This window comes from Labeo rohita, chromosome 9, assembly GCF_022985175.1.
Source record: "Labeo rohita strain BAU-BD-2019 chromosome 9, IGBB_LRoh.1.0, whole genome shotgun sequence".
NCBI lineage: Eukaryota > Metazoa > Chordata > Actinopteri > Cypriniformes > Cyprinidae > Labeo > Labeo rohita.
The window spans coordinates 15,780,082-15,903,451 of NC_066877.1; the positions used below are offsets into that span (position 1 = coordinate 15,780,082).

Genomic DNA, 123,370 nt, shown 5'->3' on the forward strand with positions numbered 1-123,370 from the left:
TGAACAGTGCTTTGACTTATAAAATGTTGTCATATTTCAAAATGTTTTCAAAACAATTGAAAGCCTTTCACAGATGTATGTGAGCAGGTGGCTGAAAAAGATGGATGGTAGATTTAAGAATGGCAGTTGTGTTTTGTTTGTTGAGTCAGAATTTAAACAATGCAATTACATTTATTTAAAGGGATAGTTCTCTCAAAAACGCTCAAAATCTCAACCCCTATTCACTGCCATTATAAAGCTTGGAAGAGCCAGGCCATTTTGTTTTAAAATATAACTCAGATTGCATTAGTCTGAAAGAAGAAAATCACCTGGCATGAGGGTGAGCAAATCATGGGGTAATTTTCATTTTTGGGTGAAATACCCATATTTACAAGAAGCGTTCAAATTCTTCCAGCTGGAAAAGAACAAAAACAAAACACTGCATTACAATCTAGCCTATATTCAGAGTTGGGTAGTAACTGATTACATGTAATCTGGATCACGTAATCAGATTCCAAAAATTAAGTACTGGCAATAAGAGTAAGTTACATTTTAAAATACTCATAATTAGACTACAGTTACTTTATGGATTACATGATTACATATTATTCACACAAAAGCAATAAATTATTCATCATTTATTGATTCTCTTTAAATCCTCTTTATCATCTTTTGAAATTTCCTTTCTAAAACAGTCTACCGCTTATATACACTCAGAAAGTCCAGTTTTGTGGACATTCACACATATACTAGTCGTTAGTCAGATGGCGACACAGTATTTGATCAGTGGATATACTAAAAATATTTTAGGTTTAAGAAGTGTTTCAACATTGCATCAACTTCTGATAAACACAATAATTTTATCTGAATTATCACTCAGTAGGTTATTTAACCATGTATTATTCCACTTATACATAACCATGTATAAGTATGACCATGTATTATCATACTTTCGTATTTGTAGACATTCTCAACCTTTTTTTTTTTGTCATTGGGACCTCTTTTACCTAATATATTTACTTTAAAGGGGTGGTCAGTCATCAATTCTGTAAAGGAATTGCATTGTAACTTTGCAGATGTTGTTTATGCTCAAACAGCAACATTACGCAATAGCTAAAGTTAAAAAAGTAAAATCAATGATCCCTTTAAGTACCCCTGAGATTTTAAAGTAAATATTTTAATAATATATTTTCTCTCTCTTTGTATTTTTACATCATTATGGTACAAGATTATCCTGTTTAAATTAATGTAATAAACTTGTTAGGTCAAAAGTAATCTAAAAGTAATCAAAAAGTAGTCTGATTATATTACCTAAAATGTAATGAATTTATTATGCTACTGACTAAAATTTTTGTCACGGAATTTAGATTTAGTAACGGATTACAATTTGTAAGTGATCTACCCAGATCTGCCTATGTTATTAAAATTCATATGAAGCATGGACTTCAAGCTACAAGTACAAACCTAGCCATTATATGGGCCAAAAGCCTAGTGTATCAAATACATTCTTTTTAATATTTTGTTTAAAGGTTCAATAAACGATTCCATTAAAAATACAATACTGTTTTTACAGGCTTGACATAGCTGAATGCTAACTTAAATGAAACATTTCAGTAAGCTTTCTGCAGGTTACATCGCTATTCCGTTAGGTGGCGACTTTCTTTTGTGTATTAGCCTATTAATGATTCATTGCATTGATCATTCAACCGATTTGTTCAAAAACGCTGATTCATTACGAGACCAAACTAAGGCCACTGCTCGGAGATAAACAAAGTGTGATCTTTGCTTTCGTTTGGAACTATTTTTGTCGGCGGATCAAAAACATTTAAAGTAACGTTAAGTGACAAAATTGTGACAAAAAAGTGACAAGTTACTCAGTTTTAAGTTCTTGTTTGAACTGTTGTTCGTGCTCCGAATATCAGCATGGTTGTGATCATGCGATTATATTGCACGTTTGACTTTGATATGTATTTGGGTGGTTATGATTATGTGATTAAATTGCACGTTTAGCTTTGATATGTCTTTGGATGGGGCGTTTTGTTGAGCGTGCATGTTTTAAGAGGCAAAATGTCAGCGGTTAGTCAAAATCACTGATCCATAGAGATTAGAACAGAGGTGAAATCACTTGCAAAACTTTAAATAGTAGACTTTTTAATAGTAGCAAGTAGCAATAGTAACTCATCCCTAGGCAGGGATTCTTATCCTATGCTCTGTGTTCAAGCTTTAATGAATGAAGGTGCTTTTATAGCTAGCCTACGAATTTTCAAACGCATTCACACTGTCTGCAGTTCTGCTCATCTGTGCTGCTGTTGTACTTTTTAGAGATTTAATTTTTTACCATGATAAGGTCTTTTTTTCGCTTTCAGGTTTAATAGAAGTCAGTTCGAGAAACAGTTTCCCCCTGTCTTCCACAACATTGATCCCTCACTGCCTTTAAAGGGGTAGTATATCCAAAAATGAAAATTCAGTCATTATTTGTCATCTTTCTGTTGTTCCATGCTGTTGTTTTTCTTTGGAATAAATTGTTATGCAGGTCTTGCCATACAGTAAGCTTAAAAAAAGATCAAAACCCTAGACAAAAAATAAATACAGGTTTGAAACGACATAAGGATGAGTAAATAATCATAGTATTTTCAACACTGTGGAATATCATGGAATATATAATTTACTGAACCGTTCCATTTCATCTAGTAGTGAAATACCACTGCGGTGTTGCTCAAGGCGTATGATTTCTGACTTTTTGAAGATCAAAAATAAACAAACTTGCTGTTTTGGTAACTATTTTGCCTGTTCACTTGCCTGTACTTTTTACTGGCCTCACTATGGCTGAATCACAGTCGTGATGATATTTGGGATAACAGCACTCTTTCTTATGTGATATTTGTGCTGTTGCTCAAATACCGTATCATTTACTTTTCTTGCAGTGTAAGTAATGTGGATGTTTAATTTCATCTAAACTTTATGGTAGATTTGTCATTTAATGGCAGCATTAGTCAGCATGTATTAGCCAGGGTCATTCTTTTCTACAGAGATAATTACATTAGAAAAGCAATAAGACACAGTGATGATTGTGGATGCCAGGTTTCCATGGAGTCTTTCTTTTGTTTGGGCAGACAGAGATTAGATGTTTTCTTTAATGTGAGGACAGCAGGAGGGAGAGAGACAGTTCAAAGACATCTCTTTTGCTGATTCGTTCCAACTAAACACTTATTTCTGCAATGAGATTAAATAGCACATGAAACTCTTTAAATAATGATTTATGATTATAGATGACAGAAAATAGTGACTCAGACTTGAGAAATAGCCTTATACGTGTATAAACACTAAATTATTATTAACTATTACAAAAGCCAATCTAATGTTATGTAATGCACACTTAAATAGGATGTAGACTCCAGTCATATTAGTCTAGAAAAAAACGGTTTTGATCATTTGTTTGCATTACATACTGTATGAAAGTTTCTTTTTTGATGAGGGGAAAATCTCCTTATATAAAATATTCCTGATATTTCACTAATTCAAGTGAAGTTTCCAACAGAGGTATCAGTGAGTATCTCTAAAAACCCTGAGAACGCCACAATCTCCAGCCTGACCATTCATAATATTTTGTGTCAGCCTGTAACAAATGTGTCTCCGTTCTGAAATAGCAAATGCATTTCAGCATTGTTTGAGCATTACTTCTTTCTCACCCTGACACCGGCCGTCTCGTGTGATGCTATCTGTCAGTAACTGCTATTACAGAAATGATGGGTGTCACTGGAGTTGCTATAAATCAAACTGATGAGTCCTTGCCTGAATTTTGCCAGTGAGAGTTTGATTTCTCTCCGCTTTTAACCTAGAGCCACAAGTGAGGAATGACTGGATTACGTTAGTCAACAAACTCATCCTGTTCTAATGGATTCAGTTTGTTTAGTGTACAGAATATATGTCCATTAGTGCAACAAAACACAGTAGCAGATGGACTTAGATCTAGTGCACAAGAGCCTGAGGTGGCTTCTGATGAAAGTAATCACAGGCAAAAGATCTGTTGTTGTTTTTTCACCATTAGGATATGGAAATATGATTGCGGTACTACATTAAAAACAGCAACAACAACAATAGTACTACTACTAATAAAAAAAAACTTGACAAATTGAGAAATGATTTGGCTTAAATGTTTAAATAAGTGTTTTAGTATTATTAAAATAAGCTTTCATTTTATTTAAGCTTTCATTTTAATTTTAGCTTTGGGATTTTTGCTGTGTGCTTTTGTTGTTTTCATTAGTTTATATATATATTTCTTTGCAGCTTTGTTTTATTTTTATTTTTTGAAAGTTATTTTATAACCTGAACTTATTTATTCATTGATTTAGGTTTTAAGTTTCCATTTTTTGTTTAATATGATATTTTATTACATTTCAACTTTATTTTAATTGCATAAAACTTTTATTAATAAACCATTAACAAACATTATATAATTCTTAACACATCATTAGTTAATATATATTCACATAGCTAGAAATGTGATATAATGTGCTTGTTATTGTAATGTTGATTATAAACTTATTAAACATTAATAATCAGCATTATTTAACTTTTGATTCATATGATCAAGCTCTTCCTGGACCACAGAACCAGTCATAAGGGTCTTAGAGTCATTACACATCACCTGAAAACATAATAAATAAGCTTTCTATTGATATATGGTTTGTTAGGATAGGACAATATTTGGCAGAGAATCTGAGGGTGCAAAAAAATCTAAATACTGAGAAAATAGTCTTTAAAGTTGTCCAAATGAAGTTCTTAGCAATGCATATTACTAATCAAAATTTAAGTTTTGATGTATTTATGGTAGGAAATTTACAAAATATTTTCCTAGAACATGATCTTTACTTAATATCCTAATGATTTTTGGTATAAAAGAAAAATAGATCATATTAACCCATTCAGTTTAGTCCATTGCTACAAATATACTTGTGCTACTCAAGACTGGTTTTGTGGTCCAGGGTCATAAATGATCTCTCTATATTTCTGGCTTTATGAATATATGAAGGTGAATATATATAGTGAATGTCTATGTGAAAGTTATTATAAAGTGTTCCTGTTAGGTAACAGCACTTGAATATGCTAGAAATATTTTATTCAGAATCAGCACTGTGACTCATTTAAGCAGGTGAGGACACTGAGTTGTGTGGGACGTTTCAGATCGTGGTGCCCAGAATAAATCTAAATTTAGGTCCTGTAATGTCGGAAATATAAAGATCCCAAGTATGACTACAGATTTTGTGTAGTTTTATGTAAATTTCTAAATAAACAAAACTAATTCTTAGACCTGAAACACTTTGTTACAAATGCTCACTCTTTAAAGATAGATAGACACAGACAGCTGTCTCATGAAGGAAATGTACTCTTTGGAGTAATGTCTGTAGTTCGGAGGTTCACACATACCTGACTCAGAGCTGACAGGGCCAGTGAAGGTGAAGACTCGTCTGGAGAGGTGTGAGTAATGAAGCAGCTCGTGTCTGACATTGTGCCGAGAATGAAGGAGACCAGAGCAGACAAAATCCGTCCCTTGCAACAGAGATGATTTCAGGAGAATCTTTCCATTTCACTACAGATCTGCTTACAAGAAAAGCTCTGTGGTCTAGTGGTAACTCAACACCTCAGAGTTTGACTTTTTTGACTTTGACAAATGAATCAAATGTTGGTTTGACAATATCACTAAGTGCTCTGGATGATCTATAAATGTATATATAGTTGACATTGTAGAATTGATTCAGTTTTGTCCAGAAACATAAGCTTTTTTAATGCATAACGCTGAGCCGTAGTACACCATTTGAATTACATCTATCAAACTTCTGAATTTTGTATTTCCAGGAATAAAGTCCATATGGAAAGCACCCAAGAGCTCAAGACATCGGATAGGATTGGTATACACCCTAAAGCAGTCATATTCTTCACTGTGGTGAGACTGTATCCATTTCTGAGAGCGATATAAGAGAACTTGAAATATTTAACATCCTGCAACCTTTGAGACTTTACAATAAATAATACATTTTTCATGGTTCTCCATCTTTAGGAAGGCGATGTTTAACCAGAATCGGATTTGTATGGCTGAAAGAAAGTGTCAAAAACGGCCTTGTAATTTAATAGCGATTCAGTACAGACTCATAACTTGACATCCGACAAGAAAAAGCTCAGGGTAAGACCTTAAGGGAGAGTCTATTGAGCTGCTAGATAAATGAGAACTGAATGCATTTATGCAGATGGTGGAAATAGTGCCGTCAGTAGAAGGCAGGGCACATGAATAATTTTTTTTTAAACATTATGCACATGAATAAATATCTTGAAGCTCAGTACAAGTGGTTTTGCACATAGATGTTTTTAATAAATATTAATTAAACAGTGTATAATCATTCTATAATTGGACAGTCTATCATACACTAACTTCAACAATACATTCTCTAGAGGCTGTCACATTGAAAGTCTATTTCCATCACAACCACTGGAAGAGAAAACAGGAACTAGCATGCACGGTTGAAAAGTCCTCATATGGTGATCAGATATAGAGTGAGTAATTCTAGCATCTTTGTGGCGGTGAGATTGTGAATCCTTTTGCACTAATTAGACCACAAGCGTATTTATTGCACACAATTGATGCTCGACAAAGCATTTAGTATTGATCCATGTAACATGAAGTAGTGCAAATATAGAAAAAAAACTGTTACAGCTCATGAATAAGATCAATTCATTGCAAACTGCGAGAAAAAAACCCTGAGTGGTCATGCATTTGTTTAAGCAAACTGTTTCATGAGCAATACGTTCTATATGCATTATCTGATATCGTGCATGGTGTTCGGTTAATAAATTATTGATAAGGAGATATTGAAGTCCTGCTGACTTCACTTATTCCTTAATGCTTCACAATGCAGATCTTTCATATTGCAGCCCATGAGAAAATGGACATCTGAACTGAGAGGGTCAGACTTTAAATATTAATGTCATTGTCACTGCATTCTGTCCCTTGTGAAGCCTGTTTATACTCTCTTATGTGATAACATGCTTATCACACTTCCCAGAGGGAGATGAGTCCTGACCGCAACATTAAACCATCTGACTGTTGCACAAACACACTTATCAACCAACTGTCTACCACCAGCTTTGAACTTCCATTGCAATGTCTTTGTGTTTTTCGAGCTGTCCATTTTTTATTCTCATGAGTATGAGCATAGGTAAATTAGGCGACACTGTATTGAACAAGAATCTTCCACACCTGTGATTTCGTTTCAGTCATTGGGTTAGTTTAAGGTTGTTTAACCCACCTGCTGTTGATCTGGGCAGTGATTCAGTCAGCATGATTTCAGCAGCAGAGACTAAATTAACAAATGAAGATGCATTCAAGGTATATGTTTTCTCAGGGAATTGAATCCATGACCTTGTTGTTGCTAGCGCTATGCTCTGTTTTTTACAGCCACAGCTTCTTTAGTTAAATAAGACAACAAAGATGGTTTTATTAAAGGTTGATACTATAAATGTTTCAGTAACTAAAAAGCCTTTTTTTGTATTTGAACATAATTCATTGATTTTTACACCACTTCTTGTTCCATGTGAATCATTTAGTCCTCACTAAGGGAAATGGAGCAGCAGTTGACTGAGTCAGTGGAAGGTGTTGTCATCCCATTTAAAGCCTATGGGTGTCACCAGCTGTCTAGTAAAGTAAGATGGATGAGACCCAAAAGTGTTTACAACCACCAGTCTAAGAAAAAAATATGAATAAATAAATGGTGCACATACAGTAGCTGCACAGGATGGAAAACATTTTGGGAAATGTGCAGAACATCCATCTTTATTCAGAATTATAAGTGGTCAGTGACACTGATGGTCAACTTCATTACTGTTTAAGTTATAACAGACTGTCGTTCCATACTGGATATACAGGTTTGTCATTCATAATCTAATGATGTGGAGTTTGGCTACTAAAATTAATACTTATTAACATCCATGAATCATATTTTCACAAATGATTGACTATGATTGTTACGATGACTAATCCTATAATTACAGAGACAACTGAGAAAGGGTGATAAATATTAACTGTATTTAAAACATTAAAATCGCACATAGTGTTTGGTAGCCATTCATGCTTTCATAAACCACCTGGAAAAATGTCAACTGGAATGTAATGGTACATTAACCTAAACTTAATTAACTCACTGCTGATTGGTTGTCTATATCGGAATTCATTAAAAGATTAGTTCACTTCCAGAACAGAAAATTACAGATAATTTACTCACCCCCTTGTCATCCAAGATGTTCATGTCTTTCTTTCTTCAGTCGTAAAGAAATTATGTTTTTTGATCAAAACATTTCAGGACTTCTCTCCATGTAATGGATTTCTATGCCCACAAATTTGAACTTCCAAAATCTCATTTTCTTCTTCAACTCCAAAATCGTACTACATCACTGCAGAAGTACCAACCCAGAGTTTATATCAGACCTTTCTTTCTGGGATCGATTAGAGCCCTTTGAAGCTGCATTAAAACTGCATTTTGGAAGTTCAAATTTGGGGGCACCATAGAAGTCCATTACATGGAGAGAAATCCTGTAATGTTTTCCTCAAAAAACATAATTTCTTAACGACTGAAGAGAGAAAGACATGAACATCTTGGATGACAGGGGGTGAGTACATTATCTGTACATTTTTGTTCTGGAGGTGAACTAATCCTTTAAGCTGGTAGCTTTGTGTTGGAACATAGAACACGGTTTCTAGCTGGTCTAAGATAGTCTATGCAAGACCTTAAGTGGTCTTAGCTGTTATTTTGTAAATCTGTGGATAAAAGCAACTTCAAAATAAATAAATGTAAATTTCTGGTCCTTTATGCTAACTCAACCAGCTGTTTATTACCAGCTCAGGATGGTCAACCAGCCCTCCTTAGATCAGCTGCAAACCAGCTATCACGTTCCTGAACATCTCCATCAGGCAATGTTCCGGAGGAGCTGTCCATGGTTCTGAAAGCGTGTCGGCTCACAATTCACTGATGAAATCACTATGCCCTGATGAATATGCCACATACAGTTTTCCACATCGTTCGCCTCTATTCCTCCAAAACAAATTTATATGTCATATGGGACAGGCTTCTGATGCATTTGGAGCTCAACCAGTGTTTGTTTTGGAAAATGAGGGACGCGTGGTAAAGGAGGGAGCGCGATGTGTAAGTGTGTGCGCGCTAGAGGCATGACGATGACGGTGTTTGGGGAGCAGTGGGTGTCTTTAAGAGCTTCTTTCTGCTGCTCGCTGGTGTCAGGTTAGAGAGGCACGAGCCACTGAAATACTCACGAGAACAGAGATTCGCGAATCGTATTGGAAATACGTTAATTTTCACACACAATTAGGATATACTGCCATCGGGAAACCTGGACAACATGCAGTTGCCAAAGTCACGGGCTTATGCTGTCAGTTTGACGCTGCTCTCCGTTCTCAGCTCGGCAATGTGCGCCAGTCACTGTAAGTACCTGCAGTTCCGTTCGGCATCGTATTAAAAGTTGACTTGTGTTTCTTTGGATGCGTTTTTAGTAAACCAAGTGGTTTCATACAGATGGTACACCATCGGAGATCGTGAAATCAGTTCAACTATTGAAAGACTGCAGGGGGGTTAAAGACGATTCCTGCTAATGTAAACTTTAACTGGATCTGATGAACCCGTAACAGTGTACGATGAATGACTGGTGCATATCGCCTATTATGATTCGACTTCTCATAAGCATCTGCTAAAAAATAGTGGAGCAGGTGTGAGAGACTGAGCATTTCAATTCAATCGCAGTACCACGGAAATTGAGGCTTATGAGGCAGTTATTGAGGCTAATATCCTTTCTCGATTAGGTATCTAGAGGAGACGGGGCGATTTTATTTCAACGTCTTTAACTCTTTGTGTGTGTGTGTGTGTGTTTGTGTTTCTTAAACTTTGCTATAATATTCTCATAGGTGTTTACAAATCTGTTACAAAATAATTTATAAATCTAATAAGCTATTTATCACTAAAGTGTCTAAATTGATATCAAGTACAGATAGAGCTTTTGTTAAAATCCATGCATGGGAATGCCGGACTGGTTGTAACACATAAAGGACGGCAGGAAATTAAGTTAACTTGTTCAGAATTATGTCATTCCCCATTACCAGCTTCATTTTATTGTAACCATCTTACAGGAAATATTGTCAAACTGTAAACAAACATAGGAATATTTAAAACTTAAAAATACTTAAGTATTTGTGTCAATCACAAATGGCCATCTCCTTTCCCATTTTTGTTTAAATGTTTGTGCATCAAAAAGTGTTATAATCTTCCCCATCTGCTCTGACATATTTCTTATTTTTATGCATATGTCAGATGTGCATATTAAATTAAAAAAGAGAACCTGCTGATTGAAATTACACCATTCCTGTCATTTAACATTCATTATGCAATGATCTCAAATTAAAATTTACCTGTCATTAAATGATTATTTCTTGCCTCTACATTTTTTTGCAGTGTCTTTGTAAGAGTGGTGGTCTTATGATCCGTAGCTAATTTCTAATCGGTTAAACTGATGGCGTTGCCCTCTCCCTGATCTCCTCTATGCTATTTTAAATGTTATGTGTGCCAAAACGTCTGATTTAAACTTTTGATTTCCATTGTCATTTCAACACATTTCATCATATTTTCATTACTGCCATTGATTGTCATTTCTCTGTATGAAGCTTCTGCATCTAAAGCATTCTCACTCTTAGCCAGTGCCTTCTCAGCTATAATTGTGTGAATCAGGGGAGCACTGTACATTATTCCCTTGCATTGTCAGTTTTATTAAGATGAGAGACTCTACGCTGCAGGAAGTATCTGCAGGTATCTGTCATTTTTATGTGTTCCGAGTCAGTTTGCATCAGTACATGATACGAAACAAAAACTTCCCTAGTCATGTTGTGCTCTGCATGAGATGTGCTATGTGGATCAGAATCAGCTGGATCGGATGAAGTGAATCCTCACTAAGGACATGCAAAAGGATATTCTCATATTTACCACAGGAGTACCAGAATAAAGCTGGAGATCCACCATGCCCTTGTCATCTGTGTCAGGTAACAGAGATAATGGTTGCTGCTGTCTCTCTCAAGAGCCTCTGGCTCTGCTCTCAAAGAGGGATAACAAGGGGATGTCCTTTCAGATCTGGTGTCCCTGGAAGAACAACTACATCCCTTTTACTGTGACCACTGGGACAGTGGAGGGTCCCAACATGACACCAGATGAAAGCCTTGTTTCACCTGGCTAGGGCAAACAGTGAGTCAGGACCCAGAGGCTCAGTGTTTTCTGACATCGTCTGTGGACATGATTGTATTAGAAATGTCCGGCACTTTTTACTCTAAAAAAATAAATAAAAGCAGAGATTGAATGACTGATCCATGTCATAGAGAATTGTTGAAGTACACAGTCTGTGAAGAATGTTTCTGAATATATGAGAGACTTGCATGCATGTTTTAGATATCTCGGCATCTCTAGAACGTACTGTGCTGAATTTCACATCACCTGTACAGTTAGTGAGAAGAATAGTCAAATAACCCCTTCAAGGACAGTGAGACATTCACTGTAAAAAATTACAGTGAATTTAACGGTAAAAAAACTACAGTAAAAACCTGTTAAATGGTTAACGGTAAAAGACTGTAAAATTTATAGTGAATAACCATAATTGATTAAAGTGTTAAGATGTAGGTGACTTTCTTCATGTTTCTTCAGTAGAACACAAACAAAGATTTTTAACTCAAACCATTGCAGTCTGTCAGTCATATAGTGGCAGTCAATGGGACCCACGGCTTTGAAAGTCAAAAAAAAACCAAAACATACACAGACAAAACCAAATTAAACCCTGTGGCTCGTGACGATACATTGAGGTCTTAAGACACAAAACAATCGGTCTGTGCAAGAAACTGAAAAGTATTTATATAATTTCTCTCTGATCCACCGCAATGTCCAACTGTCCTGAGTGCGTTAACAACAGCCGATGCATGACGCGTTAATGTGCTCTGGCGGAAGCGATCTGTTGCACGTATATGTCACTCATTGTTTACACAATGCAGAGAGATTGCGGCAGATCGCTTCCGCACATGTGTCTACTATGCCTACTAGTATGTCTACTATAAGCATGTTGAGGCGTCACGCGTCGGCTGTTGTGAACACATTTTTTGTCTTTGTATGTTTTTTTTTTTTTTGACTCTCAAAGCCATGGGTCCCATTGACTGCCATTATATGACTGCAACGGTTTGAGTTAAAAATCTTCGTTTGTGTTCTACTGAAGAAACAAAGTCACCTACATCTTGGATGCAGATAAACATCAAATTCTTATTTTTAGGTGAACAATCCCTTTAATTTCTTCATGGAGCTACACTATTCACCCTAACAAAGAATCTCTTTATCTTTAAAGTATTGTGGGTTGAAATGTAATAAATCTTTAATATTTCATTAAAGTCGTGATTCTCGACTCTTTGACTCGTTGGATGGAAACAGTGATTATTTGCAAATGTTTTAGGCAATATTCCAATTTTGCGCTTAAGTTAAATTTGCAATTTTGCAACCTGATCTCAAGACGAAAACGTGCCTGTGGGAACATTTTCGTAAGACGCGAAACATGAAAAATACCGCCATGTATGTTTCTTGACATGGCGGTACTGAGCTGATGTCCACTGAGTGGCACTAAAAGTGTATTTGTACAGATGAACGTACATATAGTACATTTTATGTGACGTTGGATTTGTATGTGTCAGGCAGTTCTGACTTGAAATGTCTGTTGAGTGCTGCTTTAACTCTAATTCTCTGTGACGTTTTAAAATAACGTACCATCTGCACTACACATAAACCTACCCGATAGTAAGAACAAAAGCAAATGTGCCGTCAAAACGCAGTCACAAGCATGCCGCTTTAGCTTGATTTTCGATTTTTCATCTTTCAGCTCTTTCATTGTGAGTCATGTTTTTCACAGGATTCGTATCCAATTATTCTGCATCCTAAGTCCAATTTTGTGCCAGCTGAGCTACCGAGTTTAGTATGTCCAGAAAGCGAAACATATGGAGCTGTAATCATAACTGTGTATGAAAACAATTACAAGTGCTTGCTGTTTTAACACTTCTAGTGTTCATTTCTGTTAAATTTTGCAGAGATATGTACTTATTGATGTATTACGCAACTTGAAGTTTTCGTCATGAGATCAGGTAGCAATTTTGGAAGGAAAACCCAGCTAGTGACTGGAAAAGTCTGGCATACATCATAAAGAAGATTGAGTTATGACATTTTGATTACAAATCTAAAAAAATGGAAAATATGCATAGATCAATGGTTCACAGTTGGATTTTATAAAATTGTGTGAACTCTCACTTAATGCAGTGCGAGAGTGTACACTGTTGTTTTTGTTAGACCAAGACTGAATATAGACTGAATCGTACTGCGTTGTCAATCAATCTATCAATAATTGCCTGAAGCTGAAAGTTCTTTCCAAATTTCTCTTTGAAGTTCTACTCAAAGTTTGAAGTGCAAAACGTGTGCATTGACCCAAACAGGACACCGATATTTATTCAGTTTGAACGCATGTCAGAGTGCTGTTGTGGTACAGGAGGACTGATTTAACATTCTAAATACAACTCCCCTCTCAGTGGGGGAGAGCAGAGTCTTGTCGGGCATTAGCATGATAGAGTCATTTATTTTAACTTTCTTATGAGGTCAAACACGGGAGGCTTTTTAAGGGAGCTCTCCTGTGGAGCTGACCAGATTTCCTGTGGGCATCGAGGGGGAGGGAATCTTTAGAGGATTTTTTTTTATCTTTCCAGTATAATAGTTTAGCACTAGAGTTAGATGAGACATGACCAATTCATATTTCTTTCAAATATTAATGCACAACCAACTTCTGTTAATGTATATGAAAAATGAACAATTTGCGCTGAAACACCTTGGAAAGTGATGAAAGGGAAAATGGGGAGAATGTCATTAAGACTATAGTGCGTAATATAAATCACCTTGAAAGGCCAGAGGCGGTGAAGAGCATTGACAGTGTTGTCCATATTGTTAACTTGACTTCATCTCCATGCTGATTTATGCCGCGTGGGCGTCAGAGCATGAAAATATTGATTAATCAAGGCTTTATTCAGCCTAAATCACTGCATCCCCTACCTCACATCTGCAGTGGGAGATAGACGGTACAGAATGAAACAGATTTTGCTGAATTTCCGATGCTGACAAACTAAGTCTGACAAATTTTTTGTGCTGCAGGTTAGTGGATAGTCAGCAGATTCTGTGGATATTCTGTTTGCAGTCATATGAACACATATTTTCATTAACCTGTGTTTGTCCTGAAATGCTGACATTGAGACACATGTGCTCTTAGACAATAACAGCAGCCTTATTGGTTCTTCTATGCCTAAATCATAGAGTAGTTTATTGTAGACTGCCTTATTCTTGTAGATCATCCATCTGTTATTCATCACTGATCTGAGATAAGCTGCATCCGGTGGAGCAATGACCTCTTAGGCGGCTTGCGGTCAATATATTAGTCTTTCAACCAGTTATATAAGAGTCGTAGTGAAACGTATGCTGTCTCATTCGCTCATTTGTTATGATTAGATGAGCAACATTTTTGGATCATGAATCTTTTTAGTACAAGAATGAATTGCTCTTGCAGATATTACAATTCAGTTGCAGTTACTAGCACACATATGGCTGTACTTTTGTTCTCTGTGTAATAATCCATCATGCTGTTCCTCTACCTCTTCTTCCCTCAGTGTAAACACACATAAATATATAACAGATAGTTTCTCGGGAGTTAGAGCAGAGCCTATTCTCTTGTTCTTTTTGAAAAATGGTTCATGAGAGACAAAATGATTCATTTAGTTTTTTTCTCAGATGTTTACGGCATTAGTATGTGTAATATTTCTTCAGGGAAAGTTAAAGAGATTTAAATTCATGCCATGAAAAAAGAAGGTCAAATGTTATTCTATGTTTTTATTCTTCAGTTTGATTGTGTAAATTTCATCAAGTTGAATTAACTGAGGCCGTGCAGTGCAAAATCTCACTTAAATGTAACGTTTGAAATAGCTGCTTAAATATGATAGAAACACTTTTAGAGTGATGCTTTGAAAATTGTCTGAATTGTCAGTTTGAGATGAGCACAGACAAGGAACTAGAACACGACCGTGGCCTCTCATTACTTGTTTGCTTTCATCTGATATCTTTTGATGATAGAATCTGGAAAATGATCAGTCCTAAATGAATGAGGCTTTACTTGAGCTATTGGCAAGATGACACTGTTGCTGGTCTAGTTTTATTTATTATGAGAAATGCACATTAAATGGTGGTTCACATTGCTTTACATCTTGCATTCTCTATTCTTTCATCCATTATTTGTCTCTAGTGAGCTCTCAGTATTAATTATGTATCTCAAATCTTCCTGCATCGCCACTCCAGTAAATGTTCTTGAATTATATCAGCCAGGATAATGCATGCAATCAACCTTCCTTCATGTGCATTTAATATTCCTCTCCAATTAAAATGTGATTCATATGCAGATAAGACATGTAGACGTGAGTATGTACTATAACTTGTCAGAGTAAAGTTAGATGTTTCATAGATTTTTTTTTATGGTAGTGCAGTATATCTGCAGCATATAGGAAGAATAGAACAGAACTGTAATACAACAATGGTTCCATCGGAATGTTAATCCTGAAGCTTTCCTCTGAATATTTTAAGACCCCAAAAATAGGGTTGTTTTTTGGAGTTAACTTGGAGTACTCACATACTTGGAGTTTTAATGTTGTTCTTTCTTGAAACTTGAACTGGTTTCTTTCTGTTACAATTATATTTGTGTTTGACAGACACTTTTATCCAAATTGGCTCACATTCAAGGTACGCACACCAGCACTCACATGGAAGCACACCAACAGTACACATTTTTGATGTGTTGATACATTTTTTATATACTGCCTTTCAAAAGAGTAGGCTGTAAGATTTTTAATGATTTTGAACAAAAGCAGTCTTTTTTGACATTGTGAACTATTATTATAACTTAAAATTACTGTTTTTATTTTCATAATATTTTACTTTCTATGATGAAATTTCAGCAGTCATTACTACAGTCTTAGGAGCCTTTAGAAATTTAATATGCTGATTTGGTGCTTAAGAAACATTGAAAAGAAGATTAAGATTAAAGATTAAGAAAACAGTTGTGTTGCCTTTTTTTGTAGAATCCAAATTACTGTCACGGACTAGGGACTAAGTAGACCGGACAATAAACTGAGAACTGAACACAACTAATAAAGGGTGGCTAATGAGGGACAGACAGGTGACCTTACACCGCAGGAACAACAAAGGGAGGGACAGAGGGGGACTTAGGAGGAGGACACAAGGAGAGGAGAAGGGATGAGATGGTGGCAGGGGACGATGAATGGCTGGCATGAAGGCAGGCAGACAACCTAGTTTGAGGTTCGGGTGGAGGACGGACTCCTGAGAGGAGGACGATGAACAGGTTCCAGGATGGAGATGATGGAGAGAGGAGCCAGGGAGGAGCCAGGAAGAGCCAGGGCGGATCAGACGGAGGGAAGAGCTAGGGAGAGGACAGGAGGAACTTGGAGCAGGAGAACCCAGGCGGGACCCAGGCCACAGCCATGATGGCGACCCATGGTGGAGCTGACTGATGGCAGCGGAGCAGGTGATGGTGGAGTCCAAGGCGGAGATGGAGAGGATCCAGAGGGCCAGAATGGAGCTGAGGGCTCTGGCGACCGAGATGGAAGCAGAGATCGGGAGGTCCATGGCAGAGCCAGAGCAACTGAGGACCAAGGTGGAGCTGGAGGGAAGGAGGAGCCCAACAGCCCAGCGCCGCGATGGCGGGTCAATGACCAACCAAGGCGACGGAGCTAGGAGCCGAGGTAGAGTCGCTGGGTTGAAGGGCAGAGGCTGTGTTGTTTTTGCAGAGGCTAACTGCCACAGAGGACGTGGCAGTTAGCCCCGATCTTGAACAGGGACGGCGAAACAGCTGAAGTCCCTTGCAAAGTCGTCAATGTCCTGGCTCCTCCTTCAAAAAACAAATTTAACTTTTTGCGGTCCAGTCTTCTGTCACACTATGGTAGGAATAAATTCACAAAAATGAGCAAGGCAGATGCAAATGTCTTTAATAAATCCACACAAGGTTAATCCAAAAGAAGGCAGGCAGGAAACATACATAGGGACTAAGTAGACTGGACAATAAATTGAGAACTGAACACAACTAATGAGGGACAGACTGATAATAGACTAATGAGAACAGGAGCAGAACCAAATAAGGGCAAACAGGAACTAAACACAACAAACAGTCCATGGGTCTGACAATTACATTTTTTACAGGATTCTTTGATAAAAAGAAAGTCATTTTATGATAAATATTAATATAAAATGTATTATTTTTTTTAGAAATAGAAAGGTTTTTTTGTCATTTTAAAGCCTTTTACTGTCAATTTTGATCAATTTAATACGTCCTTGCCGAATAGAAGTATTAATTTCTTTCAAAAAAAAAAAAAAAAAAACTTAACTGACCTCAAATTTGTGAACAGCATTGTATCTAATTATTTGTATATTATTATATTCACTTTTAAGTGATTGTATTAAAGTGTGATATAAACAAGTGTGTTGGAACTCCATGTAGGCGTTTGGAGAGAGATGATGTTGTTGTTTTAAACAGTATGCTTATGCAATATCTAAAGTATTTAGCATATGCCACTTTAGTGCTGCTCTCTCTTGATCTCTTTTGCTGCGCCAAATGCCCAATGGAAGGATTTTCAAAATACTTTTTTTGCCGGTTTTACTCCATGAACCTGATGAGAGTGCTTAAAAAAAAAAAAAAAAAAAAATCAGGGAGGGAGTTTTATCCTAACACCACATCAAAGAACATTCTCTTTAGTGTTAGGATTACCAAAACATCTTTTGAAACTTTGGAACTTTTTTGAAAAGAAGATCATCCCATCTCCCATTCCAAATTATTTAGCCTCTTCCTGTTAAAAACTTCACTTCATCCTGGAATCCAAAGTATTTTAAGTTAAAGTTCTTAAACTGTGATATGGTAACTTTATCAAGTCCCTTGAAAGCTCACACTGAAACACACTGAAAACAGATTGAAAACAGAACATCAGCAAAAGTAAAACATACCTTTTTTCCTGCATTTTTTTTCCCATCGTGAACCAAATTCTGGCCAACCTTGTGACATTTCCATGAGCCAGCTGGGGGGCAAAGCATGTGCCCCACCATCTGGGCTGATGGGATGGAAGCAGCCCAACTGTCATTGTCCTGTAACAGCAGACAAGCTTCCCCTGATGTGATATTAACCAGAAGCTCGCAGGACAATAACCTCAGGCGTTTCCTCACTCTGTCCAACATAACAGGTTAATGATGGCCTAGCCCTGGGACTGAAGTCAAGACTCACTATTTTAGACTGGAAAATGTATGAATCAGTGGCAGGTGCGGAATTAAGTCACTTAGCCACTGGCCAACACTGTCCAAATAACATTTAACTGAATATGATATGTAGGTCCATCAACCACTTCTTCAAAAAGACTCAGTCTGGCCCATTTTTACTATTATGATCTTTGGTCAGTGGTTCATGCTGCTCTGTATCTTTTCTTTTCTTCCTCGCGCTGTGATGCTTGATGTTGCCTTCTAGCTGTTATTTTCATTCCTAGGTTTTCATGCTCAGTGTTTATTGAAGAAAAAGGCTGATCTTGCCATCAAAAAAGGTTCATGCTTCGTAACAGCAGACCGCATTGAAATCTGCCACGTATCCTTGAGCTACTTGATCTTTCTATGTTGCAAGCCTCCTCATTCCATTCGTTTCTCTTTCAGAGCTTCTTCAGAAGCATGTCAGTATACTCATTTAATCTCATATGCCAAAACCATCAGCTCCATTTCAAAAATCCATCTTTTCAACATCCATTTCATCATGCTCTGCATTATAACAGAGTTATAATTTTGAATCATCTTTCGTCTTTTAGATTCCAAACACGGCACACCTACCTGAGACATTTGATTTTGTTCTGGCGCAGGTAGAGGCGAGAAGCAAAAATCTTTTTGCTGGGAGACAGAAAGCTATTTGTTGGTATTATTGAGTCAGATCTCTTTGTACAGCAATGTTTGTTTTGGTGAAGTGCAGGCTGCCTAATTAGGGACCGAGTGATGCCAATCTCCCGTACAGCTCTGCGCATGCAGAGGCCACGAAATAACAGCTGTTCAAAACCTATTAGGAGGAAATGCTGACCAATAATGCTGAAAAATGATAGCTGGCAGAGTAGCCAACACGAAACGTGTCTCACAGCCGAGGAAAGTGGGGAAAATGACAAGAGACATTCATCAAAATCTATTCAAGTTACAAAAATATCATGTTTTAATTTATTTAGCGATTTTGGACAGTATGTTCATCCACAACACAAAAAATATGGCCATCTGACAAGCTGAGAAAATCTAATAGTAGACATTTCATTTAGTAATGAATTATTCTGAGATTATCACAGTAAAGCCAGGCATATTAAGAGGCGTCAGGCCTATTCAAACCAATGTGCCTCCACAGATTTTTGGTCCTAATAGATTCCATTTTTACAAAAAATAAATATTTTTACATTTTTAAGTTACACAATTATTGTAGGTGCTAAATTAATAGTGACCCAAAGATGTAGCCTTTTAGTGAGCTTTGCAGTTCTGAAGCTAAAGTATTCATTTCGCTCATGTGATTCATGCAGAGATTTTGTGTGTGGGTGATCTGGGGGAATCTGTCCAAAATGTTACAAAATAATCCGACAACATGACCAAATATTTTTAGCATGTGAAGGCACAATATGTAAGATTTATTTATTTATTTATTTTAAATATCCAAAAAACACTAGAAGAGTGTTATATATTTTGCTGACTTGTGTACTTACATTATCCCAAAAGTTTTGAAGAATTTTTAAATGCAGTGAAATAAGGAATTTTAAGTAGTGTAAAGGACCATGTCATTGCGTTGCCTGCCAGTGACGTTTTATTTAGTAGAAAACATGGAAACCCCAAAGACACTTTAATATGTTATGCATAAACACACTCTATTGTATCCAGTATGATAAAACAGTGCTGTTTTACCTCACATATCCATGACCGAAAGGAGCGGAAGCGATTGACTGTGGCATAATAAAAGCTCAGCTGCTTATGCCCCTTTTTTACGCTCATTCTTCATTAGCATCGTTTCGCTTTCACAGCTTTCAGCCCTACCCTGCTTCATACTACAGTGACCTTAATAAGTCTTTAATACATTAGGTCATCAGTGGACAAGATTTCTGCCCAAGTCCAGACGAATTGCATTGGCTGTGGGGATGAAGATAACAACTCCCATTATTCCATGCTCAATCATTGTGTCATCAAACTACGCCTTTGTTTCTCTGTTTGTTTTGAAAATGCGCCCTCTAGAGGAAAAAAATTACATATTGGGCCTTTAAAGGGATAGTTCACCCCAAAAATGAAAATTCGGTTATTAATTTCTCACCCTCATGTTGTTCCAAGACCTTCATTCATATTCGAAACACAATTTAAGATATTTTTTGATGAAATCCAAGAGCTTTCTAACCCTGTAAAGACAGAGACGCAACTACATTCAAGGGCCAGAAAAGTAGTAAGGACATAAATAAAATAGTCAATGTGACATTAGTGGTTCACATTAGTAGTTATTTTAACAATGTCTTTACTACCTTTCTGGACCTTGAACTTGTCAGTTGCATTCCTGTCTATGCAGAGCCAGAAAACTCTTGGATTTTATCGAAAATAACTTAATTTGTATCCCGAAGAGGAATGAAGGTCTTACGGGTTTAGAATGACAAGAGGGTGAGTAATTAATGACAAAATTTTTATTTTTGGCTGAACTACACCCTCTAAATTACAAAATGTGTTTCCAAATGAGATAAGGTGCAGTTTAGCCTTGAGCTGTCCAAAGCAGAGGACTTAAATTCATTTGTTTCTATAGGCTACTTAATATGTGAAAGACTGTACTGACGCAGGACTTCAGGAATATCAGAAATAGATTTGTTTGTATCAGAAATAGATTTGTAAAAATGTATATCCTATCAGGATTGGAATCCAACCCCCATGCACACTATAAAATTACACCAGTAGACTATCATGACTCACAGTCTCAGGAATAAGAGCCAGATTTGTCAGTGAAGCCCCCTCAAAAAAAAGGAGGTGCATGATGCCCCTGGGCATATTCCATAGAAAACAATTATTCATTGTCTTAGATCACTTTACATCCAATTACAGATGAAAAACTGCACGAAAAGCTTTTATAATATCTTTTTGGAATATATTGTATTGTACTTGGAGGTTTGGGGAGCATTCACCCTTATCCATAAAAAAATCCTCTCATGTGTAAAATACTGGGTCGGTCTGGCTGCCTTTAATTATGAGCAGTGGTGCACTCAGGGTGTAACATGCTATTTTACATCCTTTGCTCGAGTCTCATCAACAGCTTGGGTGATGCTAAAAATTAACTTGGCTAGGTTTCCTGGTGGGTGACCTTCTCTCGATCAATTTAGCAGTTGTCTTGGCAATAGGGTCCCTATAGTTTTCTGGCAGATATTCACAGAATTAGCATAAACCTCTTTTATTTTAAGTAAAGACGGCTGTATGACTGGCTTCCAATGTTTTTTTTTGTATAATATGTGATGCATTGAGCTCTTCAGGTTGTGCTGTGGCAGTGCCTTGCTGATATAATTGTGTTTTTCCTGTTAGCTGTATATTAAAAGGATGATTAAAGGAAAAAACTGAAGAGCATAATGGATAGCAGTTATCATTGACTTTGAAAGAAGGGTTAATGTTTCATAGGCCTGGGTACACTTTCTGCTAAAAATCACTGGAGAGAATAACGTATCAAGGCATTGAGTAATGTTCCTATTAGGCTTCATGATGCATATCTGTCACAGAAAGAATTCTTTCCCAATCTTCATACGAAGGTCAAGTTTCTGTATGGTTTGTCTTTGGAACAGTATTCTCATGCTAACTGCTGGGCCGGCAAATCTTGTGTGGATGCAGAGCTTTTGCTTTAGGACATTGCTCACGGCGACCACGCACACCACTAATGACAGTCTCCACACTGCCGCTGAAAATAAAAACATCTTTGAGCAGTTTGGGCCTGTTTAAATGGGCAACGCTGTTCTCTTTCTGGCACAAGCTTGCACAAGCTGTTACTGGAATAAGACAATGTCTATTACTGGCACTGGCTGGTTAGGCTGGCTATTGTTGCAGGTAGACCATCTCATCTCAAACTGTGTAAGCATGAAAAAAAAAAAAACAGCATGAAAGTAGCCAAAACATAAGGCCCTCAAGGCCTTTTTGCTTCAAGAATGAGGGACCGGTTTTATCCAAAACAAAATCCGACTAACCAATGAGATAAGCTTTTACTCACATTTCCCGAACCGCCGTGGCTGTATAATCTACCTCGTTGGTGGAACTAAAGCCATTTGCAGACACCAGCATTGAGAGTCCTTCCGGTCACTTTGGAAAGTCTGCTAATAATATATGTGCATATATATGTGCTTATAAATTTGATATTCCTGCAGTGGTGCTCTTTAATGCACGCACACAAAAAAGAAATACGTTTCTCAAAATGCAAACTTACTTTTCTCTGCATTTTATGGACTTAATTTCCACATTATTAGGACATTCGTTTTGAATTATCTTTGTAATATGCTGATATGCCTCCTATATTTTATATTATCATACTTGGTGTTTTTTGCAATGTTCATTATTTATTTATGACTGTACCTCAGTTATATTTGGCAATTCATTTCCATTACACTTGTAAAATCTACACTACCATTCAAAAGTTTGGGGTTGATAAGATTTTTAAAATGTTTTTGCAATCAGTCTCTTATGCTTATTTGAGCAAAAATCAATCAGCAATACTGTGAAATATTATTACAGTTTCAAATAATTGTTTTCTATTTGAATACGTTTTAAAATGTAATTTATTTCTGGAATAGAATTTTCACCAGCCATTAATCCAGTTTTCAGTGTCACGTGATCCTTTAGAAATCATTCTAATATGCTGATTTGGTGGAAATGTCTTTTATCTATTGTCTATTATCAGGGTTAAATTAAATTAGAATTAGAAATTAAATGGTTAAATTAAATTAGAATTCTTCTGTAACGTATGATGTTTTAATTGTCACTTTTGGTCAATTTAATGCATCTTCAGTAAAGAAAAATTTCTCAAACCTATGAACTACAATGTATTAGTAACTAGCAATTGTTATTATTTTTATTATTTTTTTTAACCAAGATGGTATATAATTTAAAATGGTTACCAACTGAATCAGTTTAGCTAATCTATCCTGTGTTTTTCAGCAGATGCCACTAATCCAATGTGCTTTTTATTTATTTTTTTATCTGCTGTTTAATGGTATAGGTAGATTTGGCTCATATAACCTCAGTAATAGCACTGTCTTAGGCAGAATTTCAGAGCTGTTATTGTTGCATTGTTCAACCTGCATTTCAACCTGCTGAGACTGTAGAAAAAAAAACACTGAGCTCAGATAGTCTGTCAGTATAGCTTTCTCTAATCAGCTCACCTGCCAGCAGTGTAAGTCTCAGTTATACACCAGAGCTAAACAAGCTTTTAGTATTATTACGAAAATATATATTGTCTTGCATCATTGTGTAAGCTTCAGCAAATTTGCATTTTTAGCTTTAGCATAGTACATTGACCTACTGGCTACACAGACTGCTTACAAAGGTCAAAAGACATTTAGATGCAGTCAGACACTTTATGACATGCTGGCAACCACAAGTGTCCTCGTTAATCTGCTGACAATTGTGAAATATAATTAATGCAGCCGGCATCTGTTTGGGCTGCAGACTGTGACAGTGGGAGTCAATGATGGTAAAGATGGATGGCTCGCTCTAGACCGATGCTGATAGAATCAGATATTGAGAGCTTTCATTTCCCAGCAAGTGTAGGAGTGAGAAAGCTATTTATGCTTATCATTGAGAGCAGGATAATACAATTACACTGATACCAAATACATATTATCAAAAGAGGGACAGTTTTTGACAATTAATCTTTTGCTAACACAACTACACAGACTGCAGAACAAAAACAAAAGCAGCTTGAGCTACATGAAAATGGTTATTCTATGAGAAGAGAAATGAGAGCAAAGTTCAGGAGAGACATTGAATTACCAACTACAGTAACATGTAAATCTAAGGAAAACTGCTAACGGAAAGGGCTTGATTTGAATTACAGAGTGTACAAATCAAATGTACCATGTTCACATGAAATTTGGAAGTCAATTTGTTTTTCTCTGGTTTTCATGTAAACATACATGCATTTAAGACATGCACACACTGAATAAACCATTAGAATGCTGTTAAAGGTGTTCACATGTTGAGCAAAATATGTGTAATATGGAAAATTCTTGGAGTAAAACGATTAGCATACAGATTTTGGCCCACAGTGCACTCTGCATGTAAACACCTTTACTGCCGTTCTGGTGGTTTATTTAATCTATGCATGTCTGTTTGCATTCAGAAGTCAAAACCAAAGAGAAAGCAGAAACACTTTATCTATGTAGAAACACTTTTCTAGTAACAAGCTGTGATGCATCTTTTTCTTTGTCTCTCTCATATGTTGAAGGATTAGTCCTCTCCAGAATTAAAATTTCCTGATAATTTACTTACCCCATTTCATCCAAGATGTTTATGCCTTTCTTCAGTTGAAAATAAATGAAGGTTTTTGAGGAAAACATTCCAGTGTTTTTCTCCATATAGTGGACTTCGATGGGGATCAATGGGCTGAAGGTCCAAATTGCAGTTTCAGTGCAGCTTCAAAGGGCTCTTCATGATCCCAGCCAAGGAATAAGGGTCTTATCTAGCGAAACGATCAATCATTTTCTAAATAAAATAAAAATGTATATACTTTTTAACCACAAATGGCCATCTCGCACTAGCTGTACATTCACAACTTCACATGTGATGTAGGCAGAAGTACCAACCCAGTGTTTACAAAACGTACGTGCAAAGAAAGTCAAACGCCCTTTACGAAAAGGTAAACCAATGATGACGGATGATTTTGAAGATGGAGAAGAAAATAAGATAGAGTTTTCCACCCTACCCTACCTTTTTGAACCAAAATACACAAACGAAGAACTAGCCACGTGTGACCTTTCTAACGTGATTACGTAATGCGTGAAATCGTACATGCACTAGTGCGAGATGAGCATTTGTGGTTAAAAAGTATATATATTTTCTTTTTTTAGAATTTTTTTTCACTATATAAGACCCTTATTTCTCATCTGGGATTGTGTAGAGCCCTTTGAAGCTGCACTAAAACTGCAGTTTGGACCTTCAACCCACTGACCACCATTAAAGTCCACTATATGGAGAAAGTTCCTGGAATGTTTTTCTCAAAAACCTTACTTTATTTTCAACTGAAGAAAAAAAGACATGAACATCTTGGATAACAAAGGGGTGAGTAAATTACCAGGAAATTTTCATTCTGTTTTGAACTAATCCTAAATTAGAAAGTCTGAGTCATTCTATTGAACCGGTCTATTTGTATGGTTTGAGGAAATGAACAGATACACAAAACTGATTCACTGATTTGACTCACTCTACTATGTACTATTGTTTAGGTTTCGTAACATAAATGATGGAGTTTTGGTTTATTTTGAAGCATGTAAAATTACTATATTTGAATGAATGCTTAAAGTGTAGCGGTGTAATACGAATTACATTTCTCACAGCTAATGAGACTTCTTTAATTATGATGTAGATAGAAATGAGAGGAATAGAGATCATAGTTAGGACGAATGAATGGGTTAAATCATAAAGGGCTTGAATGGTGCTGTTAGAGCGTGCGACAGTGTGATCAGCATAATCCCTGAGGAGCTCTGATGTATTACGGCTGATATGTAATAGACACACCGGGAGAATAAGACACTCAGATGTATGAAAACAGCTTGATCCTCTTCGTTTGGCTGTTAAATCAGTATTACGGGCATCTATTCACATACATGATATGAGTGCAGTCAAATCAGGTCATGCAGAGGGTTTTTTGCAGCAATATGGAATGATATTTTACCTCATCTGCACTCAACCCTAGTTTTTTCATTGAGCTGGAAACATTGTTCAGCTCTCTCCAGCCTGTCTTGGACACCATTTGAAACCGAATGGATTCACTAAATGAACAGAGCTCTCGACTCACAGATGGCTGGAATGCAGTGATTATTGTAATCGCTTGGCCGACAGTTTTCACTGTGTCCTCGCTTGCTCTACAGCAGATTAGAGTTTCTTGCTGTGCACTGGCGTGGAGACGTGGAACAATGGGGAGAGAGCCGGAGTCCAAGCAGATCTTCTCCCCTGCCTTATCCCGGATCAGCGGCCTGTGAGTGCTGACACGCTCAGATCGCTGTACTCGTAATCTGCCACTCCACGCTGGAGGCACAGTAATCCTAAACGCAGCTCAACGAGCACACAGGGAGAGCCGGCACCGCCACAGGCTTTCTCTAAAAGGTTCTTGTCATCATCCTTGTAAGTTTGTGCAGTAATACGAAAGTAATCAACTTTTGGTTCCTTTCTTTTCATCAAAAGATTCAGATTTGTTCAAGAATTTGGACATGGATCAGCATGAGCATCTCTGAGTTTTATGTAAATGACATGAGAGAGCGCTTTCAACGCATTCATTAATTCTCTTACATGTCCAGTGTTAAAAGAATCAACTTGGGCATTACTACTCAGATTTTTTTCTGTCATCATATCTATTTTCATATGCCATGCAAATGTTTATTCATATGCCCTTTTTCATTTCTTTGGTTGTACAGGTGTTTTCCATTGTTTAATTCTTTGTTCTTTGCATTAGCAGACAACACTAGCACCACTAATATATCTACAGACCGTTGAGAAAAAGAAGTAGGCCTACAATTTAGCACACTTTTAAAAAGAGTCCTTGTTATAGAAATAATGTACTTAAGTGCAATCAAATGAAAACACCCTACAGTTAAACTTATAATTGAGTACTTGATTATAAGTGCTTCTTTAAAGCATGGCAGAAGATTCCTAATTACTTTTTAAAGTTATTTAAGTATATTTTACGTCATTTAAAGTAAAATTAGAAACAGAGGCTTAAGAGGCGTTTTATTTTATTAAGGCTACATCTACATTAATCCAGATACATTTGAAAACGGCACTTTTGTATCGAAATGCTTTCCACCCACATTAGCATTTTTAAGTGTTTTCTAAAACTTGCTCTTCCACACTAAAATGTAGGAAAATGCTAAATTCACCTTCTCATAAAGTGTAAATGAGATTACGACATACGTTTTATGCGAATTCAAATCCAGGGATCATTTTATTTAGGAAAATATCTCACCATTCACTGACACATCCAGGTCGCATTCACTATTTGCAGGACTGTAATATGAAAAGTGTACAAAGAAGCGTATTTTAACAAAGGTGTAAATGTGAATAACACTGGCACAATAATGTGTATACATGCAGACATATATCAGTACAATATGGGTCCCATGACTAAACGTGTCTTTTTTTTTTCAAATATCGCTGGCGTTTTCAAGTTGATCCACTTTTGGAGAGCGTTTTCAAAAAGCTTTGTTTTTGTCAACAAAATCGTCATCTCAGTGTGGACAGAAGACCAAGATAGAGAGATAAAGATGGAGTTTCAAATGAAAACATATTAGTGTGGACAAGACCTAATATGTTATCTGCAAGCACATTTTTTTTTAAAAGTTTTAAAAAGTTTTAAAGGTGAGCTATTATGACCCCGTTTTACAAGATGTAAAATAAGTCTCTGATGTCTTCAGAGTGTGTCCTCAGAGATATTTTTTCATAACTTGTTAAAATTGGCAATTTTAGTGTATGAGCCAAAACGCACCGTTTTTGTGTTTGTCCCTTTAAATGCAAATGAGCTGGTCCTCCCGAAGAAGAGGGTGAAGCTTCAAGATCTCATGCTCCAGCAATAGAGACAGAGCGACATAATCTCAAAACCACGTCCACTGGTCTCGTCAGCTTATAAAAACATAGTTACGGGTTTTTTAGTTTGTTTACTGTACACAATGTCACATAGCAGCTTTAAGACATTCTTCTGTTTTTTGTCAGAAATGACAAGGAGGCAGCTTCCCGCAATACGAAGTCAATGGAGAGTGTTGGATTGTTGATGAAGGCAGCATCAGTAAAAATGGGCAAAGACAATTAGCTTTAGCCTTAGAGAGTGCCAAATAATGCTTTTAGAAAGACAAAGAATTTGGAAAACAAACACGTGATCTACTTTGTCTGAAGTTGGCGTTCGTGCGCGAAGCGTTGGTATTGATCCCTAAACATATAGGGAAATTTGGCGATTTTTTCCGGGACATTTTCTTTTGATAATGAAATTCATCCATATTGTCCTTAGCATCTCAGAAGGAGGAATCTATGTAAGCTCCTGTGTTCATTGGTGGATCAGAAAACACTACACTTGTAATGCCTCTTTGGCGCTGACATTGTATATTTGAAGTAATGGCGGACTGCTGCTTCTCACTCAGGGCTTATAGGGCAAATAGTCTATGCTAATAGGGCAGAGATCATCACAAATGGGCCTGACCTTTTCCCTACGATGATGTGTAGGTAGGGAGAATCTGAAATTGCTTGTTTTGAGAGACTGTTTATGATTTGTTAGGATTATAAAAAATGAGTGGGTGGGTTTTCACCATTATAGGCTGGTTGTTTTCACACTGTGGCCACACAACTGTGTTCAAACACCTTATAAAAGTGATTTTTGCATAATAGGTCCCCTTTGAAGTACACTACAATTGAACATTCAATATAAAGATTTTCTCTGACGTTTAGTGAAACAGTGGCTCACGTCAATTCAGTATTAAGCATACTGAGGAGACCTGCACCCTACAAAATTAAAACCCTTATATATATATATATATATATATATATATATATATATAAACAATTATGAGTATAGTCTTTATCTCATGTAAGTGTACACCATTCAGATGACCATTCGCAATAGAACAGTTTGTTTCTTAATGTGTAAAACTTTTTCAATTACACCAAATTAAAACTGAATGCACCTTTATTGCTTAATGTGTATGGAGAATATAATAGCCATACTTCTAATAAATGCCAAATACAGTTTTTCCCATTAAATGTCAGTGTCATGCCACAGTCATCTTGCAAAATTACTCAAACTCCAAATTCCCATAAATGGATGAACATTCATTATTTTCGTCTGAGGAATTCATGCAAAACTTTAAGTCAGCTTGAATAAGAGCTAGTTATTAACGTTTCATGACAGCCTTCACGAAAGCGGTTTTGTTGTCTGCTTTTGTTAGTCTGCATAGGTCAAGAGAGCTTGCATATAAGAATATGACAAGAAGAGATTTAGACACTGCAGTGACTTCACATATGTATGAAGGTCAAAAGTGGTTAGCGCTTAGCAGGAGGCTAATAGCTGAACATATGTCATCTAAATTTAAAAGGAGGGGTTATCTGGAGCATGCAGCATTTGTCTGTGACACTTTCTGTTTCTGAAGTACATATTCATACACACAATGTACAGGACCCTGTGAACTTACAACAAGTGATGACTATAATTTCATGATGTTTATAGCTATCAATTTATTTAAGTGCCCTTTTAAGCCTTTGACTCGTAACATTGGACGGCAAACATAAAGTACGCCAGAATGTTTTTAAATGGAAATGTCTTTATGGAATGCAACACCGGTAGGGAGCTGACCAAGAAGTCCCATGTGTAATTATTGATATTCAATTACCCTTTCATATCTCTTTCTTCCTGCCTCAAGGCCTTTGCTTGCAATGCAAAGTAATTCGCATCATTCGGGGAGCTGTAATGAAAACCACAGTGAAGGAAGCTGAGCATCTCTAGCACCCAGGAGAAGGTTTAAGAAGAGTTTGTCGACCTGTTAATTAAGTTCATTTAGATTTTAACTCAGTGATTAAAAACATGGGTTGTCTTTACAGTTCATAATGTGGTTTTTAATAGTAGGTTTTAAGTAATTATGTCCTGAAGCTTTTGGAGGTCTTATTGAGGACACTTCACGTGGGACGTTAGTTCTACAGAGACAACTTTCATCGACCTTGCAAGAGAATGTTTATTTTTACAGGCAAGATTTTTACTAAATGTTTTTAGGAATTTCTAGATTAATGTGCTTTTGTGATTTTTGTAAGCTAAGATTTTTTCCCTCAGTATAGTATAAATAGGTGATTTATTGTCTTGAACTTTACATGAAAATATAGCACATAACCTTTTCCATCAAACAAAAGTCAAGACCCCTACTGAGTTTTAACCCTAATTATGACACTTTTACCAAAGTACAGCAGTATATTTTGCTGTTACCATAGAGATAACCTACAGCAGTTGCTTTTTTGACCCAGAAACCTGTTTTTCTCTCCATCTCATTTTTAAGCTTCTGACCACGAAGCCATTTTTTTTTTGTATAATTACAAAGATTATACAACCTTTAAAACATGTAAAACCATGTCAATGCCAAACATTCTTTCTGTGCATTTGTTTAATTAATAAATTAGCATTGCAACTGCAAACCTTTATTTCAGCTCAGATCTGTATGCTGATTTCTACAGTTTGACCTTCAAATGTACAGTTGCAACTTTTAAAGGGTTTAAGAAAAAGGTTCACTCAGTTATTCAAACTCTCAAAATGTTGCAACTATATGAACAAAAGAAGTGCATAAAGATGGATTTTCCACACAGTTCCACACTATAAAGATTATTTGAAGGTTTCACTATTAGTAAAGAGATCCATCTCACCTGTCTGATGGAAGATGATCTGAACAGCAAAGGATTCGTGTGAAGAAAATCTGTCAGTAGAGGGGTTTATTTCCACATGAGCTAATATGTGTGTGTTTTATATTTGTTGTGTCATCCAGACAGCTGTGATGGATCTCTGGCATCTCTTCTGCCTGCAACCTCCTTTCAGAGCTCTTCACATTTCTCAGACAGTCGGGCTGCGTACTTTGCCAAATTAAACAAAAGAGACGGTAAGTTCTCGTTTGCATGTTAATTCATTCATATGTGTCAATTAAGAAGACAATATAAATTACACTTGGGAAATTTAAGCCTTCTTAGTGTTATGGGAACCTTTTATTTATGAATCCTTTGAACCTCTTCTGAGTACAGTTACACTAATTTCTCTATAGACTCTTAGTAACTTTGTCATTCTTTTACATTTGTAAATATTTACACAGCACTGTTCAAAAGTTTGGGGTCTGTTAAAAAAATGAATAGTTTTATGGGTCTCACTTTATATTAGGAGGTCTTAACTATTATGTATTTGTTGGTTTGTTAGGATAAGACATGTGGCTGAGATACAACTATTTGAAAATCTAGAATCTGAGGGTGCAAGAAAATCAAGATTTGAAATTCTTAGCAATGCATGTTACCAATTTAAAACTACGTTTTGATATATTTACGGTAGGAAATTTACAAAATATCTTAATGGAACATGATTTTTACTAATATCCTGATGTTTGTTTTTTGACATAAAAGAAAAATTGATCATTTTAACCCATATAATGTATTTTTGACTATTGCAACAAATATACCTGTGCTACTCAAGACTGGTTTTGTGGTCCAGGGTCACATGTAAAGTGGTCACATGTAAAGTTTTGTTTGACACTAATGTGATGCTCAAAATTCATTACAATAGAATTAAAATATATTAAAATAGAAAACAGTTATTTTACATTGAGGTATTATTTAGCAATTTTACTGTTTATACTGTGTTTCTGATTAAGTAAATGCAATCTTAGTAAGAATGAGAGATTTTCACAAACATAAAAAAAATCTTACTAACCCTAAACTTTTAAACTAGTGTCCATGTATTTAGGTTAGTGTAAGGTTAACAACTGTTATAGAGTATTTTATACTATTAAACTATAAAACTATATATATATATATATATATATATATATATATATATATATATATATATATATAATGTTATTCTTATTTAATGCTTTCAGAGTAATGCATCAAGAATATTTTCATAATAATGCATCATCATCAGTATCTAAACCTTTTCTTTAAAACCATATAAATAAATCATGGGGCAAGGAAAAACGTACAAGATGCAAATCATTAAATATTTACTGCGTTCATATGAATTTAATTCCTGCCCAAAATGACAAGCAAAAAAACCACAACTCCACCTCCAGAAAATTGCAGGTTTGATACATTATTGAGCTTTCGCTTTTGCCCTCTCTCTGCATGTCCTCTGGGCTATTTATAGATGTGACCAACCTCTACCGTGTGCATCTGTAACAAACTAAATGATTCCTCTCTCTAGGGGGTCTGTGTAAACGCTGCTTCTTTCAAGTCAGAGGTCCCCAGTTTTAAATTCTGCTCTGATCTGCTCCCGTGGTGTCCGCAGTGCTTGAGTAATGAACCTCTCTGCCTGAGTCAGACCAATTTCTCCATACAGTGAGCTGGAGGATTGTGGAAAGGCGTCTTTATATGGAGCACATGCGCCGGCAGCCCTCTCTGATCCAAAGTGAATATAGTACATGTTAAGTGAGGTCAAGAGGTCGACACGTCTCGGCTTGTTTTGGAGTGGAAGCTGTCTACTGATTGACAGCAGCTCACCTTGTGAATACAAATCCAACTGAAAGCCGAATTAAAATGCAGTTTTGATAGTTTCACATAGTTGCTTGAATTTAAGCCAGTGTCAATTTTCTCTCCCATACGTCTTGCTTTTCATCATATGAAACACTGACAGAGGTCTTATGGGGTTCTCTAGGAGGAGGTGGGTGGAGCCCAGAGTCGACAGACAGGTCGCCCTGGCTGCAAGTTGACCTCCAGGACCGAATGGAGGTGACAGCGGTGGCCACGCAAGGTCGTCACGGCAGCACGGATTGGGTCAGTGCCTACATGCTCCTGTACAGTGACACAGAACGTGTCTGGAAGCAGTACATGTTGGAGGACAATGTTGGGGTAAGTGTGTGTGTTTTGGTACCATTTCACCACCTCATTTTGCAAAAATAACTGCCTGTCTGTGCATTATCCCACTCACCACACAGCTGCTAATCTTATAAATAAAGAAATGCAAATGAAATATTGATTTTGGTCTAAATTATTGTATTATGTGAGAGGAAATAGACTGTAGAGTGATATGAGATACAGCAAACTAGTCTGGGTCAATGGTAAATTATACAGTTTAACCGGCCATTATGCAAAATTATTACACGGTGCACTGGAATGCTCAATTGTGATTGGTCAATTACAGCATTCTGGAGTTGAATATTTCAGTGTAATGATCGTTAAACTGTATATTTCACCATTGTTCCTGACAACCAATTTCCTACAATGTGCTAGTTCAGTGCTTCTCGTATCACTCTGCCGTCTCTTTCTTCTCACGTAATCTGATCATTTCAACACAAATCGATATTTCATGTCAATTTATTTATTTATTTGGTAAGTAATAATCGGGATAACGTACAATCACTCGGCCATTAGCGCAAAATAAACCCCTTCAGGGTGTTACGAGAGCCTTTTGCTTTGTGTTGGAGTTCTGATCACCCTGTTTGGATTCGATTTCCAAAAGAGCATATGAAAGTAAGGTCATTATCCTTTCGACAGTGTCTTTTGTGTGGTTGAATATTTACTGATTTCATTGATTATGCATCACCTATGCTTCTGCGGAGGAAATTGTCTTGTTTTGAACATTAGTGTGGCTTATCTTCATGTGCTAAAAAGTTCTGATCCCATTAACTGAACTCTGAATTCAGTTACAACATATGAATTGCTGCTAGCAATTTCTGAGATTCCTGAAATAGATTGTTCTAATGATGTTGAACCTGCCACAGCCTCTCAATCATCGCAGGTGCTTGATGCTGAACCGCCAACGCATCTATTGTCTTTGTCCTCAGGCTTGGCCTCTACACTTAGAACGCTTGTAAATGACGGAATTTTCATCGTCCCATATCGCTGCTGTGTAATTATATTCGAACGATGAGACCACCGCTTTATTAAAGATATAATGACATTTTCAAAGTGTGTTTAATGAAAGGAGAAGATTACAGTCGAGTAAGATGTAATTAGCTTTTAATGTGGTGGAAATGTGGAATAAAGTTGATCAGAAGTGTAAAGGTAACACACTCAGCAGTGTGAAGCGATGCGGTAATAATCTCTGCCTTTTTCAGGTCTGATTTGCTTGGTTTAGCTAACTACAGACTCGCTTTTTTTTTTTGAACATGAGTAATGTCAGGAGTCTCTCTCGGCTTTATTAATATTCCGCTACCACTTTTTATTTGATACACAATAGGCTCATTATAAAGCTCTGAATGTTTGACATGATATACAATAAGAAATGGTGCATTCACAGTCATTCTGAGTCATGCTGTGCTGCCATGCATAATGGATTGATTTAGTAATCTGTATATAAATGCTTCTGAGGCAGCAGTCGATTGGTTTAATTTATATATTTCTGTTTACAAGAAGGTGTCTTTCACCAGGTTTAGAAGATTGATCCTTGCCCTTTTACATTGATTCATCATAGAAAAGAAATTCCCACAATATAATGTATCGCAATATATATTCCCATAAGTGAGGTGAATAATAAATCAGTGCTAATTAAGATTATGTAAGTTTAGATACAGTTAAGGTCAAAAGTTTACATACACCTTGCAGAATCTGCAAAATGTTTATTATTTTACCAAAATAAGAGGGAGCATACAAAATCCATGGTATTTTTTATTTAGTACTGACCTGAATAACATATTTCACATAAAAGACATCTACGTATGGAAGAAATTCAACAGAAGAAAATAATAGTTGAATTTATAAAAATGACCCCATTCAAAAGTTTACATACGCTTGATTCTTAATACTGTGTTGTAACCTGAATGATCCACAGCTGTTTAGTGATAGATGTTCATGATTTTGTTTGACCTGAACAGTTAAACTGCCTGCTGTTCTTCAGAAAAATCCTTCAGTTCTCACAGATTCTTTGGGTTTTCCACATGTTTGTGTATTTGAACCCTTTCCAACAATGACTGTATGATTCTGAGATCCATCTTTTCACACTGAGGACAACTGAGTGACTCATATGCAACTATTACAGAAGGTTCAAACACTCACTGATGCTCCAGAAGGAAAAAATATGCTTTAAGAGCCAGGGGTGAAAACTTTTGAACAGAAAGAAGATGTGTACATTTTTCTTATTTTGCCTAAATATCATATTTTTAAAATTTAGTACTGCCTTAAAGAAGCTACAGAAGATACTTACATTTTTCCCAGAAGACAAAATAAGTTCAATTTACTCTGATATTCAAATTCAAAAAGTTTTCACCCCCAGCTCTTAATGTATTGTGTTTCCTTCTGTAGCATCAGTGAGAGTTTGAACCTTCTGTAATAGTTGCACTGAATACTGAGTCCGTCAGTTGTCCTCAGTGTGAACAGATGGATCTCAAAATCATACAGTCTTTATTGGAAGGGGTTCAAATACACCAAAATGTTTTCTGAAGAACAGCAGGCAGTTTAACTGTTCAGGACAAACGAGGGACTCACAAACAACTACCAGTAAACAAAAAAACACAACAGTGGATCATTCAGGTAACAACGTAGTATTAAGAATCAAGTGTATGTAAACTTTTGAATGGGGTCATTTTTATAAATTCAACTATTATTTTCTTTTGTGGACTATATGTAAATGTCTTTTCTGTAAAATATCTTATTCAGGTCAGTACTAAATAAAAAATAATATGCATTTTGTATGATCCCTCTTATTTTGGTAAAATAATTAACATTTTGCATATTCTGCAAGGAATGTAAACTTTTGACCTCAGCAGTATTTATTGCAATGCAATGATTATATTCAGTCAAATCTACATATCTTCACACCAAATGAAATAAATGCTGTTCTTTTGAACTTTCTGTTCATCAAAGAATCTTGGGGGGAAAAGTATCACAGTATCCACAAAAATATTAAGGCAAGACAAGGCAAGGCAAGGCAAGTTTATTTATATAGCACATTTCATACACAAAGGTGATTCAAAGTGCTTTACATAAAAGGAAGTAGAACAATCATAAAAACAATGATCACAACAATAAAACAAAAAATGTAAAATGTAAAAACTGATTGATTTAATGATTTAAAAATGATTTAAAAATTGATTTAAAATAAATGTAAGACAGTTAAAAACAGAAAATGATTATACATAATGCAATCAGTTCGGACGTAGCACAGTGCTCATTCAGTAAATGCACAGCTAAACAGATGAGTTTTGAGTCTAGATTTAAATGTGGCTAATCTTTTAGCACATTTGATCTCTTCTGGAAGCTCGTTCCAACTGCGGGCAGCATAATAGCTAAAAGCGGATTCCCCTTGTTTTGTGTGAACCCTTGGTATTTCTAACTGACTCGATCCTAATGATCTGAGTGGTCTGTTAGGTTTATATTCAGTGAGCGTATCTGCAATGTATTTAGGTCCTAGGCCATTGAGTGATTTATAAATGAGTAAAAGTACTTTAAAATCAATTCTAAATATAACTGGAAGCCAGTGTAGGGACCTGAGGACTGGTGTGATATGCTCAGATTTTCTGGTTCTAGTCAGAATCCTGGCAGCAGCGTTCTGGACGAGCTGCAGCTGTCTAATGGTTTTCTTGGGAAGGCCATTGAGGAGACCATTACAATAATCCACCCTGCTTGTGATAAAGGCATGAACAAGTTTCTCCAAGTCTTGACTGGAAACAGAACATCTAATTCTTGCAATGTTTTTGAGATAATAGTATGCTGATTTAGTTACTGCTTTGACATGACTACTGAAACTATTAAGCAGTGCAACGGTTTTCAGCATTATTAATAGTAAGAAAATTATTATTAAAACTAAGCAAATTAGCATAGTATAAATTTTGAAGGATCATGTTGAAAATTAGCTTTGCTGTCATTTGAAAATGCTATTTTAATTTGGTAATAATATTTCACAGTATAATGATATTAATGCAAAGTTCTGCCATTAAACTCTAGATGGTGCAGGCTGGTGGGTCATTGAGGCAAACTGATGATATTCACAGCAATAAACAACTTGGCACAAGCTAATGGTTCATGTTGCAAACACAGCTAACTTTGCAGCACGCTTTCATAGTTACCCTGAAACATCCACCTCCCCAGCTCCACCTGTATAGGTTATTATATACATCAGCAGCATGTTATAAATACTCAAAGCACTGTATCAGTGTGTGTATTAGCAGTAGCAAGTTCTTGTACTTGTAATCTATAACAACAGCAATAACCACCAGCAGCAGCAATTCAGCAGCATAGCAGATCTACTCTGCGAAGACCAAATACATTAACATTGTCATGTCCATAGTCATGATAGAACAGTATTTTTGATCAAAGTAATAATTTTGAAAGAAGAAACTTCTTTTGAAAACAAAAAAGACCCCAAACTTTTAATTAGTAATATATGTTTGACAGTCCAGCTGCCACAGCTTATTTTTTTTTTCTAAGTATGATGACATAATATTCTCATAGTTTTTGACATTATTGTGAAAACCCATTATGCAAAGATGGTACATTAGGCTGATATTTTCCCAGCAGCAAAATTTAAAGGCAAAGCGAACAAATGTTTCCAGTCATCAGATCCTCAGCGCTCGTGTATTAGCATTCCTGAATGCGTATTTGAAATGCAATATAAGCCGCTTTTTTGTTAAATCATGCCAAATGTAATATAAATGTAAAACTGCATGTCTGAATCCGTTCCTTTCTTTCTCTGATGACTAACTTCTCTTTTCTTGTTTTAGCGAGCTGTGACAAAACAACAGTAAACAATAAGAGTACTAGACAGCCTCCTTCACAAGAGTGTCACGTTCACAGTGTTAAGGTGAAAAGGTTTGGAAAAGAAGGTGTCTGCTAAATGAAAAGAATGACTTGTCAATTCCAAGAATAAGAAGAAAAACACTCTTAATTTGCTGTCAAGCCGGAGCTTTGTCTTAATGAGCGTTGTATCTGTATCTGCTAAGGAAAGCTGCCAAATGTTTTTGGGCTAGGAAGACGACCCATTTGCAGAGCTTGTTTGCCTCCGCTGTATGTCAGAAAAGGTCTTCCTGTAGGAAGGTGTGAATGGGCTCCCCAAAGTGGCAGATAATTGCTCTCTCCAGTCTGCACTGCTGCTGCCACTGAGTGTGTTGATGTGTAATAGTGTTTGCTGCGAAACAGAGGGGGATAGAAAGGAAGGAACAAGTATGCTTTGTAACAGCATACATTTATGGTATCTTTAATCAGTAACCAAGTCAGTTTTATGCATTAGTCAGGTGTTGATTTTCGGTTAAACGTTTGAATCTGAACAGCTCATGTCATATTATGTTTTAATGTTGTGGCACTAGTGAACTGAAGACAGGCTAACACTTCAAAAGCAGAAATAGCTGTTGACATATATCTCATTGGAGTTCCCCTGACACATTTCATTCTTTGTCTTCATCTTGTATTGCCGTCATCTCCTGGCGGGGAAACAGGATTCGCCTACGTTGGCGAAAAATTGCTGACTGCATAAGCTTTGTGGGGGCCTCACCACGGTCATTTCTTTCATCTTATAGCCTGTGGGGCTTCGAGCTATTGAGCTGTGTTCATGCCGTCCTTTGTCATTTTCTTTTTACAGACAGTCTCTGTGTGTGAGAGAAGTGTGCTAGTGTCTCTGGGATGTGAAAAGGATAGCCGGAGAATTTTTCAGACGGAGTCTAACAGGGATGATCTGTTCTCTAGAATGACAGGAATCAAAATGGAAAATGTTAACAACATGACAGATGTTAAAACTGACAGTTATGTAGTCATGACTTCCAGCTCACCTCTCTGTGGCGGATCATTTTGCTTTCAAGCAGTGCTGTATTGACAGAAAGACCTTTTTTTTCTTTTCTCTTTTTTCATCTTTTTTTTCTCTTTCTCCTTTCTCCTTCTTTTTGCTTGTTCTTTTTCTTTCCTTTTTAAGTTGCAGAAGAGATTTCAAGCTTTCACTTCTCACCATGAATATATAAAGGCTGCTTCACACCTCACCCAAAGTTTTTATTTTGGTGGCCATATTAACAGGTTACAGTATTCACACTGTGAACATGAGAGGAGCATTGTGAATACTGTAACGTGTTAATATGGAGCCTAGCTGAAATAGGTGTAAGTTGAATGCTAGCACTGAGGATATTTTTACCACACGTACAGTAGCTCTCTGAACTATTGTGAAAACGATATGGTTTTCCTCATTTCCTCAAATGAAATTTCATGACAATCAAATGTGTAGTAATCTTAATGGGCAACTTCTAGTTATTATTATTTTTGGTACATTTTGTAACAGAATATGTTGTAAAAAATGCCTAGTAGTCCTTAATCAGGAGGGACACAAAGTAAATAAGTGGATGTAGACTCCTCAAGAGGTTAGATTTTGTGAAATACTGCCAGTACTTTCAAGCAAACTGTAGGATCAATACCACAAAGGTTTTACCTTACGACAGCAAAACTGTTGTTGTGCTTGAATAACTAGAAGGTTCAAAAGTGTCAGACTATGAAGTCTTTGAACTCATTAAGCTTTTATCATTGACACCGTTCTGTTTTTGAAGTTCCATTGCGCTAAGCTGTCAAAAGCTAAACAAACAAACTATTCTCTTTTTCAACGTCTTGTATGTGAGAAACTATTTGCTAGTTATACTGAAAATATTATCTCTTTCAGTTTAAACTAGTGCACTTTAGTTTTAAAAAATGTCACAAAAATTATGCATTTAATCGTTTTCCCCTAATCCTAATTTTGTGAGGGAAATAAGTCAACAGTGTATTCACTTTTAAAGTTGTAATGGCTGTTAAATGCTTTGTATACAGAAATAAAATAATGTTGTATTATCTATTCTACCAGTCAAAATTTATTCCTGTGATTCAAAGCTGAATTTTTAGCATCATTACTCCAGTCACATTATCTTTCAAAAATCATTCTAATATTCTGATTTGCTGCTCAAAAAATGCATTATTATTATTATTATTATTATTATGTTGAATAGAAAGTCCAGAAGAACAGCATTTATCTGAAATAGAAATCTAAGTTTATAAATGTTTATTTTGATCAATTTAAAGTATCCTTGCTAAATAAAAGTATGAATTTCTTTCTCAAAAAAAAAAAAAAAAATAATAAAATAAATATATATATATATATATATATATATATATATATATATATATATATACTGACTCCAAGGTTTTGAATGGTATAGTGTATAATGTTACAAAAGCTTTTTTATTTCAGGTCATTTTTTCCACTGTTAAATGCATCAATAGCAACATGAGTACATTTGTTTTTACATCACCAGCTTTTCATTTACTCATTTGAGCACCTAGTGACGACAACATCCTGTCCCTGACTGCCTCTTCCTCTCTCTTTGTCAGTACTCAACTGTTTTAAATATTGATAATAATAATAATACATGTTTCTTGAACAGCAAATCAGCATATTACAATGATTTCTGATGGATCATCCTGGACCATCCCAGACCATGACCCTGAATACTTGAGTATTGATGCTGATCACAGGAATAAATTACATTTTAAAATATATTCAAATTGAAAGCAGTTATTTTGAACAGTAAAAATATTTCACAATATTACTGCTTTTGCTGTATTTTACTTTTGCTGCACACTTTTTAAAAAAAGAGAATTCTTTAAAAACAAAACATTAATTTTTACTGTTCAAAAACTTGGTGGACTGGTAGTGTATTTTCAGACCTTTCTCAGCAAAGATATGCTAATAATAGTGATTATTTGTTTATTTAATCAGCATATTATTTAATTGTTTTATTTTAGAATTTCATTTTTTATTTTATTTTTAATTGATTGACAGCCCTAAAAAACAGTATTTTTAATTTATCATTATTATTTTTTAATCATTGACACAATTCTGTTTTTGAACTAGTTAGCTCCATTGCACTAAACTACCAAAAGCTACATAAAACTATATAGTTATACTGAAAATATTAGTTCTTTCAGTTTAAACTAGTGCATTTTATTTATTGGCAGCCACAAATATCCATAATTTTTGCTTGTCAGTTCATCTTCATTTGGCTCTCAAACACTGTATGCCATTGATAATGGGTAGTTAAATCAACTCATCTCTTTCAATGTCCCTCTTTCTCTCCCTCCATTTCTCATCCATACCTCTGAGGTCTCGCATTACACGGAGGCTTGAGCAGGCCCACAGGCAATCAATAGGAGGACTCATGGTTTCGTTAGATTAGCTTGCTTAAAGCATAAGCCTGGTGGCCCATTTGGGTCCCATAAAGTATAATTGATGTAAAAGTCCACAACTCATTCAGCCATAGCAGGCCAGAATCAGAATCGCCAAAGAAGTGTGCTAAAAATCACCTAGTGGGTGAATTTCTCACTTGGCCCACAGTACACATGCTAGCGACACCCCTACAGCTCTCAGACAATGATAAAATCGTCACTTGCCAGGCCTTTGGATGCCTTTAGATATTTTATCTGTTTTCTGCTTCGCTGAATGACTGTAAATAAAACATTTATGATGTTTCCTAGTGCAGGCAATGCACACTGGAGACAGAGAGAGAGAGGGAAGGAAGAGACTCCTTGTCGATTGTCTGGGGACAGTTTTGCTGTCTTAGCTCTCGTTTAAACATGGTCACAGAGGCCCCGAGGTGCTGTCTATTTCTGACACTCCCGGGCCCTTGCTTCTCTAGGGACAGAGTGTAATTCATGCTTAGAGTAGGTCAGTGGAAGCTCGATTCGACACTTTGGCAGCTCAGAAACCACTTTCTGTTGATAAAAAGTACATCATCAGACGTGCATCAGAGTGTTATTTTAAAATTAGAATATATCTAAAATTCTAAAATAGCAAAGTAGCATTTCAAATGTTCACGTCGTAGAGACACAGCAACTGACAAGCATTTCCTGTCAGATAACAAATACAAAACCCACCCCAATTGAGTTCATCTTGTGTTGGCTCTTCTTTCTGATGTGAATTCATGCTGGAAGAGAAGCGATGACTGGTGAATCACAGGAGGATGTAACAGTTGCAGACGTAACAGGGCTGATGAAACGGTCCACGGAGAGCCCGTGATAACGCCAGCAGTGCACGGGGGCTTAATGAAGGAGGAGGAGGTCTAGCAGGAGTCGATACAGGAATAGAGTTAATGAAGTGTAGAGAGGAGCTGTTTACGTGGGCAGCCTGTAACCGGGGCATCTCCCCGGATCCGATGGGAGCTCCGCTGTGCCCTTGGGCTGAGGTGAACTGATAGGTAATTGGATGGATGTATTGTTGTTTTCTTTTTTCCCTCTCAGAGGTGGAAAAAGAGAGAGGAAGAGGCAGTCAGGGACAGGATGTTGTCGTCACTAGGTGCTCAAATGAGTCAATGAAAAGCTGGTGATGTAAAAACAAATGTGCTCATGTTGCTATTGATGCATTTAACAGTGGAAAAAATGACCTAAGCCTCTTTATAAAAGTATCATAAAAGAAACATGTCTTGCAGCAGATCCAAAATGGTTCAAAATGTATTTGTGTGCACAGAATTTTCATTTTTGGATGGACTGTTCCTTTAAGAAAGGAATCTTTAAAGCAGATCTTCCACAAACTCCAATGCACTGAGCTTGCTTATCTACAAACGTGCTATCCTTAATACCTTTGGCTAGCGCAGTATTTTTTCTTCCAAGTGAGTCTGCAGGCAAAAAAACAGGGCCTTTAACGTCAGATTGTTGTTTTCGCTGGCATCATAACTGCGTTTGTGGGCTGCGAGTGGCTCACCAGGGGAGGTGATGATAATGTTGATGCTATTTTTCTCAAAGGGACGTGGAAAAGTCTGTCTTTGAAAAAAGTTGACGCTTTCTTTTTGTGATTCATCCGTAACCATGTGGTGTTTTGGTCATCGCTTCTCATGTTCCATTCAAGTCTCAACTGTGAAGTGACTCAGATGTGAATTACTGTCAAATTATGAGTGCTAGCAGATGAAAACGAATTGACATTTACATAAACTGTTGCGACCTTCAAAACAAATACTGCTCTTTCCATTCAGCTGAATTGGTGTATTCATAAATAGCATTCTTCTGCGGAAAATGTCTGATAAACCAGCATGTTTTAAAATATTATAGGCGACCTTCCAATAATACGGTATAAAATATGATTTTGCTTGGTTGTTTTTATTGGTTATTTGTTTTAAATCCCCCTGGTTTGTGTGATTTTTCTTTTCTGGTAACAAAATGAAAAATAAATGGATTGATAATACTGCTAATTTTATAAAATTCATTTTAACAAGCGTTAAACTAATTAGCATTGTCACCTTTAATAATCACATTTTACATAACATATCTAATACTTCTCACAACAAACAAACAGATTTGTACCTGTAATGCTTCAGAAAACTACTGGGAAAACAAAGTGTACCATATTCATGAAAAGTGAAAACATTTTTCTTTTTTGTCTGTTTACAGAGGATCGTGGGTAACGTGAATCCAGACAGCGTCGTCCACCATAAACTCAGCCAGTCTATCAGAACCCGGTTCCTCCGCTTCGTTCCTCTCGAGTGGAGCCCCAGTGGTCGGGTGGGCCTCAGGGTGGCTGTGTATGGCTGTGCTTACCGTGAGTGAGAGTATTTAATATTTCAAATATTATATTAAAATAACCACCAGGCATTTTACTTTCTGAGACATAAAAGTTACATGTCAAGTTACAGTATTTCTGTGATTAGCTTTACAGTTGAGGTTCCGACGTGCATTAAAAATTGTGGATTTTTACTCAGAAATTGCTAGTGAATTTCACAAATAATTACTAAGAAACCAGTTAATTACAATTAATTACTAGGGACCACTTCTCAGTATTAAAAATGAAAATTTTGTCATTAATTACTCACCCTCATGTCATTCCAAACCCATGAGATCTTCGTTCATCTTCAGAGGACAAATTAAGATATTTTTGATGACATCCGAGAGCTTTCTGACCCTGCATAGACAGCAATGCAACTAAGTTGAAGGCCCAAAAGAGTAGTAAGGGCATTGTTAAAAAAGTCCATGTGACATCAGTATTTCAACCTTAATTTTATGAAGCTACAAAAATGCTTTTTGTGCACAAAAAACAAAAAACAAAAAAATAATTTTATTTGTAACATAGGCTCAACATTGGAAATGCGTACCTCTATATACATTTCTGCAAAACTGAAAAAATGTACCTATATGTATGAATTACTGCACTTTTCCAGTTGAAATGGCCACTAGAGGCAATAAATCTGTCAACTTTTATTCAGCAGCAATGCATACCTCAAGCAGCGTAATATAAATGCAGCAATATGTACCTAAACCAACATAATAAAAACATGCCATGGTCACGTATTAAATGTGTATTTTAGCACCACTCTCTGGACATTTCACTTTGAAACTTCTGTATGTAACTACTTTTGAAAGGTAGTAATTACAGTGTTGCAGAAATGTATATAGAGGCACGTATTTCCAATGAGCCTGGGTTGTTTATTTAACAAAAAAAGGTTGAACCACTAATGTCACATGGACTTTACTACCTTTCTGGGCTGTGAACATATCAGTTGTGTTGCTGTCTAGGTCAGAAAGCTCTCGCATTTCATCAAAAAATATCTTAATTTGTGTTCCAAAAATAAATGAAGGTCTTACAGGTTTGGAACAACATTAGGGTGAGTAATTATATATAGACATATTTTTCATTTCTGGGTAAACTATTCCTTTAACAAATTGCTTATTAGCATGCATATTACTAGCATACTGGCTGTGTATTAGCATTTATAAAGCACATATTAATTCCTTTCTGCATTACCATGTTCATATTCCCTTAATCCTACAAATCCCTTAACAACTGCTTTACTAACTGTTAATAAACAGTAATTAAGAGTTTGTTGAAGTAAAAGTCATAGTTAATACTTAATTAATAGTGGGAAATAGGACCCTTTTAACAAAGCATGACCATTTTTGTTGCATTTTATACCTTTGAAAAATCAATAACACTTTAGTATAGGGAACAATTCTCACAATTACCTAGTTACTTATTAGCATGCTTATTATTAACATATTGGTTGTTTATTGGTACCTATAAAGCACCTATTCTGCATGACTATATTCTACATCCCTAATACCTGAACTTAACAACAACCTTACTAACTATTAATAAATAGTAAATTAGGAGTTTATTGGGGCAAAAGCCATAGTTAATGGTTTGTTAATAGCGAGAACTGGACCTTAAAATAAAGTGTTATCGAAAAATCATATTTCCATATTATGCAGTTAATATTTTCAGTCATTCCTTGAGAAAGCTGTAAAGAAAAGAAAAGAAAAGAAAAGAAAAGGATTACAGAAGCATCTTGAATCCGATATAGGTTCACAGAGCACATTTCCACAGTCTTAGTAACAGAGACAACAAAATAGTTGTGACACAGTATATAAGGTGATAACATTACCCATAATTCTTGCTGTAGATCTTCACATACCCTCTGTCCTTTGTCCTTTTCTAGTCACACAGTATTTTTTCCAGGTGTTGAATTAAGGTGACACGGATAATTCATTACATGACAGCAGCAGTTTCACTCCACTTTCCTTTAAATGATGGTCCTTTGATGACTTTCTTTAAAAATACTTTACAAAAACTGAACAAAGGTGTCCAAATATCAAACACTTACCAGGCTGTGTTAGCTAGATAAATTAAAAAAAAGTTCCTTTAATGATACCGAGGTCCTTAAAATGGATCAATTGTTGCATGACAAAGGCGTTTATAAAAAGGTCCCTCAGTTAACGCCTTCATTATTCCGTGGCATGATCCGTGTATTAAAATCGAATGAATGTGTGCTTTGCAGATAAATGCTGCATGAAGAATCTCAATTCGGCTGTCTATGCTAATCAACCACAGGCACTTAAAGAATTCACATGCAAATCTCATGACAAATCTGAAGCATAGAGCTCTGATATGATAAATCTATAAGCACTGGTCTGACTGATATACACTGAATCTCAAGTGCCGAATATCACCTTGAGAGAAGAGCATAAATGTTCTTTAATTATACATGATTTGACGGCTAGTGCTCACTGGTAGTGCTGTGATTGCACCTAACAGCTCAGATTAACTTGAGCTGCATATCACATAATAGGCAAAATACTAATGCTAATCAGCCAACTGCTGTGACAGTTGTGAACTCAAGCTGAACCTGAGAATGGTGCAATACTAGATAAGTGTCATTATCACGACTGCAAGATTGCAATGCCCAGACCACGTCCCTCATAGCTCACAGTATCCCTATTTGACCAAACAGAGCAGCTGCTTATTATTATAATCAAAAATAGGTCATTGTATTCAATGCTGGCTTCACTAATCCAAAAAAGGAGGCATTCATTTTCTATATTTTTTGTAAACTCCTTTCGTTCATTTTTCTGTAGGCTATAGAGTTTTAGATCATAATAAGTGCCATCATGCAGTAATAAACTGGATCACCAATAAAGAGGTTTCTGCAAAGCAACTGTGCAAACGTGCAGGAGATTTTATGTTTTGACTGGTTTGGTCTATCAAAAAGTCATATTTTTAAAAGAAAACAATGAGTGCCACTTTATATGAGGTGGCTTAGGTGCTTATTTTTAAATTAATCAGTTGATACAGTGCATTTATTGTGTACATGCATGTTTTACATTGTCCTTATATATCAAAAATACCTGGTTGTAATTACATCTGTAATTAATTTCTGTAATTGCATTTATAAATATAGCTGCAAGCAGCGATTACCAGGGTTCAAGCACTTTAAGGTATTTAAGGACATATGAAAAAAGACATTATTCAGCAAGCCTATTTGATTGACAGCAGTGGTTCTAGATGCAAAGTTGTCTGGAATGAGGAGTTCTATCATATAATAAGAATATTGCGCACATGTGCGGAAATGTACAATCCTTTACACCCTTGAAAAATGCAATATCACCCCCCCAGTGGCTGATTTCTTTCAAATTTCTCTCAGACTTTCAAACAGGCCCACCGAGATTCATTCCGATCAGCCTCCATTAAACTTGTCTAACAGGTGCTGAAACTTCGTCGGCCAATGGCGGCCATGTTTTTTGAGATGTGACACTTGTGGCACTTCGGACCAAGACCGTACACATCGATTTTCATGTTGACAAATGGTTGCACAGTTACAGCCATTTTTATGTTTTTTTCTTCTTATAGCGCCACCAAGTGGCCAAGCTCCATGTTTTTTTCCCCCTTTGACCTCAGATCAAGCTCTTACGTAAGTGTTCTGAGTTTGCCGAAGATACCTCATTCCGTTCAGGAGTTAAAGGCATTTTGCTAAAAGTCGCTGTGCCCCTTTTACACATTTTGGCACCCATTTGCGACGGTGAGTCAAAAGTTAAACTTTTTTTTGGATAATTATTGATATTCACTCTCACACTGGTTTGGTTCAGATCAGGCAGAAAACTAGTTTGCAAAAGTAGGTTTTTCAGAAAAGCTAAATATACCTGAAAATTCCATGCTTGAACCCCTAATTATACTGTTACATCTTTACCCACCCTTAAACCCACCCATACCACCAAACCTGTCCCTAACCTTACCCATACCCCACCTTAATCGCAGCAAAAGTGTTTTGCAATAAAATATGAACACAATAAGTACATTGTACTTATTTTTTTGATGTAAGTACATAGTAGTTAAGGCCACCTAATATAAAGTGAGACCCAACAAAGAAAAATGGTAAATGTTTTGGAACAGTGGGTCACACTGACTGCGATGTTCAAATGGATAATTGGGAACTGAGACATAGCAGACGCTCTCTTTCAGGCCAGATGCCTTTTTGAGCATCTAAAGACAAACTTAATTAACTTTATGAGTCTCTATCATTTTTTTCTTGTATAAGGAGAAGCATAATTTCTTCTCTTTTACTTTAGGAAGCTGAACTCCCTGAAAAGAGCTAGTAATCTTTATACTAATTATTTAGTTTTCACTGAATAAGTCATGTGAAAATTAAGAGACAACATTTCTGTTTACCAGTATTTAATATAGAATTGAGTATGGGCAGCAGTTGATCGCATGATGTTATGTCATTCAGACACTAGATTTAAACATCAATGAAACGCTTGATTTGCAGAGTTCATCGTCTGTGCTGTGAGCTGTTGAGCTCCATTAACTTGCTCGATTAAAACCTCAATAGAGAAAGGTTCTAATATCTTAAGAGATGCCAGTCTTTTTATGATAGCCTCCCATTATCTAAGTAGCTCATTTATAACTCATTTATAACTTCTGCACAGATTTTTGCACCAATTTGCAGTGTGGACAAGTTGAGACTAGTTGCTGAAAGCCTGCAGATTTTGGGAAGTCAGAGTTGACAGATTTCACAGAAAACTGAGTAGTGTTTGATAGGCAGATATTTTTTGCTTTAGATCATGATTCTATCTAGTGCATCAGACATGTATGATATTTTAAGCCAATTTTAGAACACATATTGTTCTTATTTGTCATGCATCTCCTAGCAACAAGGCACATGTTTCTGTGAGGGATTTTTTTTTTGTATTCAGTTTGTTGTTTTGTATGCATTGCAGGAAAGTCTAGTAGTGTGTAATCTTGTGATTTTTATCACATTTGTATGATGACTAGTTTTTTTAAAAGTTGTTCATATTTTAAAAGTTGTGCCTTGGGTTACATACATTGGTTTTTGCTGTTTTACTGGATGTGAATTTGGATTGTAAGATTGCAAGTATGTTAATGTCCTAAAATGTTCCTTGCAACAAATTCAAGGCACCTGCGAATCACAGTTTTAGCAGTTTAGTCAATCTCTTTTTTTAGTTTCATCATGATTTTTTTTTTGTTATAATAACATTAATGTGAAAAGACTCCCCAATTATTGTTCTGTGTACTGATATTTTGTTTGTTATTTAAATTTTGAGTGTAATAAGAAAAGCTTCAGCCTGTGTTTCATATGTCTCATGTGTTTACAGGATCATATGTGGCTGATTTTGATGGCAGAAGCTCTTTGCTCTACCGATTCAACCAAAAGTCTATGAGCACGGTGAAAGATGTTATATCGCTGCGATTTAAGAGTCGACAGGCAGAAGGTGTTTTACTGCATGGAGAAGGCCAGCGAGGAGATTATATCACTCTGGAGCTTCATCGTGGCAGGCTGGCCTTGCATCTAAACCTGGGTGAGTTACAGTACTGGGGAAAGCTAGCAACTTCAAAGGGTTGAAGGATTCAAGTGTTCAATATTTAACTATAAATACTTTGGAGTGAAGGCAGACTATTGATGGAATTTCTTAGAATGTATTATTAAAGAATATATTAATACATGTGCTAATGAATGCATGCTGTGCTAGTAGCATATGACTCATGAGAAACCTCTTCTAATTGGCAGATGACAGCAGGGTGAGATCCAGCAGTGCTCGTATGGTGGTCACTCTAGGAAGTCTCCTGGATGATCTGCACTGGCACTCTGTTCTGATCGAACGCTTTAACAAGCAGGTCAACTTCACTTTGGACAGACACACTCAGCACTTTCGGACCAAGGGTGATGGAGACTCTCTAGAGGTCGACTATGAGGTTGGTAACCCTGTAATTTCCTCTTTTTTGAAATGACTTAGAGGTGGCAAACTCTACACCTGTGGAATTTATCTGGTGGAGGCACAAAGGTTGGTGCTTTTAAACAGTAAAATAAAATAAAATAAGTAAAACTTAGGTCAAAAGTTTGCATCTGCCTTTCAGAATCATTAAAAAAATGTTCATTTTTTACCAGAATAAGAGGGATTGTACAAAATGCATGCTACTGTTTATTTAGAACTGACCTGAATAAGATATTTCACATAAAAGATGTTTACATGAAGAGTTCAGATGCAAAAGCCTCTAAATCCATCTGACGTGTTTCTTCAAAATTAGCATTTCTTTTTGGCTACTTTGTATAGGTTTCTATGTAAGTACTGGTTCTTCTGATTGGGCTGAGGCTGGAATTTAGCGAGTTTGAAGTAAAGGTATTTGATGGATGTATAATATGTGTCAGGAGCATTCACTCAGTATCATTATCTCATTTTTGACTGAGATGGCTTTTAGCTGGTTTTGCATCTGAACTCTTCACATGTAGGTCATAAGAGAAAATAATAGATGAATTTATAAAAATGACGCTGTTCAAAAGTTTACGTCTTCTTGATTCTTAATACTGTTTTGTTACCTGAATGATCCACAGCTGTGTTTTTTTGTTTGGTGATAGTTGTTCATGAATCCTTTGTTTGTCCTGAACAGTAAAACTGCCTGCTGTTCTTCAGAAAACTTCTTCAGGTCCCACACATTCTTTGGTTTTTCAGAATTGTTATGCATTTGATCCCTTTCCAACAATGACTGTATGATTTTAAGATCCATATATTCACACTGAGGACAACTGAGGGACTCATATGCAACTATTACAGAAGGTTCAAACACTCACTGATGCTCCAGAAGGAAAAAACATGCATTAAGAGCCAGGGGGGGGGAAAACTTTTGAACAGAATATGTGTACAGAATGTGTACAGAATATGTTTTTTTTTTTTTTTTTTTTTTGCCTACATATCATATTTTTTCAATCAGTACTGCCCTTCAGAGGCTACAGAAGATAGTTACATGTTTCCCAGAAGACAAAATAAGTTAAATTTACCCTGATCTTCAAATTCAAAAAGTTTCCATGTTTTTTTTTGTGTTTCCTTCTGGAGTTTGAACCTTTTGTAATAGTTGCATATGAGTCCCTCAGTTGTCCTCAGTGTGAAAAGATGGATCTCAAAATCATACAGTCATTGTTGAAAAGGGTTCAAATACACAAAAATGCTGGAAAACCAAAGGATTTGTGGGACCTGAAGGATTTTTCTGAAGAGCAGTGGCAGTTTAACTGTTCAGGACGAACAAGGGACTCCTGTACAACTATCACAAAAAAAAAAAAAAAAAAAAAAAAAAAAAAACACACACACACACACACACACACACACAGCTGTGGATCATTTCCAGTAAGAATACAGTATTAAGAATCAAGGGGATGTAAACTTTTGAATGGGGTCATTTTTATCAATTCAACTATTATTTTCTCTTGTGGACTATATGTAAACATCTTTTATGTGGATGTCTTTTATGAAAAATCCTACTTAGCCCAAACAATGCAATGTTTTTGCATATCAAACATACTGATATAAATTGGAATTTAACTGAATTAATTCCCACTGTCCAATTATAATTCATTAACTGAACAAGTAATTGAATATGTGATTGAACTAATTTAATAAGCCTTTTAAAGAGGGCAAAAAAGATAAAACGCTCCAACCAACAGATGAAAATCAGGTGTTTGAGGTGAAAATATCACTAGCACAGACAAAAAGAATTTATGTATTACAGTATTCTCTTTATCACACAGTTTTGGTTCTCAGGGGGCATAGGAAATGATTTTTAAATACCCACGAGGCACTACATTTCAAAACCACAAGAAAATGCATTATTGATCATCAAGGGGAACATTTCGACTTCATGATGGAGTATCTGCCTCCCCTTGTATCACAGTTTGCCCAGCTCTCTAGTGGCTGTCCTAGAGCCAGACTTACAATAGGAGTCAAAGGCTAACTGGAGCTCAGCTGATGAGGTGCACCTGAAGTTAATAGCACTATAAAGGCAGCAGTTCACCTCACCTATGAGAGATGCTACTCTTCTGTGTATGAGTAGTAAAACGTGTCCTCCATATCCAGGAATGGCTTGACATAGCTTGGCTGCCACTGAGACGATGACCGCCTGGCCACAGACTGACCTTTATTTCCCACAGCAGCAAGGACGCTGCAGTTGCCTTGTCATGCTTTCTAATTACATGATCGTCTTGTTCATTTCTATATTTATTTTTAAATATAAGCCCCTGTGAATGTACTGTTCTTGAATGGAAACTTACTAGTGCCTTCTGTGAAGGCACATCATTGGACTGAATGTTCCCAGTGTCTTTTTAAAGAAAGTATTGTGGATTTAAAAAAAGAAAAAAGAAATGTTCCAACAAAGAAAAACCTCATCTTAAACATTCAAAACAGTGTGAAACTGTCCTGCGGCCGAGCAGCACAGCAGAGTAACTGATTGAAAAATAAATTCTGGACTGTATCCATAAATTTTATACAACCATGTCAGATTCTCCATACGTGAGATGGAACTTAACAGAAAGAGGCTCAAACAGCATTACAATGATCCTTTGCAGAATCTACAACTAAATGGATGAGTTAGAAAAAAATTCATATTTGGAAAAGCCAAGTCAGGTCTTGACCTTAAACCCACTGAAATGTTGTGGCATGACCTGAAGGAAATCGTGTAAGACAGCCCAAAATACCAAAGACTTCAGGCATTTTGTTTACCACAACAAGCTAGTCTCAAGTCAATGTTCAGAAGTGCTCTTTAATTGTATGACAGACTGTGAGGAGTATAAATAAAATGTATTTTTATTTTATTTAATAAAATAAAATTTCTGTTTATATATCAAATTTTGTGTATACATATATGTAGAGGCATTAATCTATCCATCCAATTTAGAGTAATACTGCACATGTAGAAATAGAAAGCAAGCACATTTGATGTTTTATTCTTGATTAAGAATGTAGCGCTGAAACCCTTTTGTAAATGTTAGAAAGGTCACGGTTCTCCATGTAAAACTGATCATGCAGCTCAAACTGTAAGTCATAGAGACTTGAAACTTGGAGGGATGGTTGTACTCACACCGCCTACAACGTGACCAAGGCTCACCCCAATCGGCCTGACGGGGGCGCTACAATGATCAAAAGTACGAAATCGCTCATAACTCCTAAACTGTCATTTGGAGACTCAAGTGTCTTAAGTCGTTGGAATCGCTTCAGATTTACATGGTGAAATTTTCATGTATTTCGTATTTTTTGAAAAACCTACTTTTGCCCAATCGAAACCTAACCAACTGAGAAAGATTCTCTGGTAAGTGAACATTAATAATTCCCAAAAAAAAGAGTTGAACTTCCGACTCACCATCGCAAAGGGATGCCAAAACTTGCAAAAGGGGCAGGGCCACTTTTAGTAAAATGCTTATAACTCCTGAACGGAATGAGATATCTCTGTCAAACCCAGAAAACTTATGTTAGAGCTCAATCTGAGGTCACTGAAAAAAAGTCGTGGAGCTTGGCCACTTGGTTGCGCTATATGAAGGGAAAAAAAACATAAAAATGGCTATAATTAGCCTGTTTGACTCACAGCCCCCAAGGTCTGAAAGAAAATTTAAAGAAATCAGCCCCTGGGGTGCGAGATCGCATTTTTAAAGGATGTAAACGATTGTACATCATGCGGTTTTTCACACATACATAAAAAAAATAAATATTGTACTATAGAACTCCTCATTCTGGGGTGTCACACTCCGGTCCTGGAGGGCTGCAGAGTTTAGATGCAACCCTAATTAAACATGCTTGATCCAGCTAATCAAGTCTTTCAGGCTTAATTGAAAACTGCATAGTATGTGTTGGAGCAAGGTTGGAACAAAACTCTGCAGGGCTGCGGCCCTCCAGGAACTGAGTTTGACACCCTTGCTCTAGAACCACTGTTGTCAATCAAATTGTTTGTCAAAAGATTAAGATGTAAAAAACCTACTTTTGTGAACTAGTCTTAGTTTTTTTTTTTTTTTCTATAACTGTGTCGTATAGAAAAGGGCCTGTCCAGATTTACCCAAATTCTATGAAGTCTAAAGAAAAATTTAAAACTGTACAAAACCTGCTGAGCACATGTGACAGGTGATTCTATACATGCATGCAAAGTTTTAAGGGGATTGGACAACAGTTGGCGCTTTAACAGTCATAAACATGAAAAGAAAAAAAAAACATCGTATTTCTATGGCAAATTACCTGTATTTTCCAAAAATGCTTTTTTCAATCATTGATTTAGATGGTTACAGACTTGCTAAACAGTGTCTTTTTCCATACCCACTGAGCAAACGACGTCCAAACGACGTCATTTCAACGTCTTTGTCGGAATATAGACATGATCTGCACGTCGGGTGGACGTCTCATGTTTGTTGGGTATTTGCTTAAATGCCTTAAAGTGCTTGAACCTTAATTGCTGCTTGCAGCTATATTTATGTATGTTTCTGTGTTTCGTTCATTCTCCAAAACAGCTAAGCTTTGGTGGGATCCCACTGCCAGGTAAACCAGGAACCTTCATTCGACGTAACTTTCATGGCTGCATGGAGAACCTCTACTACAATGGAGTGAACATCATTGACTTAGCAAAACGGAGAAAACCTCAGATATACAGTGTGGTAAGCATTTGGTTTATTATGAGACCTGGCTTCTGAACTAGTGGTGTTGTGATCCTCTCAGTCATAGTAATGCTTCAGTTGTTCTGTATGTATTATAACCTGTACAAACATATTACTTTTTCAGCTTCAGTATCAGCAGGAATCTTTAAAGCTGTGCACAAACTGTGCCAAGTTTCACACATGAGTTTTTTTTTTTCTTACTTCTTTTCTCAGCAATTTCGCAAATCCTGTTTTTCTGTCACATTTGAGTTCTCTCTTCCTGCTAAAAAGCTGCTTGTTAGAAATGATCACATCACATTTCTGTTTATTTCCCTAAATCAAAATGACAAGACAACCACAACTCAATAACTTCAGAGGAGGGATGACTGGTATTCTGTCTAGCTCCGTAAAATGCAAACACGTGTTCACGATATACAGCTTAAGGCTGTCAGGTTGGAGAAGGTCTGCTGAGGCCTCAGTTCAGCAGTCTGGTGTCTGTACAGCCCTGTGGCACAGGGATCAATGAGGTGTTCACCTCACACTGCAGTAACCTTTTCACGCCTACGTGAGCTTCTGTCCTGCGGATGTGCTCTCTGTGCTTCTGTTGCTCTCCGTGGAGCTGCGCTGGTGACATTTATCCAGACCGCCTGCTGCCTTTGTGGGTTTAGCCTGTCTGCCTTTCAGCCTCTCCAATTCTCTTGTAACCCTTCAGCTTGTTTCCTCTTTTTCCCTTTTTTTCCTTCGACATAATCTCTTGTGCTACCAGCTTTCTCAGTTGCATCTCATTTTTCACATTTCAGCAATGACATGACACTTATTTTTAGTTTTTCAACTGCAGTTCAATGACTTGAATGCACCTTTTCTATAATGAGCATGTGCTAATATCTGTATTAAAAATATACTTTATATAAGTGCATAATTACAGAATTAACAAAAATTGGTTTGACAAAACTTGCTTTGCTGCTTATGAATATATGAATAGTGAAATAAAGAGTGAAACATAACATTATGAATTGTATATTATGATATTCAGTCAAACAAATGTGAATACGCTAACGATTAAGATGTGTACACTAACATATTTACTATCTTTTGAAAGGATTGTTCATCCAAAAATGAAAATTTTGTCATTAATTTATCACCTTGACGTTGTTCCAAACCTGTAAGATCTTTGTTCATCTTTGGAACACAAAGTAAGATATTTTTGATGAAATCTGAGAGCTTTCTGACCTTGCATAAACAGCAACGCAACTGACACATTCAAGGCCCAGAAAGGTAGTAAGGACGTCGCTAAAATAGCTTGTGTGACTTAAGAGGTTCAACCTTAATTTTATGATGCGACGACAATACTGTTTGTGTGCAGAAAAAAAAATAAATAAAAACTGTATTCAACAATTTCTTCTATTCCCAGTCAGCTTACAAGCAGAAGAAGAAGCACAGTGTACATAAAACAGTCTTTGTAAACATGTCTGAAGATTTCGACAGAGAGGGCAACCTGCAATTTTTTGCCCAGCCTTACTTATTTGAACCAAAATATACAGATGATGAACTAAGAGAGATGGACGTTCTATGTCAGAGCACTGGCTCCTGCGTCAGCAGCACCACATGTGTGCGTTGTGCACTCTCATGAACGGCAGCAAAGACTGACAGGGAAGAGAAGAAATGGTTGAATTCAAAAGTTATTTACTGTATGTTTTCTTTGCGCACAAAAAGTATTCCTGTAGCTTCATAAAATACAAGATTTAACCTCTTATGTCACATGGACTATTTTAACAATGTCCTTACTGGGCTTTGAACATGTCATTTGTGTTTTACATTTACATTTACATTTATTCATTTAGCAGACGCTTTTATCCAAAGCGACTTACAGGTGGGGAATACATCAAGCGATTTGTCCTAAAGAAGCAAAACGACCTACGAGGTGCTCAAAATACCATATAACAGGCATTGTTCAATTAAGTACAAGCTAGAAAGGGAAAAGAGTAGAAAAGGAATTTTTTTTTTTTTTTTTTTTTTTTTTTTAAGTCAAGTAGTGTCGAAAGAGATGGGTTTTCAGCAGTTGCTTGAAAGTTGTTAGGTGTTGCTGTCTATGCAGGGTCAGAAAGCTTTTGGATTTCATCAGAAATATCTTAATTTGTTTCGCGAAGATAAACGAAGGTCAGGTTTGGAACGACATGAGGGTGAGTAATTAATGACAGAATTTTCATTTTTGGGTGAATCTCTTTAACTGCATGGTTTTGGCCAGTAACATCTGAAATTGGAATAAATTCACTGATTACCTTGTGTGTGATCAGCTACCATAGATATGCAATTGGGTCATTTGTACCCAGACTGCATTGCCGTTTGGTCATTCCCTGCTTGCATGTAAACCGATGCTTTGGCGTTCTCCCTTCTCTCACAGGGCAACGTGACCTTTTCCTGCTCGGAACCACAGCTGGTGGCCGCCACATTTCAGAGTTCCAGCAGCAGCTTTCTGTCGCTGCCAGCACCTGCACCGATCCTGGAGGGCCTTTCGGTGCGCCTGCAGTTTCGCACCTGGAACCCTGATGGCCTGCTTCTGTCCAGTCCACTGATCTCTGGTCAGGAGCCCCGTTACCTGATTTTGCAGATCAACAGTGGGCGCCTCCACCTCACACACCAGACATCAACGCTGAAGATGTCAGAGGTGTCAGCTGGTGAGGAGACCATTTCTGCTGTTATATTGCTTGACTTTAAATGCCAGTTCTGTTAAAAAAAGTTCAGGTAGTTGCACCAGGATTCCAACACTTAAAACATAAGAATGTTTCTCTCACTCCTCTATAATGTTCTATTTTTGATGATTCATGAGGCTTGACTGAGGGGGGCCATCATACAATGTCAATCCTGTTACATTTTATAAAATGTACATTTAAACAATTATTTCTTACATTTAATATAACTGATACCTACAAGTATAATCCTTTCAGAGTGTACAGTGTGTGTTTTTGTGAACTTGACTATTAGCTAGCAATGAGAAAATTTGTTTGAAATTGTCAAACCTGTTACTGTCAACCTGTTACTTTTTAGAGTAACAGGTTTTGACATGTTTCAACAGAAATGACATTAATTAGGTTTGATCCTGTTTTTAATGAATGTCTTTGAAAAATTCAAACATTTTAAAGATCATCCTCAGTATATTATTAAGCTAATGCCTATATCATTCAGTGGCATATGTGACCCTGGACCACAAAACCAGTCTTAAGGGTCAATGTTTTTTTTAAGATTTTTTTTTTCTTCAATTTTTAAGATTTATACATTAATAAATAAGCTTTCTATTGATGTATGGTTTGTTAGGATAGGACAATATTTGGTTGAGATACAACTATTTGAAAATCTGGTATCTGAGGCTGCAAAAAAATCTAAATATTGAGAAAATCACCTTTAAAGTTGTCCAAATGAAGTACTTTGCAATGCATATTACTAATCAATAATTAAGTTTTGATATATTTACAGTAGGAAGTTAAAAAAATCTTCATGGAACATGATCTTAACTTAATATCCTAATGATTTTGGCATAAAAGAAAAATAGATAATTTTGACCCATACAATGTATTTTTGGCTATTGGTATAAATATACCCGTGCTACTTAAGACTGGTTTTGTGGTCCAGGGTCTCATGTGAGTTCTAATTAAACTATAGTATCTCGTAATGCTTGTGTCGGTAACAGGGTTGACAAAAATACCAAAACATGAGGTAGAAAAATAGTCATAAAATAAAAAATTACGTTTTTTTTTTTTTTTTTTTACAAATTACAGCCTGAGATGTCACAATACAGTTTCTTGTCATTTTAAGGTGTCTTCATTTCATGGATATTAAAAAAAAAAAAAAAAAAAAGAATTGATTAAACATACTTTATTTTTCAATTTTTCCAAGTGGAAAAGGCACCAAATTTGTGGAATGACCCTCTTATCAAAACTATAGGTCATTTTCTAAGAAAAAATAAAAATGTATATATATTTTAACCACAAATGCTCATCTTGCACTAGCTTGACTGCATCCATTACTTTCATGTTGGAAAGGTCATGTGTAACTTAGGGAGAAGTACCAACCCAGTGTTTACAAAGCAAACATGCAAAGAAAGTCAAATGGCCTTTACAAAAAAGGGTAAACCAACGATGTCAGACAATTTTAAAGTTGGAAGAGAAAATAAGATGTTTTTCTCCCTACCCTACCTTTTGAAACCAAAGTACACAAATGAAGAACTAACCACACTTGACCTGTGCAAGACAAGCATTAGTGGTTAAAAAGTATATTAATTTTTATTTTTTTAGAAAATGAATGATCGTTTCACTAGATAAGACCCTTATTTCTTGGCTGGGATCGTGTGGAGCCCTTCGAAGTTGCATTGAAAAGGCAGTTTGGACCTTGAACCCATTCGCTACCACTGAAGGACACTAAATGGAGAAAATCCTGAAATGTTTACCTCAAAAACCTTAATTTCTTTACAAAGAAAGAAAGACATGAACATCTTGGATAAAAGGGCGCTGAGTAAATTATCAGGAATTTTTTATTCTGGAAGTGATCTAATCCTTTAAACCAGCTAAGACCAGAACAGCATTTTTTTTTTCAGTAAGGTGGGTATAATTTCACAACTAGACTTTGTTTTTTTAATGCTAGCATTTAACTGAGTAAAATAGAGAACTGAGTAAAAATAGTAGTAGTAGTCATCAAACCCAGTCACTTGGTAATTGATATAGCATAGTCTTTTTAACATTCATTCTTTAGCTCAACAATTTAACATGCACCAGGCAAATTGTAAAAGGTATAAGGCTTCAGCAAGTGACACGGAAATGCGGCTGCGATCAAATGGTAGAGCTGTCACTTTTATCCAGGCATGACACACTCTAGCCGCCGAAATTACTGCTTTGAAGGAGTCTAATTGGAAATGCTGCTCAGTTTCAGCAATTATGTGCGCATAGCGATCAAGAGTATAAATGTCTCTCTTTTTCAATTCAGCCAGCCTGGCAATGCAAAGGCTTCCTATTACTGTGCTTTTTCTTCTGTCCTCTTCTCACCAATGAGATTTGTTAGCAAAACAAAAGCATTTGTATAAAAGTCAGTACTTACAGCTTATCTTGTCCCCCACAAAGGCAATAACGTAATTTTTCTTTTTTGTCCGGCATTCTGGACAAAACATGAAAAGAAACGTACATGCCGGTCTAAACAAGATTAGTGTCTGAGACAGACAGTTGTGTGTCTCAGTCTAGTGAGGAAACCTGATGTTCAACAACAATCGACACGCAGCGGGGGAAAGAGGGCGCTCTCCATCTGTTGTGCGGGGCCAGTCTGTGTTAGAACGGCTGTTTTATCTTACCTGAAACCAATTTTTTTTTGGTCTAACTCGCGTCATAGAAGTATTGGCTGAAATAGAGAGTGTTGTAATTACCGGAATAGAAGAAGTGAAGCGCTTGAGCTCAAACGACAAACAGATGGCTGGCACAGGGGAGACTGTAGACACACAGCGGCCGCACACAGCTTGGGCGCCCTTCACATGTAATGGCCAGAATTAATTAAATCATACCTCAAAGAGAATTTTTCCTTTTGGGACAGGGGTGGAAGGGGGCAGTTTTTTGCCAGGAGATTTGTTTTTTGGCACTTTGTATTGTGATATTGAGTTTTCTGTTTCATCATGGTTTTGTTTTGATGGTTCACATACTGATTGTTGTCTTGGATGGCTCTATCTGACCATATAATGTAGTAGGTTGCACTAAAAGGTGGATAATGTTCATATTTGGTTGATGTGTGTATTGAAACAGTATGTGGTGTTTTTGATTGACAGGTCAGAGGGTGAATGATGGTTTGTGGCATTCAGTGAGTGTCAACGCTAGAGGTCTGCAAGTCATCATGACCCTGGACAGTGAGCCCTCATCCACCATACAACTGAAGAGCTACCTGGAACCAAAAGACAAACACTATTTTGGAGGTAAAATAGCGCACAGATATCGCCAGAATATTTTGGTTACAGTTGGGGTCAGATTAGTTATTTGCTAATTCAAAACTTTGAGTATGCAACTCTGCTGTTCATTTGCCACTAATTAACAAAATATGAAAGATTGCAAAGTTAATATTTAAAATAAAATAAATAATATAAATCAGCATGTAAGAGCCATTTTAGTACTTGTATACCAAGAATTTATTAATATTTTAAATTAGCTTTTATTTTTATGCTTTTATAGTTCTTATTTTAATTTTGGTTTTAAAGTTCTTGTAATTTTATTATGTGCTTTTGTCACTTATATTACTTTATTTTTTCTTTTCTTTTTTTTTATTTTGTTTAATTTATTATATTTTTTATAAATTACATTTATATGTTTTTTATTTTTCATTTACAGTTATTTAATTTCAATTTTAGTTGTAATATTTTTTTCCTTCAACTTTTTCCTTCCTTTAAATTTTCCTTTACATTTTATTTCAGTTAGTTGCCAATACATCATTTACAAAAATAATTATTTTATTTTATTTATTTTATTTTTTCTATTTCAATTAAAATAAAAAAATGTCTAACAATTTTAGTTAACAGTATCTCTTGTAAGAGCTAATAATGAACTCTGCTAGATAAACATGATTAATTGTGTATTAAATGTATGTAATGTATAAAATATTAAATTAACTATATAAAAATCTAGAATGTCATTTTAGTACTTTTATACCAATTATAGAATTTATTAATATTTTAAATTAGCTTTTATTTTTTATACTTTGTTTTTATTTTAATTCTGGTTTCAAGGTCTTGTAATTTTGTTATTTGCTTTTGTCACTTATTTTAGTTTATGTAATTTTTTTAATATTTCATTTTTTCTTTTTGTTTCATTTATTAAATTCTTTTTTTTTTTTACATTTATATGTTTTTTATTTTTCATTTACAGTTATTTTATTTCAATTTTAGTTCTAATATTTTTTTTCCTTCAACTTTGTTATTATTTTATTTTATTTTATTTTAAATAATAATTTTGGATAACAATAACTCTGGTAAGAGCTAATAATAACTCTGCTAGATAAACATGATTAATTATGTTTTAATGTATGTAATGTATGAAATATTAAATGAGATGTATAAAAATCTATAATATCTATGCATGTTTTGATGTTTATATATATATATACATATACTATATTATATATAGTATTTTGTTGATGTTAATGAAGCCATAAAATATAATGGTGTGTGGAGGCCTTCAAAGTAAAATTGGGAAAATTGGGAATTTTGTGTTTGTCTGATTTTTGAAGCACTTTTGTTTAAAGTTTAGTTTTTATAACATCCATACCTACAGTCATATGTATTTTCATCAATTCTTTTAGGATGTCCTGTATCCCAGAACGACTCCAGCTGCTTGAATCCCACGATGGCCTTCCAAGGCTGCGTCCGGCTCATCCTTGTTAACAACCAACCTGTTGATCTCCTGTCAGTCCAGCAAGGTCATCTAGGAAGCTACAATCAGCTACAGTTTGACTTATGTGGCATTCGTGACAGGTGCGGTTTTCCTGAACATATGCCGGATCCATATTTCTACTGCTGTTTTACATTTGTCAACCACAGAAATATCCACTGAATTTTAATTTGCTCATGACACCTTGGAAACTTGAACATGTCAGAGCTGTTCTTTGTCATTAAGGCCTCAGGTCGCGCTGGCTGAGCTGGACTATCGGCAGAGCCCTAATTAGAACTGGAGGAAGTTCATTTGTACTTTCATTTAGGTTTGCGGCCAACTAACAAGCTCAGTGCTGCGTTTTGCACTTATTCTCATTACCACATACTGGAATCAGAGTCCTCATCGACCCAGAACTGCATGACCCCTGCTGTCCCCCAGGTCTACAGGGGTCCTGCTTTGAGGAAGAGAGTTCTCTGCTCTTGTCTCCTTATTAACTTTTTTGTTGAGTAAACAAGATAAATGGCAACAATGGGTAATGATATCTGATATATGTTATGATATCACATATATCATATCATATATCAGGGCTATTCAATTAGCTTCATTTGAGGGCTGGCTTATCGCATTTTGACATAATTGTGTATGTTTTGTCGAGTGAAGCACTACTGACACACTGCCTGAAGTGGCTCAGCGTATGCGTACAGCCGAATGCGCAGACTTTCAAAATTTACTTCATTTTATATACTTGTTTAATCTAGAGTTGTGAATATCTTATAACTCCCTCAGACAAATGCTTGTCAGCACTGCCGTCTGTTATTATTGTGGTCTCCGACAGACGTCTCTTTCTTTGCTTTTTCAGCTGGCCAGGGCCACTGTTGCCACCTTGTGGACAAACTAATTAGTGCAAAAAACAATTAAAAAAACTCTAATAATAGGTAATGCATTACAAGTAATGTGAGTTACATGTAATCAGACTACTTTTTATTTTTAACTAGTAAAGTAATGCATTACTTTTTAATTTACAAGAAAATATCTTACTTTTTCAAATAAGTAACGTCAGACCCTGACACCTCTGCTGTCCTCATGTTGAGAGAAATTGTGCAGAGGCGTTGTTTGCGCCATGTAAACATGATGCTTACTGTAGTCTAGACTAAATGTCAACAGGCAATTACTCATCTAACTTGCACAAAAACAGACTTAGCATTCTTCAAAATAAATAAACAGTTAAATGCAAAGTTAGAATATGACGCAAACCTGCATCTTTGCTGCTGGCCTACGATGATCCAATTCAGCCATACTAATAAGCAAAAATTACGTCAGATACACATAACATTTGTGTTTCTTTTTTTTTTTTTTTATTGCTGTTAAACTTCTCCTGCGATCTGCTGAAGTAAATTTACATTTCATACATCCTGTGGCTTATTCATTTTACTTCTGGTGTCAAAGGGCTTTTACTTTTGCCAAAATTGAACTTTTTTATGAAAAACAAACAAGCAGCATAACGTAACACATTACTTTCCATAAAAAGCAACTAAGTAATATAAATAGTCACCTTTTTTAGAGAGTAACGCAGTGTTGTAATGCATTACTTTTAAAACTAACTTTCCCCAACACTTATAGACCTGTAGAAGCCTAAGAGGATGTACACTATTGTTCATAAGTCTGGGGTGTTGTCAAAAATATCAAGTTTTTGATATTTTTGAAAGAAATTTCTTACGCTCACCAAGGCTACAATATTTAATACAGTAATATTGTGAAATATTATTACAATTTAAAATTACTATTAAAATACATTTTCATTATAACAAATAGTATTTCAAAATGTATTGCTAATAAATTATCAGTGGTATTAGGGGCCAAGCACTGATGGTGCGAAGGCACCTCTTGTATCAGTTAGATTTCTTCTTCTTATTATTATTATTCCTTCTTCTTCTTCTTTCCATTTCTTCCGCTCTTGAGTCTATGGCAGCCCATAGAACAGCTTGCAGGAAAGTTATGCAATTTGGAACACAGATAGAGGACATTCTTAACATTAACCATATTAAGTTTGGAGTCTCTAACTCAAACTCTGCAGCACCACCACTTTCACTCATGTTTATGCTAATAACTTTTGAACTGTAAGGAAAATTATTTTTTCGTCTGAATCCTTGGCCGATTTGAATGCACACTAAAATTTTAAAATAATAAGGCTTAGTTTTTTCACTATTTTCTACTTTTTCGAACTCGTCCTAGACGGGTTGTCTGATTTTCACCAAATTTGGCTCAGATCGTCTTCAGACCATGATGGCAAAAAGTTGATGGAAAAAAAGTTGATTAGTCAGTTCCAGCAAATTGGTTTATGTGTTGAACGCTAACCGTTTCATATATCAACACGAAATCCAGCACCTTTTGTCAGCATGGTATGAAGATGATCTGTACCAAATTTGGTGAAAATTGGACCAACGGTCTAGGAGGAGTTTAAAAAAATTGGTTTTCAACATGAATAAAAATGGCGGACAGGAATTTTGGCTGACTATGGCAAAATTGGTATTGATGTTCTCGGCATGACCCAAGGAATATGTTGCGATCACTTTCATTGCAATAGGCTAATTTAATCAAATGTTATTAGCATTTTTTGAAATCTCTTTGTAACCTTTGGCCACAATGTGACGCTACCCCCAAACTTTTTGAGTACTGTCAGAGCATGGTGCCGAATATACATATAAAATATAGCATTTTACGACAAAATTGAGAATGACCAATGACCAAAATGACTGATATGGGGAAATTGGGAATGTTCTAGAATAACGCATAAATGAATCTGACAACGAGCACGCAAAAATGGATGTGAAGCTATATCTCCAGAATGGTTTGGCATATTAACATTTTGGTGTGTGTTATAACAACCATGACCTGAGGCTACCCGCACAGTTTTGCTATTTTTGCTTATAACATTTGAATGGTTTGGCCGAAAATCATAAAACTGGTCTCTTTAGATTCTGTGTCGAGTTGAACCGTTCCCAATTTCCCCATATCAGTCATTTTGGTCATTGGTCATTCTCAATTTTGTCGTAAAATGCTATATTTTATATGTATATTCGGCACCATGCTCTGACAGTACTCAAAAAGTTTGGGGGTAGCGTCACATTGTGGCCAAAGGTTACAAAGAGATTTCAAAAAATGCTAATAACATTTGATTAAATTAGCCTATTGCAATGAAAGTGATCGCAACATATTCCTTGGGTCATGCCGAGAACATCAATACCAATTTTGCCATAGTCAGCCAAAATTCCTGTCCACCATTTTTATTCATGTTGAAAACCAATTTTTTTAAACTCCTCCTAGAGCGTTGGTCCAATTTTCACCAAATTTGGTACAGATCATCTTCAGACCATGCTGACAAAAGGTGCTGGATTTCGTGTTGATATATGAAACGGTTAGCGTTCAACACATAAACCAATTTGCTGGAACCATGCCAAACAGTGTCTGAGTGATCTCTGCAAAACTTTGACATATTGACACCTGAAACTTTGCGTGTGCAATTGTCACCTCACACTGACCACGCCACATCAATTTGGTGACAGCACCACCTATTGGTCAAGAGTGATAAACCATTCATTAACCATTAACAATGAAATTTCCAAAAATGCTAATAACTTTTGATTGCATTAGCCTTTTGTAATGAAAATCTCTAAATCTATAAACATTCTTTGGGTCATGCCGACAACAAAGATAGCAAATATGCCATAGTCAACCAATATTTCTGTCTGCCATTTTGATTTACGTTTAAAACCTCCTCCTTGACCGTTGGTCCAATTTTCACCAAAATCAAGTCAGATCATCTTCAGACTGTGTTGACTAAAAGTTATAGATTTGTTGTTGATCGACAAAAAAATGTGTATATATGATTGTATATATTATGTTTTTGTCATATTATCCTAATAGATTCTATAAAAAATATTATTTAATAACTTAAACTGAAGTTGTTATCAATATCAGATTGCTGAATAAAGGAATAGTTCACCCAAAAATGAAATTGCTCGCAATGCAGCATTGAATTGAATTGGCCTGCAAAAATTTACTGAACTGCAATCTACAGAATTTCCACACAACCTGTTGACAGTATTTGCATGTTTAGTAAATTTTTGCTCTATTTAAAGGCACCCAACTTGCTCCACTTCAACCGTCTCACCGTACTGGCTTTTATTCAATCTCTCAATATGTTTTTATTTGGTGGCAGGGACATGTCCCACTGGCATGTCTGTGCAGCGGGATTTTATTAATAGTGAACTTGTATGAACATGACAAGACCCCTCCATCAGTGGCAAGTCTAAATCATTCATGAGCAGCTGTCATAGTCTGAGGGCCTCCGCTGTGAGCTATGTGACAGTTTTTGTGAGCCTGCCAGAGGGCGAATGCTCCCAGCTGCTAGACTGAACCTTTCCTCCGCCTCTGTCCCCTCTGTACGCCGCCTCAGACTGCGCCTCTGATAATCAAGTGCCAAAATAGCTGACCCCTGCAACGCTTTGCCCTCTTTTGGGTTTTGGATATTGTCAAAGAGAGCTTCTCCATGGAGTCAAATTATTATTTTTTTTGTCTAGCACTTACATTTTCAAACTTAATGAAGCCTCAGTGGAAGGCATCCATTTCTTTATTTTAATGATGTAGTCCTTATTTTGTCTGAAGGTGGTGACACATGGGAAACTGTTTCAGGTGAGGTATCTACAAATGAGCTACATGAGCTTATCAGAACTAGTTTGGCTCTCACATAAAAACAGTGTTGAGGAATGACTGTCTAAAAGTAGCAATGTTATAAATTATAATTCTGTTTCAGTTATAAATAGTATCAAAGTATAGTTGTGTATATATATTAATAAAGAAGTTTTCTGCCTCCCCTACCTAATACCTCAGTGTCTTAGTAACATCTAGTTTATTTTAGGGGTTTTCAAGCTGAAATCATGGGAATCATTTTAATTATTTGATTCTGCTGACAACAATTTTTAATCTCAGATATAATGAGTTCATATTGAGGTTTTTTTTTTATAATATTGCCTTTTTACGCAGTATAGATGGTAATCTATAATAGCACAGATTTTTGTAGTAAGCAATAATTTTAGGTATGAAAGTACACTACCACTCTTTTTTTCTCTCTTATGTTCACCAAGTCTGCATTTGTTTAATCAAAAATGCAGCAAAAACAGTAATATTGTAAAATATGATTACAATTTAAGGTAACAGTTTTCTATTTAAATATATTTCAAAATGTAATTTATTCCTGTGATGGAAAAGCTACATTTTTAGCACCCATTACTCAACTTTTCAGTGCCATGTGATGGTTTCACGATTGTTGATAATACGGTTATTCATTTTCATTCCCTTAAATTTTGATGTATGTGTTAGTTCTACTTTGATTTATGTCTCTATATTACAGTTATGGCTTTATATTGCTAATAATATTAATGCTGTTTTAAATTTTTAATGTTACTGATGTATTAAAGTGACTGTTATATGATTTATTGAGACTTATATGATCAGTTAAAATCACTGATGGAGATCGGCTGTCCATCATTCATTAAAAACACACACGGTGTGTTCTGTTTTTTCCACGCCACAAACCTTACAACAAATTTTCAGGTCATCGACTTTTACTTTAGACAATGTCCTCTTACCAGAAACCTCTATCAGTAAAATTTCACAGGGCGGTTTATTGCTGCAGAGCAGTTCTGCACATTGGTTGGCATAATTTTATGGTCCAGCAAAACCTTTTTTCAGGCATGACTAGAAATAGCACAGAGGTAATGAAATCATCACCTGAAACAGTATCCAGCCTGCAGTTGACTCTCCCTGTAGTGGTTAATGGCTGTTTGAATGGCTGTATTGTACGTGGAGGCCTCATAAAGTGGGCTCTTCAGGGACCAGGCATGCAAACTGAGCTCTGTGAAATAATATATGCAGGCCTAAAAGGCTGGTAATTGTGAAAGTTAAGCAGACAAATTAATGCGCTATTAATCAACACGTCTCCAGCAAGCCTATCAATTTTTTGCATGTCTGTGTTAGTTTATCGACAGGCATCACATTAAAGACTTTCCTACACTGGAGAAATCAAAGGCTCATCTAGCACTCTTGCTGAGCAAAACAGATGGATGAGCTGAAATTTGCTGAATCAAATTCTTTATCCTAAACTTTTTTTGTATAGTAATTAGAGCTGTCAAAATTAGTGCGTTAACGCAGACAATCATTTTTTCAAACTTATTGGCGTTAAAAAATTTAAAGCGGGGTGGAGCTAGGGTTGGCCACCCCACTCACGTCTCTTTTTTCTTAAAAAGAAGTGCTTTTATTTAGTCGTAGACTGTCTTTATGACCACATGAAATGGTAAACTTTCTGCAAGATGCGCTTTCCAACTTCACTTCAGCCCTAGGTGCTAGTCAAACAAGCACGGGAGAAGTACAGGTGACAAGTGCGCTTCAGTAGAACTTCAGTGAACTGCGGTCAGATGAGATGTCATCAGGCCATATGTCACCAAAAACGAATTTACCTGTCTTGTCAGCCATTATACTGTGCTAGTAGCATGCATGCTTCAATTGCACACACAAATGCGGCGCTGTAGCCTGTATTATTTCATAATAAAGTGTGAATGAAACTACAGGTATGCGTGTCAGGTCCGTGTCACGTTCAGCAGTGGCAACTCTTAAAGTAATAGCAGCCAAATAGCCTAATATCTAGAGCTGCCCTCTAGTCGACTAACCGTTAGTCAACAAGAGGAGGCTTGTTTGACTCAAATTCACATTACACAGGTTCATGTGGTGATATTGTTGATTGGGCAGGACATCCAAATGCTCACCTATCATTCATTGACCTTAAATATGGCTTTTCATTCTAAAGAATGTACACAATAGCAACTTTACATGGCTGCTCAATCTAACGTTTACCTAGAAAAATGTGCGCTATTCAAGTGTCTGTCCAGAGTGTGAAAGCTGAATAGTAGCTTGCTTCCTGCATGACAGATGGAGGCACCGGTGCGCTCACTTGTTCTTAAAATGTTTGGTCATACAGATAAAAGTAATACATCTTTTGAATCTGTAAAGACTCTATGTTTATTTGTGTGCACTCACAATAACAACAAAACGTTGTGCTTTTGTAAAATAATTAAAGCAAACAGGATGTGCTTTCTGCCATCTCGGTCATGAACTTGAGCGCGAAACTTTAAAACTCCATGTATACTTGCCTTACAGACATGAAAAATATATTTATAGAGAGTGAAATGTCTACTTTCAAATTAACCAATTAAAACAGAAAGTTTATGCGAAGATTATTTTAAGTTCACTTAGAAGTTGTTCAGTCTAATAAATGTTAAAATTGATAGCTCTCAATTATACTGTAATGTTGACTGGCTATAGTCAGTGGTTAAATATTAGGAAAGAAAGTTCCTAGAGACATCAGTAATATTGGTATCAGTGCTACTCGCCTTCACTCATAAAAGAAATATTTAACAAATATTAAAAATGGACTGTATGTTGTTTCTACGTTACTTTGAAGATTGGATGTGAAATTATTGCAGTATAAAAGTATATTTAAAAACTTTAATGTGTGATTAAATTTGTGATTAATAATTTTTTTAATCGATTGACAGCACTAATATTAATATTCATGCTTATTATTTATTAGGTAGTCTATACAGGGTTAACATGACATTTTATGTTATCCATTACTACACAGAACGCCTCTTTTGCGTAAGCTTTTAGCTTGAGTTTAGTTTAATTTGTTCTTTCATTTGTACAAGGTTCCTTTTGTTAAAGATTATGAACCATCACGACTTTGTGCTTTTCATAGAAAAGCAAATAAATTCTTGAAAAGGAAATTAATTTTCTGCAGGCAAGCGACAGTCACATCAGCCCCATCTCTGATACTCCCCTCATACAAATTCACATATTAATTTTACCCATTCTAAATTAGATCCAGTTGCAATTGATATAAAATATTCTGTCAAAATCCCAACGATTCTCTTGATTTAACAGACTGTTTGATGCCGCCTGAGAAGTGAGGCCACATTAAGGTCTATTTCAATGCTGGTAACAGACAGCTTAATTGTATGCTGACATACTCATTCAGTTGCAGAAAATTGATTCTGACTTGAGATGGACATGTGGTCGGTTCTCTGTCATCTGAGGGCTTTCTTTCAAAATGAGCCTGTTAGAAATAAATGCTGACTGCTTATATTCTGTGTCAAACTGTATTGCAATCCTTGGTCACACTTGGTTTATTCTCATTTTTTACTGTATATTTGAACTAAATGTTTACGTATCTCTTTTTGTGTGACAGGTGTCTGTATAATTTCTGTGAGCATGGCAGCCGGTGTTCCCAGACGTGGTCTTCTTTCACTTGTGATTGCACTGGTACAGGATACAGTGGAGCTACGTGCCATAACTGTAGGTCTGCGCAATGGATTCCTACATTTCAAACACACTTACTGTGTATTTATTATGTCAGATGTATTGTATTATACACGTTATTAAAAGCAACAGGGAATTTACTTTATTTCACTGTCAAAGTTTCCATAGGGTTATACAATTTTTGAGTTTATGCTTTGAAAACGCACACAACACAAAAACTGTCATGACAAACAGTGTATGCATTGTCAAATACTTTTTAGGAAGCTTTGATCCTGTATTTGCAGATCTGTGTTTTTTGCTCAAAGTTTTTTTTTTACAGGAATCATCTTTAATAATGTTTGTTAAAACTACAGACATCTCAACAGCACTGTTTTGTAGAGGAGATCCAAACAATGCTCTTGATCTTGTTTATGAAATGTTTGAGGTGCTTTGATAAAATCTTGTATTCCCTGTTTGTATTCTTAGCTGTCTATGAAGCGTCATGTGAACACTACAGGCTTGCTGGAAGCACTTCTGGATATTTCTCTATAGATCCTGATGGAAGTGGCCCTCTTGATCCTATTCAGATCTACTGTAATATTACAGGTTGGTTATTTCTTTTCAACCCAAGCTAAAATGTTCAACTTGACCAAACTCTTATATCTTTCCCATGTGTTTTACTAAGAGGCCTCTATTACAGTAGTTGATTGACATGAGCGTCTTAACTCAGATCAGCTGTAACAGTCCAACCTCCATTGTTTTAATGCCGAAGCAGGGATGTAAGTTAGACAAGAATATCTCCGATTGAGCGATTGAGGTGTTGTGTTGCTGGATGTAATAATGAGCATAGTGGTCGTCATTTACTCCCGACATCTGAGCCGCTAAAGATGCGGTGGATTACATTTGTTTGTAAAGAGAATGTTCCTCCCGATCTACATAAATGCATCTATGTTCACGCAAATCATTCGTGATCCAGCTTCACTTACGGCAGAAGTGAGTGTAAGGGTTTTTTTTATGAATCTCTGCAATCACCTTTCCTAATAATGTGTTAGTTAGCAAGTTTCACGGCTAAACGCGCTAAATGCGGCTAAACAATCTCTCAGAGCAGCTCATCACTCCACAGAGAGAAGAGAGGGGCGGGGTGAGCAGAGCTCATTTGCATTTAAAGGAACAACCCATCAGAATTGGATGATTTTTGCAGAGCTTATTTTCACAAGGTAAAAAAGGTGTTGTTTTACACAACCATTGAGAATTTCGATCGAATTTCCGATGACCCCTTTAACAGGGTCTAAATTAACACCCACCAAAATGTGTAACACATCAATTCACAAGCCAAATTGGTGGGTCAGGATTCATAGATTGTGTCCTCTAACCAGGAGCCTCCAACATTAACAAAACAAAGTGTTAAGAGGATCACACACTGAATGCTTTACGTCTTTAAACATAACATCACCCTAGCCTGAAAGATTGTGTATTGTTCATTTTCGGTATTGTGGCTTGAATAAAGTGTATTCTTCATATATATAAATATATATAAATTATGCATTTCTGAAGTGAACTTTTGCCTGTATACTAGTGATTAGATTAGTTTTTGACAACTTGAGAACACAAGTACAGAATGAGGCATCAATTGACAGCCTATCTGCTAATCTTTAATGCCTGCCATTAAACATTAATTTAGGAGTCAACATATGTTTGGGAATTACAACAAACATGGTTTTTATAAGAGAAGTCAAAGATGATTTTGTTCTTATTTTAATTATTCTTTATGGTTTGCACAAAGAATGATTGACTGTTGTAAAACTGAACGCCATTTAATGATTCAGAATTAGATGTAATAATAAATATATTTACTTCTGAAGAGTAATTTTGAATCAGTAGTGAATCTGGTTAATTTATGATATTTTTGTTTTGGATAGCAGAAATGAATGGCCAGTAGCTTGATTTATTAGGGATTCAAAAAAAGTTAATTTCATACCTGGTTATAAAATAAATACATTTTATATACAGTCAAATCAAAATGTATATAATATAGGGATAGGACTTACCAAGCAATGCTTAATTTTGGTCAGTCTGTGGTGTAAAAGGTCACATTAGCAATTAAAGAAAAAACGTTTAAGCAAAACATGGTCAGGTCAAAGTGTTTGAAAAATTTTTGGTCCCCAATTTTTTTTTTTAAATCAATTTTACTGATAGTCCACTGTATGAAGAATTTTTGGGTATAATATGTCACAGTTTACTTTATTTTGCTATCCTCACTTACATACATGAACTATAGTGTCCTGCACCCACTAGTAAAAAATATTTAAAAAATTATACCTGGTGTCTGAATGCATTTTGGTTTGCCTGTAAAAACGTGATCTGCACTCAAAAAATAGTCTCTGTTTAGCGTTTTATTTTACATTGATTTCTAGTAGGACAAAAACACAAATGTTTCGGCTCAAAGGTCTTCTTCAGTGCGTAAAATATATATATTTAAAATTGAATTGTGAAACTGTATGCTTTGAGCTGTAGTATCCTTGCATTGACAATACAGACAGTCACTTTAGATGACGGCACTCTCCGGGGCAGCCCAGGGCACAGCACTGCCATCTCTTTTTCTTGCTCATTGAAAATTAATGTCTTGGTATGTAGCTTACTGTATTTTATTTTCACTTCATCTGTCTATGTCTTATTAACTGGTAGAATTTAAAACATATTTTTATTTTATTTTATTTTATTTAAATAATATTTTTATATTATTTTATTATCCTGTTCCTTAATTTATGATGCTTGGAAATATTTCCTCACTTTATTTGTTGGAAAGACATTTTTTAAATGGTGAAAAAAAAACACTTTTGGGCTTTTACATGTCCTGGACTGTTGGAATAATGCAGAGCATTAAATGTTTCAGGGAACAAAGTGTGGACTGTGGTTCGTCACAACAGCTCGACTGCTGTCAGAGTACGCGGCTCTACACTGCAGAAGCCACATGTTGGATGGTTTAATTATAGCGCCTCATCTGAACAGCTGAAGGCCCTGGTGTCTCTGTCAGAACACTGTGAGCAGAGAATCGCCTACCACTGCAGAAGGTCAAGGCTGTTTAACCCCTGGGGTAAGTACTGGCCTTAGATTGTTTAGGTATGTATCAATGCTGAATGTACCATCAATGCTAGATATAGTAGAGTGATTGCGTCAGGTACTAAAAACAAAAATGTTTCTTTTCTCTTTTCATTTCTTTTGAATTATGATGAATTTAGCCTGAATCAGACATGTCACTTTTGAAGACAATTTAACCAGACATTTTGGTCTGTCAAAACATCATGCTAATAAATGAAGACAGATACTTTTATGAAGTGCGTTACTAGATTATTTTGCCATGCAAAAAAAATTTGCTTCATTAGCATCTCACTAACGTATGGGAGAAAGGTCATGATAGTCGTCCAGTGTCTGCAGGAAGGAAGAGAGAGAGATTTTGAAAAGCTGTTATTTCAGTTTTGGCAGCTCTTGGAGGGAGTCATGTGCAGTTTTCCTCAGTTTATGAAAAATTGATGTAGCTCAGTTCCCCTGAGGCAGATATCATGTCACTGCAGACTATAAACAAGATTATTATTCCCCACCTATTGTATCATAAAAATGTGTTTTTTTCTCTCTGTCTCTCTCTTCTGGTCCAGCTAGCTTGAAAGAATAGCATAATTATTTTTATTGCTTTTTGAAACACTGGGTTTCTCTCTGTCCCTCTTGCTTTTAAAAAGTGTGATAAGTAAATTCCATCCAGTAAAGCAATTGTAAAAAAGAAATGTTAAAGATGTAAAAATCACATTTTTGTTTGTTTTCCATCATAGCTGTATAACACGGATCAGTATGCGTTAATTTTCAGGGCTGTTTTCTGGTTTGACAAAGTGCTTTCCGTTCAATTTAGAGGTGAGAGTGAATAATTATCATGCCATCACATAAAGTGTAATGTCTCTCACTCATTCACTCACAGTTAGAAGCCAGGTCTTTCTAAACAAACAGGATTTGATCAAATGCTGAAATTTACAAGAGAAATGCTAAATGTAGTTTTGTAGTTTTTTAGTAGTCGCATACTTCTTGTAGTTCATCAGGTAGCAGAAAATAAAAGAGTTTTTTTCAGTCTGGCAGTCGTCCCAGTTTAAACCGTAATTATTGCCCAGATTAAATTCCACTTGGCATTAATATGCATTGCAGATTTATTGGAAGTCATTATTAACACACCTTATCACAAGTGTTTTGATTTAGTGTGCTAAATTAACCTGTCAGTTTAAAGCTCTGTCAGTGCTCCCAGATTTAAACTCAAGTGCGCAAATTCTTCTCTTTCACACAAATCAAAAGTATCATATTTCTCAGGTAGCCACTGTCATCACTGATGAAGTAATTACAGTCATAGAGAAGTAAAATGGATATATCATCTGTTATATAATTATAACATAACTATAACTATTAACAAATTTGTGTTCATTTTAATTTGTGCACATCTTACTGAAAATGTCACTCTTTTTTGTCAATACAATTTATAATTAAGGCTTGCTGATGTAAAAAGAAAAAAAAAAACTCTGGAGTAAGTTTTATAAGAAAATACTAGCCTACTTCATAGTTTTATGTTTAATGCAATGTGTTACTTTCTAGCATTTCTCTGTAATTTAATTGAGAAATTAACTCACATTGTTTTAGTGAAAATTGTTTCTACAATCTTTTTCAGTTTAACTGTAATTAAAAAGCTCTGTAATATCAATGTGTGCATGTCAATTGCATATGAAATTATAACTTTATAGCCCATATTAGCAATCTGCGTCATGTTTTTTTTATTCCGGTGGGGATTTTTTTACAGTTTATCACATTTCTTTCCCCTGATTATGCCTTTGAATCAGTTGCACATAAAACAGTTGCAGAACTGTTGATCCAAACAAGCATGCTAGCCTACACATAGTATGAGCTGTTTTTGATGTAAATTAGATTGTACAGTTTCAAAATTTAAGGCAAAAACAGAAAGTCTGTTTTTGCCTTAAATTTTGTTTAAATGTCTGTTTTCATCGTAGCTTTGTGAAATTATGCTACATAAAATATATATAATGAAACAGAAGCAACAGATCCAAGTATATAAAACTGCAGACCGGAAATCTCCAAAATGGGGCGGGAACTCCAAAAGTGGGCAGAACCTCCAAAATGGGGCGGGGTCTCGTCACGCAAAGACTTTCCCCATTGGCTCTGGCTTCTGACTTACATTTCAAAACTAAACTTTATAAAAAAACAGTTTGTAGTTGTTCTCAAATAAAATAAACTATGCTATATAAATAAATATGCTCAGTGAGAGCAGAGCCCCAAAGCTCGTGGCCAGTGGTTAATGATATAAATGGGAATCACCCATAAGCTCTCCCGCGAGCCGTCCCAGTAAAGCACAGGGGAAAGGTTTTACTCTGTCGCTTTGTTTTAGGCAACGGGGGCGTCCCGGTTCTTGACATTCGCAGGGAGGGGATAACGATGCTGAATGTAACTAAAAAGGTCAGATTTTTTGGTGAGGTCCGGTAGGGGAGTTACAAAACGGCCCGACGATCTCATATCACATAATCTTATTAACTGTTTATCTGCCACGCTATTCAGCGCCAATCCCGCCGTGCAGTCAATTTCACTGGTTAAGGTTAGGGTAAGGTGTGGGGTAGGTTAAGGGGTTAGCATTTGTGTAGCATAGTGTTGGTAATCAACACTGCGACTGACACAACCAATAAAATCTTTAGAATTAGCTGTGGGGCGGGGTATGCGCTGAAGTGGATTCGGAGGGGGGGGGGGGCGGTTGCGCATGCGTGTCATGTGCCTGTCTGTCAAAAGGAGGAAGTCACGCCCTATTTTGGAGCACCCACCCTGTTTTGGAGTTCCCGCCCCCATTTGGAGATCTCCAAGCTGCAGTTATACACCCCTCAACAGATGGGCTGAATGAGATGCAAATTCACTCTCTGACAGCAGGTGGCGCTTATGGAAGATTGGCAATATAGGTTTCCTTGTAAACAAAGAAGTGGTGGGCTTTGAAATACTACATTAATATGCGTTATACAGAGGTAAAATGAAAAGAAAATACTATCTAAACTGTTTTGAAGACAGTGGTTCCTCTCAGAGATACATTTATATAAACCCGCAATTCAGTATTTAGGATTTTCTTGCAATATTTTGTGCATTGTGAGCAGTGATCTTGCTCTGCCTGCTACAGTATTTTCTCATCTTTGCATTCGTCTTCAACACCTCTGACTTCTGTTGACAGCCATTTATTGTTTATTTGCCCGATTAATGAATTAGTTGCTGTGTTATAAATAGTTCTCTAATTATATTAGTCAGGAGTGTATGCAGTTAACAGGGATCTCCACACCGGTTTTCTGTTTGAGCCGTTATATCGTCCAGCATCCCTGGTGAAAAAAACAGCATATGCTGGTAGGTATGTTTTGATGCTGGTTTAAGCTGGTCCTTAGCTGGTTTAAGCTGGCCCTTTGCTGGTTTATGCTGGTCCTTTGCTGGTTTATGCTGGTCATGTTGCTGGTCAAGGACCAACATAAACCAGCATCAAAACATACCTAACCAGCATATGCTGTTTTTTTCACCAGGGATTACCCCATAAAACTCCTTTGTTTTTGTTCCTTTAAATATTTGTGTCCATTACAGACAGTAGGCATGAAAGTTTGTTTTTTTTGGGAGGTACTGTAAGGGATTGACTTGAACATTAAATCAGTATTGGTGTTACATTTATACAGATTCTCCTGTACTCCTTTTTGTTACATGTACATAAAGATAAGCATAAGATGTGTTTTAGATTGAATAAGTCTGGTGTTGTTGTAGACGGCACCCCTTTGTCCTGGTGGGTGGACCGCAGAGGAGAGAAGAGGACCTACTGGGGTGGATTCCAGCCGGGGGTGCAGCAGTGCTCCTGCGGTCTGGAAGAGAACTGTGCTGACATGAACTACTTCTGCAACTGTGATGCAGACAGAGTGTCATGGTAACAAGGCAAATGCAACTCATGACGTCTGTTAGATTACTGAGATTGATCTTACTTTTACTAACACTGGGTTTCATTCAGTGATAATTGCACACGAGTTGCGTAATTATGTGCGCAGACACGGCTCAAAGCCAGACGAAATGCAGTAAACACCTTTTATATAAGCTAAACCGCTTTTATGAATAGTTTATACCTGGTCCATAAAAGCAGATAAAGCACATCATTTTTATTAGTCTGAAATAATAGGACTTATTGTATGGTTGCTATTGTAGGATTACTAAGTTATTACATTTATAATTTACAGTTGTTTTGAATTTGTGCTTTTGTCTACAGGGAGAATGACACCGGCGTTCTCTCATATAAGGAGCACTTGCCAGTGCGAGAGATTGTGGTTGGCGATACTTACAGACTGGGCTCTGAAGCCATGTATATTGTGGGACCCCTGCAGTGCTCTGGTGACAGTATGTGAACTGATCTCTTCTACTGTTGTCATACATGAGTGAGAGAGAAAAGAAAGCAAGCTGACAGATAGCAGATAATTCAGTGTATAAAAGCAATATGTAAACTGTCAAAAATACAACATTTATCTTTCTTCCTCTCTGTTAGAGTTCCTGTGGAACGCTGTATCTTTTTACCAAGCGGCTTCATATCTGCAGTTCCCGGCTGTCCAGGTGGAGCTTTCCCTCGATGTCTCCTTCTACTTCAAGACTGCTTCTCCCTCTGGGGTCTTTCTGGAAAACATGGGCATTCAAGACTTTATCAGGGTTGAGCTGAGCTGTGAGTCCCAGCACATTTATAAGAATGTGGCAATGTCAGATTTAGGTTTCCGTTAGAAATCGAATTGCAAAATATAACATAAAGTTAAAACAGAAGAAATCAATATTAAACTTGCAAAATATAATACTTATCCATCCCTTAATATTTGGTGTAGGCCTATAACTTAAGTAACACTTTAAAATAGCTGTCAATATCTTAATATTAGTTAAAGCAATAGGTTTAAGATGTCACAGGTGTGGTGTACAATAAACGCACAAAGAAGAAGATGAATTTAAACAGTCTTTAATAAATCCACAAGAGGGTAAATCCACAACAGAAGGGCACATGCACAACACAACGTTAACTTTCACATTCAACGACGGACAAAGATGCATTGAACTGACTACAACTTAAATAAGAGGGAAAATGAGGATGATTGATACCACACACCTGAACGTAATCATACAATCAAACACAAGGGAAGACTAGGCAACGGCACACATAAGGAATGAAAACACAACAAAACAGGTCCATAGGTGTGACATAAAATACAGGTCCTTTTCAAAAAATTAGCATATTGTGATAAAGTTCATTATTTTCTGTAATGTACTGATAAACATTAGACTTTCATATATTTTAGATTCATTACACACAACTCAAGTAGTTTCAAGCCTTTTATTGTTTTAATATTGATGATTTTGGCATACAGCTCATGAAAACCCAAAATTCCTATCTCAAAAATTAGCATATCATGAAAAGGTTCTCTAAACGAGCTATTAACCTAATCATCTGAATCAACTAGTTAACTCTAAACACCTGCAAAAGATTCCTGAGGCTTTTAAAAACTCCCAGCCTGGTTCATTACTCAAAACCGCAATCATGGGTAAGACTGCCGACCTGACTGCTGTCGAGAAGGCCATCATTGACACCCTCAAGCAAGAGGGTAAGACACAGAAAGAAATTTCTGAACGAATAGGCTGTTCCCAGAGTGCTGTATCAAGGCACCTCAGTGGGAAGTCTGTGGGAAGGAAAAAGTGTGGCAGAAAACGCTGCACGACGAGAAGAGGTGACCGGACCCTGAGGAAGATTGTGGAGAAGGACCGATTCCAGACCTTGGGGACCTGCGGAAGCAGTGGACTGAGTCTGGAGTAGAAACATCCAGAGCCACCGTGTACAGGCGTGTGCAGGAAATGGGCTACAGGTGCCGCATTCCCCAGGTCAAGCCACTTTTGAACCAGAAACAGCGGCAGAAGCGCCTGACCTGGGCTACAGAGAAGCAGCACTGGACTGTTGCTCAGTGGTCCAAAGTACTTTTTTTCGGATGAAAGCAAATTTTGCATGTCATTTGGAAATCAAGGTGCGAGAGTCTGGAGGAAGACTGGGGAGAGGGAAATGCCAAAATGCCTGAAGTCCAGTGTCAAGTACCCACAGTCAGTGATGGTCTGGGGTGCCATGTCAGCTGCGGTCAATGCAGCTAGCTATCAGGAGATTTTGGAACACTTCATGCTTCCATCTGCTGAAAAGCTTTATGGAGATGAAGATTTCATTTTTCAGCACGACCTGGCACCTGCTCACAGTGCCAAAACCACTGGTAAATGGTTTACTGACCATGGTATTACTGTGCTCAATTGGCCTGCCAACTCTCCTGACCTGAACCCCATAGAGAATCTGTGGGATATTGTGAAGAGAAAGTTGAGAGACGCAAGACCCAACACTCTGGATGAGCTTAAGGCCGCTATCGAAGCATCCTGGGCCTCCATAACACCTCAGCAGTGCCACAGGCTGATTGCCTCCATGCCACGCCGCATTGAAGCAGTCATTTCTGCAAAAGGATTCCCGACCAAGTATTGAGTGCATAACTGAACATAATTATTTGAAGGTTGACTTTTTTTTTGTATTAAAAACACTTTTCTTTTATTGGTCAGATGAAATATGCTAATTTTTTGAGATAGGAATTTTGGGTTTTCATGAGCTGTATGCCAAAATCATCAATATTAAAACAATAAAAGGCTTGAAACTACTTGAGTTGTGTGTAATGAATCTAAAATATATGAAAGTCTAATGTTTATCAGTACATTACAGAAAATAATGAACTTTATCACAATATGCTAATTTTTTGAAAAGGACCTGTATATAAAAACTGCATATGAAAGCAATGTGAAGTCATCCGCTAATAAGTCATTTTTTTAAAGGTAATTTTCTTCAGTTGTAAAGAAGTTATGTTTCTTGAGGAAAACATTCCTGAATTTTTCTCTATATAATGGACTTCAGTGGTGCTCCTGAGGTTGAACTTCCAAAATGCAGTTTCAATGCAGCTTCAAAGGGCACTAAATGATCCCAGCTGTGGAAAAAGTGTGTTATCTAGCAAAACGATCAGTTATTTTCTAAAAAAAAAAAAAAAAAAAAAAAAAACTATTTATGTACTTTTTAACCTTAAACCCTCATCTTGTCTTTTCTCTATGATGTGCATACAAACTCTGTGTAATCTGGGTCAATACAGTTAGGGTATGTCGAAAAACTCTCATCTCATTTTCTTCTTCAACTTCAAAATCATCCTTTATACAGATTACAGATTCAATTATCTGTAAATGTTTTTACAATGTTTTTATGTTCTGGAAGTGAACTTCTCTTTTAACTGTGGAAAAAAAAAGGATTTTAGCATGCATAAGTTAAATGTATAGTTTTAATTGTTCAATGTACTGTTGTTCATTGTTAATTAATGTTTGTTTATAATAAATAAAATAATTATTCTTTTATACAACTTAATGTTAAACATTTATTGATATATTCAGTACTATTTAAAAGTGTGAGGTTGGTAAGATTTATGTTTTATATATGTTTTGAAAGAAGTCTCTTATGCCCACCAAGACTGCATTAATTTGATCACAAAAACATTTGGAAATAACTGGATATCTATTACAGCTTATTTATTCCTGTGATGGAAAAGCTGAATTTTTAACATTCATTACTCCAGTCTTCAGTCTCACATTATTCTGCAGAAATCATTCTGAAATGCTGATTTGCTGCATAAGCAACATTTCTTATTGAAAACAGTTGAACTGCCTAATATCTTGCAGAGTACCATTTTTTGCAGGATTATTAGATAAGGGAAAAAAAAAACATTTATTTGAAATAGTATTGTACTATATATTATAAATGTCTTTACTGTCATTTTAATGCATCTTTGCTGAATAAAATTATTTTCCTTGAAAAAAAAAAAATCATACTGAACACAAACCTTTTAAATGGTGGTGTATGTATAAACTACATTAACCAGGATAATTAATGTTGTAAAATGAATTCAAATGATTTTTCATTGTTAGTTCATTTTAGCTATTGCAACAAATGTTAACATTTAGAACCTTATTGTGAAGTGTTACTGAAACTTGAATGAACACTCAGATATATTTGTTATTTTTATCTATGATTTTGCTTTAATCCTATAAGTTTTAGAAGTGTTAGTTTTCACTTGTTCAGACGGCTTTCCTCATGTTTCTGTTCACCCAGCTCCCTCAGCTGTGACTTTCTCCTTTAATGTGGGCGACGGGCCAGTCGTCCTGACGGTCAAGTCTCCTGTGCCACTGAACGACAGGCAGTGGCATTGGGTTCGAGCCGAGCGCAACGTGAAAGAAGCATGCCTGCAGGTTGACCAGCTGCCCCTGCGGATCATAGAAACCCCACCTGATGGACACCTTCGACTGCAGCTAGGAAGCCAGCTGTTTGTTGGTAAAATAAACCTTTTTTAAAGTGCGCTGCAGAGAGAAAGTTCTTATTCTTTCAATCCTGTTGTATCCATCCGCCTTTAAAAAGTATGTATAATTTTTTCCCCATCATTTCCTCTTTTATCTCTCAGGGGGGACAACGACAAGACAAAGAGGCTTTCTTGGATGCATTCGAGCATTTAACATGAATGGAGTGAATTTTGACTTGGAGGAACGGGCAAAAGTGACACCAGGAGTGAGTTCAGGGTGTGCGGGTCACTGCAGCAGCTCAGCCGGACTTTGTCAAAATCGGGGGAAATGCATTGAGAAAAGCAGCGGTTACATGTGCGACTGCACTAACTCTGCTTATGGTGGACCCTCTTGCACAGAAGGTAATATTTCAAATTTAACTAGTGATGTCAATAAATGAAACATTTTAGAAATGTTGAATCAAGTAATACACAGAAAATGAATAATAGGAAAAAAGAAAGCACTATTCATAATAACTAATGAAATATTTCATTTGAGAGAATCCATTTTACTTTGACTAGATGAATACTAAATAAACTGAATATAATAAATAAATAATTACAATGTAAAAAGCATTTCCTTCTTAATAAACAGATGCAATCTAACAATTAAAACCCTGAATATAAAACAGAATTATTTTGCAGTTATTAAGCAATAATGAATATTTCCAACAGCATCATCTTTGTCTCAGACATGATGAAACTGTCATGTAACGTGTAACATGAATTCATGGATGACTTAGTGACGTCTAAATATTTGCATAATGTACTATAAAAATAATTTAGCCATATGTCAGTGGGCAAGCGCTGCCAGTCTTTGAATCACTCTACTCTATCAAAGGCTCTCTGATGCTGGATTGGAGAGCTTTGATGTTGCCTGTATGAGCACTGGAGGCACAGAAGTCTCGGAGGCGTATGTGTTGAGTGGGATTTTGAACATCTTGATGTACAGAATCTGAAACAAAGCTACTTTTTACAGAAGTATCTTCAGTGTACAAAAGCTGCCCTTCCAGAACTTATGACAGAACAACAAAGCATTAATGACTTGTCTTAACCTTGCTATGTTTGAATTTGCCACTCTCCTTCTTTGTGTGGGTGGAATGTTCTTGCATCTTGTTAATGGAAGTTATGCCATACTGGCAGACATACTTGAAAACATACCTCACATTTTTTTTTCCAGTGTTATATAATCTGTCCGTAAACAAGAAGGGAAAATCTACACATTTGTATGCATGAAGACATCAGAAAGTCAGATGCGCGTTAAGCTGCCTTTCTTTAGTTTGATCTGATGAGCTGTGCTGATCAAAGGCATTGAGGATGAGATGAGAAAGTCTGCCTGTTCTGTTCTCTTGGCTCAGTCTGTCTGTCTGATAGTCTGTATCTAATAGGGCCTGCCATTGTGATGATGCACATTATTAAAGTGCAGACAGAGAGAAAAATGTAATTATTAATGCCAACATATTTGTTCTGCTTCTTTCTGCAATAGTCATTGACGTATTTTGATATTGGAGTGTTTAATAGCTCAAATCCCTGTGTATTCTTTGTCTGTCTTTCTGTCTAGCATCTCCATATGTTCTCATATCTCTTTGTCTGTCTGTCTTTCTCTTGTTTCACTTGAAAATGTCCACAATGTGGACAAAATGGGCTGCAAATGGTGTTTTTTCAGCATTTGTGTGTATTTGAACCCTTTCCAACAATGACTGTATGATTGTGAGATCCATCTTTTCACACTGAGGACAACTGAAATATTTACTGAGATCCTTCTGATGCTACAGAAGGAAACACAATGTATTAAGTGTAAACTTTTGAATAGAGTGAAGATTTTTCTTATTTTGCCTAAATGTCATTTATTGTTTCATTTAGTACTACCCTTCAGAAGCTACAGAAGATACTTACATGTTTCCCAGAACATTAAATAAGTTGAATTTACCCTGATCTTCAAATTCAAAAAGTTTTCACCTCCCGGCTCATAACCAAAATTAAAAGTGATCATACAAAATACATGTTATTTTGGTAAGTATTGGCCTGAATAAAATATTTCACATAAAAGATGTTTACATATAGTCCACAAGAGAATATAATAGTTGAATTTATAAAAATGACACCATTCAAAAGTTTACATACACTTGATTTTTTAATATTGTGTTGTTACCTGAATGATCCACAGCTGTTTTTATTGTTGTTGTTGTTTAGTGATAGTTGTTTGCGAGTCACTTGTTTGTCCTGAACAGTTAAACTGCCCATAGTCCCACAAATTCTTTGGGTTTTCAGCATTTTTGTGTATTTGAACCCTTTCTAACAATGACTCTATGATTTTGAGATCCATCATTTGACGACGACAACTGAGGGACTCATATGCAACAATTACAGAAGGTCCAAACACTCACTGATGCTTCAGAAGGAAACACAATGCATAAAATAATGAACATTTTGTAGATTTTGCAGGGTGTATGTAAACTTTTGACTTCAACTCTGGTATAAAATGAAAAGTAATATCAAATTTAAGAATAACAAGGGCTTTGACAAAAACTTTCTTTAAATCCCTTTAAATTATTTTATCAATATAGCCGTAAACAAAACCGATAGCCGTAAAAATGCTAAATATTGGCACCAATAGTCTGTCAGGCCCCAAAATAAACTAAAACTTTTAACTTTTACACAAGGATTTATCAAGCCAACATTCAGAATTTGTCCTGACAGATTTTCTTTTTCTAATTACTTCCATTTATTACAATCACTAGGACATATTTCTCAGTTTTTCAAAACTCTTCACAGTTTTCCTAATCAACTTGCTTCGCACAGCGGTTCATTTCACATTCAAAATGCACAAAAACTACCAAAACACTTTATGTATGTCTCTAAGTCATTCTTACATAACACCAGCAACAAAACCAAAAAAAACACACTTTGTCACTCATAAAACAATGCCCAAAAACACTAACGATAGGTAGCATAATGCAATTTTTTCTTTTATAAAATATCTTTACAAAACAAGAATGACCACTCTCTACTATTTTATATTTACTTCAGTATATTGTACATGTTTACATTACAGTACAAAGTGTCCTAAAGTTTGTCCCCTTTTATATAGATGGGAATGAATTTGATAGACTAAAACCTGTGTGGGTATTCAGCTATATCATTTTTTAGATTTAATATATATGGTATTACTGTAGAAATGTAGCAAATTGCTGTTTTATTAATTTCTGAATTATTTAAAGTTTTGAACTTTAACACTTTTAAAAAATAACATTTAAACATGCAAATTGGCCTGTAGATTCATAGACTTTTGGTGGTGGTTGTGTATAATTCATGTACTTTTTTGCCAAAGCAATGGAAAATGATCCACAGTTTAGCCCAGAAAGCCCACATAGTTGTGCTCACTGTGAGAGAAGTTTTGAAAAAGTAAACTAAGCATTCAAAAAAACTGGTTGTAAAGATTGTAAAAAGCTATTGTTTTTGTTGTTTACTACATAATGCTTTGCTTGTAGAATCCATTGATATAAATGTATGCATTATCACCAGTCACATACCCCCACCATTCAAAGTGTTTAAACAACATGTAGAAAATCAGGTGTACTCCGGTTAGATTTATAGCCACTGACAATATCCATCTGGTCTTTTTATGTCCACAGAGGTGTCCATGTCCTTTGAAAGAGGAGCGTCGGTCACCTACATTTTTCAGGAGCCGTTCTCTGTCATACAGAACAGGTCGGCCGCAGTGCTGTCTGTCCCTTCTCAGTACAGCAAGACCAGAGACAACATGGCACTGAGTTTCCAGACCACACAGAGTCCCGCCATGCTGCTCACAGTCAACACTCTCAGCCAGCAGTATGTGGCCATCATCTTAGCACGGAACGGTGAGTTGGCTGTGCAAACGTACATCATTCTCAATGCTGGGTGACATTAGTTTATGAAAGGTTTATATGTCTATAATAGGGATATTGCAGTACTAAATTAATCACTCACGTCCCTTATTATTCGGAATACTGTACTGCAAGATTAAATTTAAAGAAACATAAAAAGTTATAGTTCTCTGATTGTGTTCTTCTCTAATTAGATTTAGGCCGCAAGGCCATTGATTAATCCTGCTCATTTGGTTCTTAAACTGCCAGTTTTACAACCTTGAAGATTACTAGAAGGTGCTGGAATCGTAGTAAATCACAGTTAACTAGCTAAACATTAATAGCCCAACTATATCAGACAGTGTTACATAACCAAAGCTGTTAATTTCATGCTGTTCTACAGGCATGCATTAAAGGAGAAGTCCACTTCCAGGACAAAAATGTACAGATAATGTACTCACCCCTTGTCATCCAAGATGTTCATGTCTTTCTTTCTTCAGTCGTAAAGAAATTATGTTTTTTGAGGACAACATTTCAGGATTTTTCTCCATATAATGGACTGATATGGTGCCTTGATTTTGAACTTCCAAAATGCAGTTTAAATGCGGCTTCCAACAATCCCAAATGCGGTTGTAAACGATCCCAGCGGAGGAAGAAGGGTCTTACTGTATCTAGTGAAACGATGTTATCTTCATAAAAATAATACAATTTATATACTTTTTAATGTTAAACGCTCGTCTTGTCTCACTCTGGCTGAACAGTTTTTTTCTGGTTCATGACAGTTAGGGTATATCCCATCTCATTCCAATCTCATGTTCTCCCTCAACTTCAAAATCATCTTATATTGCTGTTTTACCTTTTTTGCTGAGGGTGTTTGATCTTCTTTGCATGTTCACCGACCGTACTTCTGCAGTGATGTAGGATGATTTTGAAATGATTTTAAAAGTTTAGGAAGAAATAACATTTGGAGTTTTTCGACATACCCTGACTGTATTGAGTCAGAATACACAGAGGTCAAGGAGAGGAAGACAAGACGAGCGTTTGAGATTAAAAATATTTAAATTGTATTTTTTTTTAATGAAAATAATAGATCATTTCACTAGATAAGGCCCTTCTTCCTCGGCTGGGATCATTTACAACCGCATTTGGGATTATTTGAGGCCAAATTTAAACTGCATTTTGGAAGTTCAAAATTTGGGCACCGTACCAGTCCATTATATGGAGAAAAATGCAGAAATGTCTTGGAACATCTTGGATGACAAGTGGTTGAGTACATTATCTGTAAATTTTTGTTCTGGAAGTGGACTTCTCCTTTAAAACTTTTAAAAGAAAAGTTTACTCAAAAATGAAAATTCTATAATCATTTATTCATTCTCATGTCATTCCAAAAGCATATGCCATTATTTCTACCATTACCCACAAAGTTGTTGTAACCAAAGAGTTGTTAGAGCAGCATGTTTCAAGCTCATCTTTTCCATATAATGAAAGTGAATGGTGACCAAAAGCTATCAAGCTGCAAAAATGGCAGCTTGATAGTGCTGAATAAGTGTTATTATTATTAACTAACACTAAAACTATATTTTTTTATTAAAATACAGCTGAAATAAAGCAAAATATAAATATTAGATTAAAATGTAAACAACAGAAATGTAGCCTGAAATAAAATTCAAAAAGTTTAAATAGAACTAAAAATGCTAATATTTATTTACAAAATAAATTAAAACTAAATAGAATAAAAAAACTAATAAAAATTGCCAACTGAACTAAACTTTTAAACTAAAATTAAAAGGAAAACCATAATATAAAAACGCATTCCATATGGCAAGTCTTTTCAAGTCAGATGATATTTTTGTGTCAAGCCCAGGCACAAAAATTAAGCTCTAGATCTTAAGTCTCATTTTTGAGATTTGAAAGTAATCAGAACCACTGACATTTATATATGCATTTACAGTACAAAAACATTAAATGTAAATTTACATCATTTCCTAACACAAAATGTTGTAAGACGATTTAGAATATAGTACAGAATTTATATGGACTGCTGATCATTTTTGGTCACCATTTATTTTTACTGCACCAGAACAAACATTGTGTTCCATGGAAAAAAGAAAATCATACATGTTTGAAACACAAAGCTGAATAAAAAGCTGTGCTTTTAAGATCAATCATGTTTTCACCCAGCTTACCAAAATATGGATTTTTATTGTGCAACACTCATTCCAACATAATAGTGCCACCCACATTCTTGTTGAGCTAAATCCAATAACACAATGATTTTTAGAAATACTGACAAAACAGTGTTAAGTGCAGTAATCCCTGGCGCACAAAGAAAGTCAGGAGATGTCTCAAATATAGCTGTAAAAACTTTGTGAGGGAATTTCAGCACGACCTACACCTTGACCCTTTATCTGCGCTGTATATGTGTAGGAGGGACAAATAAATGTGTATTGACAAACTCAATACAGAGTAAAGGCTAGAGGCTGCCAGGGAATTAATATTTAGAATTTTTTAGAGCAGCTGCTAAGGTCCTGCATAGTCTATATATAAACACGTTGTCTCATAGACTTATGCAAGAGTCTTCTTGGGAGCTGGAGCTGTGAAGTCCATCTGCTGAGCTTTGTAAGAAAGCTACAGGATGACTCACAATTATATTGGAACATACATAATTCACCATGACTGGAGTTACATGGTTTTAATTTTTGCTTGACTAATCCAAGTACCAAATGGATTTTTACAGTGATTTACAACATGCTCACAACAAAATCATTCATCCCTGACTAGAGCTGTATGTAACTTTTGCCAAATATGCTAATGCATTGATCTGTTCTTCTCAGGGAGTTTACAGATCTGGTACCAACTGCATAAGGAGAAGACACCGGATGTGTTCAGCCCCATTTTGAGCAGCCTGGCAGATGGACGCCTGCATAGAATTCACATCCAGCGGGACGGAAAGGACGTGTTTGTTCAGGTGTTTATATTTCAAAACATGTATACATAAGAGTTAGCACATGTAAAACACAAAAGACATTACATTACTGGAATGTAGTCGATTGAGTTTTTGAATTTGTTTGAAACATGAGATCAATACACAAAGCATTACAGACAGTTTTGAAATACAGTCTGTTTAGTACATTGTTTATTGATTTAGGCCTGGAGTGCCAACTATAGTCACAAGTTCCGTCATTACCAACATAGTTCAAAACAGCATTGCGAACTTGCGTGGTCAGAACAACAGCTCTCGACCTGTGGTTAGAAGCATAGTTTCTTGTTAGTAAGACATATGGACTTAAATTATGCTCTTGGGCACATTAAGCTAACATGCAGGGCAATCTATATCTTCCATTCTATGTAAATACAAATGTATTTTAATCTATGTATTTATGCATCCTTAATAAGCACCGTTTTTGTAGAGTGCACATGTGCATAAATGTCTAAGGGAACCCTGTTGTTGTACGGGAAACGTTGATTATCGGCGCTGATATTAATGGTGCGTTCAAGTCATGTCAGATACATTGTATTGACAGTAAATTTGTTGAAATTAATAAAATGGTTAACACTTTAGAATACAGTTCCGTCATTAGTGAATAACTGCACAGGAACAAATGACTAATGCACTATTAACCTTCTAGTAACTACTATTAACTAACAAGAAATTCTGCTTAACGAATCAGTAAGTTATAGCGCTCAGTTAAAAGTGGTAGTTCACTATTAGCTAATCAGTAACTATTTTTTCAAAGAACTACTAAGAACTACTATATACAGGTTCATAATTAATGTAAATGGTGCAAAATGTATATTTAATTCTAAAGTAAAGATCATGGTAACTCACTAGTAATGACATCATTGTAAGCTATTGAGGTATATGTAAGGTTTTGGAGTTTCTTGTTGGTTAATAGTTGTTACTAGAATGTTAATAGTGCATTAGTCATTTGTTCCTGTGTAGTTATTCATTAATGACAGAACTGTATTCTAAAGTGTTACCATAAAATGATTATTTTTTGTAATGTACAATAAAACTATATTAGTTACATATACAAAATATTATATTATTGTATAATTACCTTAGAATATGTAATGCTTCAGTTTACATCACCTTCGTAAATTGAATAAAAACAGGAAAAAAGCAAAAATACAATGATGCACATTCCTCATTCATCATTTTGTAGATGTAGAGTTTAAAAAAAATGTTAATATTTATGTAGAAAAGTTAAATCGCCATCTTGTTCCTACCAAAGTGACTTCGTCCTGACATCGTACTGACAAGTTGCCAACTCGTAAGTATGAACATCCCAGGATGCTGATAAAATAATTTAAAAACATTTAAAGAAAGTTGTTGTCAGAGCCTTTGTTATTCTTAATTTTGACATTCATTTTTATTTTTACACCAGACATATATATCGGTTCAAAATATTGGTTATCCGTATGCTTGATCTGTAATAAATGGTATCGCATCGGCCCTAAAAAAAAAAAAAAAAGACATATTGGTCAATTCATTCAGTTACAGTGTAGCCCTTAGACAATTATTACAATACCTGAAATGTAATCACATTTGGAGAAATTTCTCATGTATTTCTTCAATTTTTCCTAGGTTGACCATGAAAACAAGAAGTACACCCTTTCATATGATGCAGCATTTAACTCTATGAAGTCACTGACCTTGGGAAAAGTCACAGGTAATGAATCTAATTGATCCTGTTTAAAAAGACACTAATTAAATCCTTTAGGGGTAGATAAGAGACAAAGAAAGCATTTTCACATTATCTGTAATGTTGAAAAACATTTCTACATTCGTACTCATCTTTGTTATTTTGCTTCTTCCTCACTTGAAGTTTTTCCGCTACATTGCACCATGACTTTTCCAAAACCTGTCATGATGCTTGATGGGTCTGAAATTTCCCCTTTCCTGACATTAGACAAGGGTGATTCAACAATGAAGGCTGACTGTTTGAAACCTTTTATCTTTTTTCGGTCTTTCGACGTGTCTAGCAGTCATAAAGCAGATGTATTAACGGTGAATGAGCAGGGCTGTGCCTGTGTCTGAAATATTCAGAGATTTGAAAATAGTGAAACTTTATAGGTTCCTGTCTGTTTATAACCGTAACTTTTTATATAAGTGCCCACAATAGCTAAGCAGTGTTGTTGATGAGTACTTACTGTATGAGCATGTTGCAGAAACAATCTCTAAAACGCTTTTCTTTTTCCAAACAGGAAGTGATGCATTGGATGACGAGGTAGCTCATGCTGGGTCCAAAGGCTTTATTGGCTGCTTCTCATCTGTCCAGTACAACCACGTTGCTCCTCTGAAGGCAGCGTTATTGAACCGAGGAAGCTCTCTAGTCAGCATACGAGGACATTTACTGGAATCGAATTGCGGAGCATTAGCTGACCTTTCAACCTCTGTATCTCGTCTAGGTAAGTTCTTGGAAATGACTACAGAAATAATTAAGCTGTTTGAGAATAGAAAGCTTTGAGTGCATTATATGCATAGCATTTTACTGCTGAACAATATTTTTTAGTACTAAATGTTGCCAGACATATCATATCCACAAAATATCAATTTGAAAAGAATGGGCATCACAATATGTGTTTGGTAGGAAACATATCCCAGTTGCCTCATAATTCAACACGGTAATTGTGATAACAGTAGGTCATCGGTCTGCTTTAATGAAATGACACTGCATTGCACTCACCTGGTGTGCTTTTTCTTGTGTTGAATGGCTCATGTGGCTTTATAGTTATTGTAGGCATAATAAAGGAGTCCTGTGGCTGGGGTATTTATGAGAAAAATAGGTGCAATTTATAAAGCGAACACTTAAGAAATAGTTGCAATGAGCATGGTCCAAGTTTTATTTCATATAAAAACTAATGTGATGTTGTATGGGAACCAGAATAGTTTGTTTTTATTTCTTTTTACAAAGTGGTTTATAATTTTTGGTATAATATTATTGATTTAAAAAAAATGCACGGGACATCTTTGATTTAAGAAAAAAAAATTCTATCCAGAATTATAAAAACATACATAGAGTTGCCAAGCAACTATACCTAAAATTAGATTTAGACACAAAAAATAGCTTTCACTATTGAATGTTACAGATACTTTTGAAAGAATAAATAATACAGTGAAAAGGAAGTATAATCAGCATTATGAAGAACAAAAGGGTTGGAACCCTTGACATGTAAAACAACGGCATCTTGCCCAGATATCTCTTTACAGTTTAAGCTGTGTATGTGTATATCTGTGTGATGCATGTGCCACCTTTCCGTAGATCACGGACAGGAGGTGGGAAAAGATAACGAGCACCACGAAGACGACAGCCAGCCTGATTCAGCTGTAATCGGAGGTTTGTTTTACCACCTCAGTCTGCTTCATTGTTTCATTTGTAACAGTCAGTGAAGTATGAAATGAGCTTTCACTATCACACATACTGTTTATGTTCATCTTTCCTTTTTGCTCTCTTTATTTTAGAAATGGGTAATGACTTTGTATTGGTAATTTGTTGTTCGCAGTAACTTGGGGTAATAAAATCTCCATTGAAACTGTCACAAGGGATTGTTCACTGTTAGTTATTTGTTGGCAGCATAATTTTCCCATTAAATAAGAAAGAGAGTTTGTAGAATGTGGGAGACTGTGGGAGAGTTGCATTCCCTGGTATATTTGCTTTGATATTTTAATTTTTAATTGTGTATTTTGTCTGATGCAATCCTTTTAATCATTTTCTACACTGTTGTCCATGCAAACCTGCAAATCTGCAGGTTTTGAAAACGTGCCTTGACGAATTTTTGTTTGTTCCACTGTGCTTTTTATATATGCAAGACTCGCTCTGCGTGAATGGCCCTATTTCCAATTCAAAACACTGTATAAGTTGAGTGTCCGTTCTGATTCACAGGTGTGGTGACAGCTGCGGTCTTCAGTACCCTCTGTGTGCTGGCAGTGATGACTCGATTCCTTTACCAACATCGACAAGCTCAAAGAACTGCAAGACTCCAAGAAAAGGAACACCAACGTAGCCTTGAAGCTGCTTACAGGGCAGAGTTTCACCTTCACAACTCCATGAGGGACAGCATGCAAGAGTACTACATCTGATGGACAATCTCGTAGCTTTCAGTTCAGCTATCAGTTCCTCCCGTGTCTCCTTCAGCAAACGTGTCGTGAGGCCCTTTCTGTCCAGTAAGGATGGAGATTTCCTCGCTTTGGGAAGAGTGGAATCTTCTGATCTGTGTAAGTAGTAGCTTGTAGTTTTCACAGTGCTTGCCCCAAGTGTTGGATTAATCAACATTAGGTTATTTATGGGATGTGAGTGGTGTGTTAGGAGGTGTTTGTATTAATTCAATAATATGCCCTCTGGATAGAAACTAAAATGGAGAGTGTCATCTTTAGTGCATGAATGCAGATTCTGAAGTGTTAATCATACTGTTAACGGAACAAAACAAAGTAAACACACATATTTTAAGCCTGTGAACATTTTTAGGTTGCCAGAAACATCTTTAAAGTGGCAACATTTGTGAGAGGAAGTCCTGGTACACTATTTAAATAGTATAACGCTTCAGGTGGAGGACAGTAGCCTGTCCAAACTCGGTTTACAATTTTACGTTACTCTGCCTCGTAGCTAAGAATAAAATGTGTCCGTGTGTAAACATGCAGGACAATTATCATTTGCCCTTAAGAAATTATTTTAGTTTCACAAAGAAGCTGCTACAGAGACCAAACTCATTCAGTGAAGTGACTTGATTTGCAGAAATATTGTAGAGTTGAACATGATGCTTCCTAATGTGACATTACCTGTCTGTGTTATGATGTGAAATATCTGCCATTTTGATAATGAACAAATTCTAAGAGGTCAGTAAGAGGTTTTTAATTAGTGCTTTTATTCTGTAAGGATGCACTGAATTGATCAAAAGTGACAGTAAAGATAGTTATGTTAATATTTTAAAAATGTTTTTTAAATCTTTTATTTATCAAAGAATCCTAAAAAAAAGTAGCAGTTTCCACAAACATGTTAAACAGCATGACTGTTTTCAACATTGATAATTAAAATGTTTCTTGAGGAGAAAATCAGCGCATTAGAATGATTTCTGAAGGATCATGTGATGCTGAAGACTGAAGTAATGACTGCTGAAAAATTCAGCTTTGCATCACAGGAATGAATTACATATAAAATATACATAATTTACAGATAATGTACTCATCCCCTTGTCATCCAAGATTCATGTCTTTGTTTCTTCGGTCGTAAAGCAATTATGTTTCTTGAGGAGAACATTTTAGAAATGTGCTCCATATAGTGGACTTCTATGGTGCCCTTGAATTTGAACTTCCAAAATGTAGTTTAAATGCAGCTTCAAAGGACTCTAAACAATCCCAGCCAAGTAAGAAGGGTCTTATTTACTGAAACTATCAGTTATTTTACAGTTTATATACAGTTTATATACTTTTTAACTTGTCTTGCTTGTCTTGTCTAGCTCTGTGATGCGCATGTGAACTCTGTGTAATCCGGGTCAATACAGTTAGGGTATGTTGAAAAACTCCCACCTCATTTTCTCTTCCAACTTCAAAATCACCCTACATCGCTGTTTTAACCTTTTTGTAAATGATGTTTGACCCTCCTTGCACGTTCACTTTCACTTTGTAAACACTGGGTCGGTACTTCTGCAAACGATGTAGGACAATTTTAAAGTTGGAGGAGAAAATGAGAGGAGTTTTTCGACATACCCTAACTGTATTGACCCGGATTACACAGAGTTTGCAAGATTTGAGCATTTGAGGTTAAAAAGTGTATAAATATAACTTCTTTTAAAAAAATAACTAATTGTTTCGCTAGATAAGACCATTCTTCCTTGGCTGAGATCGTTTGGAGCCCTTTGAAGCTGCATTTAAACTACATTTCGAAAAGTTTAAACTCACGGGCACCATTAAAGTCCACGATATGGAGAAAAATCCTTAAATGTTTTCCTCAAGAAACAATTTCTTTACGACTGAAGAAAGAAAGACACAAACATCTTGGATGACAAGAGGGTGAGTAAATTATCTGTAAATTTTTGTCTCTTTTAAAATAACAAAAAGAAAATCTAAATTTCACAATATTACTGTTTTTGCTGTATTTTTGATCAAATAAATGCAACCTTGGTGAGCATAGGAGACTTCTCTCAAAAACAGTTTAAAAAATCTTACCAACCCCATACTTTTAAACAGTAGTGTGAGTCTAGATTGACTGAGTTGTTCTAGTTACCCGGATATGTGTCTATTTTGAAGAGTTGTGAACTGATGATAGAAATTTCCTGGTGTTTAACCTTGCTGTGTTACATTAACAGTGTAAATCATTATCACAGATGTGAATTGGGGTGAAAATGGTGTCGTAGGATGTCCTCCGCTCCCTGTGACAATCTGACCCCATTTACATCTGCTATTATCATTTGTTTCTGTTGGCCCAACATTATCATGCAGTGACACAGAAGTGCATGTGAAGTCTAACTAAAATATATTGAGCATTCCACTAGAAATCAGAGACCATTCCTTTGAAATCCAATCATCTTTGAGATCAGAGATCAGATCACCCGAGATGGATGATAATATCAGGTGTCTTTGTCGTCCCTGTCTAAAATCGTAAATGCCACTGAATCTCCACCATCAGTTCACAGCATCTAAATGATAAGAATAACACTAGACATCCTTCAATGATCTGGATAACCGAGAATCTTCACAGACAATTCTGAGTAGGTCGTAACTATAGCAGGTAGTCCTTTAATATTTGCCTGTAATACAACATCAGTATTGACTCTGAACAAAAGATTTGGTTGCACATTATTTCACAGTACGTACTGTAAGTGCTTACAATGTACTTAACCTACTGGGTAATTACATGGGTTAAGGTTAGGTTTAAGTACATGCAGAACAGAACTGTAAAATAAAGTGCTACCAAAAATGTTGTCATGCTTATAGATTTTTACCTGTGGTTGTTAACCACTTCCTTGAACGTCTATCAAATAAACACAAGAAGTGTTAACTGTTCTTTACTCCAATACACAAGATAATCTTCATACAGTAAGTGGCATTGTATTATTATTTTTTCCCCCAGATGATCTTGCATTCTTTTTCCCAGGTAACACAGAGATAGTTGTATTATGTAGGAATGGACTGACAGATCTTTCTCTTTCTCTTTGGAAACTGAAGTGTCCTTTGATATATTTCTCTCTCAAACTATTTTGTACCTCTATTGATATTAATTATTTTAGGGGCTGTTTTGTATGAATGTAAATGTACAGCTATATTGTAAATACATGTTTAATAAAAAAGACACTTTTTTCATTATTGTGCCACATTTTTGAGTAAGTACTCATTACTAAAATTCATTTAATAATTCAGATGGCTTTTTAAGATTGATTTCTTTAATCTATAGTTTTTTATTCAACAGATTTCAGTACTGTAGAAGTACAGAAGTAAGGTCATTTGTGACCCTGGACCACAAAACCAGTCTTAAGTATTATTAATTTTTCTTTTATGCCAAAAATCATTAGGATATTAAGTAGAGATCATGTTCCATGAAAATATTTTGTAAATTTCCTACCATAAATATATCAAAACTTAATTTTTGATTAGTAATATGCATAGCTAAGAACTTCGTTTAGACAGCTTTAAAGGCCGTTTTCTCAGTATTTAGATTTTTTTTTGCACCCTCAGATTTTCAAAAGGTTGTATCTTGGCCAAATATTTATTCAACTATATGACTGGTTTTGTGGTCCAGGGTCACATTTAAGAGGAGTATAAGCTCAAGAACATAAAATGGGACAGCTGATGTGAAAATGACTGTGTGCAGTTTTTCTTAGCTCAGTAATATGTCTTAAAACCTCCAGTGTGTAATGTGGACATTTCAGAGGCTGTCACAGTATAATTACTTTAACTGCTTTATTTATTCACTCTTCATTTCCTTCATTCACATAAGGAGAGATAATATGTTTTTCTCCTTATTTTCCATAGAATAAATTAAATAGTTTATTGAAAAGATTTGCATTTTTTACATGAGTAATTTGAACGATTTTGTGTGTGTGTGTAGACCTTTTATTTAACCCAGTGCAATTGTCTTTTACATACTGCATGAAGATGACACTCAAAACATAATATGCAGCATCATAACAAAAGCAAATATCACAAAAAGGTTTGCATAATCTTGGTTAATGGTTAATTAAACATTTTGATACAGGAGCCCAGCTGCATCATGCATATGCAAAACTGAACAATGAGGAACATTGTCTTAAAGGAATAGTTCACCCAAAAATGAAAATTATTGCTCACCCTCATTTCATTCCAAACACATAAGAACTTCATTCATCTTTAGAGCACAAATTAAGATATTTTTGATGAAATCCAAGCACTTTCTGACCCTGCATAGACAGCAACACAACTGACACGTTCAAGGCCCAGAAAGGTAGTAAGGACATTGTTAAAATAGTCCGTGTTACATCAGTAATTCAAACATAATGTTATGAAGCTACAAGAATACTTTGACTTTATTCAACAATTTCTTGAATTACTGATTTAACATGGACTATTTTAACGATATCCTCACTACCTTTCTGGGCCTTGAACGTGTCAGTTGTGTTGCTGTCTATGCAGGGTCAGAAAGCGCTTGGATTTCATCAAAAATATCTTAATTTGTGTTCCGAAGAAGAACAAAGGTCTTACGGGTTTAAAACGACATGAGAGTGAGTAATTAATAACAGAAATTTCATTTTTGGGTGAACTGTTTCTTTAAGACAGTGTTCATCATTGTTACTCATTGTTCAGTTTTGCATATGCATGATGCAGCTGGGCTCCTGTATTAAAATGTTTAATTAACCATTAACCAAGATTATGCAAACCTTTTTGTGATATTTGGTTATGATGAACTATTCCTTTAAGGTTTAGCAGTGGTGAACATTGCCATTTTCATAAAAAATGTGCTTGCTTGTGCAAAACTCACCTCTGTGCTGCAGTGTTGTGGGTGGCTTGGCTTCCAGGATGATACTATGCAGTTGCTAGAGTGTTTTGGGTGGGGTTTTTTGGTCAGAGCCCCCTAGAAAGATACTGTAGTCATAGCTACAGCAGGGTCAGAAATGAACAAGGTCTTGTGGCAAAAATGCCACAAAAAGTAACAAAAATGCCCATAAATTCAATGCAAATGGGCAAACAAATTCTCCTGCGCAGTTAAACAACGTATTACAGGTTGTTGCAATTAAAATGAATGTGAAAATAAATTAAAAGTGTCAGTTTGTGGAAATGCATTTAGATTCACTCACACCATATCAGATTGCTTTTACTCGATGTTTTGTCCAGTGTTGAGCCTTATAACCAATCAAATGCATTTCTGTTAAATTTAGGAATGCACTATCCAATCAGAGGCACTTAGATTAGTCAACACTGAAAAGACCGGTGATGTTGTTGAGTGCGCATGCGCGTAAATTCCCTAATCATAAACGACACAGAGCAGATATGATGTAAATAAAAGATTAATTTTGTAGCTGCAGTGACTATAATGGGAGTTTTTGCATAACTTGTGCTAGACTTGGTTAACGTCATGTACCGACACGTTTTTGTATATTAATATTGTTATTGATATTAATAAACATTATCACAATATAAAGACCAATAATCTACACTAATGATTTTTGTCATAATATTGCAGCCCTGTGAGCTTCTGTTTTTTGCATGCATAATTTAGATACAATTTTAAACAGTCTATTGTTACTGACAACATATGTTGCAGATGCGCTGATTATGTAACCCTTGAAGATGAGCTTTTGGATAGTTTTAATCCACGTAAGAATGTGTGTCATTTGTTTGTGGTTGGCTTTCAAGCCACATTTAATTTACCAACCTATTTTACTTTGACCGCAAATCATTTTTTGGTTGTAATAAAAGCCTGGATGTATCAGGAAGAGCAGGACATTCAGGACAAAAGTCAGCATCGACACGACTGATTAGAGGCGACAGTGAAGATGGAGCCATGGCTATACGCTTTACTCTCTGGTCCCCTTTGCCTCACAGCAACCTTTTTTAACATTATCTTCTTTTTTTGCCTAATGAGACCAGCCGCCGGAGTGAAGCTTCGCAATCCACTGCGCTTCTTGTTAATTATTGTGTTATTCAATTCAACATTTCAACAACTGGCCACTGTGCTGACCATTGCTATGCTGCTTTTTGATCCACCTTTCTGGCTCAAAACGCTAACCATAGCTTTGATTTATCAGTTTTTCAGCGCCAACTTCTCATGCAATGCCTGGATCAGCATTTTCTACTACGTTTCGATTGTTCCTCAGCAGCATCCTACCTTTATCTGGATTAAGAGGAATATTAACGCCATAATATATATCGGCTTCGGTCTGAATCAAATGGTGCTGCTAATTTCTTTGTCTATGGGAGCAGTAATGTATTTTTTGCTCGAGCCTGTCACAAACAATTTCACTTCATCTAAATTGAACCAAACATCATCAGCAGAAAGCTCAGAGATAAACCTGCATTTATTTCATGTGGCTAATTTTACATATTTTCTATATTGCACCTGTCCTCTGTTCACTTTATTATTTTCTTGGGGCAAAACTTTAGTTTATCTGCGTGAACATATGAAAAGGATGGGACGGAGTGGTGAATCGTTTTCCCAGCCCCAGCAGAAGAGCCAGATGCGGGTCACCGTTACAGGCATGATACAAGCGGCTCTGTTCCTTCCCAGCAGCCTATGGACTATAACAGTTGCTTTCCTCTACATGACAAACCTCTTGGAAAAAGTTGATCCCAATAGATTTGTCACAATGACATTCTGCTCAATGTCCAGCTTGGGAAACCTACTGTGTTTTGGATTCTCCCAGTCTGTGTTTCGCAATGGAATTGTAAGTGTAATTAAAAAAACTAAAGAGACGCAAATGAGGTGAATGTCACGTTTTAGGATTCTTGGAATTTATTATGCTTTTTCATTATATTTGATGTAAGCAAACATACAGTCAAACCAAAATTTATTCAGACACCTTCAACATTTCTCACATTTGCTATCACTGTTTATTCTATAGTTTAGAAAATGGTAACAAAATATGACAAGAACTCAAGAGTTACACTGTATCAGAACAAATTCATCTTGATAATGTCAGATAACTTTGATAGAAAGGTATGTAACAAAATATGGTCAGGTCAAAGTGTCAAATCAAAATTTTAATCCCAAATTTTTATCAGTTTTACTGGTAGTCCACTGTATGAAGAATTTTGGGGTATATAATGTGTCACAGTTTACTTTATTTTGCTATCCTCACTTACATAAATGAACTATAGTGTCCTGTACCCAGTAAAAAAATATTAAAAAAATGATATCTGGTCTCTTAATAACTTTTGGTTTGACTGTATGTTATAAGGCTCTAACCTATATATTCACGTTAGTAAAATTGATTTAAAAAATTAGTTTGAATCTCTGTAACCCAGTGTTTTTTGTGTAATATATGTGTTAAGTTTTTATATAATACTACAATATTCCTCTCCTTTGAATTAAAATAGTTTAAAAATCTTGAATTTATCCATAAACTGTGTAAAATAATGTCAAGAGTAAAGCTGTTGTTGCAAACCCACAGCTGTAACTGATGGCACTAATAACTGTAACATTACACTGCAAAAATTAATGGTGAAATTGCTAGTAAGTTTTTTTAAACAATTAAAAAGTAACTAACTGAATTAAATACAGCATTTTGAAATAGAAAGACTGAAAAAGTAATTCCTTGTAAAACATTCCAATCATCTTTGTTATATTTACAAATGTGAATTTTTTTTTTTTTTACAGTTTACCAAAATGCGGTTGTTTTCAATTTTGTGTATGCATTTATTGTGGCAAGTAGCCTTGATTTTAAGTTCTTGTAATAAAGTACTGTTTGAGAATACTGTTCAAATAATGTTTGCAGTTGCACTTATTGCGTAACACTTGAAGATGTGCATGTGGATAGTTGTGTTTTAATCCACGTAAGAATGTGTGTCATTTGTTTATGGTTGGCCGTCAAGCCACATTTATTTTACCAACCTATTTTACTTTGACCTTAAATCATTTATTGGTTGTAATAAAAGCCTGGGTGTATCAGGAAGAGCAGGACATTTGTAGGATTGTCAGCATCGACACGACTGATTAGAGGTCACAGTGAAGATGGAGCCATGGCTGTATGCTTTTCTCTCTGGTCCGCTTTGCCTCACAGCAACCTTTTTTAACATCATCTTCTTTTTTTGCCTAATGAGACCAGCCGCCGGAGTGACGCTTCGCAATCCACTGCGCTTCTTGTTAATTATTGTGTTATTCAATTCAACATTTCAACAACTGGCCACTGTGCTGACCATTGCTATGCTGCTTTTTGATCCACCTTTCTGGCTTCAAACGCTAACTATAGCTTTAATTTATCAGTTTTTCTGCGCAAACTTCTCATGCAATTCCTGGATCAGCATTTTCTACTACGTTTCGATTGTTCCTCAGCAGCATCCTATTTTTATCTGGATTAAGAGGAATATTAACGCCATAATATATATCGGCTTCGTTCTGAATCAAATATTGCTGCTAATTTCTTTGTCTATGGGAGCAGTAATGTATTTTTTCCTCGAGCCCGTCACAAACAATTTCACTTCATCTGAACTGAACCAAACATCACCAACAGAAAGCTCAGAGATAAACCTGTATTTATTTCATGTGGCTAATTTAACGTATTTGATATATTGCACCTGTCCTCTGTTCACTTTATTATTCTCTTGGGGCAAAACGTTTGTTTATCTGCGTGAACATATGAAAAAGATGGGACAGAGCAGTGAATCATTTTCCCAACCCCAGCAGAAGAGCCAGATGCGGGTCACCATAACAGGCATGGTTCAAGCGGCTCTGTTCCTTCCCAGTAGCTTATGGACTGTAGCAGTTGCTTTCCTCTACATGACAGACCTCTTCGAACTAGCTGATCCCAATGGATTTGTCACAATGACATTCTGCTCAATGTCCAGCTTGGGAAACCTACTGTGTTTTGGATTCTCCCAGTCTGTGTTTCGCAATGGAATTGCAAGCGTAATTAACAAACTAAAGAGTTTGAGATGAATGCAGCGTTTTAGGATTTTTGCCATTTGTTATGCATTTTCATTATATCTGATGTAAACAAACAAATGTTTTGAACATGTAGGCTCTAATCTGTTAAAATAGGAAATGTATGGAAATTAATAATAATATTTTTTAAGTGAAGACCAGGGAATGTTGTATCAGATTTTGCTTAAATGTCTGTAACTCGGTGCTTTTTGTACTGTATATATCTGAGGTTTTGATTTGACAACTATAACTAATAGCTTTAATAATTGTAACATTACACTGTAAAAAATATATAAACAATTTTCACTCAGAAATTCATAGTTGTTTTTTTTTTTTTTAATAATTACAAAGATTTGATTTGAATTAAACAAAAATTTAAATAAAAAAGAATTGAATGGTATTTTCTTGCAAAACATTTCAGTTGTCTTAGTTATATTTACAAATAATTTTTTACAGTTTAGGAAAATGTGGTTGTTTTCAATTTTGTGTGTGACTTTACTGTTGCAAGTAACCTTGATTTTAATTAATCGAAATATGAAATATTTTATTGAACAGCTGAACCAAACTGTAAGCAAATATAGAATATAAATCCAGACAATGTATGTGGCGTGTCCCACAATCATGGCATATGTTTACATTGTCCTACTTTGGCAAATACTGCTGTGCCTCACTCTGATTGGTCAGGACTGTCAGCAAAGGGCTGACGCCCCTTTATTTGCATCTGAAAAATCTTCTTTATGGTACATTTACTGTGTAGCAAATTCTGCACATGACAACGTCTGTATTCAATCTAACCATTCGATTTGATTGAAATATATAGTCAAATCTATGCCTTCCTCCTCAAAGAGGGTAAAATTTGCATTCACTACACCTGCTTTATGCCCCATTAACTGTGCTGGGGGTGTGTATAGCACATGTTTTGCTGAACAGCCTGTGATTTGTCAGTCAGCGAATTAATAAAATACAATACAAATAATTTAGGGTTAAATTAGGCATTATAAAGCTCCATAATACTGTATGTGTGTAAAGGTGTTCACAGCATACGATAGCATGACAAAACGTTTGATTGGAGCTGTTCCAAACAACTCGTCATGTGTGAAGATTTATATTCAAATTATTTTACAGTGAAATATTATGTTTTTCAGACCAGTACTGTATATGACTCTTTAGTTTCACCCATTTCCCCAGGAATTTGTTGCCATAGTGTGCAGCTACAACTTCAGCTATACATGAGAGTGCACTCACGCTGAGAGTGTATTCATCTGATTTTAGGTCTATGCAGTGTGTAATAGGCAGTTGTGACTGACATTACATATTGCACAAAATGAGACTGTTTTGCTGCTGGAGCAGCTTTGAACAAGTCGTTTGGATGACGAAAAATAAACTTTTACTTTTCATGTCCTTGTAAAGCTATTCAAAATATATTCTTCGCACTTTGGCACATTGTTTTCTGTTTTTATGCTAGACGGCTTCAGATTATTGAATCATTTCCCATTTGCTGACATTCTTTCATCATTAAAAAAGCAACTTAACCTCAGTGTTTTCATTTTTCGTTTTATATTTCAGTGGAACATATACATACAGTGAGTGGTCCCATTTTTGCAACAAAATGTTCCTTGTCTAAAATTGTCTATCATTTGAACTTCTCTGTTAAATTAGTGTCAGGGTGACCAACATTTCTCTCTACATTTGAAGCTAATTATCCTGAGATGGCTGATGAAGACGTCTCCATCTTACAAACCTCTGGTTATTTAATAAATACTGTAGCTTGAAGGACAATTTTGTCTTTTTATCTCATTATCTGTCTTATCCCTTCCCAATGACAATCCAATAAAACTCTGTAATTATTCCCTCAGGGTGCTAACACTCAGTAAATCATTTAAACTCCAAATATAACTTAGTGAACAGGAAACACTGCAGTCTCTCAGTGTTTGAAGATTTAAAGGAGTATGAAGGGCTCTTATTAGTTTCTTTTCACTATTGGTTATTGGTCCATCTCAAAATAAAAAAATAAAATAAAATAAAATAAATTAAAATAAAAAAATACATTTGTAAATAATAAATAATAAAATAAATATGTATATTTATAGAAAATGTTGTTGAACTGTGTTGAAATGGATATTGTTTTATGGGGGAAAAAATAAGGATTTCCATACCTGATATGGAACAGCTGAAAAGCACATTTGGTTTTATCATGATCTGTCCTTTGAGACCAATAATGCAGTGCAGCCAAGCACTCCACAATAAAACTGTCAGTGATCACAATGATTGCTGTTCTCTCTCCTGAAGAATATCTTTATCTAATTTAACATGAGTCAATGGCCACTAAGGAGTGAACAATCACAGCAGGTAATTAACTCTGAATGTAGATCAAGGGGAGATGCAGATAGTTTGTTAGTAATCTGCTTTTGATGAATTGTGGCTCAATCCATGCCAAACCAGCAGTGTTTGGATTTGTTGAAATGTAGGCATGGATGGCTTGTTCACAACAAGATAGGGTGAATTTTAATTTCATACAACTTTAAGCAGATGGTCAGAAAGAATGCCTTTATGTTGGGCAGTCACAAAGAAGTCACTGCAAGCTGTGAAGCCACTGCGTACCAGTGATGGAAAATAAAACAAATGATTCCACACAAAGCTGGTCAATGGTGAAATATGACGACCACTAAACTGCATATTTGCGTCTCAGGTAAATGATCTCCCGAATAGCAATTCTAGATTCAAGTCTCTCATATCACATCCATTAATGTGTCAAATGGTGAAAGCTCAATAAACATGAGTTATAAATCAGTGAAAATAAATACAGACCCAAAACAAACACCACATATTAGGGATTGTGCTTCAGATTGAATCCACCCATAAATTTAGGTGTGCAGTGATCAGAACATCCACAGGACTCAATAAATGGATTAAGAGAGAGACTGGCAGAAAATGGCTCAGCGTTATGATGCATATGCTATCATTTGTTCCGCTACCTGGAGAGAAAAATGGTGGGGATAAATTGATTTCCCCCACATTAGAAAATCGTTATTGCCAAAGCTGGTGAATATAGAAATGGCAGGCATTTTTCATATAATAGCAGAAGCAAAACGACGCAGATACCCAATTATTTCATGCATTCTCCATGTGCAATTTAAACTGCAAGACTAGATCTGAAAATTGATGGTGGAATTATAAGAATAATTACAAAAAAGAACATGTATCGTTAAAGTTTCATTTGTCTCATGTGGTGTAATTTCCAGCTGGCTTACTGCAAAATATTTCTGCAGTAGACAAATTACAAGAGTTTTAAATGATCTGCATCTTTCTTTGATTTTCTATACTATAACGGCATAGCCTCATAAACGTTTTATCCACAGCTGTGTGGTCTCATGTAACCAGAACTTTGGATGGTAAACAACAAAATGGTTGGTGGATACTGCAGCTTACTTTGACCCACTTAGACAGGAAGAGCAATATTAATTCTATTTAAAGTATTCAATCTCAGTTTGTTTTTCTCATACATGCTGGAGTTCTCTGAGTGATACAATATCCTATATAATAATTCTTCATTGTATATTTATTTAGTTAATTATATCATTCATTTTATAAATCCACTTTTTTCCTGAGAAATCAGTGAGCGCCACCATGATGGATATAACTTCCATTTGGGTGCTTTAGTGTTCCAGTCTCCAAGAAAATCCTTGGTAAAATGGGGTTAAAAAGATCGAGTGAATTCATTTTAAATAACTGAATGTTTTCAGTATAACTAAATATAAAATGTGCACAGGGTTAAGATGTGCTCTTGTTGGCTGCCACAATAACAGCAATAAGCTTAAAGGAAACCCTGGGTATTAAGACTTGTATAGTTTAATATAACGCAAATGATGGCTCTTACTGAACTATGTAGTAGAAAACCCTCAAAAGATTTACGTTATTTGAAAAATCCACATCATTATATATATATATATATATATATATATATATGAAGAGTTCAGATGCAAAACCAGCTAAATCCATCTGACGTATTTCTTTAAAATTAGCATTTCTTTCTGGCTACTTTGTATAGGTTTCTATGCAAGTACTGGCACTTCTGATTGGGCTGAGGCTGGAATTTAGCGAATTTGAAGTAAAAGTATTTGATGGATGCGTACTATGTGTCAGGAGCATTCACTCAGCATCATTATCTCATTTTTGACCGAGATGGCTTTTAGCTGGTTTTGCATCTGAACTCTTCATATATATAAATATATATATATATTGGACTTTGGGGAGTGCCATTATTTTGATTACGCAGAACAGTTGTACTGTGGCACTTAAAGGATTAGTCCACTTCCAGAACAACAATTTACAGATAATGTAAAAGAGCAAGACGAGCGTTTAACATTAAAAAGTATATAAATTGTATTATTTTTATGAAAATAACTGATCGTTTCACTAGGTAAGACTTTTCTTCCTCAGCTGGGGTTGTTTACAACCGCATTTGGGATCGCTTGAAGCCGCATTTAAACTGCATTTTGGAAGTTCAAACTCAGGGCACCATATCAGTCCATTATCTGTAAACTGTTGTTCTGGAAGTGGACTTCACCTTTAACTTCCAGTGATACCATATACTATTTGAATTGAACTGAGCTGGATGATGACATCCAATGATGAACTGCCTATAATGTGTGTTGGCAGTGTATGTACAAATCTACCCTATAATGATAAAAATCCATGCAGTGGTTTTTAATTAATCTGTAAAAATAATATTCCCTTTTTTAAATCAAGCCATTCTCAGATGCCTGTCATTGTGGCGTCACACCGACAGAGGCCGCTCCCACGAGCAACCTAGTAGACTGACATGAGCGTCTTACCTCAGATCAGTTGTAACAGTCCAACCTCCATGTTTTGATGACGGAGCAGGGATGTAAGTTAGACAAGAATTGAGCGATTGAGGTGTTGTGTTGCTGGATGCAATAATGAACGTAGTGGTCGTCATTTACTCCGAACATCTGAGCTGCTGAAAATGCTGTGGATTACGTTTGTTTGTGAATGGAATGTGCCTCCCGATCTACATATATCCGTCTATGTTCACACAAATCATTCGTGATAAAGCTTCATTTACAGCAGAAGTGAGTATAAGGTTTTTTTTATGAATCTTTGCGATCGCCTTTCCTAATAATGTGCTAGTTAGCAAGTTTAAAGACTAAATGCGGCTAAATGTGGCTAAACACGGCTAAACGCGGCTAAAGTAAACAGGCTCGTCACTCCACAGAGAGAAGAGAGGGGAGGGGCAAGCAGAGCTCGTTTCCATTTAAAGCAGCCTCAGAATGGGATGATTTTTGCAAGGTAAAAAGGGTGTTGTTTTACACAACCATTGAGAATTTTAACCAGAGTATATTATAGACTTTTCATTAAGACCCTAAAGAATCATATCAACTTGTGGAAAATGGGCATCCGATGACCCCTTTAACTGAAAATTGAGTGTTTACTGTTGTCCTTTTGCATTATTGACACAGTTTTTAATTTCCTTTTTAACACTGTAAAGCTGCTTTGTCATAATCTCACAACTCAGAAAATAAAATACTGGTACGATGACCACAACTACTGAAAGAGCATACAGGTGGTGTTGGATATAAGCATATATTATCGGCTCAGGAAAATACGTTAATTGGACTAGAAACACCAGAGACGGAAAATGTAAAGCACCATTCCAGTCAGGCGAGATGTATGCATTTAGAAAAAGGTGGATACACTATCATTTGAAAGTTTGTGGCCAGTAAGTTTGTGGTTGGTTTATTTTTAAAATGTCCACTAAAGCTGCATTTCTTTGATTAAAAGTACAGTAAAAAATAAAATCTTACTGACCCAAACTTTTGAGTAATAGGCTATAGTGTATGTGTAATATTAATAGTACATTATACTTTAGCTACTGGAAATCATCATTATCAGCATCCTCAATGGATTATTATCTGCCGACTTCTTATCTGTCAAATGCACCTAATGGAGGAAAGCTTCACAAAGAGTTGATGTATCTGAATTTTTCTGTTGCACCAGCTTTTGAGGCACATACTCACTCAGTCAATGTTGGTAAAAGCTTTTTTGGTGTTACTGCGCATTAAGCATTGACAATATTGCATTATAAAATAAAACCTTACTGTATCATCAATTCAGAGGGATTTTAATACATCTGCTCTCTGGAATTCACATGGGGGCTCAGTGAAAGCATGTGATGAGTCTGTGAGTGACAGTCAATCACTCTTTAATCAGTGATGGTCCACCGAGTGTCAAGGCTTTAAAATGACCACCTCTTAGCGGGGTTTATCAAGCGTGACTCTCACGCTGTAGTCCTAATGCTGCTTAGATCTCATGTAGAGAGATGTCCTCATTTGTCACTAAAGCAGAAAGTGGCAGTGGCTCCACACACAGAATCCAGATGAAGAGGCACAGTTTCAATAGAAAGAGAATGGTGGATGTGGAAAATAATATACAGTTGAGATCAAAAGTTTACATATACCTTGCAGAATCTGACCTCAATGAGGTATTTCATATAAAATACATTTACATATAGTCCACAAGAGAATTTAATAGTTGAACTGATAAAAATCACCCTGTTCAGAAGGTTACACATGTTTGATTTTTATTACTGTGTTGTTACCTGAATGATCCACAGCTGTGTTTTTTTGTTTGTTTGTTTTTGTCCTGAAAGGTTAAACTGCCTGCTGTTCTTTAGAAAAATCTTTCAGGTCCCACAAATTCTTTGGTTTTTCAGCATTTTTGTGTATTTGAACCCTTTCCAACAATGACTGTATGATTTTGAGATCCATCTTTTCACATTGAGGACGACTGAGGGACTCATATGCAACTATTACAGAAGGTTCAAACACTCACGATGCTCCAGAAGGAAACCGAGGGTGAAAACTTTTTCAGGATCAGAAAATCAGGGTAAATGTAACTTATTTTAAAATAAGAAAAATGTAAACATCTTCATTCTGTTCAAAAGTTTACACCCCTGGCTCTTAATGCATCGCTTTTTTTTTTTTTTTTTTTCTTTTCTGGAGCATCAGTGAGCATTTGAACCTTCTGTAATAGTTGCATGTGACTCCCTCAGTTGTCAAATGTAAACTTTCAAACAGGGTAATTTTTATAAATTCAACTATTATTTTCTCTTGTGGACTATATGTAAATGTATTTTATGTAAAATATATTATTCAGGTCAGTATTAAATAAAAAATAACATGCATTTTGTATGATACCTCTTATTTTGGTAAAATAATTAACATTTTGCAGTTTCTGCAAGGTGTATGTAAACTTTTGACCTCAACTGTATATTTTTAAAATAAAAAAGAGTTCTCCATTTTCTAATTTTGTTTTCTAACAATCATCCTTCACCTGCACCACCATGCTTTTCCCTCTCATGTAGAAGTGTATTCCCTTTCCACTGAAAACCATTTCAAACAAGCCACCTGGGAATCTCTAATGGCAGTTTTCCTATTATCTAGAGGTATGCTTATATGGAAATTTGCTGACCCATATAATCAGACAACACACTCCAAGCAAAGTACATCCCAATGGTCAGCACTTACAGCCTTTAAAGAGCTTTCTGTCAGCAAAAAATGAAGGAAAATAAAGGCGAGCAGACAAAGGTCATCTGTTTTTCAGCATGAACTTCCACCTGGGAGCCTATACTGAATGCATGAAAAGCACCCTTGCGTGCATAAGTGTTTTGACGAGGAGCATCTTAATGGCTATTATTAAGAATAAAAAGAAGGATGTTGTACCTTTAACTATGGCCATCAGCCTCACATTGTGTTTTATGAGATTTCACAGTTTCAGATATTTTAAAGACATTTCAGTGTAGTCAGATATTAACACTGATTTGCAGAATAACATTTAAAAAAACAGCTGTTGTGAACTTTTCACTGAAACTCTTGCCCCATGCACAGTGCACAATAAACATTATTAATTAGGCTTTTAGGCTAAATGAAAATGCATGCAGTGAGTTCACTACATGCCTAAGAAATGAAAATAAAGGCATAGGAACAGTCAATGCCTTTCATGTTCTGACACAGCTCTTTAATATTTATCACCCTAGCAGACTTACAAAGTATTTTCTCAGCAGGAGTGAACCAAACATTTCACCAGTATGTTCGTCTGGGTCGACAGGCACAATTATGCACTGAAACAGCACACCGCGACTGAAGTCTCCCAAAACTTAAATCGCTCTCAAGGCCTCATACTAAGAGACAATTTATTGACTATTTGGAGGTAATACTGAAGGGAAAACCCACCCGGTCCTTTTTCAGACTCAAGAGCTAATGTGTAAACACTGTCTGATTGAGAGAGCAATCTGCAGACACTGAGACAGTCCCTGCAGTACCAGTGAAAGGCAAATATGCTGTACAGTACAGAAGTTAAAACAACATGAGAGCTGAAGTTCCAAAACTTACCAAAGTGAGAGACGTTGAAAAACCTAGTGTTCTGTTGCTGTGTGAGTTCTGAGAGGTAATAACAGGAGGACATTCGCACAGGGATGTAATAAGCCTCAATGATGTGCGCCCGCACTTCACATCAGTGCAGCCAGAGAGACTGAGAGAATTCATCCCTATGATGTGCTGCAGTTACAGATTTCATAGATGAGCAGGGGAATTGTTTGCTTACATTTAATCTTTTTCAAAGGAGTTAGATAAGGACAGTGTTGTCGTTTGAATTCACGGGGCTTGGAACAGTATTTTTTTATAGATCTGCCCTGAAACACAACTCATATAAAGACATTTAGTGGGCCTCACCCCTACATCAGAGCCTAGGACAATGTTACATGAGTGTAATCACAGCGGCAGGCTTTGATATCACTGCAAGAAAATGATACCTGTCTAACAGAGTTTCCATCTGTTGTTCCACTGCAAACAAGTGAGGTTGGATAAATCTACTTCCAGCTGAAGAGTACAGGAAAATCTCTCGTGCAGCACTGTACTGGATTTATCATTTTTAGGTAAGCATCTTTTAAGATGCATTAAGAAGCATTACAGTACAAAGCGTGCCTCTCTTTTTATCCATAGTTAACAATCCCAGAAATCTTCAAGGTATTTATAGTTTAAATACTTCAAGGTATTCATAGTAGTTAAACCTTAAACAGCTATAAGTACCTGAACACATAACTGTACTTGGATTAAATAAGCCCCAAAGTCATTAAATAATCACTTTGTGTTTACAACAAGAGACCTGCAGCACTTCCTCTCTAGTGTTTTCCTCTGACTCATTCTCCACCTCATTTTAAACAATCTGAAGGGAGATATTGACATAATTGTTTTTTGCAGAAGCTTGCTACTTGCTTAAAATATAAAATCACCTGGAGAAATTACAACATCTGTTGTAAACATCATTAGCTTAAAATAATTTATCACAATTGCATTTGTAATACTTTTTGTGTTTAAAAGTAAACAATGGATACATTATTGCAATACTGAATATAGACTACTGTTTCTGGTTTAAAACATGAAGTGCAGTCACTAGTGAAATTTCAGCATCAAGAGAATTCAGTAAAGCTGGCACCAATTTTAAAAGATTTAAAAAGAGGTCGCTTTCAAACCGAGCAGCTTTTCTGTTGGTCGGCACAGCAAAATCACGACCAACTTGAACACGACCAAAATCTATATTATGAACGTTTTTGCCCTTACACGAAACTCCAGACAGCGCAAATTCCTATTGGAATGACTGGATTTCGCCTGCAAAATGTGTCTGAACCTTAAGGGCCATTAAGGTCACTTTAAAGAGATATCTCACTCAAAAATGAAAATTCTGTCATTAGTTACTCACCCTTATGTTGTTCCAAACCCATAAGACCTTCATTTATCTTCAGAACACAAATAAAGATATTTTGATGAAATCCGAGAGCTTTCTGACTAGGACTGAAATGATTCCTTGATTCTTTTTGAGTATTCGATTTTTTAAAAATCTTCTATTGCATTTTGCCCGTGTCATCGGCAAAATATCGGAAATGGTGCATTCCAAACATTAAATCCAGATAAAAATCATAATAAAGCATAAAGCTATTAAGAATTCACAAACTCTACTATTCAGTTAAATACATATATGCAATGCAGGTTTAATATATGCACTTTAATTATTTACATGCATGTAGGTTACCTACATGCATCTCAGAGCAGCTCCGTTCACAGTAAATTCTGCTATACAAACTTATCATTTAAATTTACATGTGTGGAGCGTCTCAAACTCCATCTTTGCATGTTGTTGTGAGTTTGAGTTTATTATAACGCTCATCTGGGAACACAACGTGAACCATTTCATCATTTTCATAAACCTATGCAAACACAGGAGAATACAACATCTTTCTCAGTATACTGTTCATCACGTTTTCAAAATAAAAGTTTAAACCCTAGAGTTTACACTTAAAAAATAAATAAATAACAGTGTCTGTAGCTTTTCTGTGATAAAGAAATGGCCAAATATTACTGATTAAGTGGACATTTAAATGTCCTTGAGTCAATATTAAACTAGGATTAGATTGTGCAGTAAAATGTAAAAACAATCGTCAGGCTGTGCTTTTGCTACTTTATATGTGTTTTAAGTCATTTAAGGGCTATTGTTCACTTAAGTCTATTTTTATTACTACAAAAAAAAAAAAAAAAAAGAATTAATTATAATTATCAGATCGGAATTAAACATCGAAATAATCAACAGATTACTCGATTACGAAAATAATTGTTAGTGACAGCCCTATTTCTGACCCTTTTTGAACTGAGGAAACTCGAAGACAATAAACATAATATATGGTTTGTCTGTGTTCTTCAAGCAATCTTGGCTATTTTTATAATGACAAAGTATTTTTATAATGCAATTGACGTAGTCTTTATAATACTATAAAATAGTATGATTTCTGCCTCATTCTGTGGTCTCATTTAGCAATATAGTTTGCGTCCCCCTTCAGCATGACGCACTGACGCACACAGAAATATGTCAACAACTAGACTTTATCGTTATTATCGTGGGAAGACTAATTCATAATGTGGAGAAAATGTTTACTGGTATATCGCAAACTATAAGAGATCGTCCATCCATACTTCTTTGGCCTCCAACTTTTGCTAGTGTGACCTCGCTTTTAGTCCTGTAAGCAGAGAAGAATATTGCCATAAGAACTGCACACAAATATGTTCCACTACAACCCTCAATGATTTTACTGAAGCCCACCACCTTACAGTTCTCAAATTACAGCCCACCTTCATCCCCCATGGAGAAATATTACATTGCGATTATTAGAGTCCCTATGTGGCCAGTAACAGGCCAGAGACCACTCAGGTTCCATCAGAAGGGTTGGGAATGCACTGATATGAGCATTCATTGGGGAAAATGGCCCACAGAGAGAGAGAGTGAGAGGAGAGAATAGGAAGCTTACTCAAAAAAGACTCTACACTGGAGCCCAAATAAGCACAAAAGGTTTTAAAGCTCAAACCTTTATATAAGCAAAGAAAGTGTTGCTTTTATGGCTCAAAAAATAAGATTTAAGAAATTAAGAATTAAATGGTTTCATTTTAAAGCTATTTCACTACTTTAACAGTTGTGTGGAATGCATTAATGTAAGGCACATGGTTCTACAGTGTTTTTCATTATAAAAACCATATTAGGCCTGAAATGTATTATCTCGAAGTATTTTTTCACTGATATTAAAAATGAATTGGACTAATGAAATGAACTAAAAACAGTCAAATTGCAATATAATTAAGTTGTTTTCAGTATCATTAGATATTGAATATGAACTGTACATAACACTTTTTTAAAAAAAACACAGCAAATTGTAGTGGCAAAAGTCATTTTTTGGCAGTAGCTATCGATACATTAACATACGGTGTGTCTAACACACTGTCAAATTTTGTAATGGCACATGTTTTAGCCAAAAAAGCATAACATTTTTGGGCTGCAGTTGTAGTACCGAGTGCTCTTCTCATCAGAAACAGTCAAAAAGAGACTTACTGAAAGAAAGAACGAATACATATCAGCCAATTTTATACACATTAGCAAGAGGAATGAATTTTTACTTGCTCTGCAGTGGGAATTTTAAGCACCATTCTGGAAAATGCATTAGTAAGCTTCACAATAAACCACACAATTTTCTGATATATCTGCACATTAGCTGTTGTCAGGGCTTAGTACTGTCATTCTCTTCTAACACTGACGCTCTTTTAAAGCAAAGCAGATTTTTTCCTATTTCTAAAAGTGTTGTACAGTATCTTCTTCTTATAACAAAGCTGGTACAGAGACAATGTTTAACTGAGTGTGCAAGAGTGATTTCAGTGGCTTAGAAATTCATGCAGTTGTACAGTATCTGCTGACATCTGATGTGAGAAATCAAAGAATTCAGATTGGATCAGCTCCTTAAATCAGTTCAGCGGAGTCACTGAAATGTCACTTTTAGGGTGTAATTATTCAAATACATCCCTGGAGTTTTCAGTTTCTCTTGGCTAATGCTCTTGCCAAAGGCAACGACTGACATTGTCCATGCAAAGTGCTTAAAATGGCAATAAGTCAAATAATGGTGTTGAGTCACAAAGATTGAAGTATATATATATCAAACTAATTATCTTAAGTATTCATTTTTATATACTGACAGATTAAGTAAAATTGCTCCTTATAGTTATGTTCTATAATACCTTATACCAGGTACAACTACTATATTTTAGATGCTGAACGCATATGGCTCACTGTTGCAGCTGAGAAGATCTCTCTTAGGTTTATTAACTGGTAAATGGATTTCAAAGAAACTGCAAAGTGCTGAAGACTACATAATACAATTGTGACCTAATTGTTAATCAATACCATGTAAAAGGTTGTTTCCCCAGCAGCTCATATAGACCACAATTGTGCTTTTACACGCCATTCAATTAATTCCCAAACCAAAGTTCAGCTGAATAGTCAATATATCATGCTGGATGTCACATGTGGATTCAGTGTGCTCTAGTGCAGTGATTTTGCACTGCACCTCAAGAGGGAAATTACTTTGTCAGTGAAAGGAAGCTGAGGTCAAGATGTCACCCACGAAGTTAAACAGCTCCAGAGACCCTGCGCAGTACTAATGAAAGGTTTCACCCTCCCTTCAGTCTGCAGAACATGCTCAATATTATTTGTCCCTCTGAGTGAGCACAGAAAGGATTTTTAACCCATATTGGGGGCGGTCCAGTGTGCAAAACAATCAGAATTTTAGTCTGGGAAAAAGATGACTTGAACAATAAGGAATAACTATGCATTTCTTCTGCACGGATAACCCAAGCAGTCTGCATTTATAAGATTCAGTTCCAGCCACTGGGTGGTCTTTGGTGCCAACCGGAGAGAGTGGTTTGCCCCAGTTTTTACACACTGGTGGGAGGAAATTTCCATTTAAATGATTACTGATCCCTACAGATAGAGGCGAAGAACAGAGGGTATCTCTGCAAGGTCACAGCTATTCAGCCGTGCCGTGTCAGAGAGAACAAACACATGCTGTAATTGATTTGACTGCCTCCCGTGTGGCTAAACTGAAGCTCACAGGTCTGAAGATTTATAAGCCATTGCGTTTGTCACTCATTGACTAATTGTGTTTGATATAAATGAACAGAAAGATTTGGACATGATAAGACACATGGTGAGTCTGAACATTGGCAACTAAAATTACTGTATTCCCAACAGAAACATTTTACATAGTTTAATTAATGGGTGCAGATAAATGAAATGATGCAGCATATATGGCAAGCAAAACTTTTTTTTTTTGATTGAAAGTCTCTTCACATCCTTATAGCAGTCAGTAATTAAGATTGCCTAAATATAATAAATATATAAAATTAGGGCTGTCAATCGATTACAATTTTAATTTAAGTAATTACACAGTGTGGCGAATAATTAATCTAATTATTCACATATTAATTGCACATCAAATTTGCCTAAATGCACATCAAATTTGGCGCCGAGAGCCTTGTGGGCAGCGCGCCAACATGTAGCGACGCCATACTCTGGGCGTCCCAAGTTCAGTTCCTGGCTATCCCCTATATATATATATATATATATAAATGTAAAGACTTGACAAAATATGCAGAGACACACGAAGGTGTAGAACAAGGGTAAACATTGGCAGTATTTTTACAAGATGGAGGACTTTAATGGAATGTTTAGGTTTTAATCAAACGCACTTATTGAGTTTCTTCTGGACAGTTAAGCTAAACTTCAAGTTAAAAGACCTTTTATTGAAAGTAGCTTACTTTTACATATACGTTAGACCTGTAAAATAGCTGTTTGTGATGTAGTTCCGCTTTATGGCAAAGTGCTGCAGAAAAGTTACACATTTTCAACTGTTTGTTGGTTTGTTTGCTTTTACAAGACACTTTCAATTCGTACTTGTTGGTCTGTTATCATTACAAACTGACTCGCAGTTGCTCTCAACTCCTGACTAAAATAGCAGATTCAGTTGTGCTCCTTAAAGATTTTATTGTAGTTATGTATCATAATAATAGTATTTATTATATTAAAATCTGTTTACTTTCTGAAACTGTTGTCTCCAGGTTTATAGCTGTCAGAACAGAAAAGACAGAAAATAGTGCGCACAACCTTATACAGTATGTATATCTTTATGATGACATCTCTTCTGAATTTTTTTTATTTTGTTGGGGCAGCGGTTTCCATTTTTCAAGAAACATTTTCCAGGATCATTTTAGTTTATAAAACACACCCACAGAGTCATACACAGCTCACTGCAGCCCTGGAACAGGCAGAAAAATTCATTTTCTTTCCAGAAGCTAGTGTCTGGAGTGTGCTGGCACTCGTGTGTTGGCTGCTGTTGTCCATCAGTGAGCCAAAACAAACATCATAGATCTCAAGTCATCTGCCTTTAGCCCTTTGACTCCTCATCCTCATCACATATTTGCATTCCCTTTTTTTGTTCCAACTTTCCAGCATTCAGAGATGGTGATGGAATCTTTGTGAGTGTGAGAGGGAGACAATATGAAATTAAATGGTATGAGAACAGGGAGGGATTTAAGTGAATGAACTGGGGAAAATGGACAGACTTGATTTAATAGATCTAGATCTATTTTAGAGTTAGGAAAAATAAGTATTTAGGTTGCTAGGTTGGTAAAACGGTTGTTTCGTAAGATTCATCTGGACATTTACAATAAACACACTAGAGATTAAGTGAAATTATAATATAGGGCTGTAGCTATTGATTATTTTAGTAATCAAGTATTCTACTGATTATTCCATTGATTAATCGAGTAATCGGATAAGAAGTTTTTCTTTACTAAAGAGCAATACTAAATATACAAGAGAAAATAAGATAGGTCTCGTAAAATAAACAACTAATTTGTTTTCTTTTTAGAAAAATTAACGTTTTTACTGCTGAAATTGCATACATTAATAACCATGAAAACTAAACCCATTTAATGCATTTATTTGCCAAATTACATTCAAAATGCAAATATATAAATTTAATATATATATATATATACACTACCAAGTGTTTGGGGTCAGTAAGACTTGTAATAGTCTTTAAAGTAGTATCTTATGGCTGCATTTATTTGATTAAAAATATACGAAAAAAAAAAAAACAGTAATATTGCTAAATGTTTTTACAATATAAAATAATGTTTTTTATTTTAACATACTTTAAAATAGAATTTATTCCTGTGATGAAAAGCTGAATTTTTATCAGCTGTTACTACAGTCTTAAGTGTCACATGATCCTTCAGAAATCATTCTAATATGCGGATTTATTATTAGAATGATCAATGTTGGATAATATCAACAGTTGTGCTGCCAATTATTTTTTGGAACCTGTAATTTTTTTTTCAGGAATCTTTCATGAATAACAAGTTTAAAAAGTACAGTGTTTATTCAAAATATAAATATTTTATAACAATGTAAATTATTTATTATTAACTTTTAATAAACTTTTAATTATTAACTTAATACATCCTTGGTGAATAAAAGTATTAATTTCTTAAAAAAAAAAAAAAAAAAGAAACAATAAAAATGTACTGACCCCAAACTTTTGAACGGTAGTGTATATATGTATATATATATATATATATATATAAGTAAACATTACAACCGAAAACGAAGGTATAAATCAAGAAATTGAGGCATTTAGATGAACGCCTATTTACACACTATTGATTCAGCTCAGAGGGACATGAATGTATTTAACTTGCAGTTACAAATGCGTAAATTATATTTTGTTATTTTAAACAAAACACTGAATACTGATATTTACATGTATTTTTAAAATAAAGATACTTTAAATGTGATATCAAAACCGCCAGTAGGGGTCAGCAACTCACTGTTAAGTAAGTGAGTCATTGCGATTGAACTGAATCATTTAACCGGTGATTCATTCAAGAACAAACACCGTCGTGTTGCTCAAAGACGCAAAACAGTGCTGTGGCTGTGTTTGGAATGGTTATTTGTTGGCAAAATAGAGCTAAAACAGGCAATATGCTGTCTAAAATGTAAGTCTCTTAATATTAACTTCATGTTTATTGATGAACTGTTGCATAAAAGCAGTATCACATTTGTAATCATGCTGAGGCGCTCTTCGTTTGATATTCACTAACTTTCTAATTTTCTGTATGTCACAGAGAGAGGAGACAATCAGCATAAATGACACTTAGTCTTTCACAAAACATTGCTAACTTAGGGACATCATAACTAACCACTATTAATTTACTATCTTAAAAATGTCCAGCGTTTATCGGTTTGTGCGTCAGTAATAATGGTCCGTAGTGAAACACAGTGGCCGTGTGTAGTTACAGTAAATAGACTAAAGGAAGCCTCGAGGCAAATAATTTTAGGGATCAGTGCACCCTCTATTGGGAACATCATGTAAAGTGTTGCATTGTTGCTGTTGGTGGTGTTGTTAATGATGTATATTGATCGTCCAGATTCTATCAGTGCTGGAAAACAGAAAAACTGAGTGTATGTGAAATCCTGTACTGGAGTCTTAAGTTAGTACCTCATTATAGTCCTAGGTTGTTATCGCTGATGAACCGACTCGCTGTGGTTGACTGTGCACATCTCCTGATTCTTTATTCTCATGTCTGGCACGGATTTAACGGTCTCTTGAGTCTCTTTTTGTGTTACCTGGACAGGCTTTGTATTGTCAGCAGTGCGTGTATGATATTTTGTCTTGGCTGCCATTTTTATGATCAGCTTTTGATCATGGTACACATATCATCAAGCACTCCCTCTGATGCAATTTAAAAAGGAGTTTCACTCTCCTTGATTGAAACAGTCAAGAGAGGAAGTCTACACAACCAATTAAAATTGATTTTCCTCTCAAGAGTGTTTGTTGTAGGGGGTTGTAGTAATTATGTGGAAAAGGTGGGCTGAGAAATTCCACCAAGCTAATGCAAATTTAAAAAGTAGTTTAACATGCATTGGCAGGAAACACAGCATATTACAGCCATGGAAGCCAGCAACCAAAATGGTCAGAGATTGCATGTTCTGTCCGACTCAAAAACCCTTTACATCCATCTAAAAAGCTGTACGACCAGAGTCATATTCCTAGTGCATGTCCTCAATCTGGCAACCTGCGTGAGCGTTGACTGCGGAAGAGGGGCGTCACACTCCAGTATTTTGAATTTGACTACTGTACCCATTCAATCACTGGGTGTCAATATTACGCACTGCACCCTTTAAACAGTAAAACCTTAAAAATATGTTTTTAAGATTGACTTCAGACAAAAACAGGATTTGCATTAAGTTGCAATGCATCATGGCGAAGACTGACACAGAAGAGAAAAAATTGTTAAATAAAGTTGTTATTTTTGTTTCTTTTTCGCAAAAAAGTATTCTTATAGCTTTAAAACATTATGGTTAAACCACTGATGTTACATGAACTATGTTGTCAGTTGCGTTGGTGCCTATGTAATGTGAGAAAGCTCAGATTTCATCAAAAATATCTTAATTTGTGTTCCGAGATGAACGAAGGTCTTATGGCTTTGTAACAACGTGAAGGTGAGTAATTAATGACAGAGTTCTCCCTTTTTGGGTGAACTATGTCTTTAAGTTCAGGTCATTACCCACGGTACAGGTACGTACTTGCTGTTTAAAATAATCAACATAATATGTTGCAAATAGAAGTGCTAATGTGATTTCTTGCACAATTTCTCTCTGTCTCTGTGTCAGGAGGCTGTAATGTTCTCACTGGCAGCCAATCAGAGGGGTGTCTAAATGATCTTGCCTTAGAGAATGAGAGATCTTGTTCTTGGTAATTACTGTAAACACCCATCTCACTAATGGAAGAGAATGACTGTCACAAAGGCGTTGTAAAAGCCAAAAGACACCCAAGGATTATTGGGGAGTTTTGTGGGAAATGTTTGTAATCTAGTCTTGTAGTTAAAACACAAAGCTACCCACAAGGCTGGACTGGTTATCCAAACAACCAACTGCACTTGCTGAGAGATGTTTTGATGTATTAATGTATTAATTTTGGATGTCAGATATCAGGAAAATTGACTGATTGAACTTTTAATTAACACAACAAACTGATTGAATCTATTAATGCATTTGTTATCATGCAAATGTCATACAGTTTAAAGTAATACAGGAATATTTACCGCAGATGTACCTCGTCCTCCTAGCACAAATACTATGTTATATGACCTCAAAACACTTTTACTATAGTGTACAATTTGTAAACTAATATAAGCACCTTGCATCGCATTACCAGCTAAATATGTGGCTTTTCTGATATAGTAAACTTGCTCTGTAGCTCACATGGTACAGGATTGCTCTTGTGGCGCAGAGTCCCTTTGAAATGCGAGCCAGGATAAAAGAGCTCAAAATTTTACGGTTGCGTCAGCAAATGCTCTTTTTTCCCCCATCAAGTTTGATTTTTTTACTCTGTCGATTAAGTTTAGAGTGCCAGATTCACAATTTGTTCAGTTGAACACTTTTTAGTGGCACTTCAGTGACATTTCATTTTTAAAGTGTTGAAATGTGCAAACAGCATAAGATAATTTTTCAGAAATGTCGATACAGGCAGGTTTTTCCAGTGATTTAAATCTCCTTTTGTGGTTCACACAAGAAAATAAAACAGATTCACAAAATGACAGTAAGTACATGATGGCACTGGATTTCTTTTTGTATGTTTGTTTTTTGGTCTTGTGATATTTCTTCAGAAGGTCCCACTTTTCAGTTCAACCTTGAAATATCCCAACAATGACATGACCCTTTGTTTGTTTGTTCTGAGCTATACTTCCATATAGCTTATGTCAGGAAGTTTTCTTAGTTAGGCTAATTTATTCTGTGTTAGATTTTCTGTGCTAATGAACGATATAATTAATTAGGAAGTCTTTAAAGCGATATGGCACCCCTCAAGATAGCACTGAATGCAGAAATAATGTTCTCAAGTCATTGATGGAGTTCAGGAAGGGAATGGGACAGCATCTGGTCCATGCAAAGCAGAAATGAAAAACAGTTTGCACAGCATATGTGCTATCCAGTAGTCACAAGTCACCCCTCATTTTTTAGGGAAGAAAATGACAGCAATTAAAATCCCAGTCTCTTCTGACATAACCAAGTTGAATTCATATTACATTCTCAAAGTCAATCAAAATAGCACTTAGACTCTTGAGTACACCTAATAAAGGGGATGCATTGGAAACCAATTTACTTCTTTATGAATATTTATATTAATCACACTATATTATTAAGATATTCTAGAGCCTATCCCAGCATCTCAGGCCATGGGTGGGGACACCCTCAATGAATGGCCAGTAGAATATTATATATTTAATTTAATAATATTAAATTAAATTAAACATACTGCTTGACATGTACTAGGTGTTGCTATTTGATGAATAATTAAAGCCTTATTATGTGTTGTCACACCGTGCATAACTAGCCGAACTAATCACATTTAAAATTAATTGCTTCATTCAAAGTACATTGAAGTTAGAGTCTGATGTATGTACCATCATTTAAAATAAAGACCCTTTAAAATGGAAATGCGAAACAAATCACAGATGGAAGGACTAAATGAAAAGTTGTTTGATTCCTGTAAAATAAGTGTCAAGGTTTGGTTGGGTATCATAATCCAGTTGCTGGCAGATGTTGTAACACAGTTGTGTTCAAAAGTATTTCGACAAAATTATTTTCATAAGCAAAATACAAACGGCAAGTACTAACTGTAATTTGGGGCCCTATGAAATCCAATTTTTTTCCAATTTTGATTTTTTTTTTTTTTTTTTTTTTCGTTTACATTTTTCTAAAATTAATTTATTAGTATATTCTTTTTTCAGAAATACTGTTTTGTGTATTTACATTTTTTTCTGGTAAATAAATTCTGGTGAATATTTTTTCTGGTAAATATTCCTTCAAAAATAATATTTTAAATAATTTTATTATTAGTTGTAGTAGTAGTAGTAGTAGTAGTATCGTTAAATTAAGTAATATATTTTTGTCACAGTTTCTTCATTAAACCAAACTTTTATTTTGATGGGTTGCTGTGAAGACCTTGCTGTAAAGTTTCTGTTCGTCTATATGGTGATAGTTTTTCTAAAAAAAAATATATATATATGTTTGTGTTTATGTACTCATGTATTGAATCAGCAGAGGCTGAAAAAACTCAGCCGAAATTCAGAATGTGTGTAATAAACAAAACCATTCATTCATACAGAGACACACAGAACATGCAGGGTTCATATTCAAATAGTGTTTTTGCAGCTAAATATTTACAGACATTAGTCCATATTGCGTTTTGATTTAAGTGTACTGACTTACTTTTAATTTATTCATCCAACATTTGGCAAGTTCTGTGACATTTCGTGTTATACAGTAAATTCCATTTTTATGACTGGATTCTGTGATTCTGTCTGCATTTTCTGCATCACGGAAATCATAGGGCCGTATGTAATTATATTTTAGTAAACATTTTACCAGTGACAGATTATTTCTTGAGAGCACTTCAAAACATGAAATGCAGTCTGGATTTCCATTTGCCTGATGTTTTTCATGTCACATCTCAATATTGTTGCTGTAGTGAGGATTTTGGAACGTGATTTTATGGTACTATCAGCCAATCACTGTTTCTTATGATTTCCTTTTCCTGCAGCTTAAGTAAAGTAATTCACAGTTTTTGTGTGTGTGTGTGTGTGTGGACCGGTAGCAATCTGTATATCTGTGAGATTAAGTGTGGGGATTGTTGTTGCACTAATTGCTAGATTTGAACTATTCAATGTTTGCACATTTATATTTTGCTACAAATTACTTGAGGCACCTAACAGCTTTTTAAAAATGTATTTATTACACTGAGAATCCTAGTGAATAATTTTAAATGGCTGTGCAGGATAACACACCTGAATTCACACTTACAGCATGTAGATCCAGGGACAGATGGCTAGTGTTACAGTCGCTGTCTGATGAATTGTAGCTTATTTTTCTAGGTGTGAGATTGCAGTTGGCCAGCATGAAAATGAGCAGGTGTGTCTGGATGCTTGAAGTTAGTCTAGTCACTCATCCACTACTTTAGCCTTCCTGCCTTCTCTAGCTGATACAATAGCTGGACAACCACAACTGCAGTTGCTCCATGTAGATTTCTGTAGATTTTCCAATTAATTAAAATATTTAGAATAGCAGCATCAGTGTTTAATATTGCAATATTTGGTCATACAGAAGGTAAGATTTTGGGATAGATATTGGTCAACACAATCTTATGGCAAGTGTTACTATTTTTTTATGTTTTGCCAGATCAATGGGTTATGGCTTATGGATGGATTCTTATGAATTTGTACAATTCCATTGGTTAAAGTCAAAAGTTTACATACACCTTGCAGAATCTGCAAAATGTTAATTATTCTACCAAAATAATCATACAAAATGCATGTTATTTTTATTTAGTACTGACCTGGATAAGATATTTAACATAAAATATGTTTACTTACAGTCCACAAGAGAAAATAATAGTTGAATTTATAAAAATGACCCTGTTCAGAAGTTTACATACACTTAATACTTAATAATGTGTTGTGACCTGAATGATCCCCAGCTGTGTTTTTTTTTTTTTTTTTTTAATGCATTTAAACCCTTTCCAACATTGAATGTATGATTTTGAGATTCATCTTTTCAC

The 123,370-nt window shown here is 35.8% G+C and overlaps 3 protein-coding genes across 3 annotated transcripts; all 3 read left to right on the top strand.

Annotated features, from left to right (window-relative positions):
* The first annotated feature begins 9,203 nt into the window (after nt 1-9,203).
* On the top strand, nt 9,204-95,555 carry cntnap5a (contactin associated protein family member 5a). Its single transcript, XM_051120043.1, has 24 exons — nt 9,204-9,463; nt 30,908-31,018; nt 32,776-32,969; nt 43,440-43,587; nt 48,930-49,133; nt 49,343-49,527; nt 54,089-54,232; nt 56,613-56,886; nt 60,009-60,152; nt 61,529-61,700; nt 69,899-70,005; nt 70,435-70,554; nt 72,842-73,042; nt 76,768-76,924; nt 77,258-77,385; nt 77,531-77,701; nt 81,188-81,406; nt 81,534-81,773; nt 85,046-85,270; nt 88,090-88,223; nt 89,844-89,928; nt 90,464-90,667; nt 91,522-91,596; nt 92,143-95,555. Exons 1-24 carry the CDS (start codon nt 9,382-9,384, stop codon nt 92,337-92,339), a joined length of 3,921 nt encoding a protein of 1,306 aa, XP_050976000.1. The 5' UTR covers nt 9,204-9,381; the 3' UTR covers nt 92,340-95,555.
* A 2,666-nt stretch (nt 95,556-98,221) lies between these two features.
* On the top strand, nt 98,222-99,292 carry LOC127171408 (taste receptor type 2 member 9-like). The gene has a single exon (XM_051120059.1). It carries the CDS (start codon nt 98,222-98,224, stop codon nt 99,149-99,151), a length of 930 nt encoding a protein of 309 aa, XP_050976016.1. The 3' UTR covers nt 99,152-99,292.
* A 1,079-nt stretch (nt 99,293-100,371) lies between these two features.
* LOC127170832 (taste receptor type 2 member 60) lies at nt 100,372-101,319 on the top strand. The gene has a single exon (XM_051119100.1). It carries the CDS (start codon nt 100,396-100,398, stop codon nt 101,317-101,319), a length of 924 nt encoding a protein of 307 aa, XP_050975057.1. The 5' UTR covers nt 100,372-100,395.
* The last annotated feature ends 22,051 nt before the right edge of the window (nt 101,320-123,370 follow it).

Excerpts from the sequence above, each read along its gene's own strand:
- cntnap5a (XM_051120043.1), top strand. The coding sequence starts at position 9,382 with ATGCAGTTGCCAAAGTCACGGGCTTATGCTGTCAGTTTGACGCTGCTC. Across the intron at positions 76,925-77,257 it reads GATGCAGACAGAGTGTCATG|GGAGAATGACACCGGCGTTC; the intron begins GTAACAAGGCAA and ends TTTTGTCTACAG. Across the intron at positions 88,224-89,843 it reads GAAAGGACGTGTTTGTTCAG|GTTGACCATGAAAACAAGAA; the intron begins GTGTTTATATTT and ends AATTTTTCCTAG.
- LOC127171408 (XM_051120059.1), top strand. The coding sequence starts at position 98,222 with ATGGAGCCATGGCTATACGCTTTACTCTCTGGTCCCCTTTGCCTCACA.
- LOC127170832 (XM_051119100.1), top strand. The coding sequence starts at position 100,396 with ATGGAGCCATGGCTGTATGCTTTTCTCTCTGGTCCGCTTTGCCTCACA.